The sequence below is a fragment of the Neolamprologus brichardi genome, chromosome 20 (genome assembly GCF_056152115.1).
Source record: "Neolamprologus brichardi isolate AB-2024 chromosome 20, ASM5615211v1, whole genome shotgun sequence".
NCBI classification, from domain to species: Eukaryota; Metazoa; Chordata; class Actinopteri; order Cichliformes; family Cichlidae; genus Neolamprologus; species Neolamprologus brichardi.
Window position 1 is genome coordinate 25,670,362 of NC_142123.1, and position 121,896 is coordinate 25,792,257.

General features: G+C 39.7%; 10 protein-coding genes and 1 pseudogene across 16 annotated transcripts; 6 read left to right on the plus strand and 5 right to left on the minus strand.

The window, feature by feature from the left end:
- Window positions 1-7,245: 7,245 nt before the first annotated feature.
- On the minus strand, window positions 7,246-10,298 carry slc16a7 (solute carrier family 16 member 7). The gene is made up of 5 exons (XM_006794209.3): window positions 10,217-10,298; window positions 9,872-10,102; window positions 9,577-9,720; window positions 7,946-8,806; window positions 7,246-7,824 (listed from the first exon to the last, which is right to left on the minus strand). Exons 2-5 carry the CDS (start codon window positions 10,086-10,088, stop codon window positions 7,601-7,603), a joined length of 1,446 nt encoding a protein of 481 aa, XP_006794272.2. The 5' UTR covers window positions 10,089-10,102; window positions 10,217-10,298; the 3' UTR covers window positions 7,246-7,600.
- A 5,883-nt stretch (window positions 10,299-16,181) lies between these two features.
- On the plus strand, window positions 16,182-18,433 carry LOC102784920 (uncharacterized). Its single transcript, XM_006794208.3, has 3 exons — window positions 16,182-16,410; window positions 17,730-17,918; window positions 18,009-18,433. Exons 1-3 carry the CDS (start codon window positions 16,279-16,281, stop codon window positions 18,201-18,203), a joined length of 516 nt encoding a protein of 171 aa, XP_006794271.1. The 5' UTR covers window positions 16,182-16,278; the 3' UTR covers window positions 18,204-18,433.
- A 1,407-nt stretch (window positions 18,434-19,840) lies between these two features.
- LOC102784448 (calcium-independent phospholipase A2-gamma-like) lies at window positions 19,841-25,831 on the plus strand. 2 transcript variants are annotated; one of them, XM_006794206.3, is made up of 9 exons: window positions 19,841-20,010; window positions 20,756-22,191; window positions 22,326-22,478; window positions 22,561-22,718; window positions 23,219-23,313; window positions 23,410-23,581; window positions 23,679-23,736; window positions 23,891-24,085; window positions 24,948-25,831. In XM_006794206.3, exons 2-9 carry the CDS (start codon window positions 20,839-20,841, stop codon window positions 25,404-25,406), a joined length of 2,643 nt encoding a protein of 880 aa, XP_006794269.2. In that variant the 5' UTR covers window positions 19,841-20,010; window positions 20,756-20,838; the 3' UTR covers window positions 25,407-25,831. The 2 variants fall into 2 exon arrangements, with proteins under 2 accessions (XP_006794269.2, XP_006794270.2); XM_006794207.3 differs by having other exon boundaries at window positions 21,577-22,191.
- Window positions 25,832-25,992: 161 nt separating this feature from the next.
- Window positions 25,993-45,892, plus strand: nfascb (neurofascin homolog (chicken) b). Of its 2 annotated transcripts, XM_006794205.3 has the most exons (28): window positions 25,993-26,536; window positions 28,939-29,083; window positions 29,906-30,033; window positions 30,134-30,239; window positions 30,342-30,532; window positions 30,892-31,014; window positions 32,127-32,345; window positions 33,396-33,507; window positions 33,667-33,854; window positions 33,938-34,069; window positions 34,169-34,312; window positions 35,117-35,228; window positions 35,318-35,481; window positions 35,579-35,726; window positions 35,882-36,006; window positions 36,097-36,198; window positions 36,326-36,523; window positions 39,223-39,293; window positions 39,393-39,615; window positions 40,059-40,174; window positions 42,539-42,749; window positions 42,884-43,006; window positions 43,246-43,419; window positions 43,620-43,751; window positions 44,002-44,071; window positions 44,839-44,850; window positions 45,020-45,055; window positions 45,193-45,892. In XM_006794205.3, the coding sequence occupies exons 3-28, from the start codon at window positions 29,958-29,960 to the stop codon at window positions 45,422-45,424; spliced, it is 3,540 nt and encodes a 1,179-aa protein (XP_006794268.2). In that variant the 5' UTR covers window positions 25,993-26,536; window positions 28,939-29,083; window positions 29,906-29,957; the 3' UTR covers window positions 45,425-45,892. The 2 variants fall into 2 exon arrangements, with proteins under 2 accessions (XP_006794268.2, XP_087689687.1); XM_087833561.1 differs by lacking the exons at window positions 45,020-45,055; window positions 45,193-45,892 and adding an exon at window positions 28,020-28,257 and having other exon boundaries at window positions 44,839-44,882.
- Window positions 45,893-48,685: 2,793 nt separating this feature from the next.
- Window positions 48,686-52,647, plus strand: LOC102783890 (acidic mammalian chitinase-like). Its single transcript, XM_035909180.2, has 10 exons — window positions 48,686-48,882; window positions 48,970-48,999; window positions 49,092-49,296; window positions 50,244-50,300; window positions 50,411-50,576; window positions 50,731-50,855; window positions 51,295-51,418; window positions 51,561-51,743; window positions 51,850-51,966; window positions 52,495-52,647. Exons 1-10 carry the CDS (start codon window positions 48,858-48,860, stop codon window positions 52,645-52,647), a joined length of 1,185 nt encoding a protein of 394 aa, XP_035765073.2. The 5' UTR covers window positions 48,686-48,857.
- Window positions 52,648-54,778: 2,131 nt separating this feature from the next.
- On the plus strand, window positions 54,779-61,493 carry LOC102783600 (chitotriosidase-1-like). The gene is made up of 11 exons (XM_006794203.3): window positions 54,779-54,860; window positions 54,945-54,971; window positions 55,058-55,262; window positions 55,344-55,400; window positions 55,496-55,661; window positions 55,729-55,853; window positions 55,933-56,056; window positions 57,103-57,285; window positions 57,409-57,525; window positions 57,648-57,780; window positions 59,222-61,493. The coding sequence occupies exons 1-11, from the start codon at window positions 54,779-54,781 to the stop codon at window positions 59,479-59,481; spliced, it is 1,479 nt and encodes a 492-aa protein (XP_006794266.2). The 3' UTR covers window positions 59,482-61,493.
- Window positions 61,494-68,218: 6,725 nt separating this feature from the next.
- Window positions 68,219-80,231, minus strand: LOC102783315 (N-fatty-acyl-amino acid synthase/hydrolase PM20D1.2-like). The gene is made up of 13 exons (XM_006794202.3): window positions 79,969-80,231; window positions 79,801-79,887; window positions 70,532-70,767; window positions 70,359-70,445; window positions 70,140-70,273; window positions 69,942-70,061; window positions 69,726-69,801; window positions 69,584-69,645; window positions 69,412-69,490; window positions 69,241-69,312; window positions 68,998-69,163; window positions 68,792-68,891; window positions 68,219-68,570 (listed from the first exon to the last, which is right to left on the minus strand). Exons 1-13 carry the CDS (start codon window positions 80,186-80,188, stop codon window positions 68,441-68,443), a joined length of 1,569 nt encoding a protein of 522 aa, XP_006794265.2. The 5' UTR covers window positions 80,189-80,231; the 3' UTR covers window positions 68,219-68,440.
- LOC148096999 (uncharacterized) lies at window positions 78,213-92,237 on the plus strand. Its single transcript, XM_087833371.1, has 5 exons — window positions 78,213-90,864; window positions 91,010-91,122; window positions 91,326-91,483; window positions 91,574-91,706; window positions 91,780-92,237. Exon 1 carries the CDS (start codon window positions 87,002-87,004, stop codon window positions 90,389-90,391), a length of 3,390 nt encoding a protein of 1,129 aa, XP_087689497.1. The 5' UTR covers window positions 78,213-87,001; the 3' UTR covers window positions 90,392-90,864; window positions 91,010-91,122; window positions 91,326-91,483; window positions 91,574-91,706; window positions 91,780-92,237.
- A 2,109-nt stretch (window positions 92,238-94,346) lies between these two features.
- Window positions 94,347-95,094, minus strand: LOC148097000 (uncharacterized; annotated as a pseudogene).
- Window positions 95,095-104,125: 9,031 nt separating this feature from the next.
- LOC102782740 (N-fatty-acyl-amino acid synthase/hydrolase PM20D1.2-like) lies at window positions 104,126-121,469 on the minus strand. 3 transcript variants are annotated; one of them, XM_035909168.2, is made up of 15 exons: window positions 121,336-121,469; window positions 114,597-114,723; window positions 109,392-109,517; window positions 109,224-109,310; window positions 106,693-106,928; window positions 106,520-106,606; window positions 106,292-106,425; window positions 106,093-106,212; window positions 105,877-105,952; window positions 105,735-105,796; window positions 105,574-105,652; window positions 105,403-105,474; window positions 105,160-105,325; window positions 104,954-105,053; window positions 104,126-104,730 (listed from the first exon to the last, which is right to left on the minus strand). In XM_035909168.2, exons 1-15 carry the CDS (start codon window positions 121,378-121,380, stop codon window positions 104,601-104,603), a joined length of 1,647 nt encoding a protein of 548 aa, XP_035765061.2. In that variant the 5' UTR covers window positions 121,381-121,469; the 3' UTR covers window positions 104,126-104,600. The 3 variants fall into 3 exon arrangements, with proteins under 3 accessions (XP_035765061.2, XP_035765063.2, XP_006794264.2); XM_035909170.2 differs by lacking the exons at window positions 114,597-114,723; window positions 121,336-121,469 and adding an exon at window positions 109,630-109,870; XM_006794201.3 differs by lacking the exons at window positions 114,597-114,723; window positions 121,336-121,469 and having other exon boundaries at window positions 109,392-109,870.
- On the minus strand, window positions 109,900-114,584 carry lemd1 (LEM domain containing 1). Of its 3 annotated transcripts, XM_087833590.1 has the most exons (10): window positions 113,820-114,584; window positions 112,661-112,769; window positions 112,367-112,510; window positions 112,228-112,280; window positions 111,914-111,958; window positions 111,653-111,796; window positions 111,409-111,488; window positions 111,225-111,312; window positions 110,618-110,691; window positions 109,900-110,457 (listed from the first exon to the last, which is right to left on the minus strand). In XM_087833590.1, exons 1-10 carry the CDS (start codon window positions 114,003-114,005, stop codon window positions 110,178-110,180), a joined length of 1,203 nt encoding a protein of 400 aa, XP_087689716.1. In that variant the 5' UTR covers window positions 114,006-114,584; the 3' UTR covers window positions 109,900-110,177. The 3 variants fall into 3 exon arrangements, with proteins under 3 accessions (XP_087689716.1, XP_035765064.1, XP_006794263.1); XM_035909171.2 differs by lacking the exons at window positions 111,225-111,312; window positions 111,409-111,488; XM_006794200.3 differs by lacking the exons at window positions 111,225-111,312; window positions 111,409-111,488; window positions 111,653-111,796; window positions 111,914-111,958.
- Window positions 121,470-121,896: the final 427 nt, after the last annotated feature.

Below are 121,896 nucleotides of genomic sequence, written 5' to 3' on the forward strand. Positions count from 1 at the left end.
TCTGTGTTCATACATACTGTGTGCTGCACACAAAGACATCCTTTTTCTATTGTAATTTCCTTCTGAGAGAACCTATAAGGTCTGCTTTAAAGACATTTTATTGACTTGTCCATGTGGTTTATAGGTTTCTAAATGGCTCCACTTCTCTTTAGAAAAAGAATGGGAATTTAATCACACACCTTTGGCGGGCTTAGTGAGGCAGCTGTGACAGTCAACAACCTCATCATGTCAGGCAGAGACTCAGGAGAGACTGTCCTTGAAACACAAAGAACCTCGGAGGACATTGATTCACTTCAGCCACTGTAGCGCTCATTCACAGTTACAAAGGCCAGTGTTCACTAAACCTTTCAGCACCAACAAGAGACAATAAAACAACATAAATCAATGTGGGTATCAAAATAAGTTAGTCATTAATGCCTCCCACATTTCCAGAGAAAGCTGCTGTCACTACAGCTCCCTGCTCATGGACAATTTCAGTTCAGGGTAATGATACACTTAATTATTCTGGGTCCTGGCCAGAAATGTTCAAATGGCACAATTTGGTAACAGAATTCCAGTAATATGAGGTTCTTGGTGTGTAATTACACAGATGTTATGAGTGAATCAGGTACTGTATATGGGCTTGCAGTTGATTTGTGTCATCATGTTTCATCCTGCTTTTCATTTTGAGGCAAGGACAAGCCGATACGCCTCAGTTGCTCTTATAATTATTTCTGCTCCTCTCCCTTTTTCCATGCCTAGTGTTTCTGTCATGCTCTCAGTCTTGGCCCAGGCCTGGGTGTCGATCCCTGAGGATATGATGCTGGAATGCCTATCACAGGCGTCTCCAGATGGGTATTGGGAACCATCTTAGATTCGATAAAATTCTACAAATCAAGACTGAGGAATTAAATGAAATCTTACAATGTTATCTCTCGGGTCGAATTGGTCACTGAAGTGTGCTGCCTTGATAGACCGATAATGCAAGCCACTTGCTTTTTATCATCCACATGTCATAGATTCCATCTGAGTGCTTATGTGCACAATGTGTGAATGTTAAAGTCCTTGCAGGCAGTTTATGTCATCCTTCCATTCTTCAGTTCTTCAATCAAATTTGTTTATATAGCAGTGTGGTATTCAGTGGATAGATTATAATCCGCAGGACAATCCTTGTATTCTCCCTGTAATATGCATAAAACAGCAGCACCGTCCCCAGACGCACAAGCTTTAGTCGTTGGCTGCATTCAACAGATAAAGAGGAACAATGGTTCTAATAGGCTGCACAGAGTCTCCGCAACCAGTGTTTCGGCAATGCACATTTGTTCTCACAAAGGCTAAATGTATTTTGAGTGGCAGATTAAGGATATTGGTCAGAGGCTCTGCATTGTCAACTCTGAAAAGTGGGGTAAATGTGTGCTTGGATGATAATTCACACATTCTTAAGCTTGACGGCAAACAAAAAAGCAGCTCTGTTCTTGGTTTTGGGAAATGTGTTTCACAGATTGTTAATTATGGGTAGCATAATCTCATTAAGTCCTTTTGCTTTGCGACTCAATTTCTTTTACAAGCATTAGTCATGATTGAGTAGTTTAGAGGTTTAAGTTCCTCTTTTGTCTGAGTTCAAAAAATGTCCGTCTTCATAAGAGCTGTTTTTTGGCCCATTTGTATTCCACAAGGAAACCTGATGTCCACAGCACCAGTAGTACATTCTGCAAGCTTGAGTGTCTGTAATATTAAACTGTCTTGGCTTATAAAAAACATAAACATTCAATGTTGCTATTCTACCAAAAATAAGGGAATGTAAGATTTACTGCTACCATCTGACTGTAGAATACAATATACCAGCAACCTCTTATACAACCTCTTTTCACCAGTGATGTTTACTTCGTCACGTAACAAATGACACTGTGAAAACAATGTGACAATGTGAGAGGGTCACTCGTAGTGACAAACCTATAGAGAATTGTCCCCTGAATCTGCAGCTTCCCTCTACTTTACAGAATTTTAGAGTGAGTTTTAACTTTTTGATTTCCTGCCTGGCCTGTAACTTTGCTTTGTTCAACCTTTTTTTGTTCACCCTTTCTGTGAAGTTTTAGAAAACCTCAGTTAGTGTTTAGCTGATAAAAAAAAGTGCTTCAAAAGAAACATGGACAGATGCTTCCCTTAAGACATGGTATAGATCAAAAACAACTAAAAGGAGAGTGAATGTTGAACGTATTCTCTTGTGGAGTCCCCCAAGGCTCTGTATTAGGACCACTGTCATATAAAATTTATGAACTGAACAGTTAAGCACTGAGCTAAAACTGGCTTTATGCTCCATAAAGCTAAAGAGCTGCAGATAATGATTTGCTATGGGAGTAGTAATCGCTTTTTTATTCTTACACTGTATACATATTCTCATATGATACACTGGTAGACAGACAGCGTAATGAATGACAAAGAAAATACAAGAAATTGCTCTGCTTTAGTATTGTTGGGTCACAGTAAAGCCTTTGATGCACCAGATGCAGCCAATGTGTCAGTATTTCTGGGTCAGTTGCTGTTTTTTTTCTACTTCTTAATACAGGTATTTTTCAGATGCTGTTCTTAATTCTACCACCTCATCTATCTATCTATCTATCTATCTATCTATCTATCTATCTATCTATCTATCTATCTATATCTGAGTATTCTTTTTTCATTTTTCTTTTTTCATTTTAACTGGAAGATAACTACTGTAGCTAGATACATGTAACAGTATTAGATATATTCAAGGAAAGTACAGATACCTACCAGTGTAATGTACTTGAGCAAATTCACTCTGTTATATTCCATCACTGCTAACAGCTTACTGCTCATATGTCTGTGAACAGTCCTTTAAAGATGAACCAGTATAATCAGCCATGAGTGTTTTGTAGAACAGACAAACTTTCATCTGATTCAGGTTGCCCTCTTTGGATTTTTGAGGGTGAAGTAATATCTAGATTCCCACCATGTTACCCTCTTTATATTCAGATGTTTACTGCTTCTGCAGGAGAAAACCTATTTTTCTAAACATTTGTGATGTGCGTATGATTTTGATCTACATATATGTAAATCAGGGTGATTATGGCCTAGAACAAGGCAGTATTCTTTCAAAGCGTTTGATTTTCAGAGTAGGGTACTGCCTTATCTTTGATGATCTGATATATCTAGTCTCGGTTGGATATAATCCTTGGGGACTCCTTGGACAGGCTGATGTAGCAAGTGGTCCCCTTTCTGCAAGAACATCTCAACGCATCTAATATATCTATGCATAGCCAGATCTGGCTATCGATGTTTATTTTAGACCAGTGATATCTTGTTAGCAGCTTCATCCACAGGGCTGATGAATAAACTCTTAAGTCTCTGGTATGTGCACGACGTTGCCCTCCCTCAGAGTGTAAACAATGTGCAGACAGATTAGTTCTGCTGCTGTGGGTGAAGCAGATTAGCAGAGATTATTAACAAACATGTTGAATTAAACAGACAGTATCACTTATTTCTTTGCAAACATCCCAGCTGTGTGGTTAAGGGTGCAAGTGCTTAAACCAGCATGGTAAAAACACCATGTCTCCCCACGGGAGCAGTCATCACCTTGATTGGACACAGAGCTGCCTGGATTCAATCTTCTTGGTCCCAATTACGGTCAGATTTACTGACATCAGTCACAGTTCATCACAGTGATTATGCTCAAGCTGTTCAGTGAGGAGATGATACAGAGCTTATGGGAACCACCACTAATTGGTGGTCTTCACTCTCTCACTTTCTGTCTACTCATATCTATTCCACTGGGATACATACAGATTTGTCACATCTACACTGCATAATCATTTTGGGTTACAACAATTTTATAATAATGTATTTGAGTTTTCCCTTATGTACTCTCCCAACTGTCTGAAAGCCTCCACTATCATTCTCATCCCCAAAAAGACTAGTATAGACAGGCTCAATGACTACAGACCTATAGTCCTCACAGCATATAATGTTAAAGTACATCAGAGATTGTCTAGCCCCCTCCCTTGACCCCCACCAGTTTGCTTGCAGAACTAATCGGTCCACGGTGGATGCCATCACTATCACCCTTTACAGAGCGCTGAGCCATCTGGAGAACAGGGAGAGCCACGTGAGGATGCTCTTCTGGGACTACTGCTCAGTGTTTAACACCATTATACCAGACATCCTCACCACCAAACTGGACCACCGTCAGATCCCCCCTGCCACCTGCTACTGGATCAAAAACTTCCTCACCAACCGACCTCAGTCAGTCCAACTCAGCCCCCCGTCACTCAGCACCAGATCTCGCTGGGCTGTATTCTCCGCCCTCCTACTGCACACCAATGCATCCAACCAATGTCATCGTCAAGTATGCCGGTGACACGGTGGTTGGGTTTACCTCTAATGGAGATAATACAGTGTACAGGGCAGCGGTAGAGAACTTGTCCTGCTGCTGCTCAGAACATAACCTGAAGCTGAACGTCCTTAAAACAAAATAATTCATAACTCATTCCCCACTCATTATAAACAGAGGACGGGTAGAATTCGTGTCTACCTTCAGGTTTCTGGGCACCTACATCTCAGCTCAGCTCATCTGGACCCACAACATCAACATCCTGGTGAAAGCCTCCTGTCTCAGAAGAACGCCTTGCACCCCACCCGCCACCTGTTTGATCAGCTGTCCTCTGGTCAGCACCTCAGGTCAATCAGGTCCCACACCTCTAGACTCACAAACAGCTTCTTCCCTCTGCCATTTGGAGTGTCAATAAACACTATCCCCCCACACCACATCCTTGTCCACCCACTGCACTAATCTGAGCCATGGTCTGAGTAACCCCCATCATTCAGGCAACTCACATTCAGACTCTATTCAGATCAAGTCTTGTCTTTGCACTACTTCCAAGCACTTTTCAAATTGTTTCTGTGTGCCGTTCTCTTATTTTTGTATATAATTCTCATGTCTTGTATATACCCATAATTCTGATGTACCTCTATGACAAGGGGCTATTCTATTATGTTCTATGATATTCTATCCTACTGATACTCCACTGGTACCATCATTTTCTCCATGGTTTGGATTCAAATTGTATTTACTCCAGTTTTTGTAGATGTACATGACTGTTAATAATATGCTCTTTCCCCTTTTTAATGTCATGTTCAGAGTAGTGGAAATTATTCATGTTCAGTATTAAGAAGAAATGTGTCGCTTTGTGAAATATTGTCTTCTTTACTTAGCAGCAAGATAGAGTCATTCTTTACTTTTTAAACTTATGAACAAAAACATGACTTAAAATGACAAAAACTGGACTAAAGTTACAGAAATAATTTTGGACTTGGAGTATTAGTCAGGTAAATTAGGACAACTGAAAATGTATCTTTGAGGTCTGGGTAATTGTGATGAAAATTTATTCCTGGTTATCTTCCATTTTACAAACCACAAAATGAATGTGCTGGTGAGAAAATAACAAACAGAGATAGAATGAAAATTATCATGTTACTGATAAAAAATATAAATTCATTTAAAAAGAAAAACAGAAAATAAATGATAACCCTTAAAAACAAACTCCTCAACAAAGATCAAATTTGTAATTAATTCACGAGAAATCAAAACATATGTAAACCACAGTATAATATATTTTTAGACGTATGGAAATTAAAGCAATTTTGTGGTCGTATTCGAGTGATCTTATTCAGCTGTCTAATGAGTGAGTCATCGCTTGCTATGGTATAATCAGCATAAGGCAGCAACTGAAGAGGAGCAAATGGTAGCAAATTGAAACAAGCCTTTGTCACGTGATCATGACCACTTACTCTTGTCAAACAGAAGGACTTAGAAAGAAAACCCTGTTTCTGATGCAAGCCTGGCTCAGATGTAGTGGTGTTGCTTTCTGCAGTTGAGATAAATAAATGCCCTGCCACTGAGAAAATGCAGTATATACAGTGGATACATGGATACATGCTTTTGAGACTTTTCATTTTCAATACTTCTCTACAATTAATAATCTTACCAGTTTGGCTCATTTGTAATTCTACTGTAGAAAAAAATCTTTAGATCAATTTAGGTCCTCATCGTGCATAATGCAAAGAGTCCACCAGTAAAACAAATGCATACCATTAAAACTGGATCAAAACAACCCAAAGTCAATCAGACTTTCATTGTTGCTACTTTTGCCCAAACTGGCTCTGATCAAATGATGCCTAGTTGACTGAAATTATACCAAAATCCAAAAAGAAGTTCATTCAGCCATAACAAAGGGATTTACACTGTTTATCTGATTTTTAAGTAACATTACTTTACGCTATACATTAAAGTATTGATTCACTCACATGAGCAATTTTTGTTCATCCAGGAAGGGAGTCAATATGCACCTTACAGGCACATGATGAGGATGGATCATTTAAGCATACATCTGTAATAATAGCATTGTTCATTTTTTATGGCTTGCACATGAATCTTGTATTGCATTAGTGCTTGAGGATGAATTCTAAGGGTTTAAAATCACGATGTGTGTGCAGAGAAAGGTTGACCTATGGAGAAATGGGCTGACCTGTCTTGATTGTCCATATGACAGCAATGTATATGTTCATTGCAGATTCACATTCACATATCTAAAGGTCTGACCTACAGCTTAAATGTGTTATATGCACAATACATTTTTTTTTTTATGTCTGTGAGGATAAGTAAAGCGTTTCATTTCCTCAGCCACACCTGCAAATCCAATCTTATTAAATGCACATTGGGTTCACCACACTTACTTAAAAGTTAATTCTCAAATATTTCCATAACTTCATACTGAATTTTTATGACTTCACTGAAGCTATGCTGCAGTGAAACAACTTTTACAGATCCCCATGACACTCAAAATGTGTTTTACTGTAGACTAGAACATAAAGAATGAATTTTCCTTTCGCCTTCTTAGAGTGAGAAGGATTTCAGGGAAGCTATTTAAGTCAGAAACTGCAGTCTTCACAACAGACACCTAAATTTTGTTTTTACTGTTGCAAATGTTGTAAACTATTCAAAATAGCTATCTTCCCATTGGGCCGGGGGTCATGACCCAGATTATGGAAAGCGATGCTGTAGAGAACTGAGCCCGAGGCATGAGGATGCCTGCTGTTTAATTGAAGTTTAATGGAAAAGATGTGTGTGGCCTCAGTTTTCATGTGATAGGGTTCAGTGCCATCTAGTGGTAATAAGTAACACAGTTACTAAACTGTGAGTGCATGTGGGTTTGGAATTCTTTTCTTACATTATTCAGAAATAAGAGTCAGAAGATTTATTATTATTTAATTGATGAAGAAACCAAATGAACTGCTTAAGTTTATAAAGCCATAAGGATTACATTATAAGGGGTAATAGAGGTAGTTCCTGGTGATTTATTAACAAATCCGTGAGAGTTACATATGTCACACACTGTAATAATGATAATATACATAATATGAGCATTTACAAAATAACAAATGTGAATCTGCAAATATGTAAAAGTCTAACTACTCTAACTATGTTATTTAAGGCACAATATACGTTTACATACTGCATAAAAAGCCTTTACAATGTCATTTTGTATGCATCCACTGAAATAAAGTCATAGTCAGCAAGTTCATTCATCTGTTTCATTCATCTGTTTCATTCATCTGTTTCATTCATCGTTCTATCAGCCTGGTTCATTTTTAGTTGTACTGCCTCGTCAGAATTCCTTGTCTCCATTGCTTTGCTCTTCCTGTGCTCCTCATCCAGTTTTTTATAGTTGTAGTAATGCATAAAGAAGAAAAATATGCCAGAAACCACCATGAATACACCGCATGCATAATATATGTATTTGTAATCACCAAAATAATCAACCAAAGCACCTGAAAGAGAACACACATAATCTGTTAGTAATTCCATCTTGGAAATTTCTATACTTTGCTTATGTGTATAATCAAAATCACAATTCAATGAAAAAAAGAGAAGAAAAAAAACACCACAAACCTGCCATTGGAGGTCCCAGAAGCACTGGCCCACAATCAATAATGGTGACAAGTCCAACAGCAGTGGAGAAACGAGGAGCTCCAACAAGGTCCATTAGAACTTCAAAAAGGAGTGCAGAAACCATCCCAAATGCCAAACCAAAGAAGACAGCATATACAAGTAGGCCTGTATAGCCAGACGCCAGAGGGCACATTAGGTGACATACGCCATTATATGTAACAGCAAAACTGAAAAAATACTGTATTCTTGGCCTAATCCACTTGGTGTTGCCAACTAAGCCAGTTGTCGGTCTAATGAACATGTCCGCCAGAGCAAAAATGGAGAGCAAGAAAGCTGCTGAATATTCATCAATCCCTTGATGTTTGGCATATGGAGCCATGAAAACCACAGGTGCAAAAAAGGCAAAAAACATGACCACATTACCAATTAGATAAATGAGGAAGCCCCTGTGTCTGAAAAGTGAGACATCTATGAATTTCTGCACAAAGCTGTGACCCTTGCTCTCACTTTGATCTTCAGTCTGAAGGTTATCGGCATGGGTACTAGTGTCTTCAGCAGCAGCGTGTTCCTCAGCTTCACTTTCACACTTTGATGACTCATCTATTGTTTTCGGTTGTATGCTTTTGTTGACTGGTCTCATCAAAGCACCAGCTACACAGCAGTTCAAAACAATGGATCCCAGGATGAGGAAGCTCCCCCTCCAACCAAAGGAATCAAACAAAAACTGATTGAGGGGAGCCAGAGTGGAGAGAATAACCGGACTTCCAGTCATAGCGAGTCCATTGGCAATGGGCCTTTTGACGTGGAAGTAAGTGCCTATGATCGTCAGGGAGGGCTGCAAGTTGAAGGCGAGACCAAAACCTGTTAAAAATAAGGTTAAAATTACACACAGTAATTTATGAATTATTCCCTTTAGAATATTTTGAATAAAGTGCCTAAAGTATCAGTTAAAAAAGTACTTTTAGGCAGTTGAATGCACCTCTTATTATTATCTGTGACATTAGTTTTATATCGGTGATGATTTGTTTACAGAAGAAAAAAATGTATAACTAGTCACATGGTTTGGGCATTTCTTTTCTGTACATTTCTGACTGGTGCAGCGCTACTAGATTAAAGATTAGGTTTAAAGTCTGAGAGGTTTATTTGCTCTCAGTTAGTAAAATGATCATGTGGTCTTGCCTGCACAAGTGCATGTGTGGATGTTCTAAATGCACTTGAATTAACAGGACATTATGAAAACAAAACAGGTTTTACCCAAGTCTAAACATTGCTTTGATGTTGTAAGAGGGGATTATAACTTATATTATATCATAAGGGTCATTGTACTCGCTGCACTGAACGACCAACTCTTGCTTTACACTGGGACATAAACAATCCCTGTGGATTGATCCTATTAGTAAAAAACTGAATGAGCGTTACAACACAACCACTCCTTCCTTCAGTGCAGTCCAGTTACAACCAGGTATCATAAAGCAAACATTATAAAGGACAGCAACAGCTATACCAGAAAAATAACACAAAACTGAATTGAACATGTGCACTGTAAGAAAGTGAATCGTTTTAAAGGGTAGTTTTTTTAATTGTTGGACTAGCCTATCTGACTGTTAACAAAAAAAGGAAACATAATTTACCTCCAATTACTCCAACACAGAGGTACAGATGTATTATATTAGTTCCAAAAGAAGCAAGAGCCATGCCAGTGCAAACCATGACCCCGCCAACTATAACCACAGGTCTGCTGCCATAGCGATTGACCAGTATACTGCTGACAGGGCCTGCACACAGGAGAGAAATATCTTACATTTTTGGCAACGTTCTGAGGGACAGAATTTGCTTGACAAATCCGGTCATGGGATACGCTGCTTGGGAATGTGCCAATTTTATTTTAATACATTTGTCAATACGTGAAGTATGACGGCCACTAACCTCCTGCATACATAGAAGCAAGCATGACTGAGGACACCCAGGCAATCTCACTGTAGGAAACTGAAAAATATTCCTGAATCTCCTTGAAATAGATGGTGAGGGACTTGGGAAAGGCATACGAGAATCCTATGGAGATGAAAGCGCCGAAGACGACAGCCCAGCCCCAGCCTCCGTCTGGTGGGGTGTAGCCTAGATTGGTTGCTGCTGCGGGGGGCATGTTCAATTCTCCGGCTAGAAAGTGGAAACAGCAAAAATAAGTGAACAGAAAATAAACAAGTGCAACTTTTCAAAGAAAGAGTTAGATTCACATATTTTGCATCCATTATAAGTTTCACAAGACCTCACCTCTGCCAAGTCCTTGAAACTGTATCGCAAAGTCTATGAACTCAGTCCATGTGACACAGTCTTGCACTGGGACAGAGTTCACTCTGCTGGAAGCTCTTTGATCTCATCACGTGTGCTGTCAGGCAAAATATGAGAGTGGCCATACAAAATAGAGCAATAGCCCAGCACTAGATATTCATGACAATAAATGCTCATAGAAAGTGTAATTCAACTGCTAAAATATGTTTCTTTTAACATACGACCCTTTCATAGACATACATTGGTTTTACTGCCGAGGCCCTTTGAACTCATGTAGCAGTGTTTGCCTACTCCTATGTGTTTGTGCACTGCAGGTGGGTTGGTCAAAATGACTAAAATATAGTCGTTGATAAATACTGATCAGCCACAATGTTTAATCACTGAGTGATTCATTGATTAATGATCATCTTGTTTGTGCTCCATGCTCTTTTGGGAAACCTTTAAAGCTGGGATTTACGGTGGCCCTGAGAGGCCAAACGGACTGCAACTTCAGAAAACACTTGCAAAAAGAAAAATGCTGCAAAAAGAAAAACACTTGCAAAAAGAAAATGCTGCAAAAAGAAAAACACTTGCAAAAAGAAAAATGCTGCAAAAAGAAAAACGCTGCAAAAAGAAAAATGCTGCAAAAAGAAAAACGCTGCAAAAGCACACAAAGCACAACGGAAATAGGAAAAAAGACAACGAAAATGTTTCTGGGGAGACAATAACCGGACGGACCAGTTGCACGAACCAAAACATGTATGTATGGCTGTATCCCAATTCAGGGACTGTTTCCCAATTCAGGGTCTGCAGCCTTAAAGTAAGCAGCCTTAACGGTCCTCAAGGGCCGCGTACTCAAAGACCGGTGAGGCTGGAAGTGCGAGGCTTGTAGGCTTGTGAGATGGGACGGTCTAGCCTCCGTTGCGCTGCCCAGGTTGCCTAGCAACCATGATACTAACAGCTGGAAACATTTCATACAGCTTTGTTTGACAGAAATGAAGGAGAACATATTTTGTACATTTGTTTCTACATGAGCTTTGTGTGATTTGGTAGGTATCTGGGGCTGAGACCACAGGACTGTAAAACATGATTGTTGGGCTTCATTTCTGTACTGAACAGTCATTTAAGATTAGCTAGTAAATAACAATTAGCTAATGTTGTTCATGAGACTAAAGTCATCTCACTTTGGTAATGTAAATATAATATGGCCAATATTATATTAATCATTATTAGTTATTACAGCAGTGAACATGAACTCTGTGCTAAACACTGAGCTTCAGTAAAGATTCAAGTTGCATTTATTTATATTTCCTATCACCTTAAATCTTCACTTAAAGACAAGTATCTGTGACAGTGTATATATAGATGTATTATATATAAGAGACAAATATTGTTCTTTTAATATGTTGGCATTACTAAATTTGGCTCAATGCTTATATATGTGCAGTGTTGGGGAGTAACGGAATACATGTACCGCCGTTAGGTATTTAAAATACAAAATATGAGTAACTGTATTCCGTTACAGTTACCGTTTAAAAAGGTGGTATTTAGAATACAGTTACTTTGTTGAAATAAATGGATTACACTGCGGTACTTCCCTGTTTCATATTGTCGCGGGTCAGGCCTGTTTGGGTTTTGTTTGACAGCTACGTTCTGTTGTTCCAGGTGGCAGCGTTACGGTTGCCATGGTTACAGGGTGACGCTCTCTCTCTGCCTGTTTCCTGGGTGAGAGAGGCCTTTTTGTTGTTGTTGTGCTAAGCTAATAGGCAGAATGCTACCGGTATAGCTCTAAAGAATGTAGCATCATAGGCAGCGTAGTCCGTGCTGCAGGGAGACGTGCCATACACGTTATGTGTCTGTGAGCGAGGGAGGGAGAAGAAGGAAAAGTATGAGCTGTCATCGAGCAAAAACGGGAGCTGGAAGCATGTAAATATAATAAGAACCACTGCAGCCAAGAAGAGTGCCTGACGAGCCCAGTTGTAAGTAAGCTATTAAGACTCGACTGTACACCGTGTTCCTGTTTTCCTGCAAAAACAATAAGTTCCGTTGGAGCAGCCTTTCAATGCCTCTCTCTGTCTCTCGCAAGCAAAGTTGACCCAGACAACAAAGTAAAGCTAGTTTTCGGCTACGAGCCCGACACAGAACCCACCGTATTAGCCAGAGGTCCCTTTACTACGGTTCGGAGCGGCAGACCTTCAGTAACAGTAATAAATCACAGCAATAGTACATTCATGTAGTTGTAAACAGCATGATAATATATTAAGTAATCCAAAGTATTCAGAATACGTTACTCTCATTGAGTAACGTAACGGAATACGTTACAGAATACATTTTGGGGCATGTATTCTGTAATGGAATACATTTTAAAAGTAACCTTCCCAACACTGTATATGTGTGGAAGAAGCAAATGTACGAGCTGTGATAACTGTTTCTGATAGAATGAAGAGTAGACTGATATAAGAAATATTCCTTTATTGGGTGAGAAAATCAGACCATGTCATAACTGCTTTAAGTCATACAGAATAGATATCAGAGCCTTAAACAGGCTGACTTCTGTTAAATGGGTCAAACTGGGCAGAAAGTATCCAAACACATAACATCCTTATAGAATATGATGTAACACTATAGATCAACTTACCTCAGAATATATAAAGCATATAAACAATTACAATATGATGCAACAAACACAGCAGTGCTACTAATCCAAAATACTCAAAGCTTCATAGAACTGAAACAAACATTTATTTTTAGGTCCATTCTGCTGCTGATACATACTTTAGGTTTCTGAACATTAAACTTGTTGCTGCCTTTCATAGTGTGTAACTTGAAGGCCCCGAGTACTTTCTCCCACACTGAAAACACTGGAATGATCAAATTATTTGAACATTACCTAATAAGACTGATTGAGGACAGACAATTAGTTATTCTAAACTTTTCTAGCAGTCCTTCACAAACAGGGAACAGTCTGTCTATTCTCTCCATCTGTCAGCTGCTGCTAGCTCTTCCTCCTCCTCTTCCTCACACACTGCTGAGTTTGTCCTGGTGGATCATCAGGGGTGCAAAGCCTCACAGATGATGTGCAGCAGTGGGTCCCTCAGTTTGTCCTCACTCTGGACACTTGCAGTTGTGACACATGGAAATCAAATGTGTGATAAGCTGCAGGATTCAAACACAAGTGTAACTTATAAATAAATGTTCATACTTTTGGTCCACAATCAGAGAGAAAGAAACAGAGAGAGAGTGCAGGACAGACAGACAGGTGACAGTCTCAGGTGTATACACTGCTACAAAACAGCACAAGAGAAGGAGGATTTAGTGTTTGTGTTATTACGAGTGCTAAACAAGAAGAGTTCCCAGATAGTACAGTGGACACATGTGTGACTCCTGTGATTAAAGCATCTTTCTTTCAGCTTAACGAGTGAACCGTCAGCTCGTTCAAACACACGTTAAAGTCCGTTTGGCTCGACACCACCGAACAGAGGCAGCAATATAACAGAGCTAACATTAACAGTGCAGTGAATCCTGCTGGTGCCGTGATATTCAGGACTGCAAACCGAGCAGCATCACTGACTTACAGCTTGTTGTGTTTGTGGATATATGACTGACTTTAATTATCCACAAAATCATCAGATTCTCTGTAAGATTAATGTTGACTATCTAACGGCGTATAGAGTAAAGGCTTTAAAACAAAGTAAACGCTGAAAGTACAAACATCGCTAATGTCACATAACTTTGCCGGCGTGTGGCCAACAGTAATGTTTTAATGTTCTTCATTATTAAACATTTGCACATAAATAAGTGACATAATATTCAGAACTTACTTTTGAAAGTTTACTCTTTAGCCGCTCCGCTTCCACTTCTTTGAAGTGTCTCCCAGTCCCAGTGCACTTGTTAGCATGTTTTGGTTCGTGCAACTGGTCCGTCCGGTTATTGTCTCCCCAGAAACATTTCCGTTGTGTTGTGTGTGCTTTTGCAGCATTTTTCTTTTTGCAGCGTTTTTCTTTTTGCAGCATTTTTCTTTTTGCAGCGTTTTTCTTTTTGCAAGTGTTTTTCTTTTTGCAGCATTTTTCTTTTTGCAAGTGTTTTCTGAAGTTGCAGTCTGTTTGGCCTCTCAGGGCCACCGTAGGGATTTATGTTTTGATGTCACTTTTGGCATAGACTAGCTACCAAGAGCATGCCCCCAATACAATGGCACCCCCCGATGGCAGGGGTCTCCCTCAGCAGGGCTAACTGAAAAAAAAATGCTTGGAACTTCGTGCCAATCTAACTAGATCACCAGAGCTGTTTTTACAGTACATGTGGAAGGGACTTATACAATATTAGGAAGGCTTTCTTAATTTTAGGGTTTGTCCATACGCTTTGATTAAGTAAAAATTAATTAACTTAAAAACTGTGTTTTGTACATGTTGTGAAAAACAGAGTGCTGGCTACAAATTCAATGTCGGCAGTGTTGGGCCATGTGGTTGCTGAATGTGAATGCTGGAAATAATTGGTCTCTTTTTATTTTCTTAAAATGATGAGTTGTTTAAATTGATGTAGTCACTGGATATTCTTTCAGCTTAGCACATAATCCCTAGTTTTTATGCTTCAGCTCTATTGAAAGAAATATTTTATATATATATATATATATATATATATATATATATATATATATATATATGTATGTGTACTTAAGGCTTGTTATGGAATAATTTTTGGCCCTACTGCAGATCTCACAATATTTTACACGCACAGACAAATTAGATCTGTACAGAAAAAAAATTCAGCTCTGTTCAAATGTGTATTTGCTTCTAATAACTAATCTCGCAACCTTTGTATTCTATTCAAATTTCCAGCTTTCAGTATCGAAATTAGCAAATTAATCCGGTATGGATTATTGGTGTATCTTTTAGAGGTGCTGTGAGCTCTGTTTTTTCTTTCATGAGTTATTTAAAGATGTGTAGACGCTGAGCGATAATGTGCTCCAATTCAACCTCCTTATTAATCAGCTATTGAGACTGCAAACTGCATGTTTTGAAAGAAGTACAACAAACACTACATAAAATTCAACTGAGAGGATAATAATTACAATTTATGGATTAGAATTTAAGGAAATTAAACAGCTGACATATCCTCACTAGCCACTTCATTAGGTACGCGTTGGACCACTTTTTTCTTTCAGAACTGCGTGCATAGATCATACAAAGGTGCTGGAAACATTCCTCTGAGATTTTAGTGTATAAAAGTATGTTAGCATCACACAGTTGCAGCAGATATGATGTTGCACAAACATGATGTGAATCTCCGGTTCTACCGCATCCCAAATACGCTCTGTTGGCTTAAGATCTGGACAGTGTGCGAGAGAAACCAGTTTGGTCAGTTGGTACTAAAGGTCTCAAAGTGTGTCAAGTTTGGTAAAGATGTTCAAACTGTAGCATCCCTTTCCTGTCCTTATCTTTCACAACTGGCACCTGGTGTTGTCATCTGCAGCTCTAACCCATCTGCTTCAATCTTTAACTTGTTGAGCATTTAGACATGCTCTTCTCCATGCCTTGGTTGTAATCAGTCATTATTTGAAATGCTTCATTTTGGCTCAAAGCAGCTCTGGCATCAACTTTATCAATCAAGTTTTCACTCGGAAAACTGGTGCTCACTGGATATTTCTCTTTTTTTGACCATTCTCTTTATGGTTGTGTGATCCAAGCAGTTTCAGACCAGCCATCTGGATACCTGCAAAGTCACTAAAATCTCTTTTTTCCCAATTCTAAAGCCTGTTCAATTGGCTGATTAGATGTGTATAAAAATAAAATAAAAAAATTAAACTGAAAATTAAACGTACAAAAACATGAAATGTGGAAATGTAAATAAATACTCAGCATTTCTGTTTGTCTGTTCGTAAGTCAGGGAACTTCTCGCACTCCAGTCCACTAGATGGCGATAATAAAACAAACCCTAGATTGCCTCAAAGGGGGAAGAAGAAGTTATTCAAGAGTTATTCAAGCGCTTTTATAATCTGGTTGTTAGCTGGGGAAAAGTCAGGTTGATTCCAGTGCAAGTTAGAGCTGTGCAGCCATTTGTAGCTTCAGATGTTTTCAAAAGTGAGAACATGTTTGACTTCGGGTTTAGCCAGATTGCCCAGTTGTGTAAATTCAAGAGTAACATCTGTGCTCTGCAAACATCAGCATCGCACCTTCAGTTCTGAGTCTGCTGGTGTCAGGGTGAGTTGCTCCCACTGTCTCTCTGTTTCTGCTAAACATGTGTAAAACGGGTAAACCGTTTTGAGGATAATATACTGGTTAATACGTAAAGCCTGTAAAGTAAATGATTCCGCCTTACTGGTTGAAATTTGGCAGTATAATGTAAAATTATATAAAACCAGGCTTACGATTTCAAAAAGCTTATTTTACATGTGTAAAACTTCAAATGTAAGACTCATTTTTGACCTTGTCCTCACTGTGTGGTAGTATCTGTGCCAGCTCAGCAAAATGAAAGTTGCACTTTGAACGTTGTTATGTTTTAATGTGTCTTGAACATTTTGGTTTTTAAAATCTCAAACATGAATCAAATTATCAGTGCTATCATATCCAGTAGAGGTCAAGCTATATCCTTAATTATCACAAATAATTCCGATGTGAAGGGGGGATTCGTCTCTGAGAATAATACATGATTATGATAATAATAAAATAATAATCTGACAGGGCTTTAAAAACAAAACCGAAACTTAAGACAACGCTGTGGCAATACCCAACTCAATTTTTAGTTGATGGAAGTTTTCCTGGGCTAAATTCAAATTAGTCAGGGTCTTTGATGTAATGACTATTAATGAGGTAATCTCATCAAGGTTAACATGTCTTTTTGAAAAAAGATTATGATTTCTCATGTCAGTCACATGTGTTCAGTGTGAACCTGCATTTATTTGTGAAGAGAATGGGGTCCAGCGGTGGACCTGCCAGTTCTGCTTTTCTTTGGTAAACTCAGTTGAGCTGCAAGGTCAGGCCCTCATGTCATGCACGTGGAGACTGATTCTTCTTACAGTTTGATCAAAAGCTGGCACAAGTAGGTCATTCTCAAGTGCTCTGTTCCCCCTCGAACAAAGGCGCAGTTAGTGCTGCCCTTATGCAACCCTGTCCAGCTCTTCTTGTGTAACAGCCCGTCTCCTATATGCCCTCCACTCTCCTGTGCTGAGACCGAGACTGTAAACCATCTTGTGATGGCATGTTAGTATATGGAACTACCTGTGCAACCTAAATGGGCTGCAAGTACCATCTAACGCTACCAGTAGAGACGAGGAAACTAGCAAAAAGGAAAGAGAAATATCATTATATCGATATGGGGAGAGCAACGGTCTCACCATTTTGCTGCTTCTCCAATACAACTGTTGTACTTTCATTTGCACCAAAGCAGGTTAAATGAATCCACAAGGGTTTATGCCTCCCAACAGGATTGATATCCTTCAAGTTTAACTGAATTTTAGAAAATTAGGGATAAAATATCAGACAATTCCTCATGTAAATGTCTGTTCTCCACTCTTTTCCAGGTTCTGTATGATGGGCTTTGTCCAATATGTGTGACTGAGATCCGTTTCCTCCAGTTTCTGCAGAGAAACCGGCCTGAGAAAGTACATTTCATTGATATCGCTCTGCCAGGTTATGATGGAACAAAATACAAGGATATCACCTATGAGATGGCCATGAAGGAAATGCACGTGATTGATAAGAAAGACAAGGTGATTATTTAACCAAGATTTTAATGAACCTCACAATATGCAGTTTAACCTAAGTGTTGTATTATGCACCTTCATGCTGTGTGTTACCAGGTTCACAGCGGAGTCCCAGCATTTGCAGTCATGTATAGCGCCATAGGCCTCGGCTGGTTGGGTCGCTTTATGATGTGGTCACCCATGAGACCATTGATGGTCAAATCCTATGACATCTTTGCCAGGAACCGCTTAAAGTGGACCGGACGTGGAGAGGAGTGCACGACAGGACGCTGTGAAAAGAAAATACCCTGACGCTCCAGCACTGTTTTATAAGTAATGTAAATATATGAAGAACTGCATAAATATCATGCGGATAATCCTGTAAAAAATGGTTATGTTGGTTATGTAGTTCACCTAAAGTAATTTAAAATAACAACAATGATGCAGAGATAAAATTACAACTGTAAAATAGAGCTGAAGATGAATGTATTCAAAGAAATATTTCTGAATGTACAGGTTTCATTAAATACAGTTTGAAAATCTGTTTTTGACTGATAACAGCATTTTGTCATGATTTTTATTCTTCCTCTGGTGTGTATTCGTATCAGCAGATTGGTCCAATGTTACTTCTAATAAAATCACTGGGGAGGTGGCAGTCAGACCGAAGATAGTGGCTATGGAAACAGATTTTTAAAAAAGAAAAAAGCTTCGCTGTACATAGAAAGAATCATTCTTGACAGAAAGGATTGTGTGTTCTGTAAAGGACTGTCATGTATTCATCATATACACGGTGCAGAGATAAGACTCAAAGTCACTGAAGCGGAATATGATCAATTTCCTGTCATGCACAGCGGTTCATTCAAAGCCGATTAAGAACCAAACTGTCAAGAATCTGCCACTAGATGTCATTGTAAGTCTGCGAGAGTGAAATCGTTCTTTAGAAATTGTGCTGAATTTTAGCAAACTGATCAGATCATAGCCAGAAGAACAAATACGAGCAGAAATGTCAAATTTAGTGGATTTGTTTAACAACAAAAAAAAAATCAAAACTACTGAAGCTCTCTGATTATTTATTTCTTTTTTGTGACTATTGTTTTGAAAGTAACGTCAGTGTCTGTGTGCTGGAGAGAAACACGTGAGCTCCTCCTCTTATGTTTCACCAAAAATAAACAGCCGTGTAGAACAGCACGTGCTGGTTAAAGATTACATGAGATCCTGCTATAGGACAAAGGTGTTTATAAAACACTGTTGGTTACAGCGTAAATGTCAAATGGAATTTACTTGTATGGCACTTTTTTCTTCTTACTTGCTCAATTTGAGCATTCGAACTGTTTTCTTGCTACAAGCTTCATTCACCCATTCAAACATGCCTAAGCAATTTGCATAAAATTCACAAACACACTCGTGCTCCACTGGGGGGCAATTTGGGGTTCAGTATTTTGCCCAAGGATACTTGGACATACACGCCAGGGATCGAACGCTCTAGGTAGGGGACTTGCTTCTGCCTCCTTGGGCACAGCTGCAAAGAAGGAACATGACACAAGGTCACATAAGCACATATTTAATTGTTTTTGCTGAATAACATTGGCCCATTTAAACCATACATTCAGGCTCTAATTTAAAACATGAGCACACTTCATAATATCCATTTACAACTGCAGACTTCCAGTTGTTTGCATCACATGTACCTTCCAGCTTGGGCACAGCTTCTAAGAATTGGAGTGCTGTTTGCGGTGATGAGTCACAGCTCTGTCTGTTTGGTGTGTGTGATGTGTGGTGATGTTTAAAGCACCCAACATGAGTTCACTGAGACCTTAAGCTGTCACCCCATCCCTAATTTTAGACTTGTGCTTGTCAGCAGTGACAACACATGACCTTAAGCCTGTGTGTCTTATTGAACACTGGCCAAGCCAGTTCGCACCCCCCATACACACCCCCAGCCCAGCCCAGCAAATGAGATTAAAGTCCTGCGTGTAGGAAGGATTGAATCAAGTGTCAAAACACAGCAAAAAAAAAGCGACTCTGACAGTCTGTCAAAACTGCTGTTCTGGATTTTAGAGAGCAGGCATCTGCACGAAGAGGAATTGTGAAGACAGGAAAACTTGGTGTTATGTTTCAGGTAAATCTTTAGTGTGTACGCTTTCAACACATATTCTGTCAAGGTTACATTTTCTGTCATTCGTGACCTCTCCTTGCTTAAGTGGAAGACTTTAACCTATGTCGATGTTTGATTATTGCATACCCGAGCTGTCTGCCTTTTAGTTTGTATAGCCACCTCAGTGCATACACTTCATTTTACATGGTATTAACCATTCCACCATTATTAATAAGGATAAGAGATTAACTACAGGCAAAGCCGTGTGTGTGTTGTCAAAATGGAAATATGGAAGTACAGATACACCATAGAGAGTTATTTATAGGCCACGCTTTTTTCTGGCTTGGGGGTTTCATGTTACATTCTTGTGGAGACAGCATAAGGAAAGAAAGGCACCAGGCTATTGTAAAACATGATGCCTGTAGTTTGATCGGTCAGTTGTTTATAGTTGTTTATGTGCATGTCATCAGCGCAGACAAGCTTTGGAAACATGAATGCAATAATTTTATCCCTAGTATTAATATTTCATCTTTGAGTCACAACTTTCCCATAATTAGATTTACAAGTAAAAATGATGAAACTATCATGAGCTTCACTTCTTTTAGTTATAATTAGCAAAGTTTCTGATCATGTATGACTACTAAAGCTCAACATGTCAATATCATGTGTCATGTAAACATTTTGTCTAACACGCTCCTGCAGCCACAGAGCGTCATCATTGTGTAGAGTTGACTTAGTTGTTGTTCAAATGTTTTGTTGACTTTTCCAGATTCCTGCTGAATATGCCACTGCAGCCTGACTCAGTGCTGAGTGATATTTAGGCTTTGACTGAGTGCTGCTCATCAAGACAACATGGGTCGCTACCTGAGCACAAAATTGTGTTCATGTTGTGTGAACAGGACATTGAAATTGTACAGCAAATACAAATATACAATGAACCTTCTCAGAAAGGACCATGGTCTGACTAAAGCACCACTCTGCCTTGACCTACATAGATATTTACAGCTGTCACCTCCTCAACCTTCCAGGTTTGCAACAAAAGCCACTTTTAAAAAAGTAAAGCACAGCAATACAAGCTCTACCTTTTATAGTCTCCTTAGAGACCTTACAGAAAAGGCGAGACATCCTCAGGCTGTCCGTTTTTATTCATCTTCTAATAAGGATGTCTTCAAAGCCAAAGCTCCAGTTGGGATTTTTGACGAGGCTCAGAACAATTCTCTTTTAAGTTCGGTTGGAGGGTGTCTTGGTCAATCATTTAATCAATTGTCCAGACACATTAACATTTATTTCAAAAGAAAAGAAGATTTAAGTCTGTCTGAAAATGCCAGTGTTGTCATGTCTACTCCAGAGTATGCTTGCAGGTCACAGAGGATTAGTCAAAGTCAGCAAGCAGCCACAGAGGAAAATATACCTGAAAGCAAAGGCACAACACAGACCTTGAAATGTAAAGACAAACAGTGGGACTCTGTAACAAGTCATTCAACTCAAGAAACATCTGGACTGCAGTTATTTCACATCAGCTCTCTCACGACAAGATTTGGTGAGGGTTACAATTATGTTGCTCATCACATTAACACATTTTTCTCTCAGGGTTTGGCAAAAGTTCAAAAACGGGAGAATTTGGAGCCTCCTTCCAAAGAGACAAACAGAAGGGAGAAGAGACGAAAAATACAAATCAGAGGTAAACAGTCTAAAGTAAAGGCAGCACTGGAACCCAACAGTAACTCCAGTACCTGGGAGGAAGGATACCTTCACTTTGCAAGGCACATTAATAAATACTTTGGTGCCAAAGTAACTGATGAAGCTCAGAATACGAAAGAACAACCTCTCGTAGAGAAGGATTGGACTTACAAGAAACACCTTTTAACACAATCCACCTCACAAACTCACAGTGCCAGTTCACAGCTGAAGCAAGAAGAATCTATCACCCCAGGAGCTGCAGGCAGTTTCCACAGCAGCTGTAATACAACTAAAATCAGTGAGAACTATTATCAAACATCCCAACACATCAATCAGTATTTCAAGGGTCAAAGTGGATTGAATGAGGACACTGAATCCCAAAAGTCCCCCAAGAGACTGAAGAGTGTATCTTTTATGGATTACCTCTGCAACCCCACAAGTACCATTCCAGAACTGCTGGGTGTTTATCGAAAAAGCAACTCCAAAACTGCCATCCCTGCCCCGCAGGCAGTATTAAATAAAAAGGTGAGTTAAAGTAACATTTTCATTAATTCCCAGTTAATGCCCCGATGAACTAAGTAAGATAAAAATCTGCTCTCATTGCTAAGAAGCTAAAATACATAAAAATGAACTTTGATGCGATTCTGCTTGTTTGTCAGCTTGTCTTGAATAGGAAACAAGCAGATGAAAGGACATGTGTGTTCACTGATAGCCTGAGACTGGCTTCTACTCCAGAAGCTCTGACTGACTGCGTAGAAGCACTCAATGAACACCTTATCCACTACCCCTCATGCAAAGCCTTAATCTGGAAGGTCTGTTGAGAATTAAACACAAATACTTATATTTAACAGTTGTTTTAACCTTATTGAATTTAAAACGTGATTTTGTTTCCAGGAGAAAATTGCAGTTTCAATGCTGAGACAACGGAAGAACTATGAACATAACCAGGAACTTCAGGCTGCCTTAAGAGAAACTTTGGCTCTTATCGGATATGCGGATCCAGTCAAAGGCCGTGGCATAAGAGTCCTCTCAATTGATGGTGGTGGAACAAGGTAAATGTAAGAAAAAATAGATCATTAAGCACTCAAAACAACTTTAACTACACATTCATTTTGTTTAGTATACATTAAGCACCTTAACTATCTAACATTCATGGTCAATTCAGAATTACAAGTTAACCTAGCATGTATATCTTTGGACTGTGGATCACAGGTATTCCTTGTATGTGAAGTGGTAAAGTACCTCCTTGAACTCTATCATTCAAAACCACCCTTTTCTTTGATTTGATCCATGTCGGTTAGGCTAAAATCCATCTGAATACATATAGGTGAAATCTGACCTGGTACAGCCTCTGTGCAGAAAAATTTGAAGCACCTGTACAAACTACAAATATTTTTCATTTTCGTTAAATGTCAAAATGGGTTTAATTTGAGCCAAACAGTATATAAAGGTTAAGCTGCGTCTGATGGTATCCACTGGTTCTGTGTATGACTATGCTAATGTGTTCATATTTCTGGGGGTTTATGTTTTCCTTTTTCTTTGCATTTTTCAGAGGTGTTGTGCCTCTTCAGATATTAAAGCTGTTGGAGGATCAAACAGGCAAAAAGATTCACCAGCTGTTCGACTACATCTGTGGAGTGAGCACAGGTGACATATAGTAAACTAAGACTAACATTTTAATGCATCCCTGTCTGAATCTGCAACTCTATTTAAAATGCATGTCTCCGCATCTGTTTGTTGAAGGTGCTGTCCTAGCCTTCATGTTGGGTTTGGCCCATTTTTCTATAGAAGAGTGTGCTGACATGTATCGTCGTTTTGGTTCTGAAGTATTCCGGCAAAACCCGCTGGTTGGTACTGTGAAGATGGGCTGGAGCCATTCTTACTATAACACTGAGACCTGGGAGACGATACTCCGGTTTGCACATAAGAGACACATTAAATGTGCTTCAGTCCTTCAAAGGAGTAAATTTTTAACAAGTTAATAAGACACTGCTTGTTTTCATTCTCATTAGAGAGAAGCTAGGTGATAGAGTACTTATTAAAACAGCCAGAGATTTCTTCAGTCCCAAGGTAAGAATATTGCACTTTCACAGAACACCAATAGCAGGACTTCCAAGCTGCTGTATTGGAGCACCCCGCTGTGGTGAGACTCCATGTTTTGATTCCAGCTTAAAAACTGGAGCTTGCACAGCTTTAACAATTGGTTTTGTTGGTATCTGCTCAGGTTTCTGCAGTCAGCACAGTGGTAAACTGGGGTACCAGCCCTAAGGCTTTTGTCTTCCGCAACTATAACCACAAACCAGGTTCTCTCAGCCGTTACGCAGGAGGCTCAGGCTACCAGATGTGGCAGGCAGTGAGGGCATCGTCAGCCGCCCCAGGATACTTCCAGGAGTTTACCTTAGAAAATGACATTCACCAGGTTGTTAATGACAGTTTCCAATGTTGACATCTCCTTGTTTTGTCTCAAATGGGAATAGGCGAAATAAAAATGTGATTAACTGAGGGACTATGAAGGGGGTGAAGGTTAACCTTACTTTTTGCTTTAAGAAAAAAAAAACATTAATAAATAAAACACCCCAATAACTAGTGGCAATTGTTAGACATTAATCTTTTTTCTAATGACAGTCAATGAAGTGAACACAAAAATTGGTGAATTGCAGCGATGATGCAGGCACACACATAATAGATGTGGTAGCCACCAAGGCATCACCTATTTGTCCATAAAGTCCTCTTTTGAAGCCTCAACAACAGCTTTTTGCATTGCCAATGCAAAACAGATACCTCAGCTTAAGATATGTGCCAGTACAGAGCAACAGTCTGATAGCTGTAACAAATGAATAAACAATCTTCAGTGTAAGAACGTAAGTGAAATAGCATTAATGGAGTTGGTTTACAAGACCTTATGTGCAAAAAAGCTCCAAACAAGTGTTAAACAGTATAAAAGCATCGTTGTAGGAGTTTTTCAGTGATGTCAACACACTATGGTCATCCTTTATAAACAGTCTTTGGTTGCATACAAATTCCATACAAAAATTCAACATATCACATTCCGTTCAGGAAAAAAGAAAAATGCCAGTCGCTCCCTTTCCTATCACTCACACCTTAATACTTTTCTACAATACTTAAATCAAAAATATAAGAACCTCTGTTGATATTGTATTTGTTTTACTTTAAAGGAGTTCTAATCATTCAGACTTTTTTTTCTTAAGCTTTTTTGTGCAGGTTTGATTTGAACAAAATGCTCATTTCTTGGCTTTATAGATTAATTTGTGTCTTATTAGGATGGTGGAATCACCCTGAACAATCCCTGTGCCGTGGCTGTCCATGAAAGCCATTTGCTGTGGCCAAACCAGGACTTCCAATGTGTGCTGTCCCTGGGCACAGGTCGCTATGACAGTGCTAAGAAGGGACCTGCTACCTCCACGAGCCTGAGGGCCAAAATCAGCAATCTAATCTGCAGTGCCACTGACACTGAAGGGGTTCACACCCTTTTAGATGACCTGCTGGCCCCAGATGTCTACTTCCGCTTCAACCCCATGCTGAGCTCTGATGTGTCGCTTGATGAGAACCGGCCACAGGCCTTGGACCAGCTGCAGAGAGACACACAGAACTATCTGGAGAGAAACCAGCCAAAACTGGCCAGACTTTGTTTAGTGCTTTCAGCAGAACGCTCAGTTATTAGGAGAACTAAGGACTGGTTCAGTGAGAGGGCCTGGGAGATGAAACAGAGATTTATGTGAGAAGGTGAGATAAAAGATGTCTACAAAGAGATGTATATCATATGCATAGAAGCACACATAACAGAAACACTTTAAAGGCAACATCCATGATATAAACGCTGTTTGACAAAATTTCGTTTTTTGGCTTGTGGTATATGTCATGATTTTGAGTTTATGTGAGGCAACCAAAAGCTCATCATCTGAGCTTTGCTAAGCAGTTCAAATGTGCAGGGGTTTTGTGTGTTTTTGTCTGATCTTTTGATATATTTTCTTTTGACTTTATGACCTAGACAGAACAAATGCTCACAAGCATTTTTTAAAAAGTGCATCAAGCACTTTTTAAAAAATGCCTAATGTATAAATATAGTTCACTATAGGTCTTTCTGTCTTTGAAAATCAAAGAATATTTATTTAAGAGTCTATGTTTCATTAAACATATTAAATGCTACTCTTCGGGGTTTTATTTTTCAGATTACTGCAGTCTTTAAAAGTTTATAAGTGAAAAAGAAGTCCTCCAATCACTTGACTATAATGGGTTAAATCCCCCCCATGTGCCTGGAAGCCGTGCCTCCGTGTCCACAAAAAGCTGACTTTGTTTCAGACAGAAACGCTTTGTCTAAGAGAGAGTGTGTATTCGTGCCAGCCAGTGTGAAGATACAAGGTCAATGACCCACCCCCCATCTACCATCTATCTCAAAATCAGAATCAGCACAGACAAAAGAAAAAATATCACCTCTTACAAAGCTTTAAATTATTTCTAATAGATGCTGGCTGGATGCCCCCAAAACCTAATCTATGAGCTGGTGCATGATATAGCAGTTCTGTTTTAACTTCCCACCCATCACAATGAAGATGACGTTATATTTATGTGTGGATTTCACAATGGATTTATTATAACAAGCTCTCAGGGCCTGTTCGCCAAGCGTGTGACCCAGGCTAAGGACAGCCATCCGAATCAGACTCCCTTGCCAGGCTCTGTCACCTTTTTTAACATAATGGAATAAAAAAATTGTACTATACTCAGATGTTGCTGGAGAGGTAAGGCACAGTGTGGACATGTTGCTGTGACAGAAGATCGGGAAAAGGTAGGGATCTGCTTTCAGCTGAACACGAAGTGGAAGAAGGAACCAAAGACCAAAAAAGACTTAAAGGTAGGACACTACACATTTACCAACTGTAATTAGGACTACAGTATATGTGGTGTTATAAAGAACATTAGAAAACTTTAGATTAGCATCAAGTGTCTTGTTGGGCAAATGAGTGTGTTATTCCTTGCATCTGTCTTTCAAGGAAGTCATGGTCTTAATGATGTCATAGTGTGAACTGAGATGTGGGGCTGGTCGACAAATGCATCAGCAGATTTATGTGAGAGTGAGCGCTATGTTGTGCAGTTCCTGCGCCTGACATTTAGAGAACTGATATGCATTAACATAATTTTTGGAGCGGTGATGTTATAACATGAGGTGGATACGGTGTTTATGCACAATGTCCCAGGAACAAATCCATATGACTTATGTAATCCTTTGGCTTTTCCTCTAACACCACTGTCAGGTCCATCTTTTGAAATATATATGGGAATGTGCCACAATTTTCAAGATTAATTGACACACAGAGATTTTGTACAGATGGCCACTGACTTCGTCCCATGAAAGTGATATTTGTAGTTTAGTTAGTAAAATTTATAACATCTATGCATACCCCCATGCAGTTTGTTTTCAGTGCAAAATGACAGCTAAGGTACAGTAGCTGATACCTTTTAAATATTAAAATATGTGTGCATGTGGCCATAAGATGTTAAACATTTAGATCCTTTCATGTATTTAAAATATGGTAACATGTATAGTCATACAAATATAAAAAAATAGAGATCTTATATTGTATTTCATTCAACTGAGCACTTCTTCCTGATAAAGTGTATGCATTTTTTCCACATTGACATTTTTGGGGGAGAAATGTTGTCACACTTTGCGCTCATCAAACTATAAAATGAGTATTCAGCTCAGTGAGGCAGTATTGTTTTGGCTGCACAGTGGTGATGATGTAATTTCGCACAGTGTCCTGCTCAACAGAAGTTTCTTTCCATCCTATTCTTCTGCTCTCTCTGATGCAGTGACGTCAAAGCGCAAACGATAGGTGCTCTGACTCTGAACAAGCATCTTGTGTGGTTGAACACTCCCTCTCACATGCCATCTGCTCTTACCCGAGCCCTGGGCACTCGTGCCAAAGGGGACCTACGAGCATAGAGACCTTTTTGTCGTCACCGAGCTGGCCTCGTCTGCCTCAGTGCCATGCAATCTGGTGCATGGCACTGATCACGGCTCACTTTCAGGCCTGCTTCAGTCCAATCTATGGGGGGAAAATGCTTATTCTGAGAGCCAAAGGGCTTAACACACCCCTTGTGCTTTTGTGTCCTATGTGAGCCAAGTCAAGATGTGTTTCTGATGTTAATGGAGGATTGTAATGGTTTCCATTGTAGATGCACTGATATTCTCTCTTCTCTGAATTCTTTTTATTCAGTAAAAAGAAAGAAAGAAAAGAAATCTATTACCACGATAAAGCACTACTTAATCATAATATTTAGTTTTAAAGATTTGGAAATACAAATTTTGACTATACTTTTATTTTAATTCTTAGGTTGCAGTGCCACCTCATTTTACCCCACCTCAACACCAAGCTATTGTTCTATCCAGTCGGTGCTGGTCTGTACATGCAGCACCATGTGAATGCCTGAAAGCCTACACAGGTCAGGACACTGTCAACAGCCGTGAGATGGCTTTTGTCTAACACAAATACAGCTTCTCCTGCATCTTTGGCACCTTCTAGAAAAGAAAACTACTCTCCGCCTACCCCGTAGGATTTTCTCAGATGAATGGTAATGACCTTTTCCTGCTTTCCAATGAGTGTGAATGACTGAGTGTATAAAACTCTCTTTCACAAAAAAGTCAATCAAATCATAATTAGTATTTTGAAAACCAAAAAAAAACAAAACAAAACATTAGTCTTGTTTCAATTGCCTTTGTCAGGATGTCATGTGATACGAGATGTGCCAGATGCAATATTCATACACTGGAAACAGATATTGCTTTCATGCTCTGCTTCCCAGTTCTCTGCATTCAACAATAAAGCCCACATTTTGATGTCATCATAACCATCAAGAATGCAAACCGTACAGAATCTGGGTTGTTCTCTGCTTTCATGTGGTCCAGCCTCATTTTTACTAAACAGATTTTGCTCACACCGGATCAAGCAAACATTTTTCAGCTGAAGAAAATACAGGTGCTGCAAAAATATGCTCAACCATGTAACAAGCCTCTCTTGATATAGTCATTTTTTAAAAGTTATTCTTTGAACTTCAATTTATTTATTGTGCAAAATTAGTTTTGTGATCCCGTTGACGAAGTGTTCAGCATTATGACAGACTGGTCAGAGCAGTGAAGTGGGTGAGGTGGAGGTGTTGTGTGGTGCTCATTCATTATTCATGAGATGGGTGGGCAGAGTGTAAGTGGCAGTGACGGACAGAAACTCAATTACTGATGTGTATGAACTCCTCTAGGGTTCTTGACCTGATATTTGAAGGGCTGGAGTATTAATTTCTACACTGCACAAACAAGAATAATTTCCTGAAGTCATTGGATTATTGTTGCTGTGTGAAAGTAACAGAGATGGGGAGAAGAAAACCCTGATTTGGCACAAGCGAGGTAGGTTCGCATAACTTTTTTGTTTCGAAGTCCTGACACATTCCACAGTTCATTACATATTAATAGCAAACAGTTTTAAATAGAGGCATCGAATGAATTGGTTTTTGTTCACACTGACAGATTAATTGTATTCGACCTTCAACATGAACTTAACCACAATTTATTCTTGTCAGGCATTCAGAGGATTCATTTACATATGTGGGAGGCAGTCACTTGTAGACAGCTTAATAACCACAGATTGTGTTGTTTGTGCAGTTTGCTCGCAGTTGTGAAAATATTCTGTTAGTAAATCTAACACTAGGACAGCTTCTAAACAAGTGTTTCTAAGTACAAATACACATCACGTATACTGCAATTTTATGTCACTTTTTTAGGTTTTCAATGGGAAATATTTTACTTACTACATCTACAAGATTTTTTCTTAAAAAGAAAACAGTTTAATGCTAATAGATTTTAATACTACATTGTTTTATAGTAAACCAGTTATTCCCACCATATTATGCTTAGACTCAATTGTCACATGTTTCAGATATGTAATATCTGACTGTCAGATTATGCAAACAAGAAAAATACAAAACTGTGTAGCAAAAATTATGTTTGTCTTGTTTCCATACTTTTTAAAAAAATCTCATAACTGCACCTCAAGCGCCATTCGTAATAACTACAATATACGCTTATCATTTGTCACAGCAAAAATTTAAAGTATATTTGCTTAGGTACAGTTTAGATTGTGAACTATGAGTAAAATGTTTTCTTCACTTTATAATTTGTTCAAGATGTAATGTCTTCTAGATGTCTTGTGTTACTTTTCGTTCAAACTAGGAGTAGAAAAATAGGTGACCACAATCAATTCTGGACTAAATGAAATATAAAGATGGGGACACTGGTCAAACCAGCGCTGCTGCTACTTTTATGGCAGAGTGTTGGGGCTTTGAACGTCCCTCTCGAAGGTAAGTGAATATCTTAAGACCATTGGCTAGTTGTAAATTTATGTCTATGAATAGTTTTTTCACATTACTTCTTAAACTGACTTTATTTCTCTGACTGCAGTCAGACAACCCCCTACTATCATAAAGCAGTCAATGAAAGAGCACATTGTTGACCCCAAAGGGACCATGGTAATAGAGTGTGAAGCCAAAGGAAACCCTCATCCTATGTAAGACCTAAATAATCCACTGAACTGATTTTTTTTAAAACTTAGATTGGCAAACCACTGATTTTTTTTCCCCGGCCTTTTTTCATTTGCTCATTTATGAAGTTTCTCATGGAGGCGTAATGGGAAGTATTTCAATGTGGCACGTGACTCTCAGGTGTCAATGCGCAGGCGCTCAGGGACTCTGGATATCTATGCCCGGAACAATCCAGAAAAGTATGAGGCAGAGTATCAGTGCATTGCCTCCAACCAGTATGGATCTGCATACTCCCACAAGATCATACTACAATTATACAGTAAGTTTGTCTGAATCTAGCAGTGAAAAAGATATACAATGACTTCAGTGTATTGGTTAAAAATATCTGGGATGTATAAATAAATGACAACAAACTGTTTCCATCCCAAAAGGCTTTCACTGTTTAAAGATTAATTTGCTATGGTCTTTTCCATTTATTAAATTAAATTTAAACTTAAAATACAACTAGAAACACAGAAAACCAGAAGATTCAAGACCCAAAACAACAATATGTATATTAAATATTAGCAAGTATACCAGTAATTGGCATAGGGCCAAAACATCCAGCATCAGCCAATATTTAATGAGCAGTGTCAAGCAAATTTTGCAGCTGAGAGGAGTTTTATTCTATTTGTGCAGGACCCCCTGTGTGGCCAAGAGAGATTGTGGAGCCTGTGGTGGTGAGTGCTGGCTTACCACTTGTCCTGTCCTGTGACCCTCCACCTGGCCCACTTAAACCTGAAACATACTGGATGTCCAGTTGTAAGTGTCTGATACCAAATGAAATGCTAGATCAAGTCTAGGGTCAAATGAGCAAAAACAGGAAGATTTTGATCAGCCGTTTGTTACATGTGGTATCTATGTTGGCCCTAAGAGGTCAAATGCACTGCAACCTAAGAAAACATCAGCAAAAAGAATAATGCTACAAAAGCACTTAAAACACAACAAAAGTGGAATAAAACACAATGAACATAGAATAGAGGGAGATAACATGATGTAATAGTTTCAGATTGAACTGATATGCACTGAGAAGAACTGCAGGATTGATCTATGTTGTGAGGGAAATGAAATGCAAAGCTTTGCGTGTTCTAATCGCATGATTCATATAATACTGTAAATACATGTTTGCTATTTTTTGTGCACTTTTAACCAGTTCCATCTGTTACGGTGGGTTGTGCAGGTGTTTTAGAAACAGGACCCAAAAGCAGAAGCTGACAGAGGAGTTGCAGGTTCTAACACAAAACAAGCCTTTATTTTGGCCGAAAAAACAGCAGCAAACAAGAAACTATTAAGAAAAACTAAGAACACTATGAAAAAACTGTGAACAATATGACAGACTATGAAAACTGTGGAGAGAATAACAGACAACCTGACAATGAAACAGAAAACAGAAGACTTAAATAGACAGAAGCTGATCAGGGGAAGTGAGAACACATGGGGAAACAGCTGACTGAAATTTAGCATAATGACTTACAGGGACGTGAAGCTAAAAACAATCACAAAAACACCCCAGACTCTTTCAGAATAAAGCGGGAGACAGGCAAAAATACAATAATCAACGAAATAGACTAAAATATGCAAACCACTGGGTCACATACCCAGTACCGTGACACCATCAGGCTACTGTCTCACCTAAATAACTTCTATTGTGTTTTATGAGCTTTTGTGGTGTTTTTCTACATCTGTTGTGTTGTATTGAGGCTTCCACCATGATTTTTTTCTACTTCTGTTGTATTTTGTGCACTTTTGATGCATTTGTCCATTTGGTGGCATTTTCTTGGGTTGCGGTGCATTTTACTTTTCAGGGCCACCATAGGCATTACACTTCTAAAGCAATGTGAATAAGGAATTTTTAACTCTGTCCTTCATTTCAGGTTCATATGCGAGACCTTTCAACTGGCCCATTCAGACAGCTTTCCCCACCATGCAGCCTGTGCGGCAGGACCGCAGGGTTTCCATGGGAGTCAATGGAGATCTATATTTCTCTAATGTGTTGTTCAATGACTCTGTTGCTGATTACTGCTGTAATGCCCGATTCCCGTACAAAAATGTAATTCAGCAGAAGATGCCTGTAGTTGTGAAGGTGCATACGAGTGAGTATAACTGTGTTCATAATTATTTCTCTATCTATAAAATGTCCTACATCCTCAAGGCCTTACAGTTTGGAGGTTCTGCACAATATCTAATCCTGAAATCAGCTGGAGCCACTCTTCCAGTTTCCCTGTCACAGCACCTAATAGTCCTATTACATGGGTCTACTACTGGGACCTTTTTGGACTTTATCCTCCACATCTACTCCTTTTAATATCTCAGCTCTTGGTACTTCTTAGTTCCATTGTGCTAATCCTTTTATTGTGGCTGTTGGCTGGTATTAGTATATCTATCAGAGCTGCTATCTTTGGGTTCTAGTCAACCACTAGTATTTCAGACTGGTTTGCCAGAATCTGTCTTGAAGCTGAACTTCTGTAGAACCTTACCCCTGTTTTTCTTAACCATCTTTAGAGGTGTCTCCCATCAGGACTGGAGATATTCATGATCACATGATACTGTATGCTGTCCAAGTTGCATTGTACAGCCTGCTACTATGTGGTGGACATAGCATTTTTGCATTTCTGCAAATTGGATCCTGTATGGATCTGGTGCTTAGGCAGAGTCTCTGTGCTGTCCTTTAGATTGCCTGGTAGGATGTCAGCCATTTCCTCTGTTAGTGATACAGCCCATGGAGGGGGTGAGGTCTCCCACAATACTATTTTGCCCCGTGTCTTGTCATTTTGCTCTTATTCCAGATCACCTTTCACTGTTTGAAGCCACTTTATAGGCACCCACCCAGCCCTTTACACATAACATGCAAACAGCACAGGTACATTTCAGACGTTGACGAAAACATAGAGTACAGGCACAGCAAATTAATAAATGCAGTAGATAAAAATGAATCAAATAACAAGTTGGGATGTTAGCATATGTTGCTTGAAACACAGGAAGATGCCACTAAATATAATCACTTCCAGCAAATGACAAATTAAAATCCTATTCCTTTTGGAGCTAGTTTAGCTCACTGGTTGAGTAGGTGCCCGTGTGCCACAAGGCTGAAATGTTGATTATTAATCTTTTATACTTGATTTTCTGGTTATTTTTTTCCAAAGCTCATGCAGTGGTTGAGGCTGCTCCCACCTGGCTGTCTCCTACAGGCTCATCAAGCTCAATATTGGTCCTGCAGGGGGAGGAGCTGCTCCTGGAGTGCATTGCTGCAGGAATGTGAGTCTTCAATAAGGATCACACACACAAAAAAAATTAGTAATTTCAAGTTTATGCCACAAATGATTATACAACAGTTTATTTTGTGTTTAGTGTAAGTATTTTCACCTTGAATTCATGAAAGTTATCCTGTGTAAAGCCTTGTTTGTCATTATTAAGGCCAACTCCTCACATTACCTGGGCCAAGGATGGAGAGGACTTGCAAGTGACATCTCGCATGAAAGTGAAGAACTTCAACAAAATGATTCAAATCCCAAAAGCATCTTTTGAAGATGCAGGTGAATACACCTGCACTGCTAAAAATAGGTTAGGCTACGCTGAGCACACAATAACTGTCAGGGTCAAAGGTGAGTTCTTCAGAAACATAGAGTATTTTATGTTTGGACTGATCATTATAATCCAAACTAATAACATATTTTCTGTTTGACAGCGACTCCTTTCTGGTTGGAAAAACCCACCAACCTGATTTTGGCACCAGAGGAAAATGGACGGTTGGTGTGTCGCGCTGATGGGGCTCCTCGTCCCACAATCAGCTGGTTCATTAACGGAGAACCGATTGAAAGTATGTTTTAGGAGATCTTGTCTAAAAGGCATAAAAATGAATAAAAAAATATTGTGCCTAACTTTTATTTTTCCTTTTTGGTGGGGTTTTTTTTTTCAGCTGCTACACCACTGCCTAACAGACAGGTTTCAGGAGAAGCGCTAATCTTCCGCAGTGTAACTACTGAAAACACTGCCGTCTACCAATGCAATGCTTCAAATCAGTATGGCTACTTATTGGCCAATGCATTTATTAATGTGCTACGTAAGTTACCAACCACTGTCACTCATAACATTAATTAAAACAGAGTTATTTTTAAAGAAAACGAATGTGTACACTTATGTCTGCATTTTTATTTTGTTAAATATGAACAAAATAGCAGAAGTGCTGCTTCGTATCTGGCCAGAAAGACCAGTATCAGTGTGTTAATTTGATAACTCAATAAAAGGCTTTATTTAGTTAAGAGTGAGAAAAAAAATGAGTTCACGTTTGCAATTTTGTCTCGTTATACAATATTTTAAAAAACAAACAAAACGCTAGATTTTTGCAAATATTTATGGATGTTTTCTTGTTTTGTTTCTGTACTACTTGAACACTAAAGTGGCCCTCCAATGAGATGACAGTGCCAGCAGTGGCTCACAGCTCATTTAAGTTTGAGACCCCTGCTTTACACCGATTTATAATTACTCATTTGAAAAGTTACTCTTTAGGAGAGTGAAACTGTTTGTTAGCAATTTTTTTTAACTTTCTTTACTCAAAGCTACATTTGAAAATGTAATAGGTCAATTTATTAAGCACAATATGCAGTCACAGTTCCATATTTTATATAGTAAATATTATATATTATATAATATATATTATATATGAGGGTTTAATTAAATAATCACATTTTGGACTGGTCATTCCCTATCTGAGGTAGAAATAACACGTTTTTCTGCCGCTCGTGTCCTTGCCATGATGCATTGTTTAGGTCAAATTTGCTTTTTTTATATCATGGGAGAGTATACTGGGTGCATATTGAAGTCAAATAATCACTGATGATGCTGCAGTTGCTCCCTTTTCCCATAGATGCAACGCCACGAATCCTTGGGGCAAGAAATGAATTCATCAAAGTGACTGAGGGTAGTCGTACCTTTTTAGATTGCCAGTACTTTGGTTCTCCAGTGCCTGAGTTGAGATGGTAAGATGGTGTGTGACACTGTTATGATTTATAAATCCTCTCACAGTAAGTGTGTGTCTTAACATATGTCCATGCTTCTTCTTACACAGGTCCAAATATGGGCAAGGAAATCTTGAAGGAAATCGTTTTAAAACCCACAGCAATGGGACTCTGGAGATCAAACATATCAAGATAGAAGACCAAGGAACTTACGTGTGTGTAGTCAGCAACATTGCAGGGAGAGATGAGGATCAAGTCAGAGTAGAGGTCAAAGGTGAAGAGTCATTAAAATAAAAAATAATTGAGTTGGCAATAAAAATTTGACATACATTTTTTTTCATTGTACAATATTGTATTTATTTTGTTTGCAGAACCCATATTAATTGTCACAAGACCACAGAGTATGAAAGTCATGCGTGCAAGTGATGTCCGACTGGAGTGTGGTGTAACAGCAGATGTCACGACTCCTATCACAACCACTTGGTTGAAAAACAAAAAGCATCTCACTCTTGGTTGGAGGTAGGATTATTGTGTATTATTTACTGTTAATTAAAGTACATTTATGCATATATGAGTACATATATGAGGCCTGTTTGTGCAGCTAAGGTTATATTATTAGTTTCAGTGTAATCAAATGAGCTTCTAGATCTCACCAATTTTATTCAATTTCTCAGAATCTCAATGGATGAATCAAATCTAGTGATTGCTAATGTAAACACAGGCGATGAGGGAAATTATACATGTGTCATCAAGAGTGAGCTTGAACAGAAATCTGCCTCAGCACACCTAATGGTGATGGGTATGAAACACTGAAACCAAAGATATTTTATCAACCATATGACATGCTGAAATGTCTTTTTAATTATTTCTGTATTTATTTTATTTATAGACCGTCCAAATCCTCCCACTAACTTGGAGTTATCTGATCCATATGAACGTACTGTAAGACTGAGCTGGGTTCCTGGAGATAGCAACCACAGCCCCATAACAGGTAAAAGATGAAAACTCAAAAAATTACAAAAATAAACACTTTTTTAAACATTATTACCATTTTTGAGGACTCTTTTGCTGTATTGACTAGCATTTTGGTTGTTTTTGCATTCTTTGTTCTCTCGCAGAGTTCTTAGTGCAATATGACGACGATGATTGGTTGCCTGGAAAGTGGAGAAATCTTTCAACGTACCCAGGGAACCTCAACTCTGTCATTTTGCATCTCATACCTTTTACGTACTATGAGTTCAGAGTCATCGCTATTAACGAAATTGGAGCTAGTCGCCCTAGTCGTCCATCTAAGCGTTTTCAGACCAGCGGTGCACGTGGGTGTCATACTAGCAAATGTTTTGGTTTGGGACAATAAATACTCAGAGTAAAGACTGGGATATATGACAATGTTGTGCAAAAGTTTTGAAGTACCTCTTATTTCTTTATATTTTGCTAGGAAAATTGTAAATGTGTGGAAATACAGTATATGAGGCAAAAACAAAGTTTGAATGAGCTAATGAGCTTAAAAGTTAGTATTTGGTATGACCACCTTTATTATTTAACAAAGCCTGAACTCTCTTAGGCAAGCTTTAATGTAATTTCTATAGGAAATCTTCTAGAATAGTTCTTAGGGCTTCTTGCGGGACATCCAAAGCTCTTTTTGGATATTTGCAGTTTTTTATTTTTCTGTCAAGAAGATCCCTACAAGCTTCAATAATGTAGCTTTCCAGGTTCTGGGGAGGCCAATCCATGGCTGAAGTGTTCCATTGTGTGTTTTACTATCCAGGTATGCTTTTAGTGCACTGGTTATGTGTTTGAGATCATTGGCGTTGCTGAAAAATGAAGCCATTGCCAATCAAATGCTTTCCAGATTATATGGTAGCTCAAAATCTGTCATTACATTTATGCTATCATAATTCCATCAATCATGACAAGATCTCCAACACTGCTGACTGAAATGCAGGACCAAACCATGACAGAGTCTCCACCATGTTTTACAGATTTGAATCATTACTCCACGAATCGCTACCTTATCGTGGTGGAGGGGTTTGTGTCCCAGGGATCCCAGGGGCTATGTTGTCTGGGGGCTTTTGCCCCCTGGTAGGGTCTCCCATGGCAAATTGGTCCTGGGTGAGGGACCAGACAAAAAGCAATTCAGAAGACCCCTATGAAAAGACCACCGAGGGAACAGTTCACCCTGCCCGGGATAGGGTCACCGGGGGCCCCGCCCTTTAGCCATGTCCGGGGAGGGTGCCCGAGGGCAAGCATCTGGTGGCCGAGCCTTAGTCCATGGGGCCCGGCCAGACACAGCCCAAAAAAGGGGCATGGGCCCATCTTCCTGCAGGCCCACCACCCGCAGGAGGCACCGTAGGAGTCGGGTGCAATGTGAGCCGGGCAGGAGCCAGGAGCGGAGGTCCTGGCTACCAAGACTGGCAATTGGGACATGGAATGTCAACTCTCTGGTGGGGAAGGAGCCTGAAATAGTGTGTGACCTCACCTCAACGCATGGCCTGGGCTCTGGAACCAGCCTCCTGGAGAGGGGCTGGACTCTGTCTCAGTCTGGAGTTGCCCCTGGTGAGAGGCGGCGGGCTGGGGTGGGTATCGTGACGAGAGGGTTTGTTCCCTTCGCCTTCGGGTCAGGGAATGGGTCTTGACCGTTGTTGGCGCTTATGCGCACACGTGGGCAATGACAGTGAGACTTGGAAGGGCGTGATTGGGAGGAACAGCCTCCTGGATCTAAACCCGAGCGGTGTTTTGTTATTGGACTTCTATGCAAACCACAGTTTGGCCATAACGAACACCATGTTCGAACATAAGAGTGTCCATAAGTGCACGTGGCACCAGGACACTGTAGGCCACAGGTCCATGATCGATTTTGTAATCGTATCGCCAGACCTGAGGACATATGTTTTGGACACTCGGGTAAAGGGAGGGGCCGAGCTGTCAACTGATTACCACCTGGTGGTGAGTTGGATCAGGTGGCGAGGGAGGACGCTGGACAGACCTGGTGCGCCTAAACATACAGTGAGGGTGTGCTGGGAACGTCTAGGAGAGGCCCAGTCCGCGAGATCTTCAATTCACACCTCCGGCAGAGCTTCAACAGCATTCCGACGGAGACTGGGGACATTGAGTCCGAATGGACCATGTTCAGCACCTCCATTGCCGAAGCCGCTGCACTGATCCGCAGCTGCAAGGTACTTGGTGCCTGTTGTGGTGGTAATCCCCGAACCAAACGGTGGACCCCAGAGGTGAGGGGAGCCACCAAGCCTGTGGGACTCAACCAGTCTACATGTGTTTTGTGGACTTGGAGAAGGCATTCAACCGTCTCCCTCGGGGGGTCCTGTGTGGGGTGCTCCAGGAGTATGGGGTGTCTGGCCCATTGCTACGGGCCATTCAATCCTTATACAACCGTTGCAAGAGCTTGGTCCGCATAGCCGGCAATATTCAGACTCGTTCCTGGTGGGTGAAGGGTTCCGCCAGGGCTGCCCTTTGTCACCAATTCTGTTCATAATTTTTATGGACAGATTTTCTAGGCGTAGCAAAGTGGCGGAAGGCTTTCACTTGGGTGGTCTCAGGATCTCCTCTCTGCTTTTTGCAGATGATGTGGTTCTGTTGGCTTCATCGGGTGATGGCCTCCAGCTCGCCTTGGAACGGTTCGCAGCACCTCCAAATCTGAGGCCATGGTCCTCAGCCGGAAAAGGGTGGAGTGCCCACTCCGGGTCAGGGACGAGTTCCTGCCCCAAGTGGAGGAGTTTATGTATCTCAGGGTCTTGTTCTCGAGTGATAAAAAAAAGATTTGTTACTTTTGCAGTTATTTTTCCTTTTGAGTAAATAAATGACAAGTAATAAGTTAATAAGTCCCAGAAATAAGCTTTTAGATGTTTTGCAAAACCAGGCACCTCCCAACTCCCAACTTCTGATCTTTATGCTAAACTAGGTTTCATTAGCTAGCTAGCTTATTTTTCAACTGTAGTAAATGTATCTCTCTGAATCACAAACAGTTTTTCAAAATTGTGTTCATTTTTTTGCACAGCTCCAGATATAATCCCAAAGAATTTAAAAGGCGTAGGTACATGGAGAAATAACATGGAAATCAGCTGGGAGGTAATCAGAACTTACATAATCCTTCTTTTATTTATCACTAATATCTTCACATATCTTCGCACAATAAAGCTTTCTAATTTTATAAAAACGTGCTTTTAGCCTCTAACCTACAGAGAGTGGAATGGACCCCATCTAAAGTATCTGGTGTGGTGGAGAAGGAGAGATTCTCGAGAGGAGTGGAAGAATGCAACCACCAAGTGGCTAAAATATTACATCTATGATGCGGATACCTTTACTCCTTATGAGATCAAAGTCCAGGCAGTGAATGACTTTGGGCTGGGACCAGAGACTCCTGTTGTCATTGGTTATTCTGGTGAAGGCCGTACGTACCTACATTTCTTTTATCATAACATAGTAAGGAGTAGGAATTTTGGAAGGAAATCAATACATGTCGGTGAACTTCATTGTACTTCGGTATAGATTCTCTGCTTCACTACATTAGAGATTACAAACTGTTCTATAGATAGACTTTCTTTAATTTGGTATAAACCACCATCAAAAGGCAGACTGTTCCCCTGATTAATTTTTAGCATTTAATTTTTTGTCAGACTGGCTGTCAGCTGATATTCAATTTACAATAATGGTGGGTGTTCAGTATTAACATGGGCAGAATCTCAAATAATGAGGTCAGTTTACATCCAAGTATTCCTGGTGAGACAAAAGCAGGGAATCATGAATAATTTCGGAGGAAATCAGTTTTTGTCATTACATGTTTTATGCTCACTGATAGCAAAGAAATTCAGTGCCATCTCTGTTTTCCCCAAGGCCCAACAACAGCACCCCTGAACCTGAGAGTGTCCGACATCGAGAGCTCTCAGGTGACTCTACACTGGGATCCAGTGACAAGTGATACAATTATGGGAGAACTGAAAGAATACAAGGTGAATTCAGCATTTGATAATGGACAGTAAATTTGCCTACATTTTTGTTTATTGACATTCAAAATTAAGGGCATTTAATCATTTTAATTTAAAGAAATGCAGCTGGTGATGAACGCAATCAAAATACTAAAATATACCAGGTTTCATTTGATATAATGGTGTGTAAAACATTAATACCAGCTGAGAAAGAAGTCTCAGAGTGTGCTCTGTGTGAAAAGTTATATACTATACATCTAAAAGAATCAAATGGAAAACAGTTTTAAGCTAACCCAGTTAACCCATTCTGCATTTTCCATAATTGCCATTCAGTTAAATTACATTTTGAGCTGTTGCTTTATCATTTGATTTCTAAAATTTCATTTTTCACTGTATTATCAGTACACCGGGAGAGCAGCTTGCAGCAACCACATTATACAGTGGGGCAAAAAAGTATTTAGTCAGCCACCGATTGTGCAAGTTCCCCCACTTAAAATGATGACAGAGGTCAGTAATTTGCACCAGAGGTACACTTCAACTGTGAGAGACAGAATGTGAAAAAAAAATCCATGAATTCACATGGTAGGATTTGTAAAGAATTTATTCGTAAATCAGGGTGGAAAATAAGTATTTGGTCACCTCAAACAAGGAAAATCCCTGGCTCTCACAGACCTGTAACGTCTTCTGTAAGAAGCTTTTCTGTCCCCCACTCGTTACCTGTATGAATGGCACCTGTTTGACCTCATCATCTGTATAAAAGACACCTGTCCACAGCCTCAACCAGTCAGACTCCAAACTCCGCCATGGCCAAGACCAAAGAGCTTTCGAAGGACACCAGGAAAAGAATTGTAGACCTGCACCAGACTGGGAAGAGTGAATCTACAATAGGCAAGCAGCTTGGTGTGAAAAAATCAACTGTGGGAGCAATCATCAGAAAATGGAAGACATACAAGACCACTGATAATCTCCCTCGATCTGGGGCTCCACGCAAGATCTCATCCCGTGGGGTCAAAATGATCATGAGAACGGTGAGCAAAGATCCCAGAACCACACGGGGGGACCTGGTGAATGACCTGCAGAGAGCTGGGACCAAAGTAACAAAGGTCACCATCAGTAACACACTACAACGGCAGGGAATCAAATCCCGCAGTGCCAGACGTGTTCCGCTGCTGAAGCCAGTGCATGTCCAGGCCCGTCTGAAGTTTGCCAGAGAGCACATGGATGATACAGCAGAGGATTGGGAGAATGTCATGTGGTCAGATGAAACCAAAGTAGAACTTTTTGGTATAAACTCAACTCGTCGTGTTTGGAGGAAGAAGAATACTGAGTTGCATCCCAAGAACACCATACCTACTGTGAAGCATGGGGGTGGAAACATCATGCTATGGGGCTGTTTTTCTGCCAAGGGGACAGGACGACTGATCCGTGTTAAGGACAGAATGAATGGGGCCAAGTATCGTGAGATTTTGAGCCAAAACCTCCTTCCATCAGTGAGAACTTTGAAGATGAAACGAGGCTGGGTCTTCCAACATGACAATGATCCAAAACACACCGCCCGGGCAACAAAGGAGTGGCTCCGTAAGAAGCATTTGAAAGTCCTGGAGTGGCCTAGCCAGTCTCCAGACCTCAACCCCATAGAAAATCTGTGGCGGGAGTTGAAAGTCCGTGTTGCTCGGCGACAGCCCTAAAACATTACTGCTCTTGAGAAGATCTGCATGGAGGAATGGGCCAAAATACCAGCTACTGTGTGTGCAAACCTGGTAAAGACCTATAGTAAACGTTTGACCTCTGTTATTGCCAACAAAGGTTATGTTACAAAGTATTGAGTTGTATTTTTGTTATTGACCAAATACTTATTTTCCACCCTGATTTACGAATAAATTCTTTACAAATCCTACCATGTGAATTCATGGATTTTTTTTTCACATTCTGTCTCTCACAGTTGAAGTGTACCTCTGGTGCAAATTACTGACCTCTGTCATCATTTTAAGTGGGGGAACTTGCACAATCGGTGGCTGACTAAATACTTTTTTGCCCCACTGTATATTAAATAGTGGGCCTGACCAGTAATTAATCAGTTACACTATACATTAGATATTACTGAAATTCTGAATAATAATATAATTTTTTATGTATGAACTTATCTATCTTTTCAGCTAATTTCAAGAAAAAAAAAACCTTTACCCTCATGTAAAAGAAACTTTGGCTTAATTGGTCTGTCATTGTTTCATCTGCTTTTGCCATCTTGCCATCAGGAAATCGAGTTTAGGTTGATAAAATCATACAGTAGAAAGATTACTGAGTTTCATGTTGCTACGTAACGTGAGTACTCGATTGCTTGTTTGGAGAGCAGAAGATCTAAAATGTGTGTTGTCTCTCATTTCTCAGGTCTACTACTGGAGGGACAGCAGCCAGCTGAGGTGGCATTGGGTTGACAGAGGGATGAAGTCCAAAGAATTTCCTATCAATGGCCCGGACCCCTCTGGGGTCCTTGATGAGCTTATTCCCTACAGCAACTACAAAATGTACATAGTTGTGGCGAACAGTCGATACGAAGGGCCGCCAAGTAATAACATACATTTCTCAACACCTGAAGGAGGTAAGTGTTACCACTTTGTCAACAAAACAATAATTTTAGAGATTAGCCTCTATCAATCACAAGCAAATCACAAATTAATGTGTTTTTCCTCCCCCCGGTATGTTTATCATCTGCTGCTGTGTTCTCTCCTGTAGTACCATCTGCTCCTAGATCCTTCAGGATCCAACAGCGACATCTGGACAGTATTTATGTTGACTGGGGCCTGCCAGCAGAACCCAATGGCATAATTACTGGGTATTCCCTCAAGTACCAGACAGGTATGAGCTGAAAACACTCTGAAAGAACAGGAATCTGATTATTCTAGTAAAGCTGGCAAAGGTCCTCATCTATGTAACTCAACAGTGCTCTTAAATAAGCACTCAAAGATCAGAATATGACTAAAGCACGTTCTTATTAACTCTTGCATAGTCACTCTCTGAGTAGGGGAGGTAGTTAATAGCTCAGCACCAGTATCAACAGTTCTCCCTATAAAAGGAAATGCCCACTCTCTCCACAGTGAACGCCACCAGGGGAGAGGAGCTGCGAGTTGAAGAGCTTCCTCCTAATGTGACAAGCTTCTCAATCCGCCGATATGACCGATACACTCGATACAGATTTTCTGTGGCAGCACGAACTCGCCTAGGGATAGGCGAATGGCATACAGAGGAATCACCCCACTACACTACAGAGAGTAATTAAGTCCTTTCTTCAGCTAAAACTGCTTAAAGCTGTTCCATTGTCACAAGGGGTCACAGCAAGTAGCTCAGCACATGCCCAGCAAATGTGTAAATCACAACACTTTAGAGCCACCTACTCAGACAAATAAAAGAAACACTAAATGACTATGTTCACGTTGGTTGACTTAATGATGTGTGCCCTTGCGTGTCTCAGTTTATGCTCAGGATCAGGTGGATATCACCACTCAGGGCTGGTTCATTGGGATAATGTGTGCTGTGGCTCTCATCGTGCTCATCCTTCTCATCGTCTGTTTCATCAAGCGGAGCAGAGGAGGAAAATACCCAGGTAGGTTGGTGATGCCTAACTGTAGCTGTAGAAAAATTTTAAGGCCTTACATTTTGTAGAGTTGGTTGAACAGAATTTTTAAACATCTTGGGTGTTGTCGTTTGGGATGTTTTACCAAATTTTAATACAGTATAAAACAAACTTTATATTAACTTATTTTTAAAAAAGAAATACAAATTATCAAAAAATTGTTAGTTATAATCATATTCAGGCTCCATGGTGTTAATAAAGCTCATTGGTACTATTTCAGTACGGGATAAAAAGGACATTTCACTGGAGCCGGTGGATGACAAAGATCAGGAGGGATCATTTGATTATCGGTAAGTTTTACCTTCTCTGGAAAATGAATGAATTTTTAAATTCAGACACTAACAAAAACTTTTACTGCTTCTCCCTGAGGGAAGTTGTGATTTAACAACACCTCAAATCAGTAAATAATATTATCTTACCAAACTGCTTTACAAAGTAGTCAATGTTTGCAACGTTTCTTAAGTCATGTACTATAATTTATTTTGTAATTGCACAGTAATAATACTCGACAAGGAAGATGTGTATTATGTTTGTTATTGTTGTACTGTAACACTGCACCACACTATCACTGTTGAAAACTATAACTAAAATTAAAACTTTGAAAAAAATTTTTGAAAAATTAGATAAAAACAACCTATTTGTTTACCTATTATCCATTTGCTCCTGTGCATTTTTCTCTTGGTTTCATAAATTAAAGCTGCCCTGTGGAACTGCTGTTCCAGTGTCCTTCATCATAAACACGTTACACTTAACATTTCATTTTGCTAGCACATCGCACCCTCCTTCTGCATGTATGTGATCAGTGGAACAGCAGGGAACTAAATACTTAAATACCATTATTTCTTTATAACTTTAATGTTGATTTAAAACTCCATTGGGTATCTTTAATTTTGATTAGATTTTAGCATCAAAATGCACAGGTTCAAATCTTATTTTTATTTGATTTATAATAACTCTTTGATCATAATTACATTAATCTGTGTTTTTCTTTTTTTTACTCTGCCTTTTCTATCTAAACCCTTCCCCTCCAAAACCTCAATCCTTTTCTTTTTCAAAGGTCCCTTGAAAGGTATGAAAAAAACAAATATTGACACTTTGATATTATACCTGTGCGATCCTGGAAAGATGATACAGATTTGTGAAGCTGCAAAAACTGTATTTGTACTTGCAATACGTTTTCCTTTTGTAAATGAATGGAAGTCAGTCCTCTGACACACTGAATTCTTTTCATATTTTAGAATAGCACGTGTGTCCACTCTCCCCTACCCTCGCAGGTATGATCATTTAGTACTGCAAATTCTTTACAACTACTTTATAATAAGATTGAATCATTTTATTTTTTTATCTTTTCCATAATATCTTGAGTTTTTATTTATTTTTTAATCATTCATTCCTTCATTGTTTTTTGTAGAGAAGAGGAACGAGGGCTTCAAAGAGGTCAGCCATCTATTGAGGCAATAATGAAGCGATCAGACAGCGATGACAGTCTGGTGGAATATGGAGAAGGGGGCGAGATACCATTCAATGAAGATGGCTCATTCATTGGCCAGTACACAGGAACCAGGAGAGACGTCAGGGAGTTGGACTTTGGTGGAAGTCTGGAGATGCACTCACCAATAAATACCATCTACTCCCTGGCTTAACACTCAGATGTCAGACTGTGCTTCTGAAATACACAGAGCTATTTGTCATGTGGTTTCACTATCCCTGCATCCTCCACCTTCAATTTAGAACCTGGAGGAACTTTTATTTGTCAGCAGGACACAGCTTGAGAGTAAAGTGCTGTTTAAGCCCTCCCTATCCTTGCAGACAGCACAACTTTCGGGCATTTATGGAATAAAATGTAGAAAAGTTGGAATAATTTTTCTATAGAGATGTGATTTTCTTTTAAACAAAGCTTTTATCTCTTTTGTAAAATACAAATATACATCGTTCAGTTATCCTATTAGGAAAGAGACACTTGCTGCGGATCACAGGAGATGAAAGTGGAACAGTTTATCATGTTGATAAAAATGGTTACAAGGACTGATCTAGATTGGTTCTATCATTTTTTTTCCTGCTAATTTCAAGAAATCTATTATTTTTGAATACTTACAGTTTGATAGAAGGGAAGTATCTATCAATTCAATTTTTTTCTGCTTATCCAATTCACAGTCGCCAGGGGGGCTAAAGCCTATTCCAGCTGTCCCAGGGTGACAGGTGGGCTATACTCTGAACAGGTGCCCAATCTGTCACAAGGCTAAAATGCAGGACAGACAACGAGTCACATTCATACCTATGGGCAATTTAGATAATAAAAAAACCTATCCTCATGCCTGTCTTTGGACTATGGGAGGAAGCCAGACTACCCAGAGATAACCCACACAGACATGGAGGTTATCGTGTCCGCAACTGTGCCACAAAAAGGGTACTACAAATAAAGGAAAAGAAAATCTCTCCATGGACTAACAATTCATTTGTCAGTTTAAAATCTGATTCTGTATGAAACAAGATGTCAAACCATTTGAGGAATCAATTGTGAGCCATAAATCAACTATCACTATAAACTATAAAATCAGAGGTCACACATGAACCGGTCTCCTAATTTCACTCACAGTAGAAATGACTAATATTTATGTAACAACAGTTTTTTTTTTGGACTACTAATGCCACCTCTGTATTAAGACTGTTATATCTGATTTTAAATAAAGTGAAAGTATTTCTAGGATGATGGAAAAATCAGCTTCGGTATCTTGGAATTTTAAAGGGATGCCCAAAACCTTCTTTTATTATCATTCTTAGAGTTAGCTTTTAACATCAATTTAGGGTTAACCGCTGTAACACATGACCACAAAATAATGTTTAGTTGTGTGAGTGGAAAGAACATGAATAACGCACACATGTCCAGATGTTACAGTCACATGAGATAAGTATATATATAAATATATATATAAGATTAAAAAAAATATAAAATAAAAACAATCATCATGATCATGACCACCTCTATAAAAGGTGCCAGAGAGGAAAATTATTAACAGTGATCTTGAAGACGCAGTTGTTACTGTCCAGTCTTGGAAGGGTTACATCAAGATTTCCAAACAAGTGAAGTGTAATCTATCATTCTAATTGTCCACAAGGATGTTTCACAAGTGGAAAACATTCATGACAGTTGGTGATCTTCCCAGTCAGCTTAAACTTTGGGTCATGCAACAGGGCAATGACCTAAAGCACACCATGAAATTTTCAACAGAATGACTGAAAAACAACAGAATGAACGTGTTGCAATGGTCCAAAGTCCAGCCTCCAGCTTAATCCAAATGCTATGACAAACAGGAAAGTGGACTGAACTTAAGCAACACTAAAAAAAAAAGAGTGGGTTAAAATTCCTCCACAATGATGTGAGAGGCTGCATAACTGAAAGTCATACAGAAAAACATTACTACATTATTGCTCCTGAAGGTGAACCTAGAATCGAATTAATCTTTCATACACTGCTTCTGCATTTTGGCTTGATTTTTGTTAAATAAATATTGACTTCATATATTATATCATGTGTTCTTGTTCACTTGAGGTCGTTTTAAGGCTCAATGATGGTGTTAAAATTACGAAAAATCAAATTGAAAGAGACTGTTAATTACAAATTGCACTAAAAAGATAAAAACACATTAATTCCCCTGAACCTTGGACAATTCACTCCGATGTGGCAGGTTCACTGTAATCCATCATTACACCATTGGGTATTAACTTAAAGACAAAACGATATGTTATCTAAACTCTTTCTGGTTTATCTGCTATAGCTCTGAGTTATCGTTGTCATGCCCCTCCAATCAAGCATACCTAGTTAGCTGGTAATGTTAAAGGGTTAAAGACTATGAGAGAGCTGAAAGAAAAACAATGTTAAATGAACTTTACTTTATCAAAGATGTTAGATTTGGATCAGAAGGTTCCAAAACTAGATAAAAATTAATCCTTTGGAGGTTTTTAATCATGTATCATATAATAACATTCACTGAGCTTATCAATTTACTTTACGTTTTTTATTTAGGAAAATATATGTTGAGATTAAAGAAAAATAATAAGCTGTTCTTTTGTTTTTCTTTTGTTTTTCTGTGAGAGGAAAAACATCTAATAATATCCTGAAACTGTTTTTCTTGTTGTTCTTATCCTTCTGAAAATTATGATAGGAAAATGTTCATCTTTAAGCTTGGGACTGATAAACGCCAACAACTGAACAACTACAACAATAGACTAAATGATCCAAATCATTAATTAAACCTCTATTATCAATTATTTTATCAATTACATCTCATTATTTATCATAAAAAGATTACAGAAAAATTATCATCTTCGGGTTTCGGACTGATTATTTGTAATTGCAAATAAACACCAACAAACTATTTTTTATTGACCAAATGATCCAAATTATTAAATAAACCATCAATTATTTGATCAATTACTTCATAAAATAATCTCATCATTAATAATCTCATTATTTACAAAAGTGATACAAAGCTGCAGGCTAATTTATTTGCAGCATAACACGAAGCAACAGTGTGTAACTAAACGAAAGACCACTTTGAAGTTTGTTGTTAGCTGTTTATCGAGACATTACTATGGAAACCAGTATGTTGTTGTTGATGTTCTGTAAAATACGATGCATCGGCTCACAATGTTATCAGGTCCTCTTATCAGCAGGGAATGGCCTGAGGTGATTTCACTGTAGCAGGTTGAAGAAATTTGGCGTCAGATTTATCAGGTAATAAAAGCCATAAGCAGTCATCTTATGACTGATGCATTTATTACATTTTGTTGGCACACAACCTTTGTCCCTGCCCTATCGGAACTATAAGGACTCCCTGGAGTATTTGTGTCAAACTACCTGTGAAAAGGTAATCATCAGCGCAAGAAGGTTTTCGTGACTTTAATATGCGTAGCAGCAGTCCACAGAAGAATTAGCTGTAGAACGCAGAGTTAGTTTGATTCTGTCAAAATCAGTCTTACAGTGATTCATGAAATTTTAAATAATTATCGTAAATAACTATTTGTTGGTGTTGCAGATCACATGTTGCAGATGGAAAAAGGATAAACTGATTCAACATGGCTCGAGTAACAATCTTGGCTGGTAAATAAATCATCATTATTTCAGTTACTACTTGATTGAAAAGTGTAAAATTCTGCAAAATAATAACTAATATATTTGTTTTTCCAGGTTTGTCCCTTTTGATTTGTCTTCAAGTTGGTATGTGTTGATCATCTATATGTATTACTGACACGTGTTTCTGAATTACATGACTTAAAATGAGAAAAAAAAAATTCTCCTCTTTGCAAAAGTGTCTTCAACCAAACTGGCATGCTACTTCACCAACTGGTCCCAATACAGACCGAGTGCTGGGAGATACATTCCTGAAAATGTAGACCCCAACCTGTGCACACACCTGATCTACGCCTTCTCTGTAATCAGCCCCTCAAATGAGATAACAATGTACGAGTGGAATGATGATGTTCTTTACAGATCCTTCAATGCCCTCAAGAACAGGTGAGTGGTTGAAATATTACTTTAACCGTGGCTTTGTTCTCAATCATTAATAACAAAAGTGTGCAAGGTACAGCAGCTGTTCTGGCATGAATGGTGAAGTGGTATTCAAATAATTTTTAACCCTAAGCACTTCACTATTGACAGATTTGTTTTAATTTTAGTAGTGCAGCCAAAATAAAGAGGAAAGAGGAAAGAGTTACATGCAAAAATCTCAAAATAAAACAGATTTAACAAGGCAATGGTCTTTAAATGAACACAGAACCTATCATTTATATATATATATATATATATATATTATATTTATACCGGGATAAGAAGCTTTTTTTATGGAACACACACCATTTCTCAAATGTAGCATTCTTGTGCTTCATTCGTTTTGCATCAAATTGGATAAAGTTTAAACTGTGTTCATATATAAAAGACATGTCACATGTGAATGATTTGTGGAACCAAACTCAAGTTGAGCTTTTGGCAGTCAGCATTTCGATTTTATTAAATGAGACATAACAAGAAAGGAGTGAATCTGACTAAAAAAAATAGGACACTGTATCCTCACACAGCCTGTTTTAAGGGGTTCAAATTGACTCAGTACTGAGATACAAAATCCAGTTAGCAGTACTGTGGTTTTTTTCAGGCCTATACGAAATTCAACCTGTTTATACAAACAGAAGAATCATTCCCTGCTGACCAAAAACAACCCAGGTTAAAGACAACTTCTGCCACCTCGAACCACAAACAATTATCACTGATCATCACTCCTTACACAATTTTTGAAATAAAGGGTTTCTAATGCAAAATTTTCATAGGAGTTATGTTAAATGAATAAAAAATTGGGAAACAAATAAAAAGAGTAGGATGATTTTACATGACATGAGGAATGAGGACTTTCTTGTCAAGTCACATGGCTTAATTATAAATCTACCTGTTTTTCTACATCTCCATCACAGAAACCCCCAGCTGAAGACTCTGTTGGCTGTTGGTGGCTGGAACTTTGGCACTGCACAGTTAGTCTACATGACAACAGCATCACAAAGCTGTAGAATTACATTATTTCACATAACAACAACAAATTCATCATCACCTCAATATATCTATAAACTTTCCATCTCAATAGGTTTACCATCATGGCTTCAACTCCTGCCAGTCGCCAGACATTCATCCAGTCTTGCATCAGATTCTTGAGGCTGCATGGCTTTGATGGACTTGACCTGGACTGGGAGTATCCTGGAGCACGGGGAAGCCCACCAGAGGACAAGAAGAGATACCAAGTGCTCTTACAGGTTAGTCTGGAAATCAATGTATACTTGTTAATACTATGCACATTATATTTTAGTATGTTATTGTTATTTTTATATGTATTTTACATATAAAATGTGCTTTCTTATTGAAATGAATGCACAATATCATCCTTGTCTACTGTATTCTTGCATCTAGGAATTACTTGCTGCCTTTGAAAAAGAAGCTACTGAGACCAAACAACCACGGCTCTTGCTCACAGCTGCAGTGGCTGGTGGGAAGGGGAACATTGACAACGGCTATGAGATTGCCAATGTGTCAAAGTGAGTTTATTTGATAGGAAGTCACTAAAGTTCCAATCCTAAAGATTTCATCCCACTTTTCATTTTGCAGCACTGGAGGTTACTTTAATAAATGCAAGTATTAATTCATACTAAAACACTGACGGTCCCAGATTTACAGGGACAGCAAATATTTGATCAGAAGAGCTACCTGTGGTTTTATTTACTTTACACACATTGCTTAATGTGAAAGGCTTAGACAGCAAACCACAGTAATAACATGAAGAAATGATGTTACAGTTTGAATACATAGCTACATAATGTGAATACACTGAATGATTTTTGTTGAATGAATGAAAAGTTACAGTTTGAATACATGGGCATTTTTAAGGATTTTTACTTTAAATATGTTCAAGTTCTTAACTTATTTTACTTATTATTATTATTGATATTATTTTGTTACATTGATGATGTTTTACAGGTTTCTAGACTTTATAAATGTCATGACCTATGACTACCACGGAGCTTGGGACCCATTCACTGGTCATAACAGCCCTCTGTACCACAGCTCCGTCGATCAGGGTGATAACATATATTACAATGTGGTGAGTGAAACTTTCATCAACATTCATATATATATATATATATATATATATATATATATATATATATATATATATATATATACATCACTATAAAATATCATTATAATAATATTATATAATATACTATTTTTTTCTCTCAAAGGATTTTGGTATGAAATATTGGAGGGACCAGGGAGCTCCTGTGGAAAAGCTCTTAGTCGGTTTCCCGACATATGGACGCACATTCACCACATTAACAGCTGCTAATGGTCTTGGAGCTGCAGCCACAGGACCAGCGAGCGCTGGGCCTTACACCCGTGAAGCTGGGTTTTGGTCTTACTACGAGGTCAGCTAATACAAAGCAGCATATCTTCAGTTTTATTACACCACAATGTTTTCCATAAATCGCAAACTGTGTGAAGGGTGTTGAAGTATTATTTTCTTCTCTACAGATTTGCACTTTTGTCCAAACAGGCAGCATAAAGTGGATTGATGAGCAAAAGGTGCCCTATGCCATTAAGGGCAATGAGTGGGTTGGCTTTGATAACAGGCAGAGCTTTGAAATCAAGGTACCCATGCCAATTTTGGTTTAAGGTGATAATACAAAACAAATCATAATGTTCTTATTAACTGGCAGCTATATCTTACTGCTCTTAAAGTAGTACAGACATCAGGTAAAGTTGATGATTATTAATCTGTGCAGTTATAAACCACGCACATGTAGTTTTTAATAACTTCTATCAGGAAGAAGATGGCACTCTTACATGCAGCATTATAGAGCCGCAAATATTTTTCATTTTTTGTATGAAATGTGATTTATTCTGGATACTTTCATTTTGTTGTGTTACCTGCTTCGCAGATATGATAAAATTTCAGTTACATGTTGGGTTTTCCAGCATATGTTTAAACTTCATTATTCACTGTTTCAGTCCAGAGCTAGTGATGTTTAAAAGAGTCTTTTAAGCTTTTTGAAAGAATTAACGAATTCCCTGCTTTGTGTTTCATATTAATATTTGAATACATCTGGTTACTTTTGGATTGTGCACTGGGAGAAATGTGGTAGTTTTAAATTGCAACTCACAGTTTATATTTCACAGGCACAGTATGTGAAAGACAACAGATTTGGAGGAGCATTTGTCTGGTCTCTGGATCTCGATGACTTTGCTGGACAGTTCTGTGGACAGGGACATTATCCTCTCATTAGTTATCTGCGCACTCTTTTGAATTCAGGTAAACTGGAAAAAGTATAAACATGGACATGTTAATATTCATCAGTGTCATCATCTCTATTTAAGAAAAGTTTTTTTTCTCCAAAATTTCCTAAACTTTATATATATATATATATATATATATATATATATATACATATATATATATATATATACATATATATATATATATATATATATATATATATATATATATACTTACTGTATTTACTAGATTCTCCACCACCTCCACCGGTAACCACACATCCACCACTCGTCTCTACGATCCCTCCTGGCCCAACAGCTACTACCACTACTACGGCTACTACTACCACTACTGCTACTACTGCCAAAACAACCTCAAGTCCTGTTTCTGGAAGTGGATTCTGCACTGAAAAGCCAGATGGCCTGTATGTAAATAACGAGGATCCCCACACCTTTTATCAGTGTGTCCATGGACATGTCTACATCCAGAAATGTCCAAATTATCTTATTTACAGTGATGCATGCAAATGCTGTACCTAATTGACACTGAATAAAAGTTGTCTTGATCTAGCAAAAATGTTTTTTTATTCTTTTTATTTTTTATGAGAACCACACTGCCTGGACAGTCAATAAAGCCATAAATTCTAAAAACTGTATTAACCATTAAGCAAATGTGCCCAGTACTCTGCAATACACATTATGTAATGCAGCTACTATAGCCTGAATTACATATAGGTCCATTTTAAAACTAGGATGGGTTTGCCAAGATTTGCAGCTAGCTGCACATTTTTTTCTTTAAAGGTTAGAATTAGATGAACAATATTGAATTTTTGGTCTCTGGATTGAAAATTGCACACCCAGTTAATGTACTTGAAACTGGAGCAAGTTTGGTTAAACTTTACATGAAGGTAACTAAAAGATTGTACAACAAATACAAATCTGGCCATGTTTCCTTTTTTCTGTTTGTCTAGCATTTATCTGGCATTTTCTTTTCCTCGAAACCTGCTATGGCTGTCCCTGTGCCAGCATTGTAACGGCTGGCTCAAACACAATAAGGGATTCAAAACCACGGTGAAAGGTTAAACCATTATTTGAATAGTTGAATTAATAAAGGAGAAGAGTGGCTGCTGCAGCACGGTAGAAAGAAAAAGTGAGTCAGAGCTTTACAAACAAACAACTGAAATAAATCGAGCCAACAAGTAAGCACAGGCACTTTCCAGCCATCCGACCAAGCTGAAAATTAGGTTTTGTTTTGAGGAAACACCAAAATAAATTATGTGTCAGTATAATATTCACTGCAATTCCACATCATTGGTACTCGAGCTTTTTCAATGCACAGCTCAATATAATATTTAACAATTGCTAACATTAAAAATGGCTTTGGGGTTTTTTTTGCAAGGTTGAATTTTAGTAAAATAAAGGTTGGTGCAATAGCGTCAGTAAACTTTTGACTGTTGTGGTGCTGCACCACTGTTACCATCGTGGTGCTGCAGTAGAATGAAAACCCTTTCCTTTTGCTAAATATTGTTGCTTGACGCTGTTAGGATATCTAATAAATTATAGAAATTACATTTTGTGGGTCTTCTGCAATGTTCAGGTCCTGCTTTACTGTCATTTCAGTCTGTCACTGGGAAGCTGCCAGACAACATGATCAGACCATAATATATTCATTATAATATTCAAAATTTGTGCATATAATTAGATTTTACTGTAATGAAATTAAGATGCTAAGTTTCTTTTATAGGTGTATAACTACTAAACTGCTGCTTGGTAGGGGGCTGCTAGGCAACACGATGATGTCATAATATCAGGTAAGATCCTTCAGGGACCTAAGATGTACCCGTGTGACGGTTTTGGTTCCTCAGCTCCTGACAGTGTAGGAGTAGTTCACAGACAAGCGGACAGGTAGGGAACATATGTAAAAGAGTAAGACAGCTGTTTTTTGTATTTTTTTTTATTTTTTTTTTTATTTATATATATTTTTTATTTTTTAACTTTCAGGTCCAGGTGTTTGCAAGCTACGTGATGAGCAATCTTAGGTTTTCTGCAAATGTTGTAGAGGCTTTCAAAACAATATGTGTTTCTGTGTGTGTGTGTGTGTGTGTGTGTGTGTGTGTGTTCATGAATCAGTTACTATTTGACTTATGAAGCAAGTTTACTTTGAGTTAATGATTATCATAGATTCTGCATGTTTTTTTTCTTTACTGCACTGTTTTATTACATTACCAGTCTTACCTCAGCTATCATGCGCATCCTAATTGTGATCTCAGGTAAGGGAAATTGAAATACAGATTTTGCAAATGCAAATTTTATATTTAACTATTTGTATGTAACAAAAAAATGCAACTGTTAAGGTCTCTGTCTCGCCTTTGGCAGTCTGGGTGAGTTCATAAATTGTACTAACCCTTTTATATTGGACAGTCATATAATGTTTTAAAGAGATTGAAAAATGTTCTTTCATATTCAGTCTCATCCTCCAGACTTGTGTGTTACTTCACAAACTGGTCCCAATACAGACCTGGCAATGGGAGGTTTATGCCTTCAAATATTGATCCAAACCTTTGTACGCACCTAATCTATGCCTTTTCTGGTATTAATGAGGCAAATGAATTAGTGACCATAGAATGGAATGATGAGGAACTCTATAGATCCTTTAATGGACTCAAACAAAGGTTAGTCTATTTTCTCCTCATATCACTTACAAAATGTTGAGAAAAAATCATCTTTGCTGCTGCATCTTTATATTCCCACAGGAATCCAAATCTTAAAACCCTGCTGGCAGTTGGAGGTTGGAATTTCGGAACGCAAAAGTGTGACACTAAGCATAAAACAATAATGAATCATAAATTTTCTCTTTATACAGATCTTTTTAATTGTGCCTTTCTTTCGCCAATCGGTTTCATAGGTTCACTACTATGGTGTCAACACAAGCCAAAAGAAATACATTTATACAATCTTCTATCAAACTACTGAGAAAATTTGGTTTTGATGGACTAGACCTAGACTGGGAATACCCTGCAGCAAGAGGAAGCCCTCTGGAAGACAAGCAGAGATTCACAGTGTTATGCAAGGTCAGATTTGGAGTTACTGATGATTGGCATGAACCACGAAGTTACCTTTCTTTTCTGTGGTTTATAGGAGCTACTACAGGCCTTTGAGGCAGAGGGAACATCAACAGGACAGCCCAGGTTAATGATTTCTGCTGCTGTGTCTGCTGGTAAAGGAACCATTGATGCCGGTTATGAAGTCTCAGAGATGTCAAAGTAAGCTTATTAGTAATATCACATCGCATGCCCTGCAAAACCTGTTTTGCTGACCTTGACCTCTCATGCACTTTATCAGGTATGTCGATTTTATTAATGTGATGACATATGACTTTCATGGTACCTGGGAGAGTGTCACAGGACATAACAGCCCCTTATACAAAGGATCCCAAGATATTGGGGACCACGTTTACTTAAATACTGTGAGTAGATGGGTTCATTTTTCTCCCCTGAAAAAGAGGGATTATGTAATCCATTCTGTTTGTTTCTTTGTCTGTTTGTTAGTGGTCTAGTGTTTGCAAAAGTTTGCAAGATATCATTTCAAATTTTATGAAATGATAGATACCAACAAGACAACCAACAAGTGATTTAATTTTCATGAAAATCAGGTCAATGTGAAAACTAGTAAAAACTTTACATACACAATTTTTTTTTTATGGGTCATGTTCAGACTTCACAACAATATACTAGGTCTTGGGGGCCATGTGCACCTAGGTTGGCCAAACATTTGACCTTTATGAAATAAATTCAAGAAACCATATTGAGTTATATATCATATAAAAGGGTATGGAGAGAGCTGCACAAGACACTACAACATCACTATGACACTATAATATTTCTCAAAATTACACAATGACTGAAAATATGTTAAAAATGTTCAAATCTCAAGCATGTAGATTTGCATGTAAAAGACAAAGATTTCAGCTAATTCTGCTCCAATCATATGAATAAAGATGAAAAATACACCCATTTAGTATGTATTAGGAAAAAGCTTTCATTTAGATTAGATCATCTCCAAATTTTGAAGCAATATATTTGTCAAAGGGGAACATAAGCGCTTTCTATTTCTGAGCTCTTTAGGAAAAATTTTGATACAACATTATATGACTTCACAATGACACAAAAATATTAATATAGTGCAGCTATGACTATGAAAACAATGCAGATATCATTATTGGGGATAACAATACCAGTTACCAGTGCAACATAAAACACCAAACTTTTAGTATAGCCCTTGCCCTTCAGGACAGTGCTCCTGTTTTAGACTGCAATTGCTCCCAGCCACACTCCACTTTTCCACACAGTTCTCAACCAACTGACGATGGATTGATTGTCACCATTTTTACACCCTTCTCTAATTCTAACACTTGAGAATTTAAATCACAAATTATTTATAAAGTCAATGAGTCACTGAACCTGATAATACTAGTATTAATGATAATATAACTTATATATATTTACATTTTAGGATTTTGCTATGAGGTACTGGGCAGAAAAGGGAACACCTGTACAAAAGTTAAATATGGGCTTTGCTACATACGGACGCACGTTTCGTCTTTCTACTCAATCCAGTCAAGTTGGAGCCCCTGCCAGCAGCCCTGCTGCTGCTGGCACATTTACAAGGGAGCCCGGCATTTGGTCTTATTATGAGGTAAAAAGAAATCCCCACTCTCATATTAATATGTTCATTGTAAGTCAGTTTCTATGTCTAAGTAGCAGATCGATGTTAATATGTCAAGTTACCACACAGAATACGTTTTTTATCTGTTTTCAGATTTGCACCTTTCTTCAAGGGGCCAGTGTCCACTTGATTGAGGACCAGAAAGTCCCATATGCCACCAAACAAAACGAGTGGGTTGGATATGACAATAAAGAAAGTTTTATGACTAAGGTAGACATGTGCATCTGGATGTTGCTCAGTTTTTCTTTGCCAGATAACATTAGTACTAAAACAACATATCACATTAAAATGTGCATACTGTTATTAAATTGTTTCGATTGTTACTGCTTCAGGTCCGTTACCTAAAAAACAACACTTTTGGAGGAGCCTTTGTCTGGGCTCTGGATCTAGACGACTTCAATGGACAGTTCTGTGGACAGGGACAATACCCCCTCATCAGTTCTCTTCGCTCTCTTTTGTTTCCAGGTAATAAAATTCCTACATTAGCATTTTATGTTTCTTTTGAGCAAGCCAGTTTTGGATTTGGGGAAACTTGCAGTCAGCTGAGACTGAAGAAGTCACTTGGATGAGTGACGAAACGTTTCTCCCACAAAACGCTACGTCCAGATGAACAGAATCAACTTTTGGACAGCTAGCCAGTTACTTATTAGTATGCATATTTTCCAATTAGTCAATATAACGGCTGTTAATGCCTTATTTGGGATAACTGTATTCTATCATAGCTTCCTAATGATTGTTAAATGAAATGCATAAGAAGGCTGCAGCACATCAGTGACAATCCTAACATTATTTGCTCTTTAGCAATAAAAGACTGGTCACACTGTCATAAAAGCACTTGAGGATGATCTATTTTTATTAAAAAAAACACAAAACAAGTGTTCAATGTATCCAAATGAATACTGGTTAAATCTTTGAACTCGTGATTTGAATTTTCACTCACAGCAAATGCTCGAAAGCTACTATTACACTGACACTTATTAACCCAGACAGGATCTATATAATATGAAACAGAGAGACACTGTTGAATATCTTTCTGGCCTTTTGCAAACCAAAAGCTGGCCAGCTGAAAGAAACAGAAAGTTTAAGGAGGAGATCTGTTCTGAGCATTTAAAAAATAAAAATAAAGATAAGGAAAAAACATGTAAAAATATTTTAATACCATTTTAAAATATCTTAAGTTGTCCATTAAAAAATATTCAAATAAAATGTGTGTATAACTCCAAATTTGATTAAGGTTTATTGGAACACTTGAGAAAAGGACATATAAATTGCAACAGGGAAGTGTAAAGAGGAAAAACATGTACGGAGCCCATGTGTGCCAAGTGTCAAATTTCTGGTGACTTACACCTCACTTTAGAACAAGGAGCAAATGGAAGCACATTTTAAGAGACCATCATTTAATAGGAGGTTATCTGAACATTATTAACATTTGCAGTTCATAAGAAACAACTGCAGTTATTAGGGCTATCCAAGAGTATTGACTATAGGCCCCTACGTCCATGTATAACACCTTGCTTACTAATTAGCAAGCAGTAATTACAAATGTTTTAGGAAAATTTTGTAATTTAGGAAAATTATTGGCCTAATTGTTAAAAAAAAGGTTTTGCGAAGAATTTTATTGTTAGCATTATTAACAACTTTGACTAATAAAGAGCTTGTATGCTACTAACATGCACACTAGCAAATGTTTAATTATTAACTGACTATTAATTTGCGCACCCTAATATAGCAGTGGTTTTATGTAGGATATTTTTTATATTATATTAACTAAAAGTTAACTTCTTTAATTTAATTTAATTTAATTTCACTTACTGATAAGTAATAATAATAATTTATGATGATAATAATAAGTATTAGTAGTAGTAGTAGTAGTAGTAGTATAACTTTATAGCTATTGTTCCTACAGATCTTCCTACACTTCCAACTGCTCACACAAACCTGAATCAGGAGACATCAACAAATAAGGATCACATTTTGCCTCATCCTAGACCATCAATCACTACTACAACCACTGACAACTTCTGTGCTACAAAAATTGGTGGGCTCTATGCCAAACCTGACACTCCAGGTTCTTTTTACAGCTGTGCCAATGGCATCACGTGGATCCAAAGCTGCCCAGCTAATTTAGTCTTTCGAGACAGTTGTAAGTGCTGTGACTGGCCCTAGAGACTCTGGACTATTTGTTCTGAGTTTTGGTTTTCAGCTTGTTTTTATTACCATATGGGTCACTATAATGTTATGTCACATTTGGTCAGTTTTGATCATTTTAAACACAAATGCATGACCTTCATCTGAATTTTTTGTTTTGAGGTTTGGCTTTCAGAGTCTAATCCTTATGTGAACCAGTCCAGGTTTTGCAACGTATGAAATAAAATATGATTATAATTACATTACATTATTCATCTGAGGATGTGATAACTGTGAATCAAGACCCACTGTTTCTGTGTAGATAAGATTGAAAAGTTGCCATCGGAATTTCACATTTACACATTAACTGAACATGAACTCTGACCAGTTGTCATTGCCACAGTAATCTCAGTCTTGGTAGACCATTGCATGCTAAACTTAACACTGTATGTGTATTCACTTGCAAATATGCATCACATTTACACAACTATGGAGGACGAACAAATAACTGCAACAATAAAAGCAGCACTGCTAACTGTTCAGTCTTTTCCTTCCATCATGCAAAACTGTCCAAGAGATTACTGCCCTCAGGAGGCTACAATATTAGGTTCTTCTTATATATTAATGAGAGAAGACAGATGAAGTGCCACCTGCAATTTTCAAACCTTGCATCATTTGGCAACTACTGCCTCTGTATTATTGGCTAATAGGAAGCACACCTTTTAGATCATAGCACAGAACCTCAAGGGGCATTTTATATTTATTTTTATTTTGTGTCAACTCATTTTAAGCTTTTCAGATGCAAAACAAATTATTTTGACATTTGTTCTATAGCTGGTTTCAGACATAGCTCATTACCTCACCTGTACAAGTAGTTTCTTCATCCCAGTTCAGTTTCCCAAATCAACTTTCAGAGCACTTTTGTATGGATTATGGCAGTGATTTGAATGGAAAGGTGTTCCCTCACTTCAAGTATCTGTATTGTTTTCTGGTGTAGGATAAATCAAAACTCTGTTTAAAGCATTTACCATATTCAGGGTGGTAAAGTTGTAAAGATATGTTATCTAATCATCTTGTAGTGTCACCTTTTATGGTGTGTTGTGCAATCAACTCTAAAACACTTTATTAGATGACTAATTGATTTTTGCAAACCTTCTTGTGCTTTGAGGTCTTGCATATGACTACCGTTAATGTTCCTCAAAACACTAATATTCAAACATTCCCACATCCAGGAATCACACGAGTAGACCCCACAGACCAGCTTGACATTGAAACCTCAACAATAAAGGCATAAGAAAAACCATGAGAATGAACCATAAAATTAAAATTCAAAAATGAAAAATTTAAAAATGTTTTTTTTTCCAACTGTAACTTGTATTTGTAGATTGAACATTCAGATTTTTTCCATTAATTTGAACTTGCATGAGTTTTAATTTGTATCATATTTGCGACATCTTTTATTTACTGATTTGTTTATTTAATTGAAAAAATGTAAAAAAAAAAAAAATTAAATGTGAAATCTGCAATCACATATGACCTTCATTTCAAGCATCTTAGGATTTTGTGTTTCGGCTGCTGTGTTAATGCATTTTAATTTTAAAGGTCATTACGTTCCATCTGTGAACCTTTTCACAAATGTGTTTCCATGTATGGTGTCTATTTGTTTTACAATCACACTGTTGTAGTGACTTCTTTTTTTTTTAATTCTTTTGTAATCATCTTACTATTTTTCTGTATAATTCTAACATTCTTTCTTTTTATGTATTTCTCACGTTTTATGTTAAGATAGGTGGGGATTATGTTTTTCTTCCCCCTGTCCTTATCGATAATGGTCTAGTCCAGTATTTACTTGGGCTGTGACTTAACCAGTTAACCTACTAACCAATGCCAACCTGTTATACGTCAGCTGGTTTACCTATGAAGATGGTTAATTTGATTTTTTTTTTGTTTCCTGCCCTTTATTTAAGCACAAATTGTGTTATGTGTTGCTATGGCCCTGATGAAGGCCATAAGCCGAAACACGTTGGTCAGTTAATAAAGTTGTTCCACTTTACTTTTAAGTGTTGCTGGTGTTACGGCCTGCTCCTAATCACATGCAAATCTAAGTGTCCAGGTGCTCCTCCGGGATTGGTGCGTCCGGGTGGATGGCTGGCACCGATTGGCTGCGGACCGGGAGGCAGCAGATAAGAGGAGACCGCCGGCGACTTCTAAGTGATTCATCCTCGGCCCAACCCGACTGGCAGACCATTCACTGCATCACCGTGTTATGTTACTTGATGTAAGAGCACGTAGGGGTGGACCGCCTTTTCTTTTGACCAGTTTTCTCCTGTTTTTGTTAGGCAGGGAGGGAACTGAGTGTCATTTGGTTTAGTTCTTTTGGGTAGGTAAGTTGTTTATTTTTGAGATAGGTTACCCTTTTGTTTGTTGTTTTGGCTTTGGGTTCACCCTGATGTTAAGATGTGCTCTCTTCCTTGGTTTAAACACACTTTGTAAATAAATCACTGTCACAAAAATATCAAGTGTGTGGACGTGCTGCTTGGGGTTGGACGGGGATGGATCACCCTTTATGTTTTGGCCTGGCCGCGCCTAGCCGGGCCATAACATAATTGGGGGCTCGTTCCGTCTCTTTTCTCGCTTGTTGGTGTGTTGGGGTGGCGTGTCTTGTTCTGGTTGGCAGTTTTGTTTTTTTTGTGTGGGGGTGTGTGTGTGTGTGTGTGTGTGTGTGTGTGTGTGTGTGTGAGAATGGATTTTTCACTTGAAGATTTTGTGGCGGCACCTTCATGGGAAAAAATTGACAAATGTAAGAAAGCGGACCTGCTCATTGTGGCTAACTCTTATGATGTGGAAGTGTCTTACAGTGTTCGTAAGGCAGAGTTGAAGGAAACCCTGGCTGAAAAGCTAGTGGGAAAAGGTGTGCTACTACCACGAGGGGATGCGGAAAGCAAGCCAGTGAAAGGGGCAGATGGCACTGCATCTGAAGCGGATGCTAACGCAGTTGATGCGTCTGCTGCTGGCACCGAGGCTGATCGGATTTCTGAAACCAGTGAAGGTACGTCCACTGAGGATCTGCGCCTCACGCTCCGCATAAGAGAGGTGGAGACCCGCAACAGGGAGCTGGAAGTGCAAGCTATGCATCTCCGTATCAGGGCTCTTGAGCTTGAAAAGGGCTCAGCTAATGTTTCCCCAACGTCATCAAGCACAAATGCTTCTTCTTCTGCTGGTTTTGATATAAGTAAGCACATCAAGTTGGTTCCCCCGTTTCGCGAGTCTGAGGTAGACTCTTATTTTAGTGCATTCGAGCGCATAGCCGCTGCTTTGAAGTGGCCGAAAGAGTTTTGGTCCCTCTTACTCCAGTGTAAGCTTGTGGGAAAAGCCCAAGAAGTGTGTTCAAGCCTGTCTATTGAGCAGAGTCTAGATTATGAAACTCTTAAGAAAACTGTGCTGCAGGCGTATGAACTTGTCCCTGAAGCATATCGGCAGAAATTTAGGAATCTTAATAAAACTGCTAACCAGACTTTTGTTGAGTTTGCGCGAGAAAAGAACGTGTTGTTTGAGAAATGTTTCCAGAAATCCGATCAGCCTCGGTGCCAGCAGCAGACGCATCAACTGCGTTAGCATCCGCTTCAGATGCAGTGCCATCTGCCCCTTTCACTGGCTTGCTTTCCGCATCCCCTCGTGGTAGTAGCACACCTTTTCCCACTAGCTTTTCAGCCAGGGTTTCCTTCAACTCTGCCTTACGAACACTGTAAGACACTTCCACATCATAAGAGTTAGCCACAATGAGCAGGTCCGCTTTCTTACATTTGTCAATTTTTTCCCATGAAGGTGCCGCCACAAAATCTTCAAGTGAAAAATCCATTCTCACACACACACACACACACACACACACACACACACCCCCACACAAAAAAAACAAAACTGCTAACCAGAACAAGACACGCCACCCCAACACACCAACAAGCGAGAAAAGAGACGGAACGTAGCCCCCAAAAACGAACAAAAGGTGTCGTCCCTCACTAACGCGGCACTCCTGGCTGACGAGTTTGTTTTAACGCACAAAAGTGTGTTCTGTGCACAGAATTCGTTTCAGGAAAATTTCGCTGAACGAAAAAAGTCACCAAAAGCAGTGCGTAAAAACGTATCAGCAAACGGTCGAGAATGTTTTTATTGTCACGACTCAGGACATTTGATTGCTGCGTGTCCAGTATTAAGAAGAAAAGAGGCGAGGGGCACTAAATTCCCCGCAGGCGTGGGTTTGATTAAAACCGCTGAACAAAACCCGAAAACTGACATTGATCCGCAGTTCCTACCATTTGTGTCACGCGGCTTTGTTTCGTTGACGGGTGAAGAAAACGATAAAGTGCCAGTCGCGATTCTTAGAGATACGGGTGCGTACCACTCATTCTTACTAGAGTCTGTGCTGCCTTTGTCTGAAGAAACAGCCTGTGGTTCCGACATACTAGTGTGGGGAATAAAAATGAGTGTCACCAAAGCCCCTCTGCATATGGTACACCTGCATTCGCCGTTGGTGTCGGGCTACGTTAAAGTCGCTGTGCGCCAGCGATTACCCATCGAAGGAGTTTCCTTCATTCTTGGTAATGACCTAGCTGGTGGGCATGTTTTTCCCCCGCCAGAAGTTGTTGATGTTCCTGCCCTTGCTGCTGACTCAGGCTCCCCTGCTTCAGAGGTGTTTCCTGCGTGCGCGATTACTCGTGCGCAGGCTCGTAAAATGGGTGAGATTGTGGATTTGTCGGGGTCGTTTATGGCTACGCTTGATGAAGACGACTATTTCGTGTCACCCATTGATTCTGTAAAGATTTCCACATGTGACGTTCCTGAGATGATTCCTGAGGACATTAATCAGAGCTTGAATATGACCAGAGAAATGTTGATCAAAGCACAGCAGGGTGATCCTTCACTGGTGCCTTGTTTTACCTCTGTTGTGGACAGAGAGGGATCTAAAGCTCCAGTGAAATATTTCCTTGAGAACGGTGTGCTGTTGCGAACTTGGTCTCCTGACTCAACTGATTTACATAGAGTAAGTCAGGTTCTGGTGCCAAAGGAATATAGACTCCAGATTCTCAGTCTGGCGCATGATGCCAGCTTAGCTGGACATCTTGGGGTCAAAAAGACATATCACCGTGTACTCCGTAACTTCTTTTGGCCGGGACTAAAATCAGATGTGGTGAAATATTGTCGCTCATGTCATACATGCCAGGTAGTGGGAAAGCCAAATAAACCGATTCCGCCAGCGCCTCTTCACCCGATTCCAGCGCTGGGTGAGCCGTTTGAGAGAGTTCTGTTGGACTGTGTGGGCCCGTTGCCAAAAACAAAATCAGGCCAACAGTACATGTTAACAGTAATGTGCGCCGCCACTCGTTTTCCAGAGGCAATTCCATTACGTGCAGTAAAGGCAAAGACCGTTGTGAAAGCCCTCACAAAATTCTTTTCAACTTTTGGGTTACCCAGAGTTGTTCAAACTGATCAGGGAACAAACTTTATGTCAAAGGTGTTTGCCCAGGTTTTGAAGGAGTTAAGAATTAAACATCAAACGTCCAGCCCTTATCACCCGGAGAGTCAAGGTGCACTGGAACGATTTCATCAAACCCTAAAAACCATGTTGCGCAAATACTGCCTTGAATCAGGTAAAGACTGGGATGAGGGACTTCCCCTTTTGCTTTTTGCTGTCAGAGAAACCACTCAGGAATCCCTTGGATTTAGTCCGGCTGACTTAGTTTTTGGACACACTGTGCGCGGTCCCCTGCGACTACTTAAAGAAAAGTGGTTGTCTGAGTCGCATCAAGCCGAACACAATGTGTTAGATTATGTTTGCAGTTTTAGAGAGCGTCTTTTCCGTGCATGTCAGCTGGCCCGTGAAAATTTGGAACAAACTCAAGGCAACATGAAAGCCCGGTATGACAAAAAGACGGTGGTCCGACATTTTGCTCCTGGTGAAAAGGTTCTGGTGTTGCTTCCTTTAGTTGGGTCTAGCCTCCATGCTCGGTTTTCCGGACCCTATGAGGTGGACAGAAAGATAAGTGACACTAGCTATATAGTAAAAACTCCCGATCGAAAGAGAAAACTGAGGGTTTGCCACGTTAACATGCTTAAACGCTATGTTTCCAGAGAGGACGTGGCAGCTGAAAAAACCTCTCCCATAGCGCCTGTCTCTGTGTGTTCGGCACCACCATTGTATGTTTTGCAAGATGATGACTTGATTGACAAGAGCAGTTGTATGCCTGTGGCCCGTTTGCGAAACTCAGAAGCGTTAGAGGACGTGGATTCCTTTCTGTCGCATTTGTCAGATTCCGCCCGCAAAGATATCCTTGATCTGATTGAAGCTAATTTGCTACTCTTCTCTGACCATCCTCGGCAGACGTCGGTGCTGTTTCATGATATCGTTGTGGAAGTTGATAAGCCAATAAAACAACATGCTTATAGACTAAATCCAACCAAGCGGATTTTAATGCAACAGGAAGTTGAATACCTGGTTAAACATGGGTTAGCTGAGCCCAGTAACAGTGCGTGGAGTTCACCCTGTATTTTGGTGCCTAAACCAGATAACACCCCACGTTTCTGTACCGATTTCAGAAAGGTTAATGCAGTCACAAAACCTGATTCTTTTCCTCTCCCCAGAATGGAGGACTGCATTGATCGTGTCGGCTCAGCTACATTCGTCACTAAATTAGACCTGTTAAAAGGGTATTGGCAAGTCCCGTTAACCCCCAGAGCTTCTGAAGTCTCTGCTTTTGTAACTCCAGATCATTTCCTCCAATACACTGTAATGCCCTTCGGGTTGCGAAACGCACCTGCAACGTTTCAACGTCTGATGCAGAAGGTATTGTTTGGAGTGAAAAACTGTGAGGCATACTTGGATGACATTGTCATTTATTCTCCAACGTGGTCAGAACATCTGGAAACGCTTTCCGAGGTGTTCAGACGTTTTTGTGAATCTTCTCTCACATTAAACCTCTCTAAGTGTGAGTTTGGTAAAGCCACCATTACTTATTTGGGGAAACAGGTCGGACAGGGGCAAGTGCGCCCTGTGGCTGCGAAGGTACAGGCCATTGTAGATTTTCCTGTCCCGCAGACAAAAAGAGCTCTGCGTCGTTTTTTAGGAATGGCCGGTTTTTATCGAGGGTTTTGCAGAAATTTTTCTGATGTGGTTAGTCCCCTGACTGATCTTGTTAGCCCTTTAAAGCCTTTTATTTGGTCTCCGGTGTGTCAGGTGGCATTCGAGTCCGCCAAAGCATTGTTGTGCAGTGCACCAGTGCTAGCAGCGCCGAATTTTGAGCGCCCTTTTAAATTAGAAGTTGATGCCAGCTCGTGCGGCGCGGGCGCTGTTCTGTTACAGGAAGATGGTCACGGTGTAGATCATCCCGTCTGCTACTTTTCAAAAAAGTTTAACAGACACCAGACCCATTATAGCACCATCGAAAAAGAGGCTCTTGCCCTACTCCTTGCGTTACAGCATTTTGAGGTCTATGTCGGGTCAAGTGTGCTGCCTGTGCAGGTGTTTACTGATCACAACCCACTAGTGTTTCTTTCCCAGATGCGCAACTCCAATCAAAGACTTATGCGCTGGTCCTTGTTATTGCAAGACTTTAACTTGGAGATTCATTACAAGAAGGGGAAAGAGAACGTGTTGGCTGATGCTCTGTCTAGAGCACTTTCTCCTTGAATTAAACATTCTGGGGGTAATGTTAATTCTTGGGAAAGGGGGTGTTACGGCCTGCTCCTAATCACATGCAAATCTAAGTGTCCAGGTGCTCCTCCGGGATTGGTGCGTCCGGGTGGATGGCTGGCACCGATTGGCTGCGGACCGGGAGGCAGCAGATAAGAGGAGACCGCCGGCGACTTCTAAGTGATTCATCCTCGGCCCAACCCGACTGGCAGACCATTCACTGCATCACCGTGTTATGTTACTTGATGTAAGAGCACGTAGGGGTGGACCGCCTTTTCTTTTGACCAGTTTTCTCCTGTTTTTGTTAGGCAGGGAGGGAACTGAGTGTCATTTGGTTTAGTTCTTTTGGGTAGGTAAGTTGTTTATTTTTGAGATAGGTTACCCTTTTGTTTGTTGTTTTGGCTTTGGGTTCACCCTGATGTTAAGATGTGCTCTCTTCCTTGGTTTAAACACACTTTGTAAATAAATCACTGTCACAAAAATATCAAGTGTGTGGACGTGCTGCTTGGGGTTGGACGGGGATGGATCACCCTTTATGTTTTGGCCTGGCCGCGCCTAGCCGGGCCATAACACTGGAGTTCCTACGTTGTTAGTTCCTTGTCCTCTTTATGCACCTTGGAAGTAGGTGAAGTTGCTGCTGAAAATCCTAGGTGACACAAGGCTTGGGTTGACAATACCCCATCAGCCTTTTAATACCTGAGAGGTTATTAAAAACTGTCAAATTGCTCATACTGTTGTGTTAAGAAAGCCTATCTAAAATTGTGAACAGATTCAATCACATTTACAAATCTGGAATCATTTTTAATAAGTCAGCCAGTAAAACAGCATTCTTTGAACATGTAGTCCAGTGTTTGATTCAAGTTAAGCATCCCTGTAGGTAGTGCTGTCCTTTGTACCATTCATTATGAGCACTCCAAATCAGAAAAAAAACATGTATCTTTATGACTGCACTACTATCAGTGTCCCACAATAAAACATATATAATAATTGGTTAATTGAATCATATTATACCACCATAGAGTTCAGAAAAAAATAGTACATCAGTCTGCATATAGTACCAAAACTTAATCTTGAATGCAAAATTCTAGATTCTAGCCAATTCACAGTGATTTTACTGCAGAAAGGTCAGTGCTCTATCTAGTCACATATCACTGAAAAGAGTCAGTAGTCCACAGAAAAGATAAAAGTACATCCCACTTTGAAATTAGCAAAATTGTAGTTTCTGATTCTATAATGCAAAAGTTATTTAGTGCAATATCAATGCATTTTGTATGCTATTCATGTGTTTATCTTATCACCAATGTTGTCAATTGCTTAGAGTTCATGGACAGAGCTGTGGGGCTCAGGGAGCTTCCTAATGTCACAGTTCTGGATCAAATTGAAGTAAAAAACGACCATCTCCTCGTAGTTCTTAGTGGAAATCCTTTCATTGATGCCATGGAATCTGAGAAACAAAGGAAAAAAAGGATTCATGGTACCTGGAACAAGAAAGTATTTTATATATTCCCCTCTTCTATTCATGCTGCGTGATCTGTTTCTAGAGTTCAGAAATAATCACTGCACGTGGAATTCTTCTTACTGTATTTGTTCAATTTTAAATTGAGGTCTGCAGACATTTTTGGTGAAACTCTATTTTGACAGTATTAAAAACTGCTGAATTCTCACCTCTCAGGGTCACCTGGCTTAAACCAAGCCGGGGAAAACCGATAAATATTTTTGGTCAGGTCGACGAAGTGTCGACTGTCTGTGTTTCCATTACAGATACCTGCACATTTAAATATGATATTAAATTACTTATAATGTCCCAAAAGATGCTTTAAAATGCTTCCAGCTAATTCATAAAAATGTCTACAAATCTGTATGAACCCTACCTGGAGCAACTGTAACTGTTGGAAACAAGTCCAACACCGTTTTCTTAATAATTTGGAAGCCAAAGGCCTTGTCATCAGCACCGCTGATGGGTAGAGGGTCAAATCCATAAACAAGTTCTACCTTCACTCGCTGGTCGCCCACCGTATCCTTGATGATGTCCAGTACCTAAAAAAGACAGCACACATCTCATATTCATGTCAAAGTGTACATAGTAAGGCATTCATTCTCAAAAAGGACTCTACCTCTTGCACCGACTGCGCTGAGTGAATTCGTAGATTTACATAAGCTTCAGCAAGGGAAGGAATAACATTTATCTGCAGTGGGAAGGAGATATTGAATTTTTACAAAGAAAAGTAACAGGCTTAAAATCTTACTTCTTGTGAATTACATTCAATTTAAAATAATCACTGCACCTTTACTCCTGCATTAAAAAAGGTGACTGCTGTGGTAGTCCTTACAAATGCATTAGATACTGGTTTTCTTTCAAGTATCCTGAAACATAAAAACTGGTCTATTTCACTGGAACCAATCACAAGAAAACATGACATTTGAATTTATATTTAAATGATATTTAGCAGTTATTACCTGCTAACGAGCGGAGAGAAGAGCCACAAATTCGACATTATGAACTTTAGTGGTAAACTGAACTGAAGGCAAAGAATTAGTAGTTGGTAAAGAATGAGTACATGAGTATACTACTAGTAAAGAAGTATTTAGATTACCCTACCTTGTGGGCCAGATGCTCAAAGGTGTCACCTTCAGGGCCATAACCAAATAACCTCGGCATTGGGTTGTCCTCTAGTCTGAGGAAACAGGATCACAGTTAAATCTTTTATACTAGCTTTTTAAACACGGGGTAGTAAAATTATGCAAGGCAGTGAAACATATGAACAGAGAAGCTAAACAGAACTCATTATAGTTTAAAAAACAATGTTCCTCTCACCTTTTGACTGCTGTGGCTAAGATCCCAATGCTAGTTTCCCTGGGAGGCATCGAGGAGTGACCAGGGGCCACAGACACACTAAGCTTTATAACAGCATGGCCTTTTTCACTTAACTCGATTCTGCAAATCATAAATCGTACACATACACATAAGATGTGATCAACAGAAGTGCACAATACAACACAGGCAGGTTCTTACAGAGCAGCAGGTCCTTCAAGACCAGGAATGATTCCATCATATATAGTCAGGCCCTCATCCATGACAAACAACAGCTGGACACCACGTTGTTTCAGAACACGCACTATGTTCATCGCTCCATTGAGACCACCAATCTTAAAAAAAAGAGATTTTGAAGAGCACAGCCATTAAAATGTGATATTTCCAATCCCATTTAAGTTTGTGGAACTGTTAACATACTTCTTCATCATGACCAAGACCGATGTAAAATCCCCTGCGTGGAGCATAGCCCTTTAACAGCAAGTACTCCAGCGCCTGAAGTATTCCCTAGAAGAAATAAATCAGCAGTTTAGTCAAATATACCTCAAGTCTGTTTAAAAGTAAGCTCACACAAAAGTAATATGTTTTCACACCATTAGATTGTTTTTGTCATCTATGGTTCCTCTGCCGTAGATGAAGCCATCGATCTCCTTTGCAGAAAATGGCGGCGCTTCCCAACCATCTGACTCTGAAGCAGGTACTACATCAATGTGGGCCAGCAGCATGTATGGAACCAGTTTGGGCTGTGATCCTTTCACCCAAAACAAGTGGCTGTAGTTTGCCACCAATTCATGATGAACCAAGCTAGAAGAGAAAACTGTAGGGAAGGCTGACAAAAACAAAAAAATTAAAAACAAGCTGAAAGAGCAATTCTTATCTTAAATTCATCCTATCTTTCATGTCTTATTTATGATAACTTTTTCATGATTATGACTTATTGATTTGTTGTTTATAGTAAAAATTCAACTACAAAAAGTTCCAGCTTCAAGCAAGTGGTGATATATGGTAAATAAAATCACTATCGCACTATCGCATTTTAGAAACTGTCGCAAGCTGTCACCTGCTAAAATTGAACTATAGAAAGTTTCATTTCACAAGTGAGATAAAACAACTGATAGAGGAGGCTATGAAAATTGCAGCAAATGCTTTACAAATGCAATCACTGGTTACTTTACTAGGTGCACCTGTTTAGCTAGTCATTAAAACAAATATCTAATCAGCTAATCACATGCAACCGAGTCAGTGCATTCAGGTATCTAGACATGGTCAAGATGGCCTCCTAAAGTTCAAAGTGAGCATTAAAATGGGGGAAATAAATGTGACTTTGAACCCAGAATTGTTATTGGTTTCCGATGGGTTGGTCGAAGTATTTCAGAAACTTGTGATTTACTAGCATTTTCCCACACAGAAAAAACTGGCAGTTTTCCACTTAAACAAGTGAAGACCAAGCAGCAACATCTGCAATTCTTATAAGTAAGGACTTTTATTTGAAAATATTAGTTTTTCAATTGTTTTGGGGCAGAGTCAGCTTCTTTTCCTTACATGACTTGGCATCAAAATACACTATATTGCCAAAAGTCAAAAATCAACCATCCAAATCATTAAATTCAGGTCTTCCAATCAATTCCATGGCCGCAGGTTTTATGCACCTGTGGCTATGGAATCAATCAAGCACCTAGACATGCAGATTTCTTCTACAAACATTTGTGAAAGAATGAGTTGATCTCAAGACCTCAGTGAATTCCAGTGCAAGTTCAGTCGTGAAATGTCCTTGCTACTAAATATTCCACAGTCATGTGAACAGCAGATGCTGAGCCTCCAAAAGTTGATTCTGTTCATCTGGACGTAGCGTTTTCAGTGGGAGAAACGTTTCGTCACTCAGCTGAGACTGAAGAAGTCACTTGGATGACTGCAGGTTTCCCCAATCTTGTAAACAGTACATTTGCATAATGACTGAAACCAGCCCACTGAAGGAATAATGGGCTGGGAGGTCACCTTCATCATAATTATGCAAATTCTCATGACCATTGATCAACAACCACTGATCAAAGACCACTGATCAATGGCCATGAATACCATTCACAAAGAGTTGGGGAATGGCTGCAGTCACAGCATTGTAAAATGGTGAAAGGTGTACTCTTAAGCCCCCTCCGCGATTCAGAGATGGTCTTTCCCTTTTCACATAAATGGCTCCTTTGACTCCGCACTCAAACCAGCGTTCCTCCCTGTCTAGGATGTGTACATCCTCATCATTGAAAGAGTGTCCACTGGCCAGTAGGTGTAAATAGACTGCAGAGTCCTGGTCTGAAGAGGTGGCTCTTCTGTGTTGTGCCATCCGCTTCACCAGAGGTTGTTTGGTTTCCCTGATGTATAAATCCTGGCAATCCTCCTGGCACTTAACACTATGTTACTCTGTTTGTGTCGGGGGACCCGATCCTTGGGGTGGACCAATTTTTGGCACAGCGTGTTTTGGGGTTTAAAAGCCACAGAGACGTGGTGTTTAGAAAAAATGTGTCTCAACTGTACTCCTGACACGTACGGGATCACTACAGGTTTTTGCTTAGGCAGCGCTTGTCCTTCTCTCCTGGATCAGCTGGTGCTTTCTTTAGGCGCCTTCCCAGCTTTGACAAAAGTCAAGCTGGGATAACCACAGTTACTCAGAGCCTTCTTGATGTGATGTTGTTCTGCTTCCCTGACTGCTGAATCTGTGAGGATGGTGTTCGCTCTGTGTTGTAGCGTCCTGATGACACCCAGTTTGTGCTCCAGTGGATGATGAGAGTCAAACATTAAATACTGATCCATATGTGTAGGTTTCAGGTACACATCAGCTTTTAGATGTTCCCCATTACTGATGGAAATCTCACAGTCTAAGAAGACTAACCTGCCACTTTTCACATCCTCCCTGGTGAATTTGATGTGTCGGAATCTGGCTTTGACAGTTGCCAGGAGAATGGTACTTGTCTGACTGACACAAACCAAGAGTAAAGTTTGGTAGAGGCATTTTCAGGAGTTGGGCTCGGTCCCTTAGTTTAAGTGAAAGGAACACTTGTGCTCCCAACAGGGAGATGGCCCTTTCCTGTTTCAACATGACTGCACACCAGTGCGCAAAGACCCATAAAGTCATGGATGAGCAAGTCCAAGATGGAAGACCTTCTTCCAACCAAATAGAACACCTTTGGGCAGGCCTGGACTGGGAAGAAAAATCAATAAAGTATCAGCCCTATACTTTATTATACACGTCCTGCCAATTGTGAGATACCATTCTGAGATAATCAGCTGGCCAAAGGAGGAAATAGAAGCTACTGACATCAAGACAAGGAAGTTCCTTGCCATGGAGGGTTTCACCCAAAGTTCAGCAACCTCAGGCTAAGCTAAGTGGAAGGAAGGATGCCGCGGACAAATGAGTGTCAGAACAACCATCCAGGATGAAACAACAACAATCCATGAGTACATCAAGAAGAGGTCCACTCTTGCTGCACTTTTCTTGGCTTGTTCTAGCAACAGCCGCCTCTTGTGACTGCAAGGACTTTAGATTAGCTGCTGCTATGGTAAATGGCCTGCATTTGTATAGCGCTTTATTATTACTTAGTCTTTAGCGTCCCTAAAGACTAAGTAAAGCGTACTGTAAAGCTCTATCAGTGCTGTAAAGCTCTATCAGTGCCCTGGGGCCCTTCTGATTAGTGGCTGACCTGCTCTGCCACCTGAGCTACAGCTACCCCATCCATTTTGTTGCATCTGTTTTCAAGTTCTTTTTCTTTTTCTCACTTAGCTTTTCAGTTCCACATTTTTATTTCTTTTTGTATGTCCATCTGTATCAACGCTTCTTCCATATTTAATTATGTTCTACAAGGTGGAATATTGTTGAGGGACTGGTTGGACTAAGATAATGTTTGGGTAATTTAGTGTCAGTAATAAGAATGAACCAATTGGCTGTCAGTCCAGCAGCCCTTCAAGATGGCCTGTAGCCTGTCTTATATCGACAAAGCGAAGGGTCTCACTGCAGCCACTGTGGAGCTCTACAATAACTGGAAACACATGACCTCAACAGTAACCTGAAACCCATGACTTCCAGACTAGGTAGAAACACGTCCAACATTTTGCAATACGGGACACAACACAAAAACAAAGGACGTTTCTCAATTCTAAAGTACGTGAGTCCGGACTTTCATTCAAACTACAGGTGAACAATAGTCAAAGCCAGATGTTTCCCCGTTATGTTGATATCAGTACACACCTACACAGCATGTCAACAAACCGTGAAAAAAAGCCACAGGATATAAAAAAAAATACATGAATGATTGCAGGTAAGGGTCTGTATATATTAGTATTTACGAAGGGTATGTTGTGACTTATTACTTACAATTACAGTGGTCCCTCGCTATAACGCGGTTCACCTTTTGCAACCTCGCTGTTTCGCGGATTCTTTTAGTGCAATTTTGCATGCTTTTTTTTTAAAGCACATTGTGTTCTTCGTCCCGATCGGCTGTAGATCATTGTCGATCTCCTCCGTGCCGTGCACGAAGGTTTGAGCTTTGAGAGTTTAAACAAGAGAGAAAAGTGTGAAACTGTTCATGCCTTTCTGAGAAAAGTGTATAAAGTGTGTAGTGATGGGTTTTACAGCCTTACAACATCTTTAAAAATTGTAAAAAATAAAGCTGGCTACTTCGCAGATTTCACCTATCGCTGGTTATTTTTAGAACAACACCCGCGATAAACGAGGGAACTCTATATACAAATCCTGAGAAATTTCAATCCCTTCTCTTTTGCTCTGAGGCGCGAGGGAAAAATATCGACAAGTCGATGAACATCATCTACAGATATATTCAGTAAATGCCCAAGACACCTTGAGAAATGTAAATCGCCGCTTGACTTTTTTTGGAAAACCCAACCATAAACAAGATGCGAATATCACACCGGAAACGAAGCGCCCTACAGGAGTTTCCCCACCGGAAGTAGTATATGCTAAGGTGCACATAGTCTATTGGAACAGCAGGATACTTGATGACATCACCGTTCCGGAGTTTTTACTGCCATCCCCTCTTAATTTAACTGTGATTAATATTTACAATGGAAATTACACATTATGTTTTTGATCATCTCTCTTTTTTTGTTTTTTAAAGATAATTTTTAAAAAGTATTTTAAGCACTCTGGCAAAATTCGCTTTTATGTATGATCTGTTCCATAATGTCTAAAGAGATTCATACAGTTAAGCACAATTACTGCATGTATGAAAACACAAGCTTAATCTCTCTATTAATAAAAATAGTATACATGTATGCCTGAATAATAAGAAAGAGGTGAGATGTTAGAACACTTTTATATTTATTTTAATAGACACTGACCCTTACAATAGACAGCTGGGGTTTTTTGAACAGAATTGAACAAATATTTAAAATATAATCGGATCACTTTTGGAGCAGCCGTCAGGATCTCCACGCATTAACATGTTGTTTTTGCTCCCAGTGAAAACGTTAACTCTTGAATTTAAATATTTTTAATGTTATATTTAATTCAGAGTCAGCTGTTTAAAAAAGAACAGAACATTTTACATCAGGCGGTATAACGGGTGAAATTTAAAGTATACTGGCAGCTCTACAACTAAGACTTCAGTATTAAATAAAACAGTCCTGCTATAAAGCTTAACTTTAATCTGAGCCAAACTGATTTGCTCAGGAACAAATGAAACACTGAAAAAAACCAAACAATGAAATTTTTAAATTATCTAATTGACTTATATATCATGTTTAACCTGAGTAGCGAAAGACCACAGGAGGGGTTTGAAAATGATGTCCGCTGTTCTCACTCGGTCTAGTGAGCCTTGACCTCCCAGGTCAGCTATCAAGCTGATGGGTAACAGACATCTCAGAAAACGTCTTCCCACTTTGGCAAATGTGTGATGTCTTGATAAATCGAGCAGATATTTGAAGTTTACACAGCTACATTCTCACCTGAAAATGTCCTAAAGGTTAATTTTGTGACCCAGAAAGAGTAATATTTCAAACTTTTTATATGTACTGTGTACACAAAAGCACACATATTGAGACACAGCTTGTGCAACGTAACTGTGTTCAAATTTGAAGTCACCTGTTTCTGGTTACTGTGGAGGTCACGTGTTTCCGGTTACTGTGGAGCTCCACAATTTTTTTGTTTGTTTGTTTTTTATTAATTAAACAAATGTAACAAGTACAACAAATATGGCAACATTTTAGAGACTTTTTCCAACTTGAGATAATACCAGAACAGCCTGTATTTCAAAATATAAAAGACAGATAATGAAAATAATATAAACATAAGTAACTAAAGAAATAAATAAGTAAATTTAATAAAAATTAAATTAAAAGACAAAAAATACAATTATAACCTAGGGGTTTTCTAAAAGCTTTAGTTCATTAACCATGTGATGCAGATCCACAGCTTGTTTTTTGTCCATAAACTTTACAGATGAGAAGAAGAGGCAGAGTTCTTCGTGAAAAGTGAAAAAGGATGGCTTAGTTTTCAGAAATCGACATTTATGAATGAACCCATAATAATTATCACATTTAAGACATTTTCAAGTTTCTTTTCTTTTCTTAGAGATTCAAGAATAATATCATTTTTAGAAAATTCAAGTAAGTTTGGAATCTTTGGGAAAAACCATCGTCCCACGGGGATTTACAGTATATACAGTGGGGCAAAAAAGTATTTAGTCAGCCACCGATTGTGCAAGTTCCCCCACTTAAAATGATGACAGAGGTCAGTAATTTGCACCAGAGGTACACTTCAACTGTGAGAGACAGAATGTGAAAAAAAAATCCATGAATTCACATGGTAGGATTTGTAAAGAATTTATTCGTAAATCAGGGTGGAAAATAAGTATTTGGTCACCTCAAACAAGGAAAATCCCTGGCTCTCACAGACCTGTAACGTCTTCTGTAAGAAGCTTTTCTGTCCCCCACTCGTTACCTGTATGAATGGCACCTGTTTGACCTCATCATCTGTATAAAAGACACCTGTCCACAGCCTCAACCAGTCAGACTCCAAACTCCGCCATGGCCAAGACCAAAGAGCTTTCGAAGGACACCAGGAAAAGAATTGTAGACCTGCACCAGACTGGGAAGAGTGAATCTACAATAGGCAAGCAGCTTGGTGTGAAAAAATCAACTGTGGGAGCAATCATCAGAAAATGGAAGACATACAAGACCACTGATAATCTCCCTCGATCTGGGGCTCCACGCAAGATCTCATCCCGTGGGGTCAAAATGATCATGAGAACGGTGAGCAAAGATCCCAGAACCACACGGGGGGACCTGGTGAATGACCTGCAGAGAGCTGGGACCAAAGTAACAAAGGTCACCATCAGTAACACACTACAACGGCAGGGAATCAAATCCCGCAGTGCCAGACGTGTTCCGCTGCTGAAGCCAGTGCATGTCCAGGCCCGTCTGAAGTTTGCCAGAGAGCACATGGATGATACAGCAGAGGATTGGGAGAATGTCATGTGGTCAGATGAAACCAAAGTAGAACTTTTTGGTATAAACTCAACTCGTCGTGTTTGGAGGAAGAAGAATACTGAGTTGCATCCCAAGAACACCATACCTACTGTGAAGCATGGGGGTGGAAACATCATGCTATGGGGCTGTTTTTCTGCCAAGGGGACAGGACGACTGATCCGTGTTAAGGACAGAATGAATGGGGCCAAGTATCGTGAGATTTTGAGCCAAAACCTCCTTCCATCAGTGAGAACTTTGAAGATGAAATGAGGCTGGGTCTTCCAACATGACAATGATCCAAAACACACCGTCCGGGCAACAAAGGAGTGGCTCCGTAAGAAGCATTTGAAAGTCCTGGAGTGGCCTAGCCAGTCTCCAGACCTCAACCCCATAGAAAATCTGTGGCGGGAGTTGAAAGTCCGTGTTGCTCAGCGACAGCCCCAAAACATCACTGCTCTTGAGAAGATCTGCATGGAGGAATGGGCCAAAATACCAGCTACTGTGTGTGCAAACCTGGTAAAGACCTATAGTAAACGTTTGACCTCTGTTATTGCCAACAAAGGTTATGTTACAAAGTATTGAGTTGTATTTTTGTTATTGACCAAATACTTATTTTCCACCCTGATTTACGAATAAATTCTTTACAAATCCTACCATGTGAATTCATGGATTTTTTTTTCACATTCTGTCTCTCACAGTTGAAGTGTACCTCTGGTGCAAATTACTGACCTCTGTCATCATTTTAAGTGGGGGAACTTGCACAATCGGTGGCTGACTAAATACTTTTTTGCCCCACTGTACATTCGTAAAATAAAAGTTCTGTCGAATCAATATTCCCATTACAGAAAGAACAAGACTTATTATCAATAGGAAAACGATGTCTGAGAAATTCTTTGGAAGGGTAAACGCCTGAGAGTATTTCATAATGGATCTCCTTAGCTTTTGAAGGAATGGGAAGTTTTAGGTAATTTGCTCTGATTTCTTTCTTTTGATCGCAGGAGAACGGTTATGAAATAGAATTTGGATTTGATCTATATGGGGGGAAAGCGTTAGTGAATAATTCCTTAATTTTAGAGTTTTTTAGACTGTTAGCTCCACAGTGGCTGCAGCCAGGTGCTCTTAGTCGACAAAGGGTCATGAGTGATGTGACTTGAGTGTTTTGAACCACATGCATCTCGGTGTAACGTTTCCACATACCTTGGCTCAGCAAGACGTGTAAAGGTCAATTCTGAATAAGGTGTACGGAACAAAGTACATCTGCACAGCAAACACTAACTGCGTCTGTATCCATTTATTAGCGCTATACAAGTTTGACATACAAAAACTACATTAACGTTTAGAGTTTGCTACAACTGACCGATCAAATCATGCGTGCAAGCGTCCACAGCCATCAGCTAGTTCCACGTTGAGCACAGTGTTGGGGAGTAACGGAATACATGTACCGCCGTTACGTATTTAAAATACAAAATATGAGTAGCTGTATTCCGTTACAGTTACCGTTTAAAAAGGTGGTATTTAGAATACAGTTACTTTGTTGAAATAAGTGGATTACACGGCGGTACTTCCCTGTTTCATATTGTCGCGGGTCAGGACTGTTAGGGTTTTGTTTGACAGCTATGTTCTGTTGTTCCAGGCAGCAGCGTTACGGTTGCCATGGTTACAGGGTGACTCTCTCTCTCTCTGCGTGTTTCCTGGGTGAGAGAGGCCTTTTTCTTGTTGTTGTGCTAAGGTGGTATGCTACAGGTATAGCTCTAAAGAATGTACCATCATAGGCAGTGTAGTCCGTGCTGCAGAGAGAATGGACTGCCATACCCGTTATGTGAGCGAGGGAGGGAGAAAAAGGAAAAGTACGAGCTGTCATAGAGCAAAAACGGGAGCTGGAAGCATGTAAATATAATAATAACCACTGCAGCCAAGAAGAGTGCCTGACAGCCCAGTTGTAAGTAAGCTATTAAGACTCGGCTGCACACTGTGTTCCTGTTTTCCTCCAAAAACAATAAGTTCCGTTGGAGCAGCCTTTCAACACCTCTCTCTTTCTCTCGCAGGCAAAGTTGACCCAGCCAACAAAGTAAAGCTATTTTTCGGCCGACACAGAACCCACCGTATTAGCCAGAGGTCCCTTTACTACGGTTCGGAGCCGCGGACCTTCAGTAACAGTAATAAATCACAGCAATAGTACATTCACGTAGTTGTAAACAGCATGATAATATATTAAGTAATCCAAAGTATTCAGAATACGTTACTCTGATTAAGTAACGTAACGTAATACGTCACAGAATACATTTTGGGGAATGTATTCTGTAATCTGTAATGGAATACATTTTAAAAGTAACCTTCCCAACACTGTATATAAAATAAAGTTACTTTAAGCACGTTTTACTGGCAGGTTTACCTTTTCGGAGGAATCTGTCAAATTCAAGCAGCGCAGTGGTGTTGCTTTCTGTTTTTGAGAATGACACGGTGGGGATGCGGATTGCCTCTGGACAAATAGAGACAAATTGTTACCAAACAGAAGTGTCTCTACCTCCATCTACATCCACTACAACACGACTCCGAATACCTTTAAAATTTGCTAGGAGCTCCTCTCTCTGATGGTGGTCAATGACGAGCGATTTGTTATTCGTCTTTTCCCAGTGTGCGAGTTGAAGTCCGGCGTTAACGTCCAGTGAAAGAGTCCTGATAGCAGCTATTGTAAATAACAGCAGGACTGTAATAAGCAAGCTGCTAATAATTATCTTTAAAAACTTAAATATTCTTAACTTTGAACCCGACTCAGTCATTGTAACGGTTGTTGTGTTTACAGCAGAACAGTGCTGCCAATAGTGATGGGTCGTTCGCGAACGAAATGGCTCTTAGAGCCGGGTCTTTGACGTGAATGATGCCAGCCGGCTCCTTATCGCAAGCCTTCAGGTGGTTTTTTTTTGTTTTTTGTTTTTTTTTCTCTCAGCCTCTCTCTCGCACTTTTTTTCTGCTTCACTCAGGAGCCTTGTGCTTTACGCTGGGCAGAGGGGGGAGGGGCGGTAGTTACACTCAGTAGCACAGGACCAGAGCCAGAGGGAGAGAAAGAGAGCCAGGGACAACAACCTCACATTAGAAAGGTATAGTAATCGTCCACAACTATTTTCAGTTGCAGATGATAAAGGATTCAGAAAGTTTATTCATGCAGGTCCATATGACAGAGAATATGCATGTTCTTTTTGTTTTCATATTTTAATTTATATTTAATTGTGTTGTGGTTTGCAGTGTTTTGTGTTGTTTCACTTTAAATTTGTAAAAGGAAAAAGCTGAAAATTAAAATAGTTGAAAGTTGAAATGTGAATAGTTGATTTTTGTATTATATGATTTATTTATTACATTTTATGTGGAGTGAATAAATAAAAGTATATTTATGGTGGCCCCTAGAGACAAAGCATATACAAACTTCAAATCACGTACGAACTCTGAAGCACGTACAAACCCTGAAGCACGTACAAACTCCAAAACATGTAAAACCACGTACAAACTCCAAAACACATACAAACTCCAAAACACGTACAAACTCTGAAGCACATAAAAACTCAGAAGCACATAAAAACTCAAAACACGTACAAAAGACAAGTGCTCCAGGATGCTGGGCGCAGTGTTGAGCTTTTGTTACCTAGTGGCTACACAAGCCAGCAAGTACCAACGACCGGAGTGCCTGTGTATAAATACACAAACAATACACACATGCTTTCAATTGTGTAATTTAAGTGATCTAGTAGCTCTGCTTTGGAAGTTCAGTTCATGCTTGAAATGTGTTTTGGAGTTTGTACGTGTTTTGTCTCTAGGGGCCACCGCATATATTTATATATAAACATATATAAATAAAACCACTTTTTTTACGTTAGTAATTCCTTTTGTGCATAATTTTATATTATTGTTAATAATAAATTAATTAAAGCAACAAAACAACCTGAAGATCCGGTTCGGAGCCGAAAGAGTCGGCTCTTTTTAGTGAGTCGAATCGAAAGAGCCGGATCTCTAAAAAGAGCCGGAAATCCCATCACTAGTTGCCAACTCCACAGTAAGGAAAATCGCTATTGGCTGTCATAAAAGTCGCTAGAAGTCGCTAAATGACTTGCATAATTGGTCATGCTAATGTAATTGTAACCTACGCTGTTGGAGAGAGAAATAACATCGTGGAAGAGAGACAATGTCAGTAAAAAACGTCTTAAATCCATTTATAATTTATATCTTTTAGCAATTATTGTTTTTTTTAATGTCACAATTCCAACCCTGCTCCTTTATCCGGGCTTGGATCAGCAAAAGTGACCCGAAATAGGCACTCTGGTGGAGTTACTTTGTGTGTGTGTGTGTGTGTCTGTGTTTTTAAGTATTTTAAAACCTTGTGGTCCACAAAACAACATAACAGTAACATAACAGTAAAAGAACTGACTGCGTTACAGTCAGTGCGGGAGCAGCGGCTTTGTTCATGCGCGATTCATTTGCAGTTTGAACGCATAGGTTTGAACGTCTCCTGCCCTGATAGCAGCTGGGGGAGGACTATCCTTCGCCTGTGAGCGCTTTGGCATGGGGAAGGTGCCCATGGCAGCACCCGTTGCTTATTGAGAGTAAGAGCGATACGCGTTTTCACGTCCAAAAGTCATAAACAAGGCTCCAATAACACCAGAAGAAGTCGCCAGATTTGTCGCTACTCGCTTTTTAGGGGAAAAAAGTCGCTAAGGGGGTCTAAAAACTCGCTAAATATAGCGACAAAATCGCTAAGTTGGCAACACTGCAGCAGAACTCGTCAACTGTGACTGCAGGCTGAATTTACGGTGGCCCTGAGAGGCCAAACGGACTGCAACTTCAGAAAACACTTGCAAAAAGAAAAATGCTGCAAAAAGAAAAACACCTGCAAAAATAAAAACACTTGCAAAAAGAAAAATGCTGCAAAAAGAAAAATGCTGCAAAAAGAAAAACGCTGCAAAAGCACACACAACACAACGAAAATGTTTCTGGGGAGACAATAACCGGATGGACCAGTTGCACGAACCAAAAAATGCTAACAAGTGCACTGGGACTGGGAGACACTTCAAAGAAGTGGAAGCGGAGCGGCCAAAGAGTAAATTTTCAAAAGTAAGTTCTGAATATTATGTCACTTATTTATGTGCAACTGTTTAATAATGAAGAACATTAAAACATTACTGTTGGCCACATGTCGGCAAAGTTATGTGACATTAGCGATGTTTGTACTTTCAGCATTTACTTTGTTTTAAAGCCTTTACTTTATACGCCGTTAGATAGTCAACATCTTACAGAGAATCTGATGATTTTGTGGATAATTAAAGTCAGTCATATATTCACAAACACAACAAGCTGTAAGTCAGTGATGCTGCTCGGTTTGCAGTCCTGAATATCACGGCACCAGCAGGATTCACTGCACTGTTAATGTTAGCTATGTTATATTGCTGCCTCTGTTCGGTGGTGTCGAGCCAAACGGACTTTAACGTGTGTTTGAACGAGCTGACGGTTCACTCGTTAAGCTGAAAGAAAGATGCTTTAATCACAGCAGTCACACATGTGTCCACTGTACCATCTGGGAACTCTTCTTGTTTAGCACTCGTAATAACACAAACACTAAATCCTCCTTCTCTTGTGCTGTTTTGTAGCAGTGTATACACCTGAGACTGTCACCTGTCTGGCTGTCCTGCACTCTCTCTCTTTTTCTTTCTCTCTGATTGTGTAATAAAAGTATGAACATGTATTTTTAAGTTACACTTGTGTTTGAATCCTGCAGCTTATCACATATTTGATTTCCATGTGTGACAACTGCAAGTGTCCAGAGTGAGGACAGACTGAGGGACCCACTGCTGCACATCATCTGTGAGGCTTTGCACCCCTGATGATCCACCAGGACAAACTCAGCAGTGTGTGATGAAGAGGCGGAGGAAGAGCCAGCAGCAGCTGACAGATGGAGAGAATAGACAGACTGTTCCCTGTTTGTGAAGGACTGCTAGGAAAGTTATAACTAATTGTCTGTCCTCAATCAGTCTTATTAGGTAATGTTCAAATAATTTGATCATTCCAGTGTTTTCAGTGTGGGAGAAAGTACTCGGGGCCTTCAAGTTACACACTATGAAAGGGAGAAACACGTTTAATATTCAGAAACCTAAAGTATGTATCAGCAGCAGAATGGACCTAAAAATAAATGTTTGTTTCAGTTCTATGAAGCTTTGAGTATTTTGGAGTCAGTATTTAGTAGCACTGCTATGTTTGTTGCATTATATTGCTGTAATTGTTTATATGCTTTATATATTCTGAGGTAAGTTGATCTATAGTGTTACATCATATTCTATAAGGATGTTACGTGTTTGTATACTTTCTGCCCAGTTTGGCCCATTTAGCAGAAGTCAGCCTGTTTAAGGCTCTGATATCTATTCTGTATGACTTAAAGCAGTTATGACATGGTCTGATTTTCTCACCCAATAAAGGAATATTTCATATATCAGTCTACTCTTCATTCTATCAGAAACAGTTATCACAGCTCGTACATTTGCTTTTTACACATATATAGAAGCATTGAGCCAAATTTAGTAATGCCAACATATTAAAAGAACAATATTTGTCTCTTATATATAATACATCTATATATACACTGTCACAGATACTTGTCTTTAAGTGAAGATTTAAGGTGATAGGAAATATGAATAAATGCAACTTGAATCTTTACTGAAGCTCAGTGTTTAGCACAGAGTTCATGTTCACTGCTGTAATAACTAATAATGATTAATATAATATAGGCCATATTATATTTACATTACCAAAGTGAGATGACTTTAGTCTCATGAACAACATTAGCTAATTGTTATTTACTAGCTAATCTTAAATGACTGTTCAGTTCCCAAAAGTCTTTGAGTACGCGGCCCTTGAGGACCGTTAAGGCGGCAGACCCTGAATTGGGACACAGCCCCTGAATTGGGATACAGCCATACATACATGTTTTGGTTCGTGAAACTGGTCCGTCTGGTTATTGTCTCCCCAGAAACATTTCCATTGTGTTGTGTGTGCTTTTGCAGCGTTTTTCTTTTTGAAGCATTTTTCTTTTTGTAGCATTTTTCTTTTTGCAGCTTTTTTCTTTTTGCAGCATTTTTCTTTTTGCAGGTGTTTTTCTTTTTGCAGCATTTTTCTTTTTGCAAGTGTTTTTCCTTGTTTCAGCATTTTTCTTTTTGCAGCATTTTTCTTTTTGCAAGTGTTTTTCTTTTTGCAGCATTTTTCTTTTTGCAAGTGTTTTTCTTTTTGCAGGTGTTTTTCTTTTTGCAGCATTTTTCTTTTTGCAAGCGTTTTCTGAAGTTGCAGTCCGTTTGGCCTCTCAGGGCCACCGTATGAATTTGCATTAGAGCCACCTGCTGGCAGACAAGGACAGTCATGCCTACATTATGTAGAGAGCAGTTTTAAGAGCTTATTTCAGTTTTAGTTAAATCACCATCACCATTCGGGGAAGAAAGAATATACAAAGCTTGCATTCAATCTCCCTCACGACGTGCAGCAAAGGCTTGTTTTGCAGTATAAAAAGGCGCTTAGATTTTTAGTAGAAAAATAATTGCAAAATACAAAGCAAACACTTTATTGAAATACATTTCAAACATTTTTTAAAAATGCATGTAAGTACAGTGACTGTTGGAAAGGCTGTCAGCTGTGTGGGGGAGCCCCCTTGTGGCAAGAGAGCACAGTTGCACTATTGAGCACATGTTCCAGTGATCAGAGTTGGAGCTAACACATAGCAAGAGCCATCTGGCAGACTGACTCAGCAGGGGATGTCTACACACGGTGTGAGTTGTGTGCGTCGCTAAAGAACTGTGAGTAGACGTGGAGCCCTGCCTGGAAAGGACAGTTTTAGTCTTTTATGCCAATTAGACATTTAGTGGATGTAGAAGTGCAATGTGTATCGACCTGTTCGCTATGTGGCTAGTTCATGCTACTAATGCTACCTGTTATGCTACATACCTGCTAGCTGTAAGCTAAACGATTTTGGTGTTTGTGATATATTGTTGTTGGGTGTATTGGCAATCAATGTCATGTACTGTAAGGGTTTGGGAGTAGTGTATGAAACTGGTGCATGTAGATGTTCATATAGGAATTCCCATTTGTAGTTCTGGTTAGATTCGAAGAACGCTAATGAATCATAATTCATGACTTAGATGTTTATTACATTCAGTATTCTGTATATGTTCTGTTCACAGACCACACACCCATACCCCTCACCACTCTGTAAGCCTGCGGTTGCATTACTTTGTTGCTGTACTGTGCTGTTAAGCTGAGGAATCACAGTAAAGATGGTATAACCTTTATCTGTGTGTCCTGTGTGTTCTGACCGACACCCCAAGGTGAACACCACTGCTAATCAGCCAACGCCTATACAGTCCTGGGTTCAACCCAAATTAACATTGGTCCTTCGAGCCGGATGGTGCTTTCCTTGGATCCAAAAGATGCAGCCTAGTTTCTTCTCCAGTGAAGATGTCTCAGAATCAACTCGCCCACGGCGCCAAGTACAACCTCCCCCCTACCTTGCAGACTATGAGGTGAGCTTGGTGGGCCACCAACGAGACATGACATCCTACCGTCACTCGTACACAGCACAGTATGCACCCGGGCTAGAAGAGCGAAAGCAGTACATGCCATCGGCAGTGTCTGTACAGACCTCCCGCTCGTCTAGCCCAACAAGTCAGCCTGGATGGGAACACACCGTGGATGAATGGACCGCTTCTCCGAATGATCTGCAGGATATGCGGCAGCATGTGTCCAGTAGGGATGGCCTGAACCATCAGCCTCCTTCTCCTTTCCATCGACCATGGGAAATGTCTGCGGTTTCGGGTTTGCAGTATGGTATGAATGGCAGACCTCAGCCTTACACCCAAACACGTGAACCAGACAGAGGTGGTTACCTGTCAGAGCAACGGGACCAGAGATCACCCACCAACGTATGCAGCCCATCAGTGTCCCCACAATTAGTTCCCATACACATAGAATAGATGCACGAATGAGTCCATGGCCGCAGTATGACAATAGGCAGGACATCCATGCTCAACAAGAATACCAAAGGCCATACTTTCGCCCACCAACAGCTCAGAGTATTCCACCCAAGGATACTACAATGATTGATACATTGGATAGGATGATGGGTGAACTACAGCTCTTAAAGGAGCAGGCACTGACAGCTAGTCGGCCGACCCCGCCATTCCCCAACAGTACACCTTCCTTTCAGTTTGAACATCCACCTAACATTCAGCAACATTTGAAGCCTCCTTGGCAGGAGCAGTTTTCTGTTAGGGCTTATCCCAGTTTCCAGAGTCAAGCCCCCACCAACATCTGGAGCCAGCAGCCCGTAACCGAGGTACCAAGATCTATCACTACATCATTGCAATATAAACCTCATCCATCCCCAGCCTACCAGCCACCACATGTTATGGCACAAGAGAAAACATACAGGGGTCCAACTCCAAGTATTCCTGATCTCATTAAGAAGGACCCAAGCGAGTTTGCACGGTTAAAGATCACACTTGACAAACTGCTGCCACTGGACGGGACAGAGCTTTTCAAGTTTCAGATACTGATGGATCATTTGAAACTAGATGAAACATGTTCTGCTTAAAGTGATTAGAGTTCTCCTGAGAAATGGTGACAAAACTCTGGACACTTATGCCATCTTGGATGATGGCTCTGACCGCACCATGCTGCTCTCCTCTGCAGCTCAGCAACTGGGCCTAACAGGCACAACTGAAGACCTCGCCTTGAGAACTATCCGTCAGGATATCCAAACGTTACATGGCGCCTGTGTTTCATTCACACTGTCCCCTATCATGCAGCCCCAGAAATCCTTCCACATAGCTAATGCCTTCACTGCCCAGCGGCTTGGCTTAGCTGAGCATTCATATCCAGTTACCATGCTCAAGAGAAGGTACAGACATCTGAAGGACTTGCCCCTACAAACCTTCAGCAGAGTTTCACCCCTGTTGCTAATTGGGGCTGATCACCCACATCTCATAAACCCTATAGAGCCTGTGCACTTTGGATCACCAGGAGGGCCAGTTGCGATGCGAACCCGACTGGGATGGACTCTGCAAGGGCCTGCAAAGTCGCTTGAGTCACAGTTAGAGTCTCAACAGTGTCTGTATACCTCCTGCAGCCCCCTATCTGTTGAACTCCAGAGGAATGTGGAGAAGCTGTGGCAAGTGGATGTTCTACCATATAAAAGTGAAGAGGAGGTGACAAGGTCGAGGGAGGATCATGAAGCCCTTCAGATATTGGAGGCCAGAACAAGGCGCATGGATGTTAAGGGAGTGCTCAGGTATGCCACACCCTTATTGAGGAGGAAGGATGCACCACTTTTTCAGGCCACCCAAGAAGCGACACTGCCCAGCCTGAGGAGTATGGAGAGACGTCTGAGCAAAGACCCGGTTAGGGCTGCTGCATATATGGACGAGATTGAAAGGTTGGTGACCTCTGGGTTTGTAGCCAAACTGCAACCGGAAGTTGCCTCTCAGAGCCAAGAGAGTTGGTACATACCTCATCACATGGTCCAACACAATGGCAAGAATAGAGTGGTCTTTAATTGCTCTTTTCGACACAAGGGACTTAACCTGAACGAGTCCCTATTGCCTGGCCCTGTCCTGAGCCCTTCTCTGGTTGGAGTGCTCCTGCGCTTCAGAGAACACAGCATTGCCATCAGTGGTGACATAAAAGGGATGTTTCACCAGGTGTGCCTACTCCCGGAAGACAAACCGCTCCTGAGGTTTCTTTGGCGCAATATGAATCGGGATGAGCCCCCTCACAGCTATGAATGGCAAGTCCTTCCCTTTGGGACAACATGTAGTCCCTGCTGTGCCTCCTTTGCGCTACAGCGGCATGTCCTCCTGCATAGTGAACCACGAGAGGAGGTGAGGTTCTCCATCGAACGGTGCTTCTATGTGGACAACTGTCTACAGAGTGTTTCATCGATTGAAGAAGCCCAGGAGTTGGTCAAGAAACTATGGAAGCTTCTGGCTTCCGGGGGCTTTGAAATTCGGCAGTGGGCTAGTAATAAGCCAGAAGTGATTAGTCATCTGCCATCCGAGGCACGGTCAGACAAACTGGAACTCTGGCTGTCACGGGACCGACAAGAAACGCATGAATCAACCCTGGGACTGAACTGGAACTGTGAGACAGACACCCTCAGCCTCAAGCACCGACCCATTGACTATGGAGAGCCCACTATGAGGAACATATATCGAACCCTGGCTAGTCAGTACGACCCACTTGTGTTCATCATTCCCTTCACCACCAGGGCCAAGATTATTGTACAGCAACTCTGGGACAAGCATCGAGATTGGGATGACCCCCAGTTACCTCATGATTTGCTGCACCAGTGGAAGACATGGAAGGGGGAGTTGGTGCATTTATCAGAGTTAACATTGCCGCGATGTTACACACTGCCGCACATGGATCAGTCTGACATTGCAAGAGAAGTACATATCTTTTGCGATGCATCAGAGCGAGCCTATGGCTCTGTGGCTTACCTGAGATCAGAAGATCATTATGGTAATGCGCAGCTGTCATTCCTCATGGCCAGATCACAGGTTGCTCCAAGGAAGCAGATATCTATTCCCAGACTCGAACTCTGCGCTGCACTCACTGGAGTCCAGCTCGCAAAGCTATTTCAGACAGAACTAACGTTCAAGGTGACCACATGTACGCTGTGGTCTGATTCAACCACTGTCCTCAACTGGTTGCATTCCACATCCTGCCATTTCAAGGTGTTTGTTGGCACCAGGATTACAGAAACTCAAGAGCTTACTAACCCCAAAGACTGGCGATATGTGGATTCTACAAGAAACCCAGCTGATGACATCACAAGGGGCAAAGGTCTCACTGAACTGGCCAGCCCAAATAGGTGGACTCAAGGACCAGATTTTCTCCTCCTACCTCCTGACCAGTGGCCCTCCTGCCCATCGTTGGGTACATCAGACCCAGAGGATGGCACCGAGCTAAAACACTCTGCCATATGCCATATGGCTAACACAACCCCGGGTAATCAAACCCCAGAGGCCCAGCGGTCCAACACATGGGCAGAATTAGTAGAAGCCACAGCTAAGGAGATTCAAAATGCAGCAATGCAGGGTGACCCAGCTGGGAGTAACTCACCTACTGCAGGGGCCTACACCGAGGCAGAGCAACGGGTCTTGAGACAGATTCAGATGGACTGTTTCCCAGAGGACTACTACATACTACTGGCAGGAAAACCTATACCGGCTAACAGTCGGCTGCTATGCCTAGCACCGCAGAATGATGCCAATCATAGACTGATCCGGGTTGGTGGCAGGCTGCGGCGAGCAGAGAGCCTTGATCTGTCTGCTGTACACCCTGTGGTCCTGGATCCCACCCATGTGTATACCAGACTACTTATTCAAGATGTGGATGCACGTCTCGGTCATCCTGGCCCAGAGAGAGTATTCGCTGAGCTTCGGCGGACTGTATGGATCCTGCGAGGTAGAGAGCCCGTTAAGCAGCACCAACATAGTTGCATGGATTGCCGTAGGTGGAGGGCAAACCCAGCTTCCCAGCAAATGGCTGACCTGCCGCCTGCCCGCCTCAGGCTGTTCAAACCTGCCTTCTATTTGACTGGCATGGACTGCTTTGGTCCTTTCTGGATCAAGATAGGCAGACGCAGGGAGAAGCAATGGGGCATTTTGTTTAAGTGCCTCACTACTCGGGCCGTTCATATCCGGTCGTTCAGTCAGACGTCACGGATGACGTTGCTGGTATTTCCGGGCCTAAGTGCTCCTCAAGAAACAACGATGGCGGAGCCAGTGACTTTGTTCACGATTACCTCCTTCTTTAGCGAAGTACCAATTAGGGTTAAAAAGGGTCTTAATTCCTTCAACTCTAGTAAAGTGGTCAGTGTAACCGTTCTCCCAGGCGGAATTATAAAGGGAAGTGTCCAGGCATCCATGAAAAAGAAGATTTACAATGTTGAGGTGAGCTAGGAGTAAGCTAGCTAGCCGACGATTAAACATGAGATATTCTGTATTCTGATGTATTTCATAAAGCACACACACGTACAGCAATGCTATAACAGTGGAAGTAAACGAAGATGAAAATCTACATAACATGGAGGTTTTGGAGAGTTAGTAATGTTAGCCTAGTACTAGTTATATTAGCCTAGTTAACCTAGTACCAGTACACAGAGCAGCGCTGCAAGTGTTTGTTAGAATGTTTAGGGTAAGCATTAACTTTCTTTCAATGTAGGTGCATGTTGAGGGTCAGTCAATCAGGTTTAGCTCCTGTGAGTGCCCGATTGGCAATGATAAGTGCCATCATACGGCAGCATTGTTGATTTGGGTGGAGAAGAATGTGTCTCGCACTGACGTGGAATGTGTGTGGAAGAGGGTAAAATCATCCAAAGCAGAAGAAATTACTGCCAAGAGAGTGTCTGTGATGACACCATCAACAACACAAGGTCAGTTATTTATTTAAAATTTGCTCTTTGAATTAATTATAATTATAATAATTATTTTCTTAACTTTTTAAAAAGCATTGTGTTTTATATGCTAAAATTATTATTTATTTAGATTACTAAAAGCATTTTTTATTTTATTTTTCAGCTGGAATCGAAAGACCTGTCTCCCAGGAGGACAAGGAATGGGCAGTGGCATCCCTATCGAAATTGCAGCGTTTTACTGGGATGGGGTGGGTTTTGAGTCCTGAATGCTCCCAGGTACTTTGATATTTACTCATGTGGTATAAATTGTACATGTATGTAAACTCTTGTAAACTACATACATCAGACTGTTTGCTTCCACTGTCCCCACTTTATTTTTTACATGTATTTTATATACTCTGTACCTGACTTTGTCTATTCTGTGGTCAAAATTGCTTGGTTCCATTAAAACCTTTAAAATCCTTTTGCTTTAAATCTAGGCTAAACCAGCCAAGACATTTGATGAAGTGCTTAGGAACCTGGGATTTCCCCAAACAGAAGAGAAGGCTCGTTATCTCTTGGCATCACTGGCTGTGTCTGACGAAGAGAAGAAACAGATCGAGGAAGCAACAGTTGGGCAAACGAAGAATGCATTGTGGTAAGAAAGTGCTTTGAAATGAATTCTGTTAAGTGTTAAGTAAGAAATTTTAGTTAACTGTGTCTCTTAATTTGTGTTTCTTTATAAAAGGTCAGCCTATCGCAAGAAGAGAATCACAGCCAGCAACTTCGGTTTGGTCCTGAGTGCAGTCCAGCGGCGCTCATACCCCCCTTCCTTATTTAAGACTCTGCTTGGATAGTACAACCTGACAGAAGGATCTAAAGTAAGTTGTTAGTAAAAAGGGTCTGTGCATCTAAGAATTCCTTTATGACTAAATTATATTTTCATCCCCAAAGGCATGTGATTGGGGGATCCTTCATGAGCCAAAGGCCAAGCAGCTGTACACTGACTGTACTGGTGCAGCTATCAAGGAGAGGGGACTGTTTTTATCTAACAGTGGCCTGCTTGGTGGTTCTCCAGATGGGACTGTCTCTAATGAGTGCATCATTGAGGTGAAATGCCCATGGTCAGCCAGAACCAAAACTGTATTGGAGGCTGCAGAAAGTAAGGACTTTTTCCTACAGCTGGATGAGGCAAGTGGTTCCCTGGTATTAAAAAAGAATCACAACTACTGGCATCAGATCCAGGGCAACCTCTATCTCACAGGGGCGAAAAGCTGTCACTTTATTGTTTGGACTCCATGTGACTTTTTCATCTTGCATGTGGATAGAGAACAAACTTGGGCTGTTAACATTGAAGTGTTGGAAACGTATTTTATCGCAGCTTTGAATTCATATCAGCATTAGTAATTTATCAGTCCAAATGTTTATACAGTGGGGCAAAAAAGTATTTAGTCAGCCACCGATTGTGCAAGTTCCCCCACTTAAAATGATGACAGAGGTCAGTAATTTGCACCAGAGGTACACTTCAACTGTGAGAGACAGAATGTGAAAAAAAAATCCATGAATTCACATGGTAGGATTTTTAAAGAATTTATTCGTAAATCAGGGTGGAAAATAAGTATTTGGTCAATAACAAAAATACAACTCAATACTTTGTAACATAACCTTTGTTGGCAATAACAGAGGTCAAACGTTTACTATAGGTCTTTACCAGGTTTGCACACACAGTAGCTGGTATTTTGGCCCATTCCTCCATGCAGATCTTCTCAAGAGCAGTGATGTTTTGGGGCTGTCGCCGAGCAACACGGACTTTCAACTCCCGCCACAGATTTTCTATGGGGTTGAGGTCTGGAGACTGGCTAGGCCACTCCAGGACTTTCAAATGCTTCTTACGGAGCCACTCCTTTGTTGCCCGGGCGGTGTGTTTTGGATCATTGTCATGTTGGAAGACCCAGCCTCGTTTCATTTTCAAAGTTCTCACTGATGGAAGGAGGTTTTGGCTCAAAATCTCACGATACTTGGCCCCATTCATTCTGTCCTTAACACGGATCAGTCATCCTGTCCCCTTGGCAGAAAAACAGCCCCATAGCATGATGTTTCCACCCCCAAGCTTCACAGTAGGTATGGTGTTCTTGGGATGCAACTCAGTATTCTTCTTCCTCCAAACACGACGAGTTGAGTTTATACCAAAAAGTTCTACTTTGGTTTCATCTGACCACATGACATTCTCCCAATCCTCTGCTGTATCATCCATGTGCTCTCTGGCAAACTTCAGACGGGCCTGGACATGCACTGGCTTCAGCAGCGGAACACGTCTGGCACTGCGGGATTTGATTCCCTGCCGTTGTAGTGTGCTACTGATGGTGACCTTTGTTACTTTGGTCCCAGCTCTCTGCAGGTCATTCACCAGGTCCCCCCGTGTGGTTCTGGGATCTTTGCTCACCGTTCTCATGATCATTTTGACCCCACGGGATGAGATCTTGCGTGGAGCCCCAGATCGAGGGAGATTATCAGTGGTCTTGTATGTCTTCCATTTTCTGATGATTGCTCCTACAGTTGATTTTTTCACACCAAGCTGCTTGCCTATTGTAGATTCACTCTTCCCAGTCTGGTGCAGGTCTACAATTCTTTTCCTGGTGTCCTTCGAAAGCTCTTTGGTCTTGGCCATGGCGGAGTTTGGAGTCTGACTGGTTGAGGCTGTGGACAGGTGTCTTTTATACAGATGATGAGGTCAAACAGGTGCCATTCATACAGGTAACGAGTGGGGGACAGAAATGCTTCTTACAGAAGACGTTACAGGTCTGTGAGAGCCAGGGATTTTCCTTGTTTGAGGTGACCAAATACTTATTTTCCACCCTGATTTACGAATAAATTCTTTACAAATCCTACCATGTGAATTCATGGATTTTTTTTTCACATTCTGTCTCTCACAGTTGAAGTGTACCTCTGGTGCAAATTACTGACCTCTGTCATCATTTTAAGTGGGGGAACTTGCACAATCGGTGGCTGACTAAATACTTTTTTGCCCCACTGTAGTTAATTTTAAAACTATTTGTAAATATTTGTAAATTGTACATTTTTTGTCATTGTAACTTTGTAAATATATTCAGATAAATTCTTAAATTATATTAATTTTTGATTTGAAAAAATAAAATGTTTTGGACAAACTGTTCCTGAAAATAAAGAGTAACACATGTATCTGGTATTCTTCATTTTAATTGAAAATGTTTAGCAAGAAAACTAGGCAGTAATCAGGAAGCTGGAATGGAATGAAAAATGTAACAAGCCATTGATAAAAACAGAGTAAAACATTTTACGAGTCACAAATGAGACCATTCTCAATTTGAAACTATGCAACTAAGTTGTTTTTATGATGTAACATCCTGAGTATACACACAAAACAATCCAGAACACTTAGGAGTTATAATAAGTAAACTTATTCAACAGTTGTGTTTTCTGGTTCACAAGTAGTTAGAAAATGACACAATGTACTTTTACCTCTGAACTCTCACAGGTATAATTTATTCAATTTCACGGAGAATAGGTGTTTGTAAATTTGTAAGACACACACATGCTTTCAAGATCTTATTAATATTTTTTTTTTAACTGATGTGGGATGTGATGCAAAATTGAGAAAAGTTTCAGTCTTTGAATGGAACGCTCTACATATATTCTTGCACAGGAAATCTTCCTGTTGTTGTTCACTTCCTCCTGTGTGAATTGTCCGTTGGTGAGGAAGGACGGAATGTTCAGTGAGACCCCTTCTGGTAGGATGTCCCGAATTGTGAAGCCCTTATCTGCAATGACCATGTCACCTGGTTGTAGATGTTGCAGTACTCCACAGTCAGCTGTTATGGCCTTATCTGAGGCACTTCCACCGTACAAGTTGCTTGCAAAGGTTATTACACCATTAGGAGCCACACCAATTAGAGCCTTTAGTGTGGTCCGTCCTTTGTACTGGCTGTACAAATCACTTTGTGTGTCAAGTCTCTCTGTGTTAGAAACAGAAACTTCCGTGCAGTTAAGCACAATCGTGCAGTTAGGAAATGGTTGGAAGCAATCTGGCAGCGATGTTTGATTCTTGGCTCTCGAGGGAATGTTGTTTTTCAGCATGCCAACATACAAAATGTCATACAGTGCACTAACAATTGTTGTAAAAATATTAGTTACTGTGGCTCTGCTGCAGTTAAACCTTGTTGAAAGGTCTGCATGACCAAAATTAAGTTTGAGCTTCATCAGGGTTAGAAATAACTGGTCAATTAGGGGCATCATCACTTTTGGAAGAACTTGTGGAACTTGCAGTAGCTGTCTGTGTATCTGCATTGTTGGAATGATGTAGCACATCTGATTTTTCACTCTGATTTTCACCAATAACTGGGACCTTTTCCTTGAGGGAAGTGCCAACTGCAGACTCTTGAGTTGCAGTTTGGGGTGAAGTTTTCACGTCTGTGGAAGTGTTTAAAAAGGCAGAGAGAAATTTCAGATCATACAGTAGCCCTCCATTAGTTATGATTAATAGAAAAAAAAATAGAGATAAATAATAGAGAGAAGCTTCTTTCATCCAGATGAGAGAAGCTACAAGAAACTTAAAGAAGTCCAGATGCTTTTCTTTCCAAGCTCCTTGGACTACGATGACCTGGATGACTGGTCACAGACAGTGACCAGAATTATTCAAATCTTACACATCCTTGTACTAATTTGCTTTTAAGCTTACCAGAAAGATAAGTACTGGCAACCTTTGCTAGCTATTTGTTGGTTAGGTCTTTATTTTGGTAATTAACTGGCACATAGGCTGGGGATTGTAATGTATTTTCTTACATAGACATCGCTTTTTGGACGTAATTTTTATTCCTCTGAGCGTCGAAAGCTAACTAATATATATATATATATATATATATATAGCGAAGTGACCCTTAGCTCTCAATCTTTGCTTGGAGAAATAAAAATGACTTCAAAAATGCAACAACGTCTTTGTATTAAAAAAAACACAATAAAATCCATTGTCTATATGAGTAAAATTACTCATAAAAGCCCGTTTGTCTTTTAGTAGCGGGTTTTAATTGTTCATCACCAGCTATATTAGCTAACTAAAGTAAGAGCCCACTTGCTCTTATCTTACAAATTTATTCATTCACTTACGAGTTGTAACATACCTTATCAACTTCAGCCACTTCCTCTTCTCTCTCTTTTCACAAGGAAACCGGTAAAATGACAGATTAGACTGTTGTTTTGAACCAGATTGGTTAAAATAACGAGGAACACAGCATTGTGGCATATTGAACACAGGAGCGTTTAGGCCGGATGTAGGATTCTTCGCGTCATCACTGAACGACCGGATAGACATCCTGACATCCATCGACACTGACTCCTTTTTGATGGCCTTCCGAAGGTTCATTGCGAGAAGAGGGAAACCGGCAGAAGTTTACTTGGATCAGGGGACAAACTTCAAAGGAGGGGAAAAGGAGCTCCAGCAGGCGTTCTCAATCATGTGTCCAGACCTCCAGCAGAAACTGGCTAAGCAGCAGGTTCATTTCCAGTTCAACCCACCTGCAGCACCCCACTTTGGAGGCACTTGGAAAAGAGAAATCCGCTCTATCAAAAATGCCTTATACACCTCTGTTGGCTCTCAAACAGTGAGTGAGGAAGTACTCACGACCGTTCTTACAGAAATCGAGGGTATCCTGAATGCCAAACCCCTAGGTTATGTTTCTGCGGATGTGGCTGACATCGATCCAGTGACCCCTAACTACTTGCTCATGGGGCGGCCTGACAGCTCCCTACCTCAGGTAGTGTATCCCGAAGAAGAAGCGCTAGCGAGGCGAAGATGGAGACATTCGCAAATCCTGGTGGACAGATTCTGGTCATCTTTCATCAGACACTATTTGCCTAATCTCCAAACTCGCATGAAGTGGCAGAGACCCATGGAGGACATAACAGAGGGAGCGGTTGTTCTGCTGGTGGATCCACAGCTACCCAGAGCATCATGGCAGATTGGGAGAGTGACGAAGATTCTTACTGGTTCTGATGGCCACACCCGAACAGCAGAGGTGAAGATACGTGACAAAACATACACCCGGCCTATATTACGTCTGATTGTGCTTCCGGCGATCAAGGATGAGGATGACCAGGTGGGGGAGCCCTCGTCGGTATAAACAGCCTTTCCATGGGGCCAATTTGCACCGCAAATTGGGGGCGGCTATGTTGGAAAGGCTGTCAGCTGTGTGGGGGAGCCCCCTTGTGGAGAGAGAGCACTGTTGCAATATTGAGCACATGTTCCAGTGATCAGAGTTGGAGCTAACACATAGCAAGAGCCATCTGGCAGACTGACTCAGCAGGGGATGTCTACACACGGTGTGAGTTGTGTGCGTCGCTAAAGAACTGTGAGTAGACGTGGAGCCCTGCCTGGAAAGGACAGTTTTAGTCTTTTATGCCAATTAGACATTTAGTGGATGTAGAAGTGCAATGTGTATCGACCTGTTCGCTATGTGGCTAGTTCATGCTACTAATGCTACCTGTTATGCTACATACATGCTAGCTGTAAGCTAAACGATTTGGTGTTTGTGATATATTGTTGTTGGGTGTATTGGCAATCAATGTCATGTACTGTAAGGGTTTGGGAGTAGTGTATGAAACTGGTGCATGTAGATGTTCATATAGGAATTCCCATTTGTAGTTCTGGTTAGATTCGAAGAACGCTAATGAATCATAATTCATGACTTAGATGTTTATTACATTCAATATTCTGTATATGTTCTGTTCACAGACCACACACCAACACCCCTCACCACTCTGTAAGCCTGCAGTTGCATTACTGTGTTGCTGTACTGTGCTGTTAAGCTGAGGAATCACAGTAAAGACAGTATAACCTTTATCTGTGCGTCCTGTGTGTTCTGACCATTGACTGTAGAAAACATGGACGACGCGACCCCGCCTCCTACCATTGTGCAAAAATGAAGCCAAAATACCCCGCTTGTGGAGGCTGCCATCTTGCAAATTTGGAGCCAGAGTCTGCGCAGTAGTGACTTGAGGTGGAGCGACTGTGTAACGCTCCCGCCCACACACCCGCTGGACGTGATCGCAAACACGCCCCCCTACACTTTTTACGTAGCCCGGCTGCTCGAGTTTTTTTGCTGGTTTACCATGACTGACGACTCGTTTAATTAAGGTAAATACAACCATGTCACTGTTATAAAAAAGACACACAGCTTATCATCTTATAGTTCTAAAATCACTCTGTTGTTAATTTGTTAGTTAGATTAGCCGCTAGCATATGCACTGTGTTGGAGGCTTGTTGCTAGCTAGTTAGCGATGCTACACACCTGCTACTCTTAATAGTCTTCAACACTTATGTTTTTGTTTTTTTATCCATTTTTAGACAGCGATGAGATCAGCTGCACACTCTACAGAGGCCCAGAGTTACTGTTAATATCAAAAATATAATGCTGTCCTTTGAGATTTTAACATTTAAGACTGTGAGTGTAATGGATCTAAAACTGTTTAAATCTCTACAGCCTGGTAACATGGAGACTTTAAAAACATCAGCAGAACGTTTCAGTAGTGTAGTCTAATTTGTTCTTTTCATTTAATAATAGAGTCCATATTATATCAACAGCTACATTCACCCTGGAGAGAAACTAGTGAGGGAGACCATCAGGACCAAGCTGGGTTTCCTGGGTCCAGAGGTTTGGAGAAACTTCTTGCCTTTCTTTCATCACAGCTGTCCTGTGCCATAAGTTCTGTTGACCCGCTGTAAGAAGCATCATTTAAGAAACACCAGGAAGACTGAAGCTCATGGCATTGATCAAGCAGGACTCATGATCTTCACCAGCAGCTTCCTTACAGGGAAATCTTCAGCACTCCTCCGTAGGCCCGCCCCATGAGATGGATAAACCCAGCATTTCATCAACACTGTGATGAGACCTTTGATTTGTGTAATGTTATAAATACTCAGATACTCCCCAGAGGCTCCGGACTTTTACATAAAGATATTATATTCAGTCCTGTAGAAAGTTATATATTTAAAAATATGTGATCCTCTCTGGTTACTCTGGTATGAATAACTCTGAATCACTTTATGGTAAATAACTCACTATGTGTTTAAAAAAAAAAAAAAAACTGTGAAAAAATTCCAGATGACAAGATTGTAGTTCAACATACAAGTGATGACCTTTGACCTTCATCAGGTTTTATTTAATTGTGTTCAGTCAAAAGTCATGGAGAAGCTTGCGTATCTCTGTTCGCGAATAGCAGATAGAGCGTAGGCTCTGAGAGGACGCCCAGCGTTTACGCTACAAAAACACGACCGAGTGTTTTAACCTGACAGCCTGAGGTGTTCTTCAGTAAACTGGACTACCCGACAGAAGGACCCAGGCCCCGCCGCACTTTTTCGGTAAGTTAAACGTGTTTGTAAGCTAATCCGTAACTACCGTCCTTAGCTAGCTCCTGAGACCTAGCTAGCTAAAATGAGCAGTCGGCTGTCAGGGTTCGTTTAGCTAATCCGTGCAGGTGAATGAATTTACTAAAGAAATCAAGAGAAACGCCCCGGGCTGCTCAGTCACTAATTACTGTTACTGTACTTTTATTACAAGTATTATACTGTAAAAGCAACAGGCTGCACCCTGCTCCAGCTCCTGTGCAGAGCTGAATATTAAATATGTGCAAACAACAGCATGTTTTCAGTCTCTTGCCACATCTGTAAAGACAGTAACATTTTTTTTTAAAAGCTTGTACTTCAGTAACTCCTCATTAATCAGGAACTATGGATTAAAGTACTGTAGTGTACTGTAATACTGAAAAAAAATGTAAGAGAAGAACTTCAGATCCTGAGTGTGTGAGGACAGAAGAATCAGCTTTATTTTAATATTGAGGGATAAAATTTATATCTGAGTTTGATGGTTCTGTTGTCTTTGTGATTACAGGAGCTGCCCTCAGATTCAGACCTCAGCACCACCCAGTGACAGCAGACAGATCGTCCAACATGTTCACATGTTAACTGCAAAATGAACTGATGAAAACAGTGCAAAGGTTAAAGTACCACACGTGCTGTAGTGAAAGCTGCAGCTGTTTTATTGATAAAGTTAAAGACAAAAAAACAAAAGGATTAATCACTCATGTAACTGTGTCACTATATATCAGCATTAACAGGACCTCAGTTTGGTGTTTCAGAGAGCTGCTGATCTCAGACCTGCACAGCTTCCGTTTTAAACACTTGATGTACTCAGCTGCATGAAGAGCATATGAGATTTTCTGACATAATTAAATAAAACCTGATGAAGGTCAAAGGTCGTCACTTGTATGTTGAACTACAAACATCTGGAAGTCATCTGGAATTTTTTCACTGATTTTTTTTTTTTTTTTTTTTTACAGTGTGTTATTTACCATAAAGTGATTCAGAGTTATTCATACCAGAGTAACCAGAGAGGATCACATATTTTTAAATATATAACTTTCTACAGGACTGAATATAATATCTTTATGTAAAAGTCCGGAGCCTCTGGTGAGTATCTGAGTATTTATAACATTACACAAACCAAAGGTCTCATCACAGTGTTGATGAAATGCTGGGCTTATCCATCTCCTGGGGTGGGCCTACGGAGGAGTGCTGAAGATTTCACTGAGGGAGCTGCTGGTGAAGATCATGAGTCCTGCTTGATCAATGCGATGAGCTTCAGTCTTCCTGGTGTTTCTTAAATGATGCCTCTTACAGCGGGTCAACAGAACTTATGGCACAGGACAGCTGTGATGAAAGAAAGGCAAGAAGTTTCTCCAAACCTCTGGACCCAGGAAACCCAGCTTGGTCCTGATGGTCTCCCTCACTAGTTTCTCTCCAGGGTGAATGTAGCTGTTGATATAATATGGACTCTATTATTAAATGAAAAGAACAAATTAGACTACACTACTGAAACGTTCTGCTGATGTTTTTAAAGTCTCCATGTTACCAGGCTGTAGAGATTTAAACAGTTTTAGATCCATTACACTCACAGTCTTAAATGTTAAAATCTCAAAGGACAGCATTATATTTTTGATATTAACAGTAACTCTGGGCCTCTGTAGAGTGTGCAGCTGATCTCATCGCTGTCTAAAAATGGATAAAAAAACGTAAGTGTAGAAGACTATTAAGAGTAGCAGGTGTGTAGCATCGCTAACTAGCTAGCAACAAGCCTCCAACACTGTGCGTATGCTAGCGGCTAATCTAACTAACGAATTAACAACAGAGTGATTTTAGAACTATAAGATGATAAGCTGTGTGTCTTTTTTATAACAGTGACATGGTTGTATTTACCTTAATTAAACGAGTCGTCAGTCTCGGTAAACCAGCAACAAAACTCGAGCAGCCGGGCTACGTAAAAAGTGTAGGGGGGCGTGTTTGCGGTCATGTCCAGCGGGTGTGTGGGCGGGAGCGTTACACAGTCGCTCCACCTCAAGTCACTACTGCGCAGACTCTGGCTCCAAATTTGCAAGATGGCAGCCTCCACAAGCGGGGTATTTTGGCTTCATTTTTGCACAATGGTAGGAGGCGGGGTCGCGTTGTCCATCTTTTCTACAATCAATGGTTCTGATCGACACCCCAAGGTGAACACCACTGCTATTCAGCCAACGCCTATACAGTCCTGGGTTCAACCCAAATTAACAGTGACAAATTCTTTGAAAAGGCAATATTAGAATTAGGTTTAAGAAAATGGACAATTTTAAAATTAGTCCAGCATCACTTTTATAGTGACAAGACCACAATGGCAAAATTCACTTCCACTTCCAACTGCTGACACAAACCTGAATCAGGAGACATCAACAAATAAGGATCACATTTTGCCTCATCCCAGACCCATCAATCACTACTACAATTACTGACAACTTCTGTGGTACAGAAATTGGTGGGCTATATGCCAAACCTGACGCTCCAGGTTCTTTTTGTACCTGTGCCAATGGCATCGCATGGATCCAAAACTGCCCAGCTAATTTAGTCTTTCAAGACTGTTGTAAGTGCTGTGACAGGCCGTAGAGACTCTTCTATATTTGGATTTACAAACAATCCCTGCCTTTATGGAAAAATACTGTCTTTGCATTTCCTTCTGTAACACTGATAGTGTAGATTTGATACTTGCAGTTTTAATTCATTCTTGTGATCTCCACATTATATTTACTTACATTATTTATGAACATTACGCAACATCTAATCCAACTGGCATTACAATTATATCGGCTCTGATTCTAAAAAGAATATGCACATTTATAACATCCAGAGACATCTTTGTAATACATCTTTTTCCATCACAAAGTACAGTTCTGTGCAGCAGTTTAAGGCAGGTGAGGAAAAAATGTTGTAAACAAAGAATGCTTTCAAAAATGGAAGTGTTAATCATTTATTTTCATCAATCAACAAAATGCAGTGAATGAACAAAAGAGAAATCTAAATTAAATCAATATTTGGATTGACCCCCCCTTTGCCTTCAAAGCAGCATCAATTCTTCTAGGTACACTTGCGCACAGTTTTTAAAGGAACTCAGCTGGTAGGTTGATCCAAACATCTTCGAGAACTATCCACAGATCTTCTGTGGATATAGGCTTCCTCACATCCTTCTGTCTCTTCATGTAATCCCAGACACATTGATGATGTTGAGATCAGGGCTCTGTGGGGGCCATACCATCACATCCAGTACTTCTTGTTCTTCTTCATGCTGAAGATAGTTCTTAATGACTTTGGCTGTATATTTGGGGTCGTTGTCCTGCTGCAGAATACATATGGGGCCAATAAACAATCATTTATATTTGTGAAAGTATTCTTTGTTTACAGCATTTTTTTCTTACCTGCCTAAAACTTTTGGACAGTACTGTATTTAGGAAAAAAGGCTGTATAAAAGGAGACACAAATGAAATTCGCTAGTGACGGAATCAGTCAGTCAGACGGGGTTTCAGCTTGTTTTTATGGGTCAGTATAATGTTATGCCACATTTGGACATTTGTTTTGATCATTTAAGCACAAATTCATGTCCTTCATCTGAATTTTATTGTTTTGAGGTTTGGCCTTCGGAGTCTAACCCTTGTGTGACCTAATCCAGGTTTGGCAATATATGAAACAAAATATTATTAATTATAATTATTATAATTAGATTATTCATTTGAGGACGCTAACTATGAAGCAAAACCCACTGTTTCTGTGTAGAAAATATTAAAAAGTAATTGGTTTTGGTTGCTGGAAACATGTATACATTTGTAAAAATGAATGAAATTTTAATAAGATATCTGAAACACAAAGGAGTGACTTTGGGTTTCACTTTGGGTTGACTTTTAAGTCAGAACAAATATTTTAGTTGAACAGAATAAGAAAAACTACAAGAGAGTACATTCTGTTGGCTCATCAATAAAACAAAATCAAAGCTTTTGGATGAAAAGTTGAAAAGTACTTAGTTTTGATGAACAAAATGACTTTGACATTTGTTATATGACTGGCTTTAGACAAAGCTCATTACTTATTTTTTACAATTTAAAATATAAATTAAATAAAAAGAAAATTTTCAAAATGAAAAATTTTTGAAATTGAACTGTCGATTGAGCAGTCTGACAAATGTTTTCAAAGTAATTAAATAAATTGAATTTCCATATAAGAGTTTTAATTTGCAACATCTTTTTTTATTAAAAATGTAAAAACTCATGTATCAAATAGGACACATTGGGCCTTGAGGGAATAACCATGACATCCGCTTTGAAATCTAAGTAAAAATCTGCAATTACTAATGACCTTCACTTTAAGCATCTTAAGATTTTATTTTAAGATTTCATGTTTTGGCTGCTGTGTTAATGCATTTTAATTTTTAAGGTCATTACGTGCCATCTGTGAAAGGTAATACGCAAATTTGTGCAAAACCACTTGTGTGTCATTTGCTTTAATTAATAACTCTTTTCTTGTCTTCTTTACTCTACATTAAAGCTATTTTTATTACAGATGGAAGATTGCTACCTGGATAAAACTGTCACATTTTCAGAAATGTTACTTAATCTAAACCTGTTGTAAAAAGTTTAAAAAGGAATTTCATTTTGTGTTTCATCAGAAATAATTATGGGAAAATTCTGTTAGGTCAAAGTAACTGTGATTCAGACTCATCTGAGATTTTTAGTACATGCAAGTATGGAATCATTTTGAAAATCCTAGGTGACACAACACTCAGGCTGATGACAACACTCGATCCTCCTTTGTTATGGCTGATGGGTAATTAAAAATAAAATTGTGCACAGATTCAATCACATTTACAAATCTGGAATCATTTTAATGAGTCAACCAGTAAAACACAGCATTCTTTGAACATTAAGTCCAGTATTTTATTTAAATTAAGCATCCCTGTAGGTAGTGCTGTCATTAGCACCATTCATTATGAGCGGTCCAAATCAAAAAGCCATAAGATGTATCTTTATGACTGCACTACTATCAGTGTCCCAAAATAAAAAATATATAATAATTGGTTAATTGTATCATATTATACCACCATAAAGTTCAGAAAAAAATAGTACATCAGTCTGCATATAGTACCAAAACTTAATCTTGAGCGCAAAATTCTAGATAGCCAATTCACAGCGATTTTACTGCAGCAAGGTCAGTGCTCCATCTACTCACATATCACTGAAAAGAGTCAGTAGTCCACAGAAAAGATAAAAGTACATCCCACTTTGAAATTAGCAAAATTGTAGTTTCTGATTCTATAATGCAAAAGTTATTTAGTGCAATATCAATGCATTTTGTATGCTATTCATGTGTTTATCTTATCACCAATGTTGTCAATTGCTTAGAGTTCATGGACAGAGCTGTGGGGCTCAGGGAGCTTCCTAATGTCACAGTTCTGGATCAAATTGAAGTAAAAAACGACCATCTCCTCATAGTTCTTAGTGGAAATCCTTTCATTGATGCCATGGAATCTGAGAAACAAAGGGAAAAAAAAGGATTCATGGTACCTGAAACAAGAAAGTATTTTATATATTCCCCTCTTCTATTCATGCTGCATGATCTGTTTCTAGAGTTCAGAAATAATCACTGCACGTGGAATTCTTCTTACTGTATTTATTCAATTTTAAATTGAGGTCTGCAGACATTTTTGGTGAAAATCTATTTTGACAGTATTAAAAACTGCTGAATTCTCACCTCTCAGGGTCACCTGGCTTAAACCAAGCCGGGGCAAACCGATAAATATTTTTGGTCAGGTCGACGAAGTATCGACTGTCTGTGTTTCCAATACAGATACCTGCACATTTAAATATGATATTAAATTACTTATAATGTCCCGAAAGATGCTTTAAAATGCTTCCAGCTAATTCATAAAAATGTCTACAAATCTTTATGAACCCTACCTGGAGCAACTGTAACTGTTGGAAACAAGTCCAACACCGTTTTCTTAATAATTTGGAAGCCAAAGGCCTTGTCATCAGCACCGCTGATGGGTAGAGGGTCAAATCCATAAACAAGTTCTACCTTCACTCGCTGGTCGCCCACCGTATCCTTGATGATGTCCAGTACCTAAAAAAGACAGCACACATCTCATATTCATGTCAAAGTGTACATAGTAAGGCATTCATTCTCAAAAAGGACTCTACCTCTTGCACCGACTGCGCTGAGTGAATTCGTAGATTTACATAAGCTTCAGCAAGGGAAGGAATAACATTTATCTGCAGTGGGAAGGAGATATTGAATTTTTACAAAGAAAAGTAACAGGCTTAAAATCTTACTTCTTGTGAATTACATTCAATTTAAAATAATCACTGCACCTTTACTCCTGCATTAAAAAAGGTGACTGCTGTGGTAGTCCTTACAAATGCATTAGATACTGGTTTTCTTTCAAGTATCCTGAAACATAAAAACTGGTCTATTTCACTGGAACCAATCACAAGAAAACATTTATATTTAAATGATATTTAGTAGTTATTACCTGCTAAGGAGCGGAGAGAAGAGCCACAAATTCGACATTATGAACTTTAGTGGTAAACTGAACTGAAGGCAAAGAATTAGTAGTTGGTAAAGAATGAGTACATGAGTATACTACTAGTAAAGAAGTATTTAGATTACCCTACCTTGTGGGCCAGATGCTCAAAGGTGTCACCTTCAGGGCCATAACTAAATAACCTCGGCATTGGGTTGTCCTCTAGTCTGAGAAAACAGGATCACAGTTAAATCTTTTATACTAGCTTTTTAAACATGGGGTAGTAAAATTATGCAAGGCAGTGAAACATATGAACAGAGAAGCTAAACAGAACTCATTATAGTTTAAAAAACAATGTTCCTCTCACCTTTTGACTGCTGTGGCTAAGATCCCAATGCTAGTTTCCCTGGGAGGCATCGAGGAGTGACCAGGGGCCACAGACACACTAAGCTTTATAACAGCATGGCCTTTTTCACTTAACCCGATTCTGCAAATCATAAATCGTACACATACACATAAGATGTGATCAACACAAGTGCACAACACATGTTTAGACAGGTTCTTACAGAGCAGCAGGTCCTTCAAGACCAGGAATGATTCCATCGAGTATAGCCAGGCCCTCGTCCATGACAAACAACAGCTGGACACCACGTTGCTTCAGAACACGCACTATGTTCATCGCTCCATTGAGACCATGGATCTTAAAAAAGAGATTTTGAAGAGCACAGCCATTAAAATGTGATATTTCCAATCCCATTTAAGTTTGTAATGTCATAGTGAAACTGTTAACATACTTCTTCATCATGACCAAGACCGATGTAAAATCCCCTGCGTGGAGCATAGCCCTTTAACAGCAAGTACTCCAGCGCCTGAAGTATTCCCTAGAAGAAATAAAACAGCAGTTTAGTCAAATATACCTCAAGTCTGTTTAAAAGTAAGCTCACACAAAAGTAATATGTTTTCACACCATTACAGAGTTTTTGTCATCTATGGTTCCTCTGCCATAGATGAAGCCATCGATCTCCTTTGCAGAAAATGGTGGTGCTTCCCAACCATGTGACTCTGAAGCAGGTACTACATCAATGTGGGCCAGCAGCATGTATGGCACCAGTTCAGGCTGTGATCCTTTCACCCAAAACAAGTGGCTGTAGTTTGCCACCAATTCATGATGAACCAAGCTAGAAGAGAAAACTGTAGGGAAGGCTGACAAAAAAAAAAACAAGCTGAAAGAGCAATTCTTTTCTTAAATTCATCATCTATCGCTTTAATTAATTGCAGCTCTGCAAGATCCCTCTGCTCCAGAAGGCACATGTGCAGGCCCGTCCTTATTTCACCAGCAAACATCTAAATGATTCAGAGGTTTTGAAGAAAGTTCTATTGTCAGATGAAACCAAAGAACACCATCTCCATAGACAAGCATGTAAGTGGAAATATTATGCTTTGGGTCTGTTTTTTCTGCTAAGGATACCGGACAACTTCACCACAGAGTGGTTAATAGACAGGGCCATGTAGCATAAAATCTGGGATAAGAACCTCCTCCCCTAACCCACAACACTGAAGATGGGTCATGGATAGGTTTTCCAGCATGACCTAAAACATACTGCAAGGCAACAAAAGAGGTATATGGTTAAATAAAGAAGCACATTAAGCTTATGGAGTGCCATAGCCAGTCTCCAGATGTCAACCCTTTAGAAAGTCAGTGGAGGGAGCTGAAACTTCAAGTTGCCAAGTCAGAGTCAAGAAAACTAAAAGCTTTAGAGAATTTCTGCAAAGAGAAGTGGGCCAAAATCCCTCCTGAAATGTGTGTAAAACTGGTGATCAACTTCTGTCTCACTTACTTAAAATTAAACTTCCATACAAACTGGAGACTGTTCATTTTTTTTAAGTGAGCAAGCTCACATTTTCAGCAGGGGATCAAATAATTATTTCTCTCACTGTACAAACAATAAATGTTTTTGAGAAGTCCCCATACACCAAAGCAAGGAAAACTCTGAGACAGTTAAAGACAACAAGCTGTGATTGTAATGAAGTGTTTCAGCAAATATAATTTTCCCCCTGTTAACATACATGAGGCTTTTTCAGTTGCTTAGTAACAATCCAATTTATAAAATAAAACATACTGAGAAATGGCTGCTATGTTTATTCTTATAACCGCAGTTAAATGTCTCCCACTTTGTCTGGGATGTTTGGAAAGAAGGGTGAATATAATGTAATGCATGTATTATCCTTATTGTGAATCAAAATGAACAAGTGAAGATCAAGTAGCAATTTCTGCATTTATTAAACATAAGGACTTTTATTTGTTTTCAATTGTTTTTAAGCAGAGTCAGCTTCTTTTCTTGAATTGGAAGAATCTGTTCTCATGGCACACCTGCAGCAGGTATACATAGGCATCATTTTACCAAAATACACTATATTGGCAAAGTCAAAAATCAACTGTCCAAATCATTGAATTCAGGTCTTCCAACCTGAGACTACACTAATGGAAAGAAGGACACCTTGGACCAATGAGTGTCAGAACAATTATCCAGGATGAAACAACAACAAACAATCCATGAGTACATCAGGAAAAGGGCCACTCTTTTGTTGGGACTGCTCTCTTGCTGCACTTTTCCATGGCTGTGCTAGCAACAGCAGCCTCTTGTGACTGCAAGGACATTATATTAGTTGTTGCTAGTATAACTGTTGATGGTGCAACTGCTAACATGTTGACTAATTTGACACATTTTAGTGCATCTGTTTTTTTAGCTGCAAAGGGTAGGCCAGCATAATATTAAACTCTATGGAACAAGAATAGGATGTAACTCAGTTACTATTAGTGTGAAGGCAAACAAGCAAATACTTTTGGCAATATTGTGTGTCAACGCACTGAAATATACTGTTCCAAATAAATAGTAAAATATTAGATAAAACAGTGAATTGTGTGTCACTGACAAAGGCATCAATTAAGTATCTTACAGTGAAATTGAGGGTTACATTGTGGTTACTGTGGATTTCACTAACCAGCTGCCAAAAAAAGTGCCATGAACTGCTGTGTAACTTGCTGCTTAATGATGGCACTCCTGCTAATGATGATGATTCTTTTTAAGCTTTCTGGAAGTTTACCTGTCATCAGATTTGTTCTACACTTCCAATAGACTAGAGTAAGCAGGTAAAACGCACCAAAACCTCAGGTCATGTGACTTGATGTTTTGAACCACGTGCATCTCAATGTAGGTTTCGACATACCTTGGCTCGGCAAAACGTCGAAAGGTCAATTCTGAATAAGGTGTACGGAACAAAGTACATCTGCACAGCAAACACTAACTGCGTCTGTATCCATTTATTAGCGCTATACAAGTTTGACAGTTATACAAAAACTACATTAACGTTTAGAGTTTGCTACAACTGACCGATCAAATCATGCGTGCAAGCGTCCACAGCTATCAGCTAGTTCCACGTTGAGCACATTATATGTAAAAGAAAGGTACTTTAAGCACGTTTTACTGGCAGGTTTACCTTTTCGGAGGAATCTGTCAAATTCAAGCAGCGCAGTGGTGTTGATTTCTGTTTCTGAGAATGACACGGTGGGGATGCGGATTGCCTCTGGACAAATGGAGACAAATTGTTACCAAACAGAAGTGTCTCTACCTCCATCTACATCCACTACAACACGACTCCGAATACCTTTAAAATTTGCTAGGAGCTCCTCTCTCTGATGGTGGTCAATGACGAGCGATTTGTTATTCGTCTTTTCCCAGTGTGCGAGTTGAAGTCCGGCGTTAACGTCCAGTGAAAGAGTCCTGATAGCAGCTATTGTAAATAACAGCAGGACTGTAATAAGCAAGCTGCTAATAATTATCTTTAAAAACTTAAATATTCTTAACTTTGAACCCGACTCAGTCATTGTAACGGTTGTGTTTACCCCGGAACTCGTCGACTATTATTGTAGGCTGAATTTGCATTAGAGCCACCCGCTGCCAGACACAGACAGTCACGCCTATATTATGTAGAGAGCAGTTTTACGAGCTTATTTCAGTTTTCGTTACATAACCATTTGGGTGGGGAAAGAATTTACAAAGCTTTTGTGCAATAAAGGCTTGTTTTGCAGTATGAAAAGGCACTTAGAAATTTTATTGAAGTACATATCAAACATTTATATAAAAAAAAAAAAAAAAAAAAAAAAAAAGGCATGCAAGTACCGTGACAAGTTCTGTGAAAAGGCAATATTACAATTAGGGTTAAGAAAATAGACAATTTGTAAAATTAGTCTGTTTCGGCATCACTTCTATAGTAACAAGAACAGTGACAATATTATAGAAAAACAAACATACAAACAAAACAATAACAAGGAAAAAAAAAAAAAAAAAAAAACAAGTATAAAACTGGATTTTGCAGTTCGCTTCCGCAAACATAATTAAAAGGGGGAACAAAAATCTGTCGGTGTGAAAGTAACACTAAATTAAAGGAATGTTAATCTTGTGCATAGTCAACATCTGCGTCCTGTGACTCTGCCTGAACCAGAAGCCTGTCCTTACCGTATGACCAATAGCTTAGACTGTCCTCAACACCAACATAAATAAGGTACAGGACACATGCTACAATTATGAAAACTAAAATCTGTATGTGAATGGGTACAAGATAGCGCTCCACCTCCCGTCTCTGCTGGGTCATGGGACTCACAGGACTGTCAGGGTAGGAATACTGGACAGGTCTCTGTGCGGCACCCTTGATGGGTCTCCGGCGAGTGACGCTGAAAAACAATGGAATACACATCCTTATAATTGAGTCAGAGCACTTACACCATGTGAAAGATGTTTATCTGCCAAACATTTTTTTTTTTTTTTTTAATCTTTTTATTTTATCTCTTATGCAGCAAGTAAGAGTTTCAACAGGGTTTGTGTGGTACTTACTAGATCCCTGTCGGAGTGGTCTTACTGTCTGGAAGGATGTCCTTGAAAGCATCTTTCACAGGTTCCTGGGGAGGCTAGAAAAGACGGTAAAAATTAGTGAAATGACACAAATGAAACCAGAAACAGTAAAGACCGGAGCCCTGCATTTCAAGTAGAATTGAAAGATGGTGACCGTAATGAAAAAAAACAAAGGTTCTGCTCCCAAGTTTGATGTACTGGGATGTTTTTTAATCAAAAACAGTGGGTTGGGAAAGGAAAGACTAACCAGAATATTGACGATGCATGACATTGGTATATGATTTGCAGTTACTAGAGTTTGGTAAAACATTTAAGCAATTGTTAAAGTTAATGTGCGATTTATAGATTGATTTAAAATAAAAATGACATCAAAGAAAGTTCAATCAACACCCCATCAAACATATAGTGCATGTGTAGTAAGTGCATGTGCATCCCATCAAGTGATACGGATCAAAATCCAAATCTTAAGAGCCAGTAAGATGCATATGACACCATTCTCCATTAATGTGAAAAAAAAACCTCTGAAACAATTCAGCCAGCACCAAAGTTTGTGTGTAAAGTGCGACTGAACACCATAAGCTCTACTGACCCTGTCTGACTGTGCCCAGTTTTCCTGCACACTGGTCCCATTGAACTCGCACGCATGGTCTGTGACAGACCGTGAGCTCGAATTCTCCATCTATTTACAGCAAGAATGTAAACTGAGCAACAACTCCAGCAGAGATATAACAAAAATAAAGACTGAATATGGAGCTTTAAATGTGGATCAACTTTCCTCCTCAACCATTTGAGTGATGCTGAAGTATTGAGAAGAAAGTGATGAGTCATCAGTGGACTTTGAACTAGGTAGAACCTGCAAGGTATCATGTTAAAAGCAGTGAAACATGATTCATCTCCATATGAATGGTAAATAAAAACCATCGAACTATGGTATGTTGAGAGGTTCACAAAGCAAAAAAAAGACTAAGGAATGCAGAGAATTTCAAATTCATAGGGCGCCTACTAAGACCAGCCTACCGTTGATCCTAATCCTGTGTGGTGATCTGCAGCGGATGTGCTAATAATCTGTGAGCACCGAGATTGACTCCGCTCTGAAGACTTTAATGCATTCCGTGAATTCCAGTTGGAACTAGATTTTGTGTTCCTAGGAGGACAAGGGCGCTTAAAAAGCCAAGCCCATGAAAGAGGGGGGGGGGAAAAAAACAAAAAGAACTTTGGTATCACCTAAGAATTCAGTTTGACAGAATGTTCTTGAAATGAAATATCTGCAGTAATTACCAGCCTTGATGAGGGTAAAAAGCACTGTGGGTAAAAAATGTGATTCTGAAAAGTTAAAGAAAATAACATCAAAAGTTACAATTCAAATGCTTTGGCAAAAATCTGAATCCAGTATTAAAACTGCAATGAGTAACCATTAGGTGGCACTAAAGGGAAGTTTTGTGGTGGGATAGAACTGTTGAGTGGCAGTATGATACCCAGCAGATGGCAATAAGTAAGGCCAACTTACTTCCAGATTGTTAAAAAGAGAAAGTTTTAAAAAACAAAAGTGACTTACATCAAAAAGAACCAAAGTCTCTAAAATAATTCCTCACCTGGCTGCTCTCTTGTTGGGTTTGGTCTGAAGGGTCAGGTTGTTTTTCTGAACCTGTACAAGCCAGAGAAAAATACAACATTGTGATACGAATAAAGCAAAATCTTATTCAAATAAACCCCAAACATTTCTTGTCATACCCAAGTCTTCATCCTTCTCCTGCTGCTTTTCCTCCTCTTCAGAGTCAGAGTACAGTATGACTTTGTCTGCTTTATTCAACCTTTCACATCTGTCAGACTGTAGCAGTTTATGGAGTTTCCTTTCATACAAGACCCTAGTGGAGGCTGGCATTGAAACACAGCATGAGACCAATTTGCTCTTAAGATCTAGGTCTATATAGATCTAAAAACCATCTGAATATTACGTATAAAGACTTTTTTCAATGGAAAAAAATGAAAAGGTGCTTAAAAAAAAAATCTTTTCATAACCCTCACCAGTTATAGGCCCAGGTTTAACACCATGTTTGCGTAATGTGGCCTTGAGGTCCTCATCAGTCAGACAACTTGGAACAGGCATCTCTGCATCCTCTGGATCTTTCTTGTCCTAACAAAGACACGATTTGCTCACTTTAAAGTGATAGCAGCTATGAGTTAAATGCCAGGAAGATCCAGGTGTGAAGATAGAAATAAAAACAGCTGGAGGCTGTAATTTATGGATCCGTTCAGTCTTCTAATCATGTTATAAGTCATTTGTGTTCATGTTTAGATATGATAGAAAAAAAAGATAGAAGTAAAAAAAAAAAGAGTTAAAGTTACTTTGTTGTACCCAACCAAACCAACTGAGAAATTAATATAAAATAAATATAGTATATAAATAAATAAAATATAAAATACCAAATAAGAAAAAAAAACTTTGGCAAATCTCTTTTCTATTGCGATACAAAACACACAAAATGACAGGACAAATTAGTATTAGTCCCCCTTGTTGTTTAAATGTAAAGTAGGATCTTCAAACGAGCTCTGACTAGAAAAAAAAAGGATGTATAAACTTAGGTTGCAACTCATAATTCACATTCGAGAGGGGGGGGGGACCAAGGAAACGTCACACATTTCTTACTATTTCTCAGTTTAAACGCCTGTTCACTTTATCTTGCAGTTTCTAATGGTGAAACTGACACAATGTTGTGCTTAGTTTTGATAGTTTACCCAAAACATGACGTCTTTCCAGACAAGCGCCAGCGTTCCCCTTCATAACAGAGCTAGATGAGCGTGACAGGTGCGCACACGACTGTAATGGTAGCCTCCATTACAGAAACATCTCATGTAACATAAACCACCTGCTGTACAGTTGGTCTAAGTGCTTGAAGTCCTCAAGTGTGCAACAGCAAGAGGGCTGTTCGGAAGCAATGGTCCAGAGCTCCACACCTCCAAAGCACACAGCTGCTGAACTTGTGCTGCTGCGGTGTGAAAGAATTAGCATTGGCAACGTCTGGCATTATTGATACCAATTTAATGTATGGACATCAGTTGTGACAGCCGATACTAAAGAGCCGTTGCACAGAGCAAATACTTTGTCACTGTCACTCATTAAGTTCGTCTCTACTTCGAAAAAGTCTACAGTAGAAAACCATGTAGCCACAAAATATGGACTCACATCTCCTGCACGGTCCTCCTCGTCGCTGGAGAAATCCGCCGCGTTTTTCTGATCAATGTGTTTGAGGTGCAGCTCCACATACACTGCCTTTTTGCTCGCTGCAGGTGGCAGCGCGACGTTATGAGCGACTAAATCCGACTTTAGACGAGATTTAGAGAGATGGGCGGGCTCTTCCACAAACGGCATTTCACAAGCAAACAACAGCAGAATGTGAGAAAACAATACTGTTCGGTGTCCTCGGTGGAACTGCGAAGAAAGCCTTCTGCTGTAATCAGACTAGATTGAGAACAGCTGCAGTCCAAGACTTGATTGGCAGCAAGAAACTCCGCGTTACATACAGGAGACCAGTATCCAGGCTCGTTGTGAATTTATATATGTTTCAGCTGCATGTAATGTCTGTTTGTTAAACTAAGTAGAAAACTGAAAATGCAGTCCAGACTTTGCAGTACAAGTTTGAGCTAGAATATTAGTCAGAAAGAAAAAGATTTTTATTGTAATTTTACGTTAAAGCTAAAACTATTCATTCCCAAAAATATTTCCATCTAAATGGAAGTCTATTTATTAAAATTAGAGCTGGTGGAGACATACTGCCATTAAAAAGGAAAAGCACAAGCATTTTTAATTTGTATATTTTAAGTCCCCTATTGTGATGGATACAGCCATTGACATTTAGAGGTTTCTACTATGATGAGTTAATTTTTTTCCCAGTGAGAAAAGACTGATTCTCATTATGAATTTAAAGATGTATACAGCAGTTTCAGTAAAATAATCACATACCTTTGACTTCCAGGTGTGACCCACACTTTGGTTGCTGCTGGCACTGTGATATATGCTGCTGCAGCAGCATTTTGACATGAGTGATGCATTCAGGCTGTTGAATTGGTGAGTTCTTATTTTCTGACCCCTGTGAGCAGATGAAGAACAAAAGGAAAAACACTGGTTTAGGTGATTATCTGTTAAGCAGGGAATCTAATATGTCAGCAGACATTGTTTTCACTTGTTTTTAGTTACTTTTGTGACATTTACAATTAACCATCTCCCATATTGTACAATCTGACAATATATAACAGCTGTTGCTTTCCCACAAGTCCAGTGTCTGCAGAGATGTAGACTATAATATAATTCACAGAATGCATCATATTTGCATGATCAGACCTGTTTCCAGCAGTTTAACAGTAATAATAATAATAATATATATATATATATATATATATATATATATATATATATATATATATACTTGCGCTATTTGCAATGTTGTCATAACCTTGAGGATTTTTCCACATAATGCAATTTACCAGCAAAGATAAATTCATTATCACTGTTGCATCAAGGCATGAGCTCATTGTCAAGGGTGCTAATCTCAATAATAGAGTTCGCTTCACTGATTAACTCATATTTGATGTATTTCCATATTGTTGGGGTACAACAACAAGATGAAAACATCAACATCTCCTCCCAGCGCTGAAGACAAAAGTATTATCACTATGGTGATTATTCTGCAGGCTTGTCAGCATATTGGCATATCTATTCCCTACCACAAATTTTAATGTTTAGCTGCTGTTTAGGTGTAGTTCAGCTCACTCTGTGCTGACTTCTGACATAACAATCAGGTCTTGTTTAGCATACGACTGTGTTTTAAGCTCCTGTAACTTCTGATTTAGCTGAACTGGTTCTACATGCAGCTAAGCTGGTCAGAAGCTGAAACTCAAACTGAGCTCTCAGATAGGATTAGTCTCTGTGTCTAGGATTCCTTGTCTTGCTTTCAGCCTCACACAACAAACCACTATATATTACTAACCTGCAGAGTAATAAGAGAGATCGTTGCAAATGAATTTAATTCATTTGTTTCAGGTGCAATCAATTTTAAACAGCATCTCTATTGGAATGGAGTTGTTAACTCTTCCTCTTCTTCTTTAGATGCATAAGATGTGTACATACACTTATCGGCCACTTCATTTGGTGCACCTTGCAGGTACTGGGTAGGACTTGCTTTTGCCTTCGAACTGCCCAAATTCTTCATTGCTTAGATTCAACAAGATGCTAGGGGCCCAAAGTGTGCCAAGAAAATCCTCCACACCATTATGGCACCACTAGCCTGAACCATTGATACAAAGTAGGTTGGATCCATGTTTTCATGTTGTTTCTGACCCTATCATCTAGATGTTGCAGCAGAAATGGAGACTCATCAAACCAGGCAATATTCTTCCCAACTTCTATTACATATTTTATTGACCCCATGCAAGCTGTAGCCTTAGTTTCCTCTTCTTAACTGACAGGTGGTCTTGAGTTGCTGTAACTCATCTGCCTCAAGGTTTGATGTGTTGTGCATTTAGACGCACTCTTCTGCTTACCTTGGGAGTAACAAGTGAATATTTGAGTTACTGTTGCTTTCCTGTTAGATGGTAAATGGCCTGTATTTGTATAGCGTTTTACTAGTCCCTAAGGACCCCAAAGTGCTTTACACATCCAGTCATCCACCCATTCATACACACATTCACACACTGGTGATGGCAAGCGACATTGTAGCCACAGCCGCCCTGGGGCGCACTGACAGAGGCGAGGCTGGCGGACACTGGCACCACCGGGCCCTGTGACCACTACCAGAGGGCAACGGGTGAAGTGTGTTGCCCAAGGACACAACGACCGAGGCAACCTTCCGATTACAAGGCAAACTCCCAACTCTTGAGCCATGATCGCCCCGCCGATCAAAGTTCAAAGATTCTGGCCATTCTCAAAAAGCCTCTTTTCTTTTCTTTTCTTTTTTCTTGTTTTAAGAGGACTGCAGCACTGTGGATATTTTCTCTTTTTCAGAACATTCTCTGTAAACCCAGGTGATGGTTGTTTGGGAAAATGCCAGCAGATCAGTAGCTGAAATAGTGAAAGCCATCTGGCACCAACAACTATGACATGTTCAAAGTCTCTTACTGTAAACCACCTTTCTTCCCCATTCTGATGCTCAGTTTGATCTTCCGTGGGTTTACTTGACCATGTCTACATGCCTAAATGCATTGAATTGGTTATATGTGATTAGCTGATTAGATATTTATTTAAACCAGGAGTTGAGCAGGTATACGTAATAAATTGGCTGGTGAAATGTATTTAGGAATTTATATACTCAGAAATTACATTGTCCTATTTGATATTGTTGCATATAGTGACATGCTGTTTGGCTAATAAGCTGGTATGTCTTAAAGTCTGACTTGAAATAAACTGAGTGTCAGAGCAACAAGATACATCGTGACCAGAATGTAACGTCATGCCCGTTAAAGTGTCCACGGATAAAGCAAAACTGATCACCTGAACAACACAAGCGTCATATTAGCTCAAACATATGTAACTGCATAACTTCACTATATTGATCCGTGAATGCAAACATTACAGAAAATAACTGTTGAATTGTTGCTTATTGCCAATAACTTGCACCATTTTAGATCAGTTCAGTTAAAGTTATGAACCTGTATGCTGTTTTATGTCAGTCCGCAGTGCTGCACTTGGCCAGTTGCTTTTGTGACGCACTCAGAGGAAACCGTAAAGGCCATTGTGTTAAAACTGGTGAAATGTTGCTATAGCAATCATCTCTGTTTGTCTTCAGAAGTCACTTAATTTTGTGGTTTTTAAATATCAAAGAGGTGAGGATTTTTTTTAATGTACACAAAGTCTTCAGATAAGATTCAAGAAGGCCAATTATGGATGTATTAAAGTCACGAGATATTCATCAGGGAGTTATTGTGGTCAAATGCTTTTTGAATCCTTTTGAAAAATCTAGTTAAAACGAGACAGCAGGCAAACCACAGCAATTCACATGTGAAGCACTTGATAAAAGTGCTGTGATTGTTCAGTTAGCTGAAGTGCAAACCATCTACTCGTGACATGACTTTTGTCACTGATCATTGCCAGCTCCTCTAATTTATTTATTTATTTTAAAGTGATAATATTAAAACAATCGACCCTAGAACTAAATCAAGCCAAAGGCACTAAAATATTTGACATTCACAAATGTCATCTTATGCTACTTTTTGCTTTACTTTTAATCCAATTTGTTTTTATTTATTAATTACCCAATGACCACCACTGTTATTATTTCACTGGTCACTAGAAAACAATAGAAAACAAAGAACTAAGCAAACCTGGAAAGGAAATATTTCTTCTTTTTTTAAAGGGACATAACATAAACCCAAACGCAAGCTCAGGAACTAAATCATTAGAAGATGGTACTTGGTTGGAAGAGCTGGAGGCAAAAGGTCCTTTTGGCTCAAAGGGCTCTGGGGACTCCCTGAGGGTAAATACCCACTGAAGGGCTGCCTTGTGAACTATACCCCTTTTTAAAGACTTTTGTTTTGTTTTTTTATGCATTCACATCAACAGCAGGCATGCTAAAGTGACTTTATAGTCAGTCAGCAGTTGGTATGAGTCAAAATATTTTTTGTTTCCTTCACTGTGTATTTTCTTTTTCATTTTTAAATGCCAATTGTTGTTGCTGCATTCATGAATGCACTTACAAGTCTTGACCAATCGCTGTTAAATCTATGTTACTAAGTGTCCCTGAAGCAAGATCTAGTACATCTCCTCTTTCATTTTCCTCCAAAAATTAAAAGAAATGCCAAAAAAGAGTCTATGCTGAGGCAAATAGGCTTACAAAGATCACAAAGTCCACTTTAAACAGGCAGCTGGCGCAGAACATTCCACATTACTGAATTAAACACATCTCTGTATGCAAAGAGTCGTGGCTATGACAATAAACCTCCCACTAGAAAACAAAGGTCTTTGTGGATGTTTTGGAAAGGCTGGCAGCAGCAATAAAAGATTTGTTTCATTTCCTTAACCATCTGCTAAGTCGCACATTTTATGAAATCTAGTCAGTCATTTCCCAAAAAACATCCCTAGGAAAATATCTTATGTAAGCTGCAACTCAAACTGACTATATGTGCCCCCCAACTCCAAAAGTTTGATTGAAAAGAGCTTTGTGATCTCGATGCTCCAGGCTACAGCTTTGTTGATGTAATTACAAAAGATTTCAGAGGCAACAAATAGCTGGTCTAAATAAAATGCTACAAACCCAAAGTAACATAAATCATCCCGCATGCTGGGAATACTTTATTTGTAATTTATCATTCCCTAACTAGTTTGAACTGTATTTGGTTTTCCAGTTTGTTTTGGGGGGGGAGGGGGGGGGGGGTTGTTGGGGTCTTTTTGTACATATGAAAGGAAATCACAATAAAGACACCTGACAATTTTTTTTTTCCCAAAAAAAACCCCAAACCCAAAAATCTTCAAATAGAGTTCCTCAGTTGAAAGTCCACTGTGTATCCAATGGCTTTAAACCCTACATGACATGTTAGAAAGAACTCACATAGGAATAGAAAGCCATAAGACGCATGTGTGGTTTGATTTGGAAGGCAGTAATACACAAACAGTGACTCGGATGCATTCAGAGAACTCATGCATTTAAGGTCCAGAACTCGAAAACAAAAAGAGAGGAAAAACAAGGGTAGGTTTCAGACAGCATTCAGGATTTAAAACTCACATCCGCATGAATAATTAACTAAAGAAAGTGGAAGTATTCTTCTGAGGCCCAGGGGAGTAAAATGAGACTGTCTTGTGGGTCATTAGACAGTAGAAATTGTATTTTTCACAGCACAGACTCAAATAAATTGACCCCTTGCTGATGTTTGAATCTTACAGCAGTATTCTGCAAGGTCTTCAGTTCCTGGGGGGGTTTGGAGAATAATCTTTGATTAAAAATGCTGTTTTAAATCAATGTCTACAGAGAAAAGGTGCAGTGTTAATCAAAAGGATTTTGTTTCTGAATTCAAAACACATTACATAAACTATATTCTCTAGCAACCCTTGCCTGACTTCATTAAGCACAAATGAGATCATTTCCCCAGCACTGGGCACAAAGCTCTGCAATTTTTAAAAATGGCAGAGATTATTTTTCACAAAAATAAAGACAACATTTCCATCCATTTTGTCTAAAATAAAAGCCATGATACTGATAGGCTGAGCTTAATTCATTTGTTATATTTCTTTTGATATTCGTTCATACAGCCGTGACTCTTGAATCCGAAACAAGTTCCAGAATTTCTGTATACTGAACCGACAGACTAGACTGTTCACCCCAATTTTAAGCACTGCTAACTATTGGAAGTGTTCTGGGCCATTTTCAACCTCTCAGTGAGTGGAGACTGAGCACTCAAGCTATGCAGGCCAAATCTGCTCACCCAGATGTCTTCTCAGATTATAGTAGCCTTTATAAAAACATGAAAAAAAATCTTGTGGACAGAAAGAAAAAGGGCCACTATGGAGGACAGAGGAGGCATTTGTTGACATTGTATCAAGTGTAACGCTGAGGTATTTGAGGCACAGAGAGGCCAGGTATTTGTCAGTCAGTTTTTCTTGTGCTTTTGCTGTCTCCAACTCAAACAACAAAAGCCCCATTGAGACAGCCTCCTCTTTTTTTTTCCTCTAGACAAGCACACAAAGCTTCCTGTACTAGGCTGCAACTGTCCGGTACTGAGACAACCACTTTTAGTTGCCCTTTTATGCACCTGCTTTATGTTTTACAGTACTAGCAAGAGCATAAAATACTTTATAAAACATTTTGTCTCATGATTTTTCGGCTTTTGACTTTGTTATGTGTTCGAAAGGCCAAACTTCCATACAAGGCAACTTTATTCCACAGAGATAACAAAATGAAGCACAAGCCCAGCAGGATTTCTTGAGGTTCCAATCATCTGACTGTTTGCACACTTAGATCAATATCTCGCTGGTATTGCATATGCTGGATATTCACATGACCTCTGACAGAGAGCATTAGCTACTTATTGGAGGAAAGTGTTTACTCAATCAGCCATTTCCAGGTTCAAAAAAAGACCATTGGCACCGAGCTTCAGGGAGCCTGTGCTCGTGCATGTCTCAGCATAAATTAGTAAAGCCCCTGTGTCAGTCTCTGTCCAGACGGGAAGGTGAATCTCAGCCACAGGCAGGATTAGCTTTAATCCCTAAACATTGTACGTGGTCCTTCTCAGCTGGGAGCCAATTCAGGCAATCATCATTGTCCAGATGTTTTTAAAGGCTCTTGATTATGGCTATGTTTTATCATTTTTAATGCATTTCCCTGTTTTGCAGCAGAGAGGTATGGGCAGTAAGCAAACTTTCTCCAAAATATATAGGTGCAAAGATACAAAAGCACAGCAAATGACTAATATTGAACGAATTGACATCTGGACGCTGATTTTGACTGTTTATAAAAGCTGTGGAGGTATGTTATCCTATGCTTAATTGTAATTAACCAAAAACACATGCATTTCACTGACAGACAAGACAGCCAAAACATGCTGAAGTACTGCATACAACATATGAAAGCGCTAGAACATTACTGAAGCTGCTTCTTTTCCTCACTGTCAGCCTTGATGAAAACAAACGTCTATTTTGGCCGGCACACTTCTTAAAGTGATGGTGACCTGCATTCATAGTGCCCGATGCATTCCTGCGCTATAAATCTGACTCTTACCTCCTTCTCCCTCTCCTGCGTCCCTCGCTGGACCAAGTATGGCATCCCCTCAGCCTAATACTGTATGGAGAGACAATGGGTAGTGGGGGGGAGGAGTTACTATGTGAGCAGGAGCTAGAGTGGGGAGACAGAGGGAGTAAAAGCAGAATGAAAACTGGGAGAGAGAGAGAGGGAGAGGAGGGGGGGGGGGGGGGGGGGGCGCTCAGGAGGGAGATCGTTCGCTCACAATACTCTCAAAACACGAATGTGATGAAACGTTACATGAATGGCAATTCACCCCCCACACCACCCCCTGCCCCCCACCGCCACCCCCTTCCCACCACTCCTCAAATACGGTAAAAACAGCAATCCAAAATCTGTCCTCATGTGGGAAATGTAAGGAAAAACAAGAGACCAAAAGAGAATGGGTCCTGATTTTAAACAAGTCCCTTTCTTTGGCTTTCTTTGAATGAGTTCTTAAGATTCGTAGTTGGCAGAGTGCCCATGGGTCCTGGATGGAAAAGGATAAAAGAGGGGCTGAGGTAGGGGGGATGTCTATTGTGTTTGTTCCCTTCCTTTCAG

What these genes read in the sequence shown, in the direction of transcription:
- LOC102782740 (XM_035909168.2), bottom strand. Translation starts at nt 121,380, where the DNA reads ATGCCATACTTGGTCCAGCGAGGGACGCAGGAGAGGGAGAAGGAG. An exon ending in GTCTTGGTCATGATGAAGAA is followed by an intron (nt 106,426 to 106,519) that starts GTATGTTAACAG and finishes CTCTTTTTTAAG; the next exon opens with ATCCATGGTCTCAATGGAGC. An exon ending in CTTGAAGGACCTGCTGCTCT is followed by an intron (nt 106,213 to 106,291) that starts GTAAGAACCTGT and finishes TATGATTTGCAG; the next exon opens with AATCGGGTTAAGTGAAAAAG.
- LOC148096999 (XM_087833371.1), top strand. Translation starts at nt 87,002, where the DNA reads ATGAAACATGTTCTGCTTAAAGTGATTAGAGTTCTCCTGAGAAATGGT.
- slc16a7 (XM_006794209.3), bottom strand. Translation starts at nt 10,088, where the DNA reads ATGCCCCCCGCAGCAGCAACCAATCTAGGCTACACCCCACCAGACGGA. An exon ending in CTGTGTTGGAGTAATTGGAG is followed by an intron (nt 8,807 to 9,576) that starts GTAAATTATGTT and finishes TATTTTTAACAG; the next exon opens with GTTTTGGTCTCGCCTTCAAC. An exon ending in TCTGGGACCTCCAATGGCAG is followed by an intron (nt 7,825 to 7,945) that starts GTTTGTGGTGTT and finishes GTTCTCTTTCAG; the next exon opens with GTGCTTTGGTTGATTATTTT.
- LOC102784448 (XM_006794206.3), top strand. Translation starts at nt 20,839, where the DNA reads ATGGGTCGCTACCTGAGCACAAAATTGTGTTCATGTTGTGTGAACAGG. An exon ending in ATTGATGGTGGTGGAACAAG is followed by an intron (nt 22,719 to 23,218) that starts GTAAATGTAAGA and finishes TGCATTTTTCAG; the next exon opens with AGGTGTTGTGCCTCTTCAGA. An exon ending in CATCTGTGGAGTGAGCACAG is followed by an intron (nt 23,314 to 23,409) that starts GTGACATATAGT and finishes TGTTTGTTGAAG; the next exon opens with GTGCTGTCCTAGCCTTCATG.
- lemd1 (XM_087833590.1), bottom strand. Translation starts at nt 114,005, where the DNA reads ATGCCGTTTGTGGAAGAGCCCGCCCATCTCTCTAAATCTCGTCTAAAG. An exon ending in GGAGAAGGATGAAGACTTGG is followed by an intron (nt 112,281 to 112,366) that starts GTATGACAAGAA and finishes TGGCTTGTACAG; the next exon opens with GTTCAGAAAAACAACCTGAC. An exon ending in ACTCAAATGGTTGAGGAGGA is followed by an intron (nt 111,313 to 111,408) that starts AAGTTGATCCAC and finishes CTGTAAATAGAT; the next exon opens with GGAGAATTCGAGCTCACGGT.
- nfascb (XM_006794205.3), top strand. Translation starts at nt 29,958, where the DNA reads ATGGGGACACTGGTCAAACCAGCGCTGCTGCTACTTTTATGGCAGAGT. An exon ending in ACATGGAAATCAGCTGGGAG is followed by an intron (nt 39,294 to 39,392) that starts GTAATCAGAACT and finishes ACGTGCTTTTAG; the next exon opens with CCTCTAACCTACAGAGAGTG. An exon ending in TTTCTCAACACCTGAAGGAG is followed by an intron (nt 42,750 to 42,883) that starts GTAAGTGTTACC and finishes TCTCTCCTGTAG; the next exon opens with TACCATCTGCTCCTAGATCC.
- LOC102783890 (XM_035909180.2), top strand. Translation starts at nt 48,858, where the DNA reads ATGGCTCGAGTAACAATCTTGGCTG. An exon ending in TGGAACTTTGGCACTGCACA is followed by an intron (nt 50,301 to 50,410) that starts GTTAGTCTACAT and finishes CCATCTCAATAG; the next exon opens with GTTTACCATCATGGCTTCAA. An exon ending in GGCAGAGCTTTGAAATCAAG is followed by an intron (nt 51,967 to 52,494) that starts GTACCCATGCCA and finishes TATATTTCACAG; the next exon opens with GCACAGTATGTGAAAGACAA.
- LOC102783600 (XM_006794203.3), top strand. Translation starts at nt 54,779, where the DNA reads ATGTTTTTTTTCTTTACTGCACTGTTTTATTACATTACCAGTCTTACC. An exon ending in ACCACGTTTACTTAAATACT is followed by an intron (nt 56,057 to 57,102) that starts GTGAGTAGATGG and finishes TTTACATTTTAG; the next exon opens with GATTTTGCTATGAGGTACTG. An exon ending in GCATTTGGTCTTATTATGAG is followed by an intron (nt 57,286 to 57,408) that starts GTAAAAAGAAAT and finishes ATCTGTTTTCAG; the next exon opens with ATTTGCACCTTTCTTCAAGG.
- LOC102783315 (XM_006794202.3), bottom strand. Translation starts at nt 80,188, where the DNA reads ATGACTGAGTCGGGTTCAAAGTTAAGAATATTTAAGTTTTTAAAGATA. An exon ending in GTCTTGGTCATGATGAAGAA is followed by an intron (nt 70,274 to 70,358) that starts GTATGTTAACAG and finishes CTTTTTTTTAAG; the next exon opens with ATTGGTGGTCTCAATGGAGC. An exon ending in TTTTTAATGCAGGAGTAAAG is followed by an intron (nt 69,313 to 69,411) that starts GTGCAGTGATTA and finishes TTCCCACTGCAG; the next exon opens with ATAAATGTTATTCCTTCCCT.
- LOC102784920 (XM_006794208.3), top strand. Translation starts at nt 16,279, where the DNA reads ATGTTTTCAAAAGTGAGAACATGTTTGACTTCGGGTTTAGCCAGATTG. An exon ending in CTGAGTCTGCTGGTGTCAGG is followed by an intron (nt 16,411 to 17,729) that starts GTGAGTTGCTCC and finishes ACTCTTTTCCAG; the next exon opens with GTTCTGTATGATGGGCTTTG. An exon ending in TGATTGATAAGAAAGACAAG is followed by an intron (nt 17,919 to 18,008) that starts GTGATTATTTAA and finishes GTGTGTTACCAG; the next exon opens with GTTCACAGCGGAGTCCCAGC.